This window comes from Mus musculus, chromosome 5 (assembly GCF_000001635.26).
Source record: "Mus musculus strain C57BL/6J chromosome 5, GRCm38.p6 C57BL/6J".
NCBI lineage: Eukaryota > Metazoa > Chordata > Mammalia > Rodentia > Muridae > Mus > Mus musculus.
The window spans coordinates 40,467,400-40,611,578 of record NC_000071.6 but is presented as its reverse complement, the minus strand read 5'-3'; positions in this window follow the sequence as shown (position 1 = coordinate 40,611,578).

The window sequence follows — 144,179 nt, the reverse complement described above, 5'->3', positions numbered from 1 at the left end:
TTCCTAGAGTCTTTCTGCCCGGTCTTTTGTGGTGAGGAACCCAATGTAGACTTCCAATTTAGACTCTGCAAAGTATCTGGCTCTGGGTCTTTGCATCTAATCTCATCTGCTGCCAGAGGAAGCACCAATCTATGAGTACAGCAGAATACCATTAGGAATCATTCCCTTGGGTTTTTGTTTTTGTTTTTGTTTTGTTTTGTTTTAACCAGTCATATTTGGCTGTGCCCTACATCTCTGGGTTATCCAGCCTTTGGTTTCTGGACATCCAAGCACTGTTGGGCATGGGATTCCTCTTGTACAGAGGGCCTTAAGTTAAATCAGACATTGATTCACCGTCATTTACTTAAGTGCTAATATACATTTATAAGTAAATAATATTATGTATGTCTTTCTGGGTCTAGATTACTTCACTCAAGATGATAGCATTTTCTAGTTTAATCTTTTTGCCTTTTTTTTAAACCACTGAGTAATACTACATTGTGTAAATGTACCATGAAGGCATCCATTTTCAAACGGATGTGGTACTATTGTGGTTTTCTTTGGCATTTTCTTTTTTTAAAATATTTTTATTATTATGTATTTTTCTCAATTACATTTAGAATGCTATCCCAAAAGTCCCCCATACCTTCCCCCCCACTTCCCTACCCACCCATTCCCATTTTTTTGGCCCTGGCATTCCCCTGTACTGCGGCATATAAAGTTTGTGTGTCCAATGGGCCTCTCTTTCCAGTGATGGCTGACTAGGCCATCTTTTGATACATATGCAGCTAGAGTCAAGAGCTCTGGGGTACTGGTTAGTTCATAATGTTGTTGCACCTACAGGGTTGCAGATCTCTTTAGCTCCTTGGATACTTTCTCTAGCTCCTCCATTGGGGGCCCTGTGATCCATCCAATAGCTGACTGTGAGCATCCACTTATGTGTTTGCTAGACCTCGGCCTAGTCTCACAAGAGACAGCTACATCAGGGTCCTTTCAGCCAACGCTTGCTAGTGTATGCAATGGTATCATCATTTGGAGGCTAATTTTATGGGATGGATCCCTGGACATGGCAGTCTCTAGATGGTCCATCATTTTGTCTCAGCTCCAAACTTTGTCTCTGTTTCTTAATGATCTGTGGTGGTTTCTTAAATATATCTTATCTATTTGTATAGTGTATCTTCTTTTGAGAAATGTCTATGCAGATTTTATAGGCTTTCTCTTTGCTTTGTCATAGTTTAATTTGTGATACTTGGGTCTTTTAGCAAGATTTAATCCTCCCCCCCCCTTGTGTCCACTGTTTTGGCCATTTTGAAGTTTTGACACATTTTTTCATATCTTCTATTATTTATGTAATTTCAACTATTATATATAAATCTTCAGTGCACTTGATTTGATTTTATTATACATATAAAGGAGCTTAACACTATTTATATGAACATTCAATATTCCATTGATTGAAAAGAATTACCACTGACATATATATATATATATATATATATATATATAGAGAGAGAGAGAGAGAGAGAGAGAGAGAGAGAGAGAGAAAGAGAGAGAGAGTGTATAATAAGCACCAAAACATAAATACCTAGGAGATGATACATGGGGGAGGTTGGAGGAAGTAAAAGATATAATTTCTCAATGCATGTGCTCAGTACATTTGTTAAAAATCAGCTAACTTTAGACACATGTTTTTCTATAGGCTATCTGTTCCAGTGATCTGAGATGTTATTCCATGTCAACACCAATGTATTTTAACCATTTAAAATTTCAAAGTCAGGAAGCATAATTTTGACTTTAATACTTCATGAAAATGGAGTTAGGCAATATTGACCTTTGTAAATTCAATTTGTCTGAAGTGATATGTACATATATATTTATTTTTCTATCATATGAAAAGTCCAGGGTATCTAAAGGTCTACTCTCTGTTTCGATTCATCTAACTTAGTTTGCATGGTGTGTGTATCTCGAGCTTGGCTAGTTCCAGTTTATGCACTCAAAGTTTATTTTTGCCTTGAAACGTGACAGGATTTTCTTGCTTCTAGAAGGTGATATATTCTTCTGAGTAATATACAACATTTTGTATATTCATCCAAAGACTGACAGTGAATTGATGTCATATCTTGGTTAGTTTGAAATATGTTGCTCTCAACATGAGAGACCAGATGTCTGACTCCAATGTGGGCTTGATGGAGCATACAATAGTTCTATTTTTAACTTTGGAAAAAGATGTTCCTTATTTAACCAGATGTGCTACAGGATTAACATACCTTCCTACTAATGACTTGAAATAATTTCCAATTCTTTGTTCTTGTTAAGAATGATCATTGTAGCATCTAGAAAAGGATGAAGAATTCATATGGAGAGCCTTCAGCATTAGGTGAATCTCACACTTGTGAGAAGAGAAGGAACACTCAACAGAAAAAGGACTGAACTACAGTTTCAAGATTGCATCATTTTAAATAAATGGGATGTCTCAAGGTAAAGTTACTCCCTTAGGTAGTTCTACCTCTAGAAGAGTTGGTATACCATTGGAAGCCATTTTTCTTAGTCCTTGTCTGGGAGCAATGCACATACATAGAAGTATTTTTGTCTTGGTATAAATGATGTGTACCTATAAGGGCAGAATCTTCAGCTTTAATGCAATCAGCAGAAAGTAAGCTGCACCAAAAAGTTTTATAACCATTTCTTTGATATATACTTTTTTTTTACTAAATCTATTTATGATTCTTCTCTGCTCTTACATGTTTCAATAGTTGTTTCTGCTTATTGATGAATAAGATGTAATTGCATGAATATACAACAGTTTATGTATTTTCCTATACATAGACAATCTTGTTATTTCTAATCTGGAGCAGTTATGAATAACACAGCTGTAAAATACTCTTGCATGAATATTTGTATGGTCTTATGTTTTCAGTATTCTTATGAAATGACATAATTGTAAACTTTTAGGGTCATAAGACAGAAGTAGGGTGAGTTTTCCAAGAATTCACTACTGTGGTTTGAATAAGGTATCCTTTTTTTAAAAAAATGTTTTTAATTAGGTATTTTCTTCATTTAAATTTCCAGTACTATCCCAAAAGTCCCCCCATACCCTCCTCCACCCACTCCCCTCCCCACCCACTCCCACTTCTTGGCCCTGGCATTCCCCTATACTGAGGCATATAAAGTTTGCACGACCAATGGGCCTCTCTTTCCACTGATGGCCTCTTAGGCCATCTTCTGATACATATGCAGCTAGAGACATGCGCTCCAGGGGTACTGGTTAGTTCATATTGTTGTTCAAGCCTTGGGAATTTGATGTTTTCTGTTGGTGACAGTGTTTAAGGGGGCTTAGGAGGTAAAGGCTTTTTGTAGAAATGTCACTTTGAGGCAATGTTTGAGAAACTAAAGACTCATACTCTTCCCAGTCCTTCTCCTTCTTTGCTCCTGTTTAGGGCTAATGATGTAAGCACTCAGCTGGTCCTGCATTTATGATTCACTTTGCAACTGTGATGGCACCTGGAATTCTCATCCTTCTGAAATTATAGACCCCAAATAAAATATTCCTTCTGTAATAGGAAGGAATGGGGGGCATGAAGTGGGTTTAAATATAATAAGAGACTCTAGGAAGGATGAAACTGTTTCAAAATAGGATTTAAAGTGGAAGATGAGGAGGCTGGATTGGAGGTTCATTTTAGGGGTGAAGTTACTTAGAGATATTTTTCTTTTTGTAATTTTTTTGCTTTATTATATGCTTTTCTTGAGTGTATGTCTGTGTACCATATGTGTACTTAGTGACTGATAAGGTCATAAGTTGGGTTTCAGATCCCCTGGGACTGGAGTCACCAGGTATTGAGCTTCCATGTGGATGCTGGGAATCAATCTGGTGTCTGGAAGAAGAACTATACTTGTAACCTGAGATGCATGACTTCCACACTGGAGGTTTTATTGAAAGAGAGAATGAGCCCTGAAACCAAGTCTGGAATTACTAAAGCTTCTATTTACCTTCACACTTTCATTAAGCAATGTGAAAAGGGTTTTTTTTTGTGCTTTGAATCTGTCACAGTTAAATAGTAAAAGCAATGAGACTCTCATGCCTGTTTGCATTTTCTTTACTGAATAGGATGAGATATTTTTATGACATAGATAGTCGCATTTATCAGATATAACTCTAATGACAGTATTCTTAGTATCATGATTGACTATTTGGTTAAAAACATTTTCCAAGAGACAAACTTATTTTAAATTTCAATGGAGGATTCTATGATGTTCCTTTTTGTTTTATGCCTAGTGAACTCTGAGGTCTTCCCATATTAATTTTGCCCTTCTAATGTCTATAGTTCTGATATACATTTTATTTCTTCTCCCCCACCTCTTTGAAAAAGGGTCAAATGTAGTCTAGTTTTGTCATGTAATTGAAGTTGAGAATTGAGCAACTGACCCCCCTAACTCTGGTTAAAAAGTGTTAAGATTGTAGTCATGTGACAGTTCACCCATTTGTTGTGAGTGTGGATGGACCCAGGAGTTCATGTAGGTTGTAGAGGCACTGAACCAATAAAGCTATATGCCTGCCACTCCCATATTTTCATTTACAAAATTTTACTATTAGGTAAAACATTAGGTTATGTTAGGTCATGATAATACTAGGTTTATTGCTACCATTTTTTACTGTTATTATGAAATGAATAAAGATAGAGAGCGTGTTTCTCATTTTATCTTACAGATAGCTTCCTGTCCTAGAAACATTTGTTTAATTACTTTTTTTTATCATCTTGAGATGGTGTTTATCATGTTTTACATGATTGCATATGTTGAGTAATGAGAATTTAGGACATTGCTCCATCCATTAACTTGTCTGTTTAAAAAAAAATCTACCGTATTATGTCTTGAGTACCATTCTTATTACTCTAAATGGTCAAATCAAGAAATGAAAGCATTTAGCGTGTTTTTTTTTTTTTTCTGATAGTCTAAGCTTTTGTACATTCACAGAAATATGAGATTTGGCTTTTCTATTCCATCCAGAGAAGTTTGTCTAGTCTTGATAGCGACTTGGATGTAGTAATTGATATTTTGAAAATATATAATAAAAGTTTGAGTTTCTAACCCTTTAACATGACATGGAGAGACACTACTCATGTTACTTTGTGCTAATAGGTACCCATTTATGTTAATATGGCTTTTAAGTTTTACAGCAACAAGAAAGTGTGAAGTTGATTACTCAAGCCAAGTTAAGTACACATTTGTCCCTCAAAAAATTAACACTGATATTTTTTCCAGCATTAAAAACTGCTATCTTTTGGTTTACTATGTTGGAGTCAATATCATCTGAGTTTCAGCCATATCATCACTCTGTGGTTAGAAAGGTGTATGGAGACCACCTTATTTCTTCAAATTTATAACAATTTGGAGGTGAAGAACATGCTAAAGGCTTCCAGGCCAAGTTGACTTAGGCTCTGTGTTGTGAGTTCTTATCTGCTAATGCATAGTTTCTGGGTAAGCATGACTTTAAAGATGAAAACTTATTTTAGTTCAGGCTCAGAGGGTTCAGCACTGGGTCATTTGCCTTTTCTTTTCAGGAGATTTGTGGTGAGACAGGGTCATTGCAGCATTGGCTATGTATTTATAAATGAAAGAAACAGATCACCTCATGGTGTCTGGGAATTCATAGGATCAGGCTCCAATCAAACTCTTTAAAGACACACTTTTACCAGTCTCTATCTTCCCTCCATAGTCCCACTAACAGGGGAGTCTACATACTAAAAGTGGAATTGTTATCATATATCCACCCAAAGGAATGTACTAACTTAGACTCTTCAATAGAAAATAGGAATGACTTACATCCTATGGATGCTCTTTTTCTGTTCATGAGCACTTTCACATTTTTCCTGTAATTTTATAAGTAAGTCCTTCTTCAACATGTTTATTTTGTCAGTCAGTGCTTTTATTTTTCATCTTCCCCATTTCTCTGCCATTATCTAACTATCATCACTAAGACAGTACTTTTATATCCATAATCTGATTTTATTTTTACCTTAGTTCTACAAATTAGGCAGAACAAAATTTATGCTAATGAAATTGAAGAAACAGATTTCACTGTAAATGCTAAGCTATAATATAACACCATGTAAATACATTAGAAGTAAAATTATGTGGAAGTTTTATATATATATATATATATATATATATATATATTTCACATTTAATACTTTTTTTTGCTATTTGAGGGAGCAAATCTGTGGGGAGCCGCCCTCACATTCACCGTTACAAGATGGCGCTGACATCCTGTGTTCTAAGTGGTAAACAAATAATCTGCGCATGTGCCAAGGGTAGTTCTCCACCCCATGTGCTCTGCCTTCCCCGTGACGACAACTCGGCCGATGGGCTACAGCCAATCAGGGAGTAATACGTCCTAGGCGGAGAATAATTCTCCTTAAAAAGGGACGGGGTTTCGCCATTCTCTCTCTTGCTCTGGCTCTTGCACTCTAGCGCTCTTGCGCTCTGGCTCCTGAAGATGTAAGCAGTAGAGCTCTTGCTCTCTTGCACTCTTGCTCCTGAAGATGTAAGCAATAAAGTTTTGCCGCAGAAGATTCCGGTTTGTTGCGTTCTTCCTGGCCGGTCGCGAGAACACGTGTAAGAGTTGGTGCCGAAACCCGGGACGAGAAGACCTGGGACGAGAAAACCTGGGACGAGAAAACCCGGGATGAGAAGACCTGGGACGAGAAATCCCGGGACGAGAAAACCTGGGACGGTTACCATCACCGGCGCAAGGAAGATCCCTCATTCCGGAACCAGAACTGCGGGTCATGGTAATGAAGTGTTCCCGTAAAACAGACTGTTGAGAAGGATTCAACTGCGTGAATTCAGAACTCTTCAGCTGGGGAACGGTGGTAATGAAGTGTTCCCGCAACACAGACTGTTGAGAAGGATTCAACTGCGTGAATTCAGAACTCTTCAGCTGGGGAACAGGGTACCCGTAAGTATAGCTTTACAAGGTAAGTCTGGTCTTGAACTTTCTAACGAAATTCAAGACAGTCTATCAGAAGTAAAGTGGGAAATAGCTTTACAAGGTATGTTTGGCCTTGAACTTTCTCTAGTGTTAGGAGCCTTTTTGTTCCTTTTCACATGTTATCAAGCGGTTAAGGCAGGGCTGAAAATTCTGGATGAAATTCAGGGCAATCTATCAGAAGTAAAGCGGGGAGAGAGAGTAGGAGCAAAGAGGAAATATGGTACACAAAATAAGTATACAGGCCTTTCCACGGGTCTTGAACCCGAGGAAAAGTTTAGGTCAGGTAAGAATACCTGGGGAGAGATTAGAAGGAAGGAAAAGAAAAAAGAAAAGAAAAAAGATCAATCAGCGGAGGTCTCTAGGAGAAGGAGCCTATACTCATCACTAGATGAGCTCAAGGAGCCAATTCTTAGTAGTTCTGAATCAGATGAAAAGGCTATTAGGGCCTGGAAGGCGCTCTCCCGAGCAGGTGAAGCCACTGGACAACTAACAAAGATCGTCCAGGGACCTCAGGAGTCCTTCTCAGATTTTGTGGCCAGAATGACAGAGGCAGCAGAGCGTATTTTTGGAGATTCAGAGCAAGCCGCACCTCTGGTAGAACAGCTCATTTATGAGCAAGCCACACAGGAGTGCCGAGCGGCCATAGCCCCACGAAAGAACAAAGGTTTACAAGACTGGCTCAGGGTTTGTCGGGAGCTCGGGGGACCTCTCACCAATGCAGGCTTAGCGGCCGCCATCCTCCAATCCCAAAAATGCTCCATGGGCAGAAATGAATCAACTCATAGATCTTGTCCAGGAACAACTAGATGTATTATGGCAAATAGCTCAGCTGGGATGTGAACAAAAGTTTCCGGGATTGTGTGTTACTTCCATTCAGTATGAGAAATTTACTAGGGCAGCTAATTTGTTAAAAAGTCTTTCTCAGTATATGTTACAGAATTGGACGGCTGAATTTGAACAGACCCTTCGGGAATTGAGAATTGCCATTATTCAGGTCAACTCCACGCGCTTGGACCTGTCCCTGATCAAAGGATTACCCAATTGGATCTCCTCAGCATTTTCCTTCTTTAAAGAATGGGTGGGATTGATATTATTTGGAGATACACTTTGCTGTGGATTAGTGTTGCTTCTCTGGTTGGTCTGTAAGCTTAAGGCCCAAACTAGGAGAGACAAGGTGGTTATTGCCCAGGCACTTGCAGCTCTAGAACATGGTGCTTCCCCTGATATATGGTTATCTATGCTTAAGCAATAGGTCGCTGGCCATTCAGCTCTTGCACCCCACGAGGCTAGTCTCATTGCACGGGATAGAGTGAGTGCGCTTCAGCAGCCCGAGAGAGTTGCATGGCTAAGCACTGCAGTAGAAGGGCTCTGCGGCATATATGAGCCTATTCTAGGGAGACATGTCATCTTTCAAGAAGGTTGAGTGTCCAAGTGTCCTTCTCACCAGGTAAAACGACACGGGACCAGACCAGGACCCCTCTGGGTGAAGAACCTGGGAGGAGGTTATGTGTACGGCTCCTTTACCTGCACACTGGGGATTTGACCTCTATCTCCACTCTCATTAATATGGGTGGCCTATTGCTCTTATTAAAAGAAAAGGGGGATCTGTGGGGAGCCGCCCTCACATTCACCGTTACAAGATGGCGCTGACATCCTGTGTTCTAAGTGGTAAACAAATAATCTGCGCATGTGCCAAGGGTAGTTCTCCACCCCATGTGCTCTGCCTTCCCCGTGACGACAACTTGGCCGATGGGCTACAGCCAATCAGGGAGTAATACGTCCTAGGCGGAGAATAATTCTCCTTAAAAAGGGACGGGGTTTCGCCATTCTCTCTCTTGCTCTGGCTCTTGCACTCTAGCGCTCTTGCGCTCTGGCTCCTAAAGATGTAAGCAATAGAGCTCTTGCTCTCTTGCACTCTTGCTCCTGAAGATGTAAGCAATAAAGTTTTGCCGCAGAAGATTCCGGTTTGTTGCATTCTTCCTGGCCGGTCGCGTGAACGCGGGTAAGACAAATCTTAAATCTAAATTTTACCTGCTATGTAATACTAAAATACATAATTGCAGAACAGCTCAAATGATTTCTCTAATTTAAATATTGGGTGACTTTCCCTATGAGAAAAATGTTTTTTAAATTCTCCTTTAAAATACTACTCATTATGTTCATAGTTTCTTAAATTCAAAGTAAGATTATTTGCCCAAAGTTGTTTAAAACAATATCATGTAATTTGTCTAAAAGTTATTCAACAACTTGTAAAATGTTAATTAAATATTCTTAGAATTAAATAGACTTCACTTGTTTTCTGCCACAGAAATGGGACTTTTCTTAGATAAAATAAATTTATAAACTTGACTCTGAAGTTAGATCTTTAGGCATTGTGATACAGTTTCTAATGAGCTCATTCAGTAAGCCAAATAGACAAAGTGTGACAATATATTTATAAAATAAACTGACAGCAATATTTCTAATTTTCAAACTAATTAGGTTTTTAGAAACTTAGTTGTTATCATAAATAAAGTGTGATTTGGCTGCTGTTAAAATATATACATTTGATTGGGTCCATATTTGCCAGCATGTCAACGACTTCTAGTATTCTAACTTTTTTGTAGAATCATCAAACATGGATTCTTTTGGTTGAATTATGCATCTCAGTGTTCACTTTTTTGACATGCCTTCCCCATCTACTGTTTTCTTGTACCTCCAAAGTTTCTGTACTGTGTTCCCTTTTGACATGTAACTCACTGACAGCCAGAGGACCTCAGAAGCCTGCTGCCTGACTAAAGCTACCTCAGTATATAAAAATCTTGTGGTGCTAGGCTCAGGGACAACACATAAAAGGCTCTCCAGTACATTAATAACTTACTGTGCATTTGATACCAGGCACCCATCAGTAGTCTCCAAAGTAATAGAATGACAGATAGAGAAGGGGAAATGAGGGAGTGTGAAAAAGAGTGGGAGAAAATTTTAACACCAATGTTGGTTTATGAGGTTTGCTAAAGGACATAAGAGCCCAGATAGACATGAAGGAGAAGATCTAGGAGGAGCTAAGGTAAAGAAATGAGAGCCCCAACCCCACCCCCAGGCCAGGGTTATAAAGGAATGATTTTTTTTTATTTCCTTTAAATTAATTTATATTTGATACTCCAGATCCCATTCCCTATGCCCCATCCACCCTCCTACTGCTCCATATCCCACACTTCCTCCCCACATCCCTGCATCCATGTAGATGCCCCTACCACCCACCCCACCTGACCTCTAAACTCCCTGGAACCCCCAGCCTCTTGAGGCTTAGGTGCATCATCACTGAATGAACACAGACCTGGCAGTCCTCTACTGTATGAGTGTTGGGGGCCTCATACCAGCTGGTGTATGCTGTCTTTTTGTTAGTCCAGTGTTTGAGAGATCTCAGGGGTCCAGATTAATTGAGACTGCTTGTCCTCCTACAGGATCACCTTCTCCTCAGCTTCTTTCAGCCTTCCCTAATTCAACAACAGGGGTCAGCTGCTTCTGTTCATTGGTTGGGTGCAAATATCTGCATCTGACTCTTTCAGCTGCTTGTTCAGTCTTTTGGAGGGTAGTCATGATAGGTCCCTTTTTGTGAGTGCTCCATAGCCTCAGAAATAGTGTGATGCCTTGGGACCTCCCCTTGAGCTGGGCCCCACTTTGGACCTGTTTCTGGACCTTCTTTTCCTCAGGTTCCTCTCCATTTCCATCCCTGTAATTCTTTCAAACAGGAACAATTATGGGTTAGAGGTTTGACTGTGGGATGGCAACCCCATCCCTCACTTGATGCTGCCTTCCTGATGGAGGTGGACACTATAAGTTCCCTCTCCTTATTGTTGAGCATTTCATCTAAGTCCCTTCCTTTGATTCCTGAGAGTCTCTCACCTCCCAGGTCTCTGGTGCATTCTGGAGGATCCCCACAACCTCCTATTTCCTGAGGTTGCCTGCTTCCCTTCTTTCTTCTGGCCCCCAGGGCTTCAATACTCTTTCCCTCTCTCAATACCAGATCAGGTTCCCCTCTCCTCCCTACTCCCCTCCCCCACTTTCCTTCCCAGGTCCCTTCCTCCATCCCTACTTGTGATTGCTTTATTCTCTCTCCCAAGTGGTACTGAGGCGTCGTGACTTGGGAACTTTAGCTTGTTGACCTTTTGAATTCTGTGTACTGTATCTTGGGTATTCTGTACTTTTTTTTTCTTGTCTTATATCCACTTATTAGTGAGTACATACCATGCATGTCCTTTTGGGTCTAAGTTACCTCACTCAGGATATTTTCTAGTTCCATCCATTTGCCTGCAAAACTGAGAATGAACTCATTCTTAATAGCTGAGTAGTATTCCATTGTATAAATGAACCACATTTTCTGTATCCATTCTTCTGTTGTGGGACATCTAGGTTGCTTCCCACTGAAATAGGTGACAAGACAAGGATGCACACTTTCCCCATATCTATGCAATATAGTTCTCAAAGAATTAGCTACAACAACAAGACAACAAAAAGAGATAAAGGGGATACAAATTAGTAAGAATAAATAAAGGTATTACTATTTTCAGATGATAAGATAGTATACATAAGTGACCCCAAAAATTGTACAAGAGAACTTCTTCAGCTGATAAACAACTTCAGCAAAGTGGCCTGAGATAAAGTTAACTCAAATAAATCAGTAGCATTCTTTGTACAAAGGATAAACAGGCTGAGAAAGAAAATTAGGGAAACAACTCCTTTCATAATAGCCACAAGTAGTATAAAATATCTTGGGGTAACTCTGACCAAACAAGTGAAAGACTATATGACAATAACTTCAGTGTCTCAAGAAAAAAAACTGAAGATCTCAAAAAATGGAGAGATCCCCCATGCTCATGGATTGGCAGAATTAACATAGTAAAAATGGTCATCCTACCAAAGGTATTCTGTAGATTCAATGCAATCCCTATCAAAATCCCAACACAATTTTTCAAAGACATGGAAAGAGCAATTCTCAAATTCATCTGGAAAGGCAAAAAAACAAAACAACAACAACAACAAAATAGGATACCGAGAACAATTCTTAACAGTAAAAGAACAGCTGGGGGAATCAATATTCCTGACCTCAAGCTTTACTACAGAGCAATGGTGATAAAAAACCTGCATGGTATTGGTACAGAGATAGAGACATTTATCAATGGAATAGAATTGAAGACCCAGAAATAAAACCACACACTTTCAGTCACTTGATCTTTGACAAAGATGCCAAAAATATACAATGGAAAAAAGAAAGCATCTTCAATAAATGGTGCTGGTCTAACTGACTGTCTGTATGATATAGAATGAAAATAGACCCATATTTGTCACCTTGTTCAAAGCTCAAGTCCAAGTGGATCAAGGACCTTAACATAAAACCAGATACACTGAATCTAATAGAAGAGAAAGTGGGAAAAATCCTTGAACTCATTAGCACAGGGGAAAATTTCCTAAACAGAACTCCAATAGCTCATGCTCTAAGATCAAGAATTGATGAATGGGACCTCATGAAACTGGAAACCTTCTGTAAGGCAAAGGACACAGTCAAAAAGACAAATCAGTGACCAACAGATTGGAAAAAAAAAACTTCACTAACCCCATATCTGATAGAGGGCTAATATCCAAAATAAATAAAGAACTCAAGAAGTTAATCACCAATAAACCCAAACAACACAATCAAAAAAATTAGTGTATAGAACTAAACTGAGAAATTTTGAATGGCTAAGAAGCACCTAAGGAAATGTTCAAAGCCCTTAGTGATCAGAGAAATGCAAATCAAAACGACACTGAGATCCCACCTTACACCAACAAGAATGACTAAGATCAAAACTTCAAGTGACAACACATGTTGGAGAGGATATGAAAAAAAGAGGAACACTTCTCCATCGCTGGTGGGATTGCAAGCTCCTATAACCACTCTGGAAATAAATCAGGAGGTTCCTCAGAAAACTGGAAATAGATTTACCTGAAGAACCAGCTATATTGCCCTTGGGAATGTACCCAAAAGATGCCCATAGGGGCATGTGTTCCACTATGTTCATAATGGCCTTATTTGTGATGGCCAGAAGTTGGAAACAACCTAGATTTCCCACAATAGGAATGATTTTTTAAAAAATGATCTTTGTCTTGGCAGGGTTATCTTCCATAATTAATGGTATTTTTATAGTACTTGGGTAGATTCTGTAAGGACAGGAAAGCCATTATAAGTCATGTTTCTCTTTAATCCTACTTAATACTTACTTTGTGGTACAGCTCTGAGCAGTTATGATTTTCTCTACCTTCCTGGTTTCAGAAACAAAGATCTGGAATAAATATCAGCTTGAACAGAATATGATACTCATATAAAGTGTTCCCTGGGGTTACCACTCTCTCCTTGCAATTTTACAAGATGGAGCATTTCTTCCTTAAATGATATGAGAGAGGTGTCATTCACTGACAACTATCTGTCATTTTGATAGCAAAAATATCATCACATTCTTGTATCACGTTTATTACAAATCCAAATAAACAGGGTGTTGACATTTTTCACTCAAAAATATAGGATTGATTGTCTCCAACTTTAATTTGTCTAAAAATTAGTATGAGCGAGACACACCATGAGTGCCTCACAAATGACAGAGGCTAAGAGAAAGGTGGGAAGATTTTAGAAACACTTCCTGTGAGAACTGCAGGCCACACATATTTTAAAAGCCCAATGATAGTCTTGGCCATTTGGAATCAAACATGAAGAAACTCAAGTAACCCTCATGGGTAACATAGACATAGCAATGGATATAACTGTCATTTCATGAGGTTGAATCAGGCACCATCTAGATTCTCTTTTCACTTCCTAGGATAGATTTCAGTTGTGGATGATTTTGTTAGGCTTACAGAATTCTAGAAAGCATATGAATACTGCTTATCATGTGTTCACTGGGGGTTGCTGAGAAGAACACATCTGGCAACTGTCAAAAGTCAGCAGTTCTGCCTTTGTCCTCCATTCTGCTCAGTTTCCTTTGGAATTTAAAGTTAAACTTCAAGTTTCAGGACATTAAGGAACCAGGTGACCTATGAGAGTCTTATGGTGTTATGATTCTGTTTCTTCACAGAGCACTGGATGGTAAATGAAAGTCAGGATCTATGACAGTAATTTAATCATTCTGGGTGTGACATATATTTTTCCCTCTAGGAGTAAAAATGCCTTGACAATGAGTTTTGCAAAGAAGATATAAGAATCTGTAGGCTTAGAATTTTAAAACCTAATTTTAATAAGGCTTCTCAAACATTTCCACTTTGCTTTCAGCCTACTGTCCAAAGGTAGGGCAAAAATGAAAGTAGGACACAGAACATAGACTTGTTTGGAAGGAATTTGCAGGGAAGAGGATGATTCCAATCTCTAATCTCAGAATATCATCAGTCTAATTCAATAGTATCAAGATACAAAACATGAATTAGCAACATTAGCATGATCCAGCAGAAACTACCAAGCCTCCACTAAATCAGCATTAGTCAGCAGGAGTAACCAGGACCAGCTGGAATGTCATAAGCAGTTTTTGCTGTGCCTCTTTCTATGAAGCAAGGATCAATGTGGATGTGAGACCAGAGAAACACTACAAGGCTATCTATGCAAGTGGTCTACAATGTCTGTTGAGTCCTACTTATACTGTATCCAAACATCACATTTCCACCGTTGGGTCTTGCCTCTGCAAAACATCATGGGAGTCTGCCCCATTTTTTTCCTCACATTTTTTTTAATTAGATATTTTCTTTATTTACATTTTAAATGTTATCCCCTTTCCTAGTTTCTCCTCTGAAAATCCTCTATCCCCTCCCTCACCCCCTTCCTCTCCAATCCACCCACTCCCATTCCTGGCCCTAGCATTTCCCTAAACTGGGGCAAAGAACCTTCACAGGACCAAGGGCCTCTCCTCCCATTGAGGACTGACTAGGCCAATCTCTGCTACATATGCATCTAGAGCCACAAGTCTCACCATGTGTTGTCTTTGATTGGTAGTTTAGTCCCAATGAGCTCTAGAGGTACTGGATAGTTCATATTGATGTTCCTCCTATGGGGCTGCAAACACCTTAAGCTCCTTGGGTATTTTATGATCTTTATAACATGACACAGCCCAAAAATTTCACTTTGGGAATAGGGAATCTTTCTGGATATTAGAACTCTTACTAACATAATACTTATTAAAACTATGTAATGAAGTCTGGTCCAGCCTTGTCTATAAAACAAGAGACAAGAAACAATATTTAAACAGTAGTGAATTGGAAATGAGTAGACTGAGTTGACTGTTTAAGGAAAACATTGAACAGTAAGCTAGGGTACTATTTCCAAAGTAAATCTTCCTTGGAATTCTGTGCGTATTCTATAACCAGTAAGAAGTAATAACTTCTGAATTTGACTTACATTTTCATTTATTGTGTCAATATCAGAACACATTATTACACATGTATGCTAACATTAAACCCTATAAAACAAATCTTTGCCTAAAGGTCTGTACTCACCAACTCGGCTTTCTCCGAATAATCTTTTATTCTAGTGACAATTATAGGTGTCACATCAGTGGACTTCAAGTCCATTCTTTTCACAGCATTCTGTGCATTCTCCTCTTCAAGTACCTAAAACTGTACACATTTCTCTGTCAACACACCTTCCTTCCTGAACCAACTTTGTCATTTACTTCTATCTCACTTGCTCTTCAGCTCTTTGAAATGAAGATCTCTCTCTCTCTCTCTCTCTCTCTCTCTCTCTCTCTCTCTTTCTCTCTCTCTTTCTCTCTCATTTATCTGATTTTTTAAAACTCCATTTCCTAAGATATGAGTTAATTCTGCAGTAAATGTTCAGTTAAAGGGGAACCTGTTTCTTCAGTCCAACAAAATGCTCAGTGGGTAAAGGCATTTGCTATAAAGCCTGACATCCAAGAATTCAGTCGCTACAACTTATGTGGTAGACTGGGAGTCTCAAGCCTCACAAGTTGTCCTCTGACCTCCACGTGTGCCCCATGGCATATATGAAATGACAACACTAATTGTTTGGTAGTTTTGTGGTTTTCTGACTATCATTTTTTTTTCTGATTAGTCACTCTGGTATGTATTTTATTGTGTGAGCTTACCTACTTCTACTGTCTACAGAGCAATGCTTTATTTCACTGCAGATAAAATTATGGCCAACACAAATCACTTCACAATGATAAAAATAAAGGTTTACTGAGTGTGTACTGTAAGATCCATACAGTTTCACTTCAGAGGAGTAGGAAAGAGAGGATGGACAAGGATTATTGGAGGGTGTGTCCAGGAGGGGAGCATTAGGTTAGATGTATAGAAAATAAGTAAAATTTATTAATTTAGTTAAAATAAAACAAAAAAACTTGTTTAAAGCATAAATATGTGTAAACATTGGAGAGCTATTGAAGAGTATATACATGTGATTTTCAGTGTAATTTTAAATGCTATGTTGTGATTTTAAAACATAAAGTAATGCAGTTATTTTAGTAATATGAGCATAAAAATTGCTTAAAAAATTAAGAGCAAAATTAACAGGACAAAATGATCTATTAATAATTCAGAGATGAAAGACTGTAGGACAGGTAGTCATGACAAGTTAGATTGCAGGACCACACAAGAGAGTGCAAAGAAAACCACAGGAAATGCTGTTGCTCTTGACACCAAGTATCATGATCACTTCTATGACCACAGAGAACCCTCATCACTACTGAAGACCTCAATCATTCTAATGTTGAGTTTTATCTAGACATCATGCCCATGAAGTCTTTCTTTTTTCTTCGTCTTCATTTTTATTAATCATTTTATTCATTTACATTTCAAATGATATCCTCCTTCCTAGTTACCCCTCCACAAACCTCCCATCACATTCCCTCCTCTCCTCCCTCCCCTTTGCCTCAATGAGTGTCCTCCTACACCCATTTGCCCACTTCTGCCTCACCCCTCTAACATCTCCCTAAGCTGGGGCATCATTCCTCCCTCCCCTCCCATTGATGTCAGGTAAAGCCATCATCTGCTACATATGTATCTGGAGTCTTGGCTTCTTCCATGGAAGCTCTTTGGTTGGATCACCTGGGAACTCTGGGTAATCCAGTTAGTTGATATTGTTCTTCTTATGGAGTTGCAATCCCCTTCAACTCTTTCAGTCCTTCCCCTAGCTTGTCAACTGGGGTCCCTTGGCCCAGTCTGATGGTTGGCTGTGAATATCTGCATCTGTATTGGTCAGGTGCTGTTAGAACCTCTCAGGTAACAGTCATACCAGGCTCCTGTCAACCAGCGCTTCTTGGCAGCAGCAATTGTGTCAGGGTTTGGTATCCAAAGATGGTATGGATCCCTAGGTAGGGTGGAATCTTGATGGCCTTTCCTTCAGTCTCTGTTCCATTTTTTTGAACCAGTCTTTCCTTTGGACATGAACAATTCTGGGTTAAGAATTTTGAGATAGGTGGGTGGCCCCATCCCTCAACTGGGGGCTGTGCCTATCTACTGGAGGTAGTGTCTACAGGTTGTACCTCCCCTTTGTTGGGTATTTCATCTAAAGTCAACCCCATTGGCTACTGGGAGCCTCTATCTTCCCTGGAGTCTGGGACTTAGAGGCCAACACCAGTTCCTCAACCCACACTGATACAGATTTCTATTCAACTTCCTGACCCTCTGTACTTTCCTCTTGACTCTTCTAGTACCTGTTCCCGCCTCACCCCCAGAGTTTATGGAGGCCAGTGTTGCAGAGAACTCAGTGTTCAGACTCATGCAAGAAGGAAGCTCTGCACTTTCTCTTAGAGACACTGTGTATTGTCAGTCACTTACAAGCATCCTGAAAGACACATGCCAGGAGAAAGTGTGGTTTGGAAGTCTTCTATTTATCATTGTGTGTACCACCTGAGAAGAGTCATCTGGCATCTCTCAAACTTAACTTGTCTCATTTAACTAAATAGAAGTCAAGGATGTGCCTACCTTAGACGGTCTAATGAGAAATATGCTAAGGGTTAATGGAAAATTCTCCCTCACTAACATTGCTGTTATGCTTATTTTAAATAACTGAGAGATGGCAATCTTATGTCTGAATTCACAACATTTCTCCCATCCAAAGTGACACTAAGAGGATATTGTAAGTGATGTGAAAATATCCTGGACTCTACCCTGTGATACATGTTGACTATGAGTCACTACAGAATGTTATCTTTTTAAAAAAATATTGTGACAGTCTGTTGTATTTGATTTATTCATTTTCCTAAGAACAAATAAGTAAACATAATTACTATTGTGTAACAGTGTACAGACATTTGAGCACTATGAATTGAACTGTATGTTTTTTCTTTAACTGGATTGATATTGTTAGTAAGTTAGTATGCAAGAATTTCCTTCTTAGGTTCTATGAAACAGATATTGATCTATGAACTACGGACCTATGCAGGATAAGAACGTGCTGTAGAGCAGTGTATCTCAGCTTAAAATCCAGTGTAAAGTGAAAAGATGTAAATTGGATTTAAATTGTCCAAACTGAGTGAAACTACTCACAAACGAACAAATTTGCAGAGTTTCTGTAGCCCAGAGATTTTCATCATGTCTGGCATCATTTTCTTTCCATGAAACAATTTTATTTCTTTGGGAATGACATTGGGGCAGTTGAGAATTTATGACATAAATGTATTTAAAAAGCAATTAACAAATACTTTATGCACATTGCAGTTTTATAAGGTTCACACATTGTTATTCTTTCCTATGCATTTATAGTAGGAGCAAAATGGCTTTGATGGAGGGGAAGACATGAACATCCTTTGAATAGCCAGGTTCAAGATACAGCAACGTACGAGACAAAGGGTCACTTACTAAGGAAAGGCAGGACTGCATAGATGGAAACAGTGTTGTGATAATTTATGGTTATATATATGTGCAGGGACACTTCAAGGAGATCTTGGGATTTTGTTTACATATAAAGTAGACAAACAGAAATCTGAAGAACTGGACACCATGGCAATAAGAAAGATCATTTGGGTATCCTAGGTTTTGGGCTAATATCCACTTATCAGTGAGTACATATTGTGTGAGTTCCTTTGTGAATGTGTTACCTCACTCAGGATGATGCCCTCCAGGTCCATCCATTTGGCTAGGAATTTCATAAATTCATTCTTTTTAATAGCTGAGTAGTACTCCATTGTGTAGATGTACCACATTTTCTGTATCCATTCCTCTGTTGAGGGGCATCTGGGTTCTTTCCAGCTTCTGGCTATTATAAATAAGGCTGCTATGAACATAGTGGAGCATGTGTCCTAAATGAAACTCAAGAAAAATGAAGACTGAAGTGTGGACACTATGCCCCTCCTTAGAAATGGGAACAAAATACCCTTGGAAGGAGTTACAGAGACAAAGTTTGGAGCTGAGATGAAAGGATGGTCCATGTAGAGACTTCCATATCCAGGGATCCACCCCATAATCAGCATCCAAACGCTGACACCATTGCATACACTAGCAAGATTTTATCGAAAGGACCCAGATGTAGCTGTCTCTTGTGAGAGTATGCCGGGGCCTAGCAAACACAGAAGTGGATGCTCACAGTCAGCTAATGGATGGATCACAGGGCTCCCAATGGAGGAGCTAGAGAAAGTAGCCAAGGAGCTAAAGGGATCTGCAACCCTATAGGCGGAACAACATTATGAACTAACCAGTACCCCGGAGCTCTTGACTCTAGCTGCATATGTATCAAAAGATGGCCTAGTCGGCCATCACTGGAAAGAGAGGCCCATTGGACATGCAAACTTTATATGCCCCAGTACAGGGTAACGCCAGGGCCAAGAAGGGGGAGTGGGTGGTTAGGGGAGTGGGGGTCGGTGGGTATGGGGGACTTTTGGTATAGCATTGGAAATGTAAATGAGCTAAATACCTAATAAAAAATGGAAAAAAAAAGAAAGATCATTTGGTATCTGTAGAGATGGATGACTAGTTAGATGTTAGATCCAAGAGTCATTCATAAAATTAGTGTAGTGGTACCAATGAAAGATGGCGGGCCAACTTAGCTTCATAACAGAGTTCAGTGTTCAAGTGTATGGGCACAGAAGTGGATCCAAAAATACTGCAGGAAAATTCCACTTTTCTTTTATGTGCCTGTGTTTTTGGATGTGTATATGCATGTACACACATGTCCATTAAAGCTCACCAGTCAGCATGCAGGTGTGATTCCTCATAAACTATATGCATAGGTTTTGCTCATTGGTCTGGAGATAACCTTTTAGGCTGGGCTCGCTGGCCAGTGAGTCCAGGTTTTTACTGCCTCTGTCTCTCCTGCATTGTGATTACAGAAAGTATAAACATATACGCTTCTTATATGGGTTGATGGGATTAAAATCAGGTTCTTTGGTTTGCAAGGCAAACACTTTATTGACTGATGCATATCACTCTCCTAGAAAAAAAAAATAATCTGAACTTTTCTTACTGAAGGGAGAGAAAATTTCCTTTTACATATTAACTCCTAGCCTCCCAGGTAACTGAATTTATATCTTGTGTGATCATCCCAAAGGATCAAAGAAGTTGTAACTGAGTATTTTGAAAAGCATTTAAAAGAAATGAACAAACCAGGATACAGGCCTAAGAAAGCCTTGGTATCTTATTATGTTTCTGCTCCAAGTTCACTGTTATCATAGAGCGTTCATGTTCGATATGGAAATTCCACCAGTGCGTGGACAGTAATTATTTCTCACAGCTGCACTCATAGGCCATGCTTTTGGAAAGGATTTGGAAGTGTGATAAAGAAACTAGTTTTGCAAGGACATATTTCATATTATAAACTTGATTTATCTATAACTTATGCTTAAATAGTAGGAACTGTGATGCACAATACAATCTTAGAGGTTTAGAAAGATACAGTTTACCAAATATTAGAATTAATGGAGGTGCAGGCTAATCTAAGTATATTAACTACTGTGTGCCTTCTCACTAGAAGGGAAACTTGTTGGGAAAGAAAGCAATTCTTCTTTTTTTTGGATTCTTTTGAGTTTGTCACTATGAGATAATCCTGCTTTTATTTTTATTTAATTTGTTTTCAAATTTATTCAGAAAAATATGTCAAGCTCATGTTTATGCTATATGATATATCAATGCATGTAAACATTCCTAATACATCTAGATAGAGTCTGCAACATGATGCATATTTACCATGTTTCAGGTTCTTCTGACCATGCTTTGAGAACAAAGATCCTATCATACTTCAGAGATTCCTTAAATGTGGAAAATAATACTTTCTGGTTCAAAAAAAAAAATGAAATACAAAAAAAAAAAAAAAAAGAACACTGTCACTGTCTTCAGACAAACTACTAGAGGACATCAGATTCCATTATGGATGGTTGTATTATGGATGGTTGTGAGCCACCATGTGGTTGCTGGGATTTGAAATCAGGACCTCTGGAAGAGCAGTCAGTGCTCTTAACCACTGAGTCATCTTTCCAGTCCTAAGAGCAGTTCTTGTTGGAGAAAGACCTGTCTAGTAGCCAAAGGGGGACTGAGTTTATAGTTACCAGAAATGGCTTCCATTTTTTAATTACTAATGAGCATAAGCTACAAAAGGCATTCTTTTATTAATTAATCTAGTACATTCCCCAATATCTAAGCCTCATGAAATTTAATAAAGTTTTCCATTGTAATTTCCAAAGTGGATGATGATGTGATAATCTTGGAAATAGTGATTATTCATTGGCTTCCCAGAATAATAAAGAGAGTCTGGGTAACACTAGAGAAAACCTGATTAATGAGGTACTCAGTGAAAAAAATAAGTAGAAAACTGGATTGGCTTCTTTTGTTCATAATTTGTAAAACATTCAAAGTTTTATAAAATATCCAACCAGTTGAAAGCCTGGCTAAAACTGATAAAGGAATTGAAGATATGTCTGCTGATTCCTTTATTCTCAGACTCGCTTGGCTTAGACTGGTGTTCTGGTAAAAGAGTTTGTGAAGCAAGGAAGGTGACTTTGCAGGCAGGAGGATAAAGGTGGTTGTTTTTTTTTTTTTTTTTGGTTTTGTTTGTTTGTTTGTTTTTTTGTTTGTTTTTTATGGGAAAGCTCTGTAGGTGGTAATGAAGGCAGAGACCAGAAAAGGAAATGCACAGCTCCTCAATATACTGTCTCACCAGATTCTCCAAGAAGGTTGTTGATAGCTGTTCTACATTAAAGCTGGAGACAGGCATTTGCTTTCCTGCAGCCATAATTGCTTAGGAGCTGCCCGAGAGCTGTGATCCTAGGAAGAGAAGTAATCACTGGGAAGGAAATAACTGGAGTCTATCTGTTGCTTATCCTCTCTATAGCTGCAGGATGGATCTTTTCCAAGGTAGAGCAATAAATCAGCTAACAGCCACCCCTTGGAACAGTGCAGTCCCAGAGTAAGTAAGTAATCTTAGTCACCTCTGATCAGTCAAAAGAATTGAATTAAACCTGGGTACAGTGTGATGATAATAGCAGTAGCTTCCTTATCCTTATAGATGATCTTGTTTGTGGAAAGCATGATTCTTCAAAAAGTATCTTTCAGGAAAGTTTGAAGTTCTAAAATCTGGAAAGGGCAGGAAAGCAGACTCAAAGGACAGGTGAGATTTTTTTTTTTTGAGTTTGTAAAGGAACCAAGGGTAAGAATTATGTTGATATAATTTGATAGGAATTGATAACCCACGTGAGAGACACAAATAATTCTACAAAAGATGGCAAGAGCCAATGTTGTTATAAAAAAACAATCCAACAAATCTCATATCAATTGCTATCAGAGTGTTGATAATTGCAAGGTCTCAGACAGTTTTCAAGATACGTATAAAAATACACATATAAAATTTACATATCTTTTCATAACTTTCAGACATGTCATTCTTGGAGCTAAACATTCATATTCATGAAATTAATATTTTTAAAAGATATTTAGCTCCAACAATTTCATGGAATGCCCACAGAGGCCTGAAGATGTCATCAGATCCCCTGAAACTAGAGTTACAGATGATTTTGACCTATATGGATGCTAGAGACCAAATACAGGTTCTATGAAAAGAACAAGAGCTACAAACACCCATAAATTCTTACCATCTCTCCAGCAGTACTATTTTAAGAAAAGGGTCAAATAACATAAATCTGAAAATCAGAGATGACTTAAGGCCTCTCTCTGATTTGCATCTCTGAGATAAAATTTCCCCGATATTATAGGAGCTTCCACAGGGCTGTCCCAGCCCATAATAAGTAAAGATTAAGGGCTTATAGAGTTGTCCACCTTGCGGTTGAACTGTTACCCATAGTATGAATTCTTGGGAAGCAAGATTGAGTGTCCTCAGTTGTGTCGCTACTGCTGAACCTTACAGGTTGTAGGACATAGTTTACAATTCTAGTCACATTGATGGCTTTGGTTAAACTTAGTGTAGAACAATAGAAAAGAATGTGGGAAAGACACTTCTTGGAAAAGGGAGTTGGAAGCAAAGGGTAGAGTGAGACTAATCAGTATGTTCTGTTTACATATATTAAAATATCAAGGAACATATTTAATTTGTTTAAAAAATGAGAAAAATAGTAAGATGCAATGGGGAAGACCGAGTTTTAGAGATGGGTGCTTATGCCCTCAGTGAACTAAGCATTGATCAGACAACAGAGAAACAATTCTATTATTGAGGCCTGACTTTTCCCTGCAGGAGTGTGATGAGTAAAGGCTGTATGCAGACACCTTTCTTTCCGTATGGGCTAATTTGGATTCCCAGTTCTCACCACCATACTTGGCTTCATGGCTATATGTTTTTCTGCAGAGTCTAGGACTGTAAAATGGAAGGACCCATAGTTTTTCCATAATAGACAGACTTTCTAATTATATAGCAGCTCAAGATACAATCATTCTACTTTACCTGTTTGGATTATCATACATTTGGAAGTTGTCTTCTCCCTTCTCAATGTCTAGCTGAAAGGCTGTTTCTGAGATATTCTTTTTTTTTTTTTCATTTTTGTTTTTGTTTTGTTTTGTTTTGCGAGACAGGGTTTCTCTGTATAGCCCTAGCTGTCCTGGAACTCACTTTGTAGACCAGGCCGTCTTCAAACTCAGAAATCCACCTGCCTCTGGCTCCTGAGTGCTGGGATTAAAGGCATGTGCCACCACGCCTGGCCTGAGATATTCTTAATGTCTTCATGGCTACTTAATCAGTATTTTTTACTTTAAATTCCAACTAGATTCTTGTCAATGCCTGTTCTCCTCTCTCTCTCTCTCTCTCTCTCTCTCTCTCTCTCTCAGATATGTTTACTATGTATGTAATCCTAACAATGAAATGTTCTCCTTTGGTATGAGAATAATCATGGAGTTTAATCATTAGAAAAAGGAATGTCTATACAGTAATCATACCATCAGTATCTTCATATGAATTCTGTAAAGAATGAAACATATAAGTGGGATGATTTACTACATTATAGAATTCCACTAGTTTGAGTGAATAAGAGGGCCTAGTCATTACTACTTCCAGCAATGACTCTGGTGAACATATACATACATATATCGTTGTTTTGTAAAAGGCACAGGTGATAGTCTGTCTTGGTTTTGAACTTGACTGCATTTTGAGATTCCTAGAACATGTGCAACACAACCACAACAACCATTTCAAGGGGGATCGATATGTAGGAAAATTGACGTGAAGGAGAGTGGAGACCCACTCCGTTGTGAATTGGGGTTAATTTTCCAATTTAGAATGAAGAGAAAAAGGCAGCACATGCTGTTACTTCCAAGTGCTTTTTTTTTTCCCTCAGTGAGTAGGTTTATTGGTCGTAACTTCAGTCTCTAGTTTCTTTATTCTTTTAGAATGGACACAGTGCCAGCATGGTTCCTAGGATTTCTCAAGCTTTCAGCATTAAACAGGGATTTTTAGAATATCCTGAATTATGTATTGAGAACCTAGATTTTCTGACAATCCAGAGTGTTTATGGGTCATTATTGAATTACCCAATACTTGTGGCATACCCAAGCAGATAAACATGGTTTTACACACACACACACACACACACACACACACACACACACACACACATACACACACACACAGTTTTATGGAGGGCTTCCTATGTAAAACTTTAACTAACACTATCCTGCAGAAACATCTTCAATATGCCCTATGCTTTTCTTATATCCTTGTATTTGAAATCCTATCCACTATCTTCCACCTACAAAATAAACTCAGTGAAAAAGCAAATGAAAAAACTAGGGTAGAACCTAGGAAAGGCTATCAAAATGACATATTATACAGGAGAATTACCCAAGGACCTTCATAAAATAATTTAGCTTCCAGAATTTCTTAGTGATGTGTAGGGTAATAAAATCTTTGAAAGCAGTGTCTTAACTGAGGAGAGGCCAGAGGAGAAAATGAGATGACGATCACATTCATTTTCAAAACCTCTCACCTTGACTGTATTTTTTTTTTTTTCTGAAACGAGCATGTGCTTGATTTTGAAATGAGCTACAAAGTCAGGTGAAGAAGAAATCACAATTTGAATGCAGTGCTATGGATTCTCGCAGGTGCTAGGACCTTCTAGGACAAAGAACATTAGGTGTATGAGCAGACAGCATAAACCTATTTGATGCAAATAGAGTCCCTTTGTGAAAGACACACTTTTATGCATGGAAGATAAGCAAACCCTTCATATTTAAGTAACTCAACAACAGAATGAAAAATTGTTAAACAACTCCCTGCTTCAGTTCTGCTGAACAGGTCATGGTCAATTCTTTATGTAAAAGGTCAGTGACTTAAATCAAAGGAAATATAAATGCTGATATTCTGAAAACAATGAGCTTGGTACACAGAGGGTGTCAAGCATAGTCCACTGGTTACTGCATGTAAAGCTCTCTGACTTTGTATAGCTATTGTATTGTAAATATATTCCTCATTATCACCTCTTCTAAGTAAACATTATCATCTGGATACTACAGAACCAGAAATTAAATACTTAAGAGGGTAAGTATATTAACAAACTTCTTACATAACTTCAAACATGTGTGTACAATTTTGGCTGGTTTGTAGTCAGAAAAGTGTGATCTATTTTCTAACATTTTGAATCATGTTATAATGAATTTTTAAAAATGAATTGAAAGAAGTTTTTGTTTTCTGTGGCCTAGAAAATCAATTATGTGGAATTGATATTATTTACTTGAGGAAATATTGAAATACTAAACAACTTATCTCTCTAATCAAAAATCAAAGCCAGCTGTGCTCATCACTATACTACAAGTGCATCTGTAGTCTTCATAAGAGTAAGTGCCTGAAGACCAAGGAACTAATTGTTTTGTTGGCTGTCTACTTAGCATGTCTGTTCCGTCATCCTTTTTCAGATCATTTTTAGGCAAATGTGTTGGTGAGCTTTTTTAGATGCAGCTTCTGACATTCCTAAGAGACACAATCTCACAGTAAACTCTCCCATACTCTTTCTCTTACAATCTTTCTGCCACTCTCCACAACATCCCCTGAATCTGAGGGGTGGATTATAAATTGAGACTGGGCTTGATATCTCTAGGATTTAAATGGTTGTGGTTTTCTATTGTGGTGTCCATTTGCTGCAAAGAGAAGTTTCCTTGATGGAGGGTGAGGACTACACTTAATCTGTAGGTACAAGAACAAATACTTTGCATGTAGTTGGGGAATATGCTTGTCTAGTCAAGCAAAGTTTGTAGGTTCTCCTCCAAGATGCATGAATTCACTAGACTTAAGCAGTTGGTCAATAGTACTAGAACATTCATTACAGTATTGTTAGCAAGATTTAATGATGTATAACTAAAATTACTCAAACAGCTATAACAAATAGCCATACATTCAGTGGCTCAAAACAATATAAATTTGCTGTTTTTTAGCTTTAGAGGCCAAAAGTGGGAAATTCGTTTTACCAGAATAAAACCAAGGAGGATTAAAACTTTTCTTTCTGAAGGTGCTATTAACAGTTTTTGTTTTCTTGATTTTTCACCATCTAGGGAAGCTTCCCACATCTCTTGGTCTGTATTTCCATTCTCTGTAACAAAGGTTATTACTCCAATTCTTGCTTCCAACATCACAATTCTTTCTCCTCCAGCCTACTGTCATGGAGTCAGGTCCATCCAGACTAAGATGCTTCATAATATTTGCAATGCCTATTCTGGGACAAAATTTGGCATTACAGAGATTATGAGGTATCTTGATTTTAAGGATAGGAGTTTTTTTTTCAAAATTTTAACATTCTGAAAGTCAAATTTCTCTAGACCTTTGAATTCTAGTTCATTCATCCTTTTCTCTATAAACCTCTTTTGCCTAATTTTAGAAAATTGTCTGATAACTTTTTCTTGAAAGCTGTCAAGCTGTCTCAGAACACCAGTCTTAGTTCCCAATGATACATTTAAAATATTTTAAAATTATCTGAGATAACTCAGTACTCTCAGATAGATGGATAGATAGATAGATAGATAGATAGATAGTCTGGCTAAAAATTTAGTTGACCATATACCAAATGACTACTTAAGTTGAGATGTCTTCCAAATTGAACTCCCTGGTTAGATAAAGAATACAATAAACAGGCATTGTATGATCTGTAAAATTATGAGTTTTCTCTCACACTATATTCTTTCATTCACACAAAGGCTGCCACATAACTGAGTGACCTAGATTTTTTTCAGGAATTTCAAGCAGTCCAAGAACATATAAGAAAGTCAGATATTAACTACGTACTGAACAAAGTATGGAGGAGCACCATAGTGTGGTCTGTGTTTAATAAAAGAAGGACACTGTGTACTGGCTAGTTTTGTGTCAACTTGACACAGCTGGAGTTATCTCAGAGAAAGGAGCTTCAGTTGAGGAAATGCCTCCATGAGATCCAACTGTAAGGCAATTTCTCAATTAGTGATCAAGGGGGAAAGGCCCCTTGTGGGTGGGACCATCTCTAGCCTGGTAGCCTTGGGCCCTATAAAAGAGCAGGCTGAGCAAGCCAGGAAAGGCAAGCCAATAAAGAACATCCCTCCATGGCCTCTGCATCAGCTCCTGCTTTCTGACCTGCTTGAGTTCCAGTCCTGACTTCCTTTGGTGATGAACAGCAGTATGGAAGTGTAAGCCAAATAAACCCTTTCCTCCCCAACTTGCTTCTTGGTCATGATGTTTGTGCAGGAATAGAAACCCTGACTACTAAGACAAATTGGTACCAGCAGAGTGGGGTATTCCTGTGACAACCTGGCCATGTTTTGGGGAGGACTGTGGAAGGACTTTGGAACTTTGGGCTAGAAGATCCATCCGTTGTTAAGAGCTGTCAGATGTTGTGTGGGAGCTTGGAAGATAATGTTGAGAACAGTGCAGAAGATGGAGGCCTGGCTTGTGAAATTTCAGAGGGAAAATTAAAGACTCTTTTCAGGGCCATTGTTCCTTTGGTTGTGAAGTTTCTGTGGTTCTGGTTAGCTGGGGCTGAAGAATCAGCTGGGATTAACAAGATACCAGAACTACTAAAGCAAAAACTTTGCATTACTGGGACTATTGATACTGGTTAGCTGGAGCTAAGAAATTAGCGGTGATTAAGAAGAGACCAGCATCATTGAGGTGACATCTTCTGGGAAGTGTTTTCTGAGAGCACAGAGGCTGTGTTCCAGAAATAGCCAAGGTTGTACCTTGTGCTGTGGCTGGACTTGGTAATGTGTAAGAGTCACCCAGGTGGTACTGGTTTTGAAGGCATGAAGGGGTCATGCAGAGCAGCTGAGGCTCGGCACTGTGAGAGGCCATGGAAGGCCATTGGTGAAGGTGCAGCCTCAGTTGCAATTGAAGGCCCAGGACTGAAGGAGTCATGCAGTGTTTTGGAGATGCCAGTACCATGAGATGACCACCAAGAGCAGCAGCAGTGGAGTACAGGCATCTGGAGCCTAGAGGATGACGTGTGTGCTATAAAGGGCATGGCTGGAGAAGTGACCCAAGCCCTTGGAGGAGCCCAGATCGTGAGTTGGATCCCAGACATTGGACGGTTGGGAGATTGATTTTTGCTTTTGATTGTGACTGTGCCCTGATCTTTTCCCTCTTGAAGGAAGAAACTATTTAGTGGAGCCCACAGTTAAGAGACTTTTAATTGTAAAAAGACTTTGGATTTTTAAAAGAGATGGATATTTTGAAGAGATTGAAAATTTAAGAATATGTAAAGACTGTGGGACGTTTAAAGTTATCTAGATCTTGGGGATGAATAAGAATGTAAAGGTTGAGGCTTACTAGTGATGTGTTTGTGTGTCAAGTTGACAAGGGGTCAATTGTACTGGCTAGTTTTGTGTCAACTTGACACAGCTGGAGTTATCTCAGAGAAAGGAGCTTCAGTTGAGGAAATGCCTCCATGAGATCCAACTGTAAGGCATTTTCTCAATTAGTGATCAAGGGGGAAAGGCCCCTTGTGGGTGGGACCATCTCTAGCCTGGTAGCCTTGGGCCCTATAAAAGAGCAGGCTGAGCAAGCCAGGAAAGGCAAGCCAATAAAGAACATCCCTCCATGGCCTCTGCATCAGCTCCTGCTTTCTGACCTGCTTGAGTTCCAGTCCTGACTTCCTTTGGTGATGAACAGCAGTATGGAAGTGTAAGCCAAATAAACCCTTTCCTCCCCAACTTGCTTCTTGGTCATGATGTTTGTGCAGGAATAGAAACCCTGACTACTAAGACACACTGTAAAAGGAGTATATTTTTGTGTTTAGCTGCTTGTTTGATCTCTGATACTCTGTAAAGCTGACCTCCTTCACAGTTCTTAGTGGGCTCAAGATGTAGACCAGGCAGAAGTATGTTTTAACATAATTGACTAGCACTATTGACTTAATTTGGTTAAATAATAGATGTTCCTGTGTGATGAATTTGAGAATGTTTTACATTAACTATATCATTATTTTTTTTTTATTTTGTACTTTCTTCATTCACATCTCCAGTGCTATCCCAAAATTCCCCCACACCCTTCCCCCCAACTCCCCCCACACCCACTCACACTTCCCAGCCCTGGCTTTCCCCTGCACTGAGGCATATAAAGTCTGCACGACCAATGGGCCTCTCTTTCCACTGATGGCCTATCAGGCCATCCTCTGATACATATACAGCTAGAGACACAAGCTTAGGGGGGCACTGGTTATTCATATTGTTGTTCCACCATTAGGTTGCAGATCCCCTCACCTCCTTGGGTACTCTCTCTAGCTCCTCTATTGGGGTCCCTGTGATCCATCCAATAGCTGACTGTGAGCATCCACTTCTGTATTTGTCAGGCCCCAGCATAGTCTCACAAGAGACAACTATATCAGGGTCCTTTCAGCAAAAACCCACTAGTGTATGCAATTGTGTCAGCATTTGGAGGCTGATTATGGAATGGATACGTGGATATGGCAGTCTCTAGATTGTGCACCCCTTCGTCTCAGCTCCAAACTTCATCTGTGCAACTCCTTCCATGGGTGTTTTGTTCCCAATTCTAAGAAGGGGCAAAGCTTCCAAACCCTGTGCTTCGTTCCTCCTGAGTCTCATGTGCTTCACAAATTGTATCCTGTATCGTGGGTATTCTAAGTTTCTGGGCTAATATCTACTTATAAGTGAGTACATATCATATGAGTTCTTTTTGGATTGGGTTACCTCACTCAGGATGATGCCATTCAGGTCCATCCATTTGCCTAGGAATTTCATAAATTCATTCTTTTTAATAGCTGAGTAGTACTCCATTGTGTAAATGTACCACATTTTCTGTATCTATTCATCTGTTGAGGGGCATCTGGGTCCTTTCTAGCTTCTGGCTATTATAAATAAGGCTGCTATGATCATAGTGGAGCATGTGTCCTTCTTACCTTTGGAACATCTGGATATATGTCCAGGCGACTTATTGCAGGATCCTCAGGTAGTACTATGTGCAATTTTCTGAGGAACCACCAGACTGATTTCCAGAGTGGTTGTACAAGCTTGCAATCCCACCATCAATGGAGTAGTGTTCCTCTTTCTCCACATCCTCGCCAGCATCTGCTGTCACCTGAATTTTTGATCTTAGCCATTCTGACTGGCGTGAGATGGAATCTCGGGGTTGTTTTGATTTGCATTTCCCTGATAATAAAGGATGCTGAACATTTTTTCAGGTGCTTCTCAGCCATTTGGTATTCCTCAGGTGAGAACTCTTTGTGTAGCTCTGAGCCCCATTTTTTAATGGGGTTATTTGATTTTCTGGAGTCCACCTTCATGAGTTCTTTATATATATTTGATATTAGTCCCCTATCTGATTTAGGATAGGTAAAGATCCTTTCTGAATGTTGGTGGCCTTTTTGTCTTATTAACGGTGTCCTTTGCCTTACAGAAGCTTTGCAATTTTATGAGGTCCCATTTGTTGATTTTCGATCTTACAGTACAAGCCATTGCTGTTCTATTCAGGAATTTTTCCGCTGTGCCCATATTTTCTAGGCTTTTCCCTAATTTCTCCTCTGTATGTTTCACTGTCTCTGGTTTTATGTGGAGTTCCTTGATCCACTTAGATTTGACATTAGTACAAGGAGATAGGAATGGATAAATTAGCATTCATCTACATGTCAACTGCCAGTTGTGCCAGCACCATTTGTTGAAAATGCTGTCTTTTTTCCACTGGATGGTCTTAGCTCCCTTGACAAAGCTCAACTGACCATAGGTATGTGGGTTCATCTCTGGGTCTTCAATTCTATTTCATTGGTCTACTTGTTTGTCACTATACCAGTACCATGCAGTTCTTATCACAATTGCTCTATAATACAGCTTTAGATCAGGCATGGTGATTCCACCTGAGGTTCTTTTATACTTGAGTAGAGTTTTTGCTATCCTAGGTTTTTTGTTATTCCAGATGAATTTGCAGATTGCTCTTTCTAATTCATTGAAGAATTGAGTTGGAATTTTGATGGGGATTTCATTGAATCTGTAGATTGCTTTTGGCAAGATAGCCATTTTTACTATATTGATCCTGCCAATCCATGAGCATGGGAGATCTTTCCATCTTCTGAGATCTTCTTTAATTTCTTTCTTCAGAGATTTGAAGTTCTTATCATACAGATCTTTCACTTCCTTAGTTAGAGTCACACCAAGGTATTTTATAGTATTTGTGACTATTGAGAAGGGTGTTGTTTCTCTAATTTCTTTCTCAGACTGGTTATCCTTTGTATAGAGAAAGGCCATTTACTTGTTTAAGTTAATTTTATATCCAGCTACTTCATTGAAGCTGTTTATCAGGTTTAGGACTTCTCTGGTGGAATTTTTAGGGTCACTTATATATACTCTAACATCATGTGCAAGAAGTGATATTTTGACTTCTTCCTTACCAATGTGTATCCCCTTGATCTCCTTTTGTTGTCGAATTGCTTTGACTAGGACTTCAAGTACAATGTTGAATAGGTAGGGAGAAAGTGGGCAGACTGGTCTAGTCCCTGATTTTAGTGTGAATGCTTCCAGTTTCTCACCATTTACTTTGATGTTGGCTACTGGTTTGCTGTAGATTGCTTTTATTATGTTTAGGTATGGGCCTTGAATTCCTGGTCTTTCCAAGTCTTTTACCATGAATGGGTGTTGGATTTTGTCAAATGCTTTTTTTGCATTAAAGGAGATGATCATGTGGTTTTTGTCTTTGTATTTGTTTATATACTGGATTACGTTGATGGATTTCCATATATTAAAACATCCCTGCAACCCTGGAATGAAACCTACTTGATCAGGATTGATGATTGTTTTGATGTGTTCTTGGATACGGTTAGCAAGAATTTTATTGAGTACTTTTGCATCGATATTCATAAGGGAAATTGGTCTGAAGTTCTCTTTGTTGGGTCTTTCTGTGGTTTAGGTATCACAGTAATTGTGGCTTCATAGAATGAGTTGGGTAGAGTACCTTCTGCTTCTACTTTCGAGAATAGTTTTGCAGAACTGAAATTAGATCTTCTTTGAAGGTCTAATAGAACTCTGCACTAAACCCATCTGGTCCTTGGCTTTTTTTGGTTGGGAGACTATTAATGACTGCTTCTATTTCCTTAGGGGATATCGGACTGTTTAGATCATTAACCTGATCCTGATTTAACTGTGGTATCTGGTACCTGTCTAGATATTTATCTATTTCATCCAGGTTTTCCAGTTTTGTTGAGTATAGCCTTTTGTAGAAGGATCTGATGGTGTTTTGGATTTCTTCAGGATCTGTTGTTATGTCTCCCTTTTCATTTCTGATTTTGTAAATTAGGATGCTGTCCCTGTGCCCTCTAGTGAGTCTGCCTAAGGGTTTGTCTATCTTGTTGATTTTCTCAAAGAACCAGCTCCTCCTTTGGTTGCTTCTTTGAATAGTTCTTCTTGTTTCCACTTGTTTGAATTTGCCCCTGAGTTTGATTATTTTTCTGCTTTCTACTCATCTTGGGTGAATTTGCTCTTTTTGTTCTAGACTTTTTAGGCATGTTGTCAAGCTGCTAGTGTGTGCTCTCTCTATTTTCTTTTTGGAGGCACTCAAAGCTATTAATTTTTCTCTTAGAAATGTTTTCATTGTGTCCCATAAGTTTGGTTATATTGTAGCTACATTTTCGTTAAACTCTAAGAAGTCTTTTCTTTCTTTTTGTTTATTCCTTCCTTGACCAAGGTATCATTGAGAAGTGTGTTGTTCAGTTTCCACGTGAATGTTGGCTTTCTATTATTTATGTTGTTATTAAAGATCAGCCTTAGTCCATGATGATCTGATAGGATGCATGGGACAATTTCAATATTTTTGTATCTGTTGAGGCCTGTTTTCTGAGCAATTATATGGTCAATTTTGGAGAAGGAACCATGAGGTGCTGAGAAGGTATATCCTTTTGTTTTAGGATAAAACATTCTGTAGATATCTGTTAAATCCATTTGTTTCATAACTTCTGTTAGTTTCACGGTTTCCCTGTTTAGTTTCTGTTTCCATGATCTGTCCATTGATGAAAGTGGTGTGTGGAAGTCTCCCACTATTATTGTGTGAGGTGCAATGTGTGCTTTGAGCTTTACTAAAGTTTCTTTAATGAATGTGACTGCCCTTGCATTTGGAGCATAGATATTCAAAATTGAGAGTTCCTCTTGGAGGATTTTACCTTTGATGAGTATGAAGTGTCCCTCCTTGTCTTTTTTGATAACTTTGGGTTGGAAGTCGATTTTATCCGATATTAAAATGGCTACTCCAGCTTGTTTCTTCAGACCATTTGCTTGGAAAATTGTTTTCCAGTCTTTCATTCTGAGGTAGTGTCTGTTTTTTCCCTGAGAAGTGTTTCCTGTAAGCAGCAAAATGTTGGGTGCAGTTTGTGTAGCCAGTCTGTTAATCTATGTCTTTTTATTGGGAAATTGAGTCCATTGATATTAAGAGATATTAAGGAAAAGTTATTGTTGCATCCTTTTATTTTTGTTGTTAGAGTTGGCATTCTGTTCTTGTGGCTGTCTTGTTTTAGGTTTGATGAAGGATTACTTTCTTGATATTTCTAGGGTGTGGTTTCCGTTCTTGTATTGGTTTTTTTCTGTTATTATCCTTTGAAGGGCTGGATTCATGCAAAGATAATGTGTGAATTTGGTTTTCTCATTAAATACTTTGATTTCTCCTTCTATGGTAAGTGAAACTTTGGCTGGGTATAGTAGCCTGGGTTGGCATTTGTGTTCTCTTAGTGTTTGTATAACATCTATCTAAAATCTTCTGGCTTTCATAGTCTCTGGTGAAAAGTCTGGTGTATTTCTGATAGGTGTGCTTTTATATGTTACTTGACCTTTTTCCCTTACTGCTTTTAATATTCTATCTTTATTTAGTGTATTTGTTGTTCTGATTATTATGTGTCGGGAAGAATTTCTTTTCTGGTCCAGTCTATTTGGAGTTCTGTATTTTTCTTGTATGGTCATGGGCATCTCTTTCTTTAAGTTTGGGAAGTTTTCTTGTATAATTTTGTTGAAGATATTTGCTGGCCCTTTAAGTTGAAAATCTTCATTCTCATCTACTCCTATTATATGTAGGTTTGGTCTTCTCATGGTGTCCAGGATTTCCTGGATGTTTTGAGTTAGGATCTTTTTGCATTTTGCATTTTCTTTGATTGTTGAGCCAATGTTCTCTAGAGAGTCTTCTGCACTTGAGATTATCTCTTTCATCTTTTGTATTCTGTTGCTGATGCTGGCATCTATGGTTCCAGATTTCTTTCCTAGTTTTTCTATCTCCAGTGTTGCCACACTTTGGGTTTTCTTTATTGTGTCTACTTCCCTTTTCAGGTCTAGTATGGTTTTGTTCATTTCCATCACCCCTTTGGATGTGCTTTCCTGTTTTTCTTTAAGGACTTCTACCTGTTTGGTTGTGTTTTCCTGTTTTTCTTTAAGGACTTGTAATTCTTTAGCAGTGTTCTCCTGTATTTCTTTAAGTGAGTTATTAAAGTCCTCCTTGATGTCCTCTACCATCATCATGAGATATGCTTTTAAATCTTGGTCTCGGTTTTCGGGTGTGTTGGGATGCCCAGGAATGGGTGAGGTGGGAGTGCTATGGTCTGATGATGGTGAGTGGTCTTGGTTTCTGTTAGTAAGATTCTTACATTTGCCTTTTGCCATCTGGTAATCTCTGGAGTCTGTTGTTATAGTTGTCTCTGGTTAGAGCTTGTTTCTCTTGTGATTCTGTTAGCCTCTCTCAGCAGACCTGGGAGACTAGCTCTCTCCTGAGTTTCAGTGGTCTGAGCACTCTCTGCAGGCAAGCTCTCCTCTTACAGGGAAGGTGCACAGATATCTGGAGTTTGGACCTGCTTCCTGGCAGAAGTTGAAGGCCTGAAACTGGGCCTGTCCCAGAAGCTGTTAGCTTCTGTAGTCCACACTCTCACCTGTGCAGACTAGTCTTGGAGGGATCCGGGAACCAAGATGGCTTCCCCAGTTGCTCTTGGTGGGGAGGACACCAGTCTCTGGCAGGGAAGGTGCCTGGATATCTGGAGCCCGAAATGGAGTCTGCTTCAGAAGCTGTCCTCTAGGGAAGTTGGGGCTGTCCTCTGACTCATCTCCCAGGTGAAGCAGACTTGTGACCCTGGTCAGGACGGTTTTATTTCTTCCCTAATGCTGTCTCAGGTCCTGAGCTATTGGAATAAAACATAATTTGTGTTCCACTCATTGGTGGTCCTAAAATCGCATGGAGAGTCCTCTAGGGACCTTGGGCAGGGGGTGTCCACCGACTCTACACCCAAAGTGACCCGGTGCTGGCGCTGACCGGAAGGGACCCTATCTCATTTTTGAAACACAAACAAAGCAGCTTTTTTGTTACTTTACCAAAATAACTGAGAGAGGCTACCTAGTAGGGGGAAAAGGTTATATTTAATTTCGATTAAAAATCTGGCACTCCAAACAACAAGGCACACAAATTTATTCATTCTGTACCATAAACATCTTACTATGGAGATTTAATTCAACATACATTCAAAGGGAAAAATGTCTCATTGGAACAACTGCCCAGAAGATTCATCTTTTATTGGTTCTTCATGTACTTTTTAATATCAGTTTCAATTTCTTTCATATAGTTATGAACTTAAAACTTGTTGGAATAATTTATGCTGGTTATGGTACAACAGATTCACCCTTGTAGGAGTGCACACAGTATGATTTGCTGGTGAGCACTGACCATATGTGAAATTACAGTGAAAGTATAGACAAAGGCACTGGGAAAGTACAATGAAAGACCTCCAAACAGACATCAAGGTATATAGCTCTACTGGCAAAAGTGGATGAATAGAAGAGGAACTTTATAGATCTTTCAGTATGTGACTAGGTCTCTCAGCTCAAACTTCTGAAAGATAACTGCTATCTATATATTGGCTTAAAGAGTTCTGTAACTATATGGAGGCTTGACCCTCCCAACAGAGGGTTGAACAACTCAATAGAGTTCACAGAAGGATAGTCTATGGCCTATAAGAACAGTCAAGCCATCTCTGAAATATGCATGGCTTCACACTGATTCCTGACATTATCTCCACATCTGTCTATATCCTGCTGGACATATTTCTATTTTACTCAACTAGGGGACAGGAGGGCAGGATCTTTCAATATGTGAATCAGCTGATATGTATCTACCCGTGTTAGTTGTCTTCTGTGACTGTAAAAAAATCCAACTTCAAAGAACAATTATTTTCAGATGTTTCTATAGAAATCAGCTGGCTCTACTCTTTTTTTTTTTTTTTTTTTTTTGGCTGTAGTGAGTATAGTAAGGCAAGTAACTTATATTAAAAGATCTGGGAAGAGGGAAGGTAAAGAAGAGAGAGAGAGACAGAGAGAGAGAATATATTAAGATTAATATTAATTAAATAAAACAATCTTAAATTTTCTCCAATGATTTACTTCTTATAAGTAGTTCTAATATATCAGAGATTTACTCTATCAATAAGGTTGTAGCATCAATGGCCCAGTCGCTAAAGGGTTCCAAAATTACAAGCTAGCCTTTAATACACGTTTTTCCAGAGATAATAGTACTATTGTTGATAAACTATGTTTTAAGTGTGGTCTACATTGCTCAGCTCGGGTGAATGTGGAACTAAGCTCATCCTGTCTTACAGATGCATGTTTTATCTAAATAGGCTTCTGTTAAGAGATTTTCATCTATGTAGGAGTCAAATTATGGTGATTCATAATTGCGTGCTTCAGGACTCAAAATATCTCAATCTGTGAATGGGGAACCTATAAAGTTGATTCAAAACTTTCAAACCTTAAGAATGTTCACTGTGGCTAATGAAAATATGTTTATAATTTGCTTCTTCAAGTGAATCACCAGCAGGAAATTGACATATTATTGATGATTGTATTTCAATATGAAAAAAAAATCAGTCTTTAACTCTGTCACTTAGCAGATCATCTGATATTTGATGTAACAAATGTACTATTTTAAAACTTGGAGTATCTGAGTGACATAGTCAAGGGATTTCAGAGCCATTATGCAAATAAAAATCATAGCAACCCAGCAACAGCAAAACAAATGAAAGATTATTATATTGCCTTAAGTTGTTCAATTTCAGCTAGTCTTTAAGTAGAAAGTTTCTGTTTGTTTTAAGACAACTGTGGTTAAAAGACAGCTGGACAGGACTGGAGAGAGATAGCTCATCAGTTGAAAGTATGTACTGCTCTTTCAGAGAACCATATTTCAGTTTCCCCACACCCATGTCTGAAGGCTAATTACCCTTTAACTCCAGCTTCCAGAGATCTTCTGGCCTCTGTGGGCACTGCACTCAAGTGCCTGTTTCCTCATTCAGACACACATATACATAATTTTTAAAACTAAGAATTATATTTACATATACAAAGATATCTGGCTTTTTAAAAAATAAACAGAGATATGTAGTTAAAATATCAAGCACCACACATTATTTTAAACATCTATGGTATTTACAAAGTGTAGTCCTGAAATTGATTTAAAATTCTACAAGAGAATTCAAAAGTATTAACTAACTCTGTCAGTCCTGTTGTATCATTTCTGAAGACACTTTTTTCCCCCCATTTTCCTGGAAAGTTGTAAGGAGACTGGCTCATTTTGTTTCCTACCATTAATCTTTTCTGTAGTAATGGAAAATTTCCCCCTTAGGCACAGCATGCTATTCTTGTCTTAGGCGATTAGGCAGAAATGAAGGAGATCATAAAGGTGAGAGATTTCTCCACAAACAATATGACTCTTAGTACAGTAGCTTGCACGATTCAAGCTGAGAAATTCGAGGTGAACTCAAGTGTGGCAAAGGAGGCCAATCGAAAACAAGTAACAAAGCTTCCATTCCCCACCATGCTGGGAGGCTCCTAGGAAGGCAAAGTTCAAATTTTGCAACTGCCTGTTTTCAAATGCTCAATGAGCTGCCAAACAATGCAATTTAAGGGAGAATGTACAAATCTTGGTCCCAAATGCACTAAGGATCTGGAAGCAGAGATGGAGTCATTGTAGAATACTGCATTTAAAATGCTAATAGCATTTTTTTTCTAAATCCATGAATGAAATCTTTGTTGAAGATTAGAGTTTGTGTTTCAAATGTGACTGGGACAAAGAAGGTTCGTTCTCTGTGATGCTTCCTGCAGAAATACAGGTGTTAACTTCAGTTTGGAGAAAGAATATGCATTTTACTTCTGGATATTACCACCTATGTGAATGTACAGAGACAATTTCTCAGTCTATTTCTTTTCCTGGAAATGGAGTCTTCAAATGGCTTGAACCACATTAAGACATTATTAGACCATTTTGACCTACTAAAAGTTCACAGAGCTCCCATGGAAATCTATGAGGTAATGAGGGGAAATAGATAAACTCATAACCACCTCCTGGTATGTTCCAACCCATTGCCTTTACAGTTTGTTTGTAAGATCTTGGACTCCCAGGAGGTTGCATTGGTCCCAGATACCTCTTTGAGAATAATGTCCCAGTGTTGATTGATGAGGACTCTCAATAATCAACATCTAGACAAGGGATGCAAATCAAGGAGCCAGAGAGTGAGGGAGGATTCCTAACTTAGAGAGGAGCAAATGGAGATTGCATGTTGGGGACTAGACTAAAGAAAGCTGCCTGAAAATCCATGATCTTAATCAGAATGATGTAATATCTCACACATGAAGTTGTTTTTCTGTATTTCCAAAGCAACTTCCTTTATAAAGTCTTTTTTAAAGAAGGAATCCTTAGTCCTTTATGATGTACAGTCATATAATTTTGAGATGTGTATTTCAGTTTTTTAATAATGCATACTACAAATACATTTCCAGGAATCAATTGTCAAATCCTTAACCCCTTAGTATATAGTCTTTTCATAGTTAAAAAATGACATTATAGTCATTCATTATACTTTTTAAAATGACTATTTAGTTATATGGGTGACATCTCCTGAGCAAAGCACAGGGCTCATGCTAATTTCCTAACATAAATAACTATGTAAGATGACATTAACTTTCATCTTGTGGAAATTAAAAATTAGACATAAATTTATCCACTTAATATCTTATTTTGGATTCTCATGATCACTACAATTTTCAATATTGTTCTTTCACTGGAATCATGCACCCTGCTCTATATGTGTTGCCTTATGTCTCCTTCCTGGGACAAAGAACTCCTGTTACTCCAAGTGAGCTTTCCCCATTTGAGTTTTCTCCTCCAATTAAAGTCACAATCTCTATTAAACTCAGTCATGTGTTTGTATGTATCATTCCATATATATATATATATATATATATATATATATATATATATATATATATCACTATTGAACCCATGAACCAGATCTTATAGTGTGCTTCAAAGAAGTGGAGTATTGATATTTTTAAATATTCTTTCAAGAACCAACAAAGTATATGTTCAAAGATTTAGTGAATCAGATTATCTTCCTAATCCTCTTTTAATAACTTCACATTTCAGCTGGACATGGTGACACACGCCTTTAATCCCAGCACTCCGGAGGCAGAGGCAGGCAGATTTATGAGTTCAAGGCCAGCCTGCTCTACAAAGTGAGTTCCAGGACAGCCAGGGCTACACAGTGAAATCCTGTATCAAAAAACAAAAACAGAAACAAAACAAACAAACAAACAAAAAAACAACCAAACAAACAACCCCCACCTCCCCCCCAAAAAAAACCCAATAAAACAAAAAACAAAAACTTCACATTTCATGGATATATTGAACACCAACATGATTTTAACACATTTCCAGAATCTGATATCTGATGACCGTGATATACAACTTATTACTTTTCTTGTTATTGTAATAAGATATCCTGGCAAAAAAACTATGGAAGAAAGGGCTTGTTTGGCTCTATAGTTGAAGAGTATAGTCCATCATGATGAGAAGTCAAGGCAGGGGATTATAGCAGCTTGCTAAATTGCATCAGCAGCCAGGAAAGACAGGGTGGTGAGTTCTGGTGCTCAGCGATCATCTCCATATTTTATTCAGACTAGGACTCATGTCCAGGGATCGATGGTGTTCTCCTGCAGGATGGGTGTTCTCTCTTCAACTAACATAGTCACGGAAATAGCCAAGGGCTAATTATATCCAAGTAATTACTCACAGTTATACCTGAATGCTTATCTCCTGAGTGATGCCTGATCATGCCACGTTGACATGGCAATCAACCCCAACAATAACACTATGTTTTCTGTTTCCTTATTTTCCCTATAACACATTTCTCAAACAAAAGTTGGCAAATCACTCTGAACCTTTGAGTGGATCTGGATTCCTTTTCATATGGGAAGATAACTCTGGCATTTTGAGATATGTTTCCTGTACCCTTACTCACTTGGTTTTTAGTCTTCTCATTAGGTATTGGGTTAAACAGTCTATGAAGTTAGAGGACATGAGAACAAATATAGCAACAGTCATCATACATCATCTATTCCCAGGGATCCAGGATAGAACAGCCCACCTTGAAAAGAACTTTAATAGATAGGGCAAGCCTGGCCCTCCAGCCCTGTAGTGAATGTCTCCAAGGAATAATGAACACAGCCTCCATAAGGCAGAGAGTCATTGCCCAGGGTCCTGATGTCAAAGATTGTGTTAATTATTACATCTCCATTCCTATCTCAGCTTGACCTTCCTGAGAAAAGGAGAAAATGTCTTTTTTTTTCTTTTCTTAGTAATATAATATCCATTCAGATGAATGGCAAAGAAACCTACCTCATCCAAGACTTTGTCTTCAGATCATGGATAGATTTATTATTTGAAATTCAACATAATGTTGTGATGATTCCCCACATGGACATATGCAAGTTTACCTAATTAAGATAGATTTTTAAAAAAATTGTTAGCTACCCCCAGATACCCTCTTTCTAAAATTAGCCTTCAGGTTTGTGGGCAATCACTTAAACTGTATCCAAAATGGGATAAAATAACATTGCAGAAACAGATGAATGAATACATTTTGCCTTTCCCTCTGAGGGTTTGGCTTCGAATAAAAGGAGAGATGAAAAAATAGATAAGCTTTCTATTTTTAGGCTTGACTATGATTAAAGACCACATGCCCTGTGATAGTTGCATTGCTTTGTGATCTACACTTCAGACAGGAGATGTGTCATTTAAGAAATGGGAGACAGAGGAACAGGGATTACCTGAATACTATTAGTGCTTCCCTGAGAAATGAGAAGTCAGCTGCTATCGTGCTTCACTTTCCCAGCTAACAGACTTAGGGCAGTTTTGCCAATAAAGGCATCTTAAATGTCAAAGAAATTATCCATAGGAGCAGAGCCACTTCACACAGCTTCTATTGCTTAAGAAAAAAAATTTTTAGTGGAAATCTTAGTGAAAATTCAGACTATGAATAGACATGGCCATGGGAAGGGTTTGTATGGTGATCAGGTATAATTTGTTAATGGAAGGTACTGGATATTGCTATTAAATGTAAATTATACCAAGCAAGTTGTGGTTTCTGCAAATGCCAAGTAAGATGATAGGAAGCCTAATCAGAGGGCAACTTAGGAGTGCTAGAGTAATTAACCAAGCAAGGTAATGGGAGCTTGTTTAATTGGAATATAGATTATCTTTTGAGTCCCCATTAATTTCCTCATACCAAAACAGAAACGTAAATTGAGTTCATGGTATTCACATCAGACCCATCTTCTGGTTCATCATCTAGCTGCTAACTATGCTTGATTGTAGGCTGAACAGCTCTCCCTGATTGTACTTTCTGATGTTTGTATAGGAATGAAGGAGGAATCTTTATCTGCAAGGGTACTTTGTAGCAGTACAAGCCAATGCAATAATTTCAGCATCTCATTATCTGGATAATGTGGAAGTTGTGTGGTGGGGGAGAGAGTTGCCATTCTATCATTTTTATCATAAGCATTTCATTTAGTGGGAAACTCAAATTGCTTGACTTGATAACTCCATAGGCTCTTTTATAAATACATCCAATGGGATCTGGGGAGATATCTTACTTAGGTATGATGATACACACTTGTAATCGTAGAACAGGGGACATAGAGAGAGGAAGATCCCTGGAACTGATGGATAGCAAACTAATTATCTATGAACTTCACATTGTAGTAAGAACAAACCTGAGGTTGACCATAACATCCATGGGCATGCATGTGAGTGCATGATCTATTTATCTCTCTGTCTCAAATAGACTCAGACACAGACACACAGACACAAACACACAGACACACACAGACACAGACACACACAGACACACACACACACACACACAGACACACACACACACACACACACACGCACACACACACACACACACTTATGTGCTCCACACCTAAATAAGTAAAACCACAAAAAATAAATATATTCCATAAAGTTTTGAACTTTTAAACAATCCACAAGCAGAGAGCATCTTATTTGAATTAACAATCTGATCATAGCCCCTTAAAAATGTTGAAGACTTACAAAATAACAAAAGAAACAGGACAAAACTACATAACATCTTTCAATTATCAAGCTACCAACTTAATCTTTGATAAAAAGGGAACTTTAAAATAGAGTAGTAATCTTATGTATAAAATGTTTAGGCTGTTACAATTTTCTATCTGAAGCAATTGTGCAGCAATTAAAACTATTTGCTGCTCTTTCAGGGGAGCTGAGTGTCTTTTCCAGCCCTGTCAGATGGCTCACAACTGTCTGTAACTCTAATTCCAGGGTACCTAACACCATCATCTGGCTTTTCTGAGCATTTCACTCACATGTGCATACTCATACACAAATACACATATAAACATGTTGTGGTGACTTCCAACCATAAAATTATGTCATTGCTACTTCATAACTGTAATTTTGCTTCAGTTAAGCGTCATAATGTAAATATCTAATATGCAGGGTAGTGAGAGTCATAATCCACAGGTTTAGAACAGCTGCAGTAAATAATATATCATTAAAGGAAGTAATACAAGCCTTATAATAAAAAAAGAAAAACCTAAGTACAATAAAATAAAATAAATCTTTTGAAAAGAAGAGACTAGGAAATCTCTTTTCTGCCAAGGTTTTTGAAGTGTCAAGTCAAACATTTCCAAGTACTTCCCTCCACAGAACACAAGTAATAAAAATTGTAATAATAACAATTATCATGTTAATAGTTGCAATGTTTCCATGTTATGTATGATAATTTCCACCTCTTTACATTGTCATGATAAAGAAAAAAGAGTCATGGAATCATCATCTCAAGTAAGTTTTTATGGCTTTAATTTTGTCTTCTGATAAGATTTCAAAAATGTCAATAGAAAACAAGGACAAAATTTTATGAATAGTCAAATGTAGCAAAAGCAAAATAAGTGAAAACAAAAGAGCATTTTGACATCTTCACATATTCAAGTCAGAAGGTAGGTGAGGATAAAACGATTTAATGCAATTTAAATAACTAAAATATAATAAGTTATGTTTTCAGGGGCAATATAGTAAGCAATAGGAATGAAAATTGCTAGTGGAAAAATTCTGAGAAAGGAAAAAGCAAGCACTAGAAAGAGCCAACTAAGGAGGGCACCAAACCTAATGCATGGTTTGCACCATGGGGATCACAGAGGATAGTCATGGTCCAGAAAGATATGCTTTGCATTTCAATGGCCCATAACCCTACATACAAGTCTTTCCGTGTCGTGAGATAGTTATGGATTCCTATTATTCTAATTCAGGTTTGAACACAGAGTTAAAGGGGCAAAAAGGACAATTTCAGAAGGGTAGTTTTCATTATGCTAATGTTTTTATTAAAAGACTCAAACCAATTAAAGCTATATTTCAGTATGTGCAAATGTCCATGTTCCTTTTCTTCTCCTTTCAAGAGATTTTGATGCTTTGGTGTTTCCACTGGTGATGCCCCATATACTGAAGTTCCTTTTGCCTTTTTTATTCTGGTCCATATATAGTCTAATAAGCATGACTCCAAAGCTTGGTTTACTTTAAAATTAAAAGTCATCTTAAAGGGCCAGGGTGTTTGTCTTTTTCTTTGTACTTACTGATATGTGAATGAATGGCTAATAACATAATTACATTTAATGTGTTTAGTTGTAGCCCAAAAATTTGACTTTCTGTACTCCTAGTGATGACAATTAAGCAAAGCTCATAATACTGTAATTGAAATATTAACAGATAATTGCACATATAATTATTCCAAGTCATTTTATTATCATTAGAGGAAGATAAAAGTCAACAATATAATTTATATCAAATATTACTTGATTACCAAGATACGCCTAATGTTAGTGCATCTGTTTCATAACAACTTGGGCATTCTCATTTAGGTAGTGGACAAAAGGAAAGGTTGATTCTGTGCACAGAAAGCATTATGAAAAGGCAAGAATGTGACTATGAGTGATTATCGTTTATCAGAGTTATGCCTTTTAATGTTCATCCCAGTGTATTCTAGGTATGCAGAATATGTTTAGGACAAGCGATTTTTCATGATAAAATACAAATTGACCATGATGAAGCCTCACCTGCCTTATTTAATTTATATATCCCTTTCAGTCCTGGGCCAACTCTATGTGTGCTTCTTTCTTCCCAGAATTCCAAGAGCTTTGCATGAGCTCTCTTCCAACATTCTGATGCACAGCTGTTTCTCATCCTTGCCTGGTTGGCTTGCTATGTGTTTAAGAATCTTCTATATCCATTTTTTTCTAAGAGTGGCTTTGTGATTATGACTTACTCTGACTCAATCCCTTCTGAACAAGATTCTATAAATGTTTACAGGAGTTACCCTCTCTTTTACTTTGTTCAGTTCTGATGTCTTTTTATTATTCTATTCACTAACTTTTCTGATGCTATTTTTATAGAAAACGTTTGTCATCCCTAAATTATTTTGATTTGAAATATGATCCCCAGTGTGATGTCAGTAGTTGGTGGGGCAGTGGGAAGTTCTCCCCTTGGGATACAAGGGTAGAACCCTCACGAATAAGAAGAGTATAGATATAAGACTGCATGAAATGAGCCATCTGTCCCTCCACCATGTGAACTTGCAATGAGAAGACAGCAGATTGCCAACACAAGAGGGCTTTTATTGGAATCTATATAGACTGCTACCGGATCACAGCCCAACAGTCCTAAGAGTGTTCACAAATAAGTGTCTGTAATATATAAGCTGCTCTGTCTAGCACACTTTGTTATGGCAACCTACACTGACCAAGCACATTCCCATTTTATTCTAGACCTTCCACTAAATGGCTCCAGAAACTTCTAGTGAAATTTGTAGTAAGTGTTTACTCTGAGTGTACTGTTCTGGAATCTCTTTTGAAAAACAGAAATTGTGGTTTCTAAAATTGATACCAGAAAATTTTTACACATAAGATTTCCTAAGAAGTCATTGAAATTTTCATCACTGAAAATATTTTCCTGATTTTACTCAATTATAGAAGAACTATATAATGTATCATTTAAATAATGTCTAACTATAAAACTTGAAAAAGTAAAAGTTGAAAATAAAAATACTTAATACTTGCTTTTATTTTCTGCCTTGAAACATGATATTTTATTAACTAATTTATTAAATTAATGTTTAATATCTGCATTTTGTTATTGGTTTTCTGTTTTTTTTGAGACAAGATCTCAGTATACAGCCTTGATTAGTCTAGAACTTGCTATGGAAACCAGGCTGGCCTGTTTTACATTCCTAAGGCTGGAAATAAAAGTGAGAGCCACCATGCCATCACACTTCGTGTCTTTTTAAGATATACTGAATGAAGTACTATAATGATTTTTTTAAAAATTGAAGAATAATGTATGTAGATGTATTTTGTTGTATAAAATGCAATTAATGCATATTATAGACATTTTTAAGAGGGCCATGTTTGATCAAACATTTATTTAATTTTACTATTTAACTAATTTAACTAAATTTAACAAATTTAACTAAATTTGCTTTAGGTTTTCAGTATTTCACTCGGTACCATATATTGCTTCTCACCATTTAATATTGCATTTCAAAGAACCCATCTTTGCTCTCTTATTTGGTATTGATAAAAAAAATTATTTTCAAAATCAATTCTCTGGTGGTGTCTACTTTAGGAAATAACGTGCTTGCCTAACAGGCACAAAACTCTGAATTTGATTCTCAGTCCTGGATGAAACAGGCCCATTGCTGCAGACTTGTAATCTTCACACTCTTGGGAAAGAGACAGGGGAATCAGAAAATCAAGGCCATCTTCAAGTCTAAGTTGAGTTTTAGGAGAGCCTGTGATATCGAAGATGACCTCAAAACCCCAAATCTAAGTAAAATAAGATGAAAGGGTCCACTGCTTTACACCTTCACCATTTAGTTTAGGTCATTACTTTGACTTTTTGAAGTGAGTTAAGCACAATAATGTATGCAAGGCTACCTTTCTTTGTTGTGTTTATTAAAAGATAGCTAGAAAAGAATGGAGAATACATTTCTAAATTTCTTCTAAAGAGCTAAATTTCAGTAAAAAAGAGAGACATTAACAGCACAACTAATTCCAAATATTATAGAACGTACATACTATTCAAATTTGTTTAGTTTTAATGTAATACAAATTGTACAATTGTTCATTTAATTTTTTTAGTGAGGCTCTTCTTAGCTGGAAAAGAACAAGCATATTCCTTTTAGTAGATTGGAAGTTGTTCCAGACCCACAGGTTACTTAATTGGCTGCTTGGCTTCATACAGGATAAAACTGATTTCCAAAACTGACTCATCAGGCAAAGCTTGTATGATTGAACACATGGGCAGGTTTCCAGTTGACAGTCTTCATTGTGCAGTGCCAATCAGGGTCAATAACCAACTATTCCACACTTGATTGTTTGCAAAGGAAAATGGATAGGTTTAAATTTGGTGTCTTTCCAAAATTCTCCAACTTGGTTTGTTGGTTTAGCAGAAAGACATTAATTGTCAGATTCCCATTAGTTTGACATATCTGTGTTCAAATTTAGAGACTGAAAAGCACATGACTTGTTACCATGAAAATGATCGTTTCCATTTATCTGACATGAATATTCTAGCTTTCACTAGAAATAAAGGTATGCCTTTTCTCCCATATCTTCATGCTTATAAGTAAACTGTTGTATTTGGGTGAACACACATTTGGAAGTTCTCATTTGCCTATAGGACCCATGCTTTCTCAGAAGAAACATTTCTTGACTTGACAAGAGGAAATGACTTTGATACATAGCCATTTCTATATTAAATATAGTCATGGTCACTTCACTTCATTATCACTTATAAGAGTCTTTGGGAAGTTAGTTTACTGAATTGCTCATGATGACCAGTTCGTCATGTGATAATAGTTCTATGAATATGAATATTTTATTGGTGACATTCTAACTGCTACATTTTGAAGGAAACAGATTTTATTTTCATATTGTGTAGAAATGCTTTTCACTGCTAAAAGTGATGTACTCTTCTCATATTTTTCTTGAATCCTGAAGACTTTGAACCCCATATTTAACTCATCCTCTATAGATAAGACTCTGGGTATAAATGTCTTTTTTTTTCTCTCTTAAAATCTCCTACGTAAAAACAAGATAGAACAGTGATGAACTGCCTGAGACATATCAGAGTCTGAAACCAGAAAGAGGAGTAAAGACTCTTAGGTGTCAGAGCAAGTACCGGCTTCATAGAAATGCTAACAGCTTATGTGCACTAGATTTTACTACATTTTTACTTATAATGTGCCAACACTGGAATGCTTAATTAACTGAATGAAAATAAAAATAAGCCTTTCTTTGATATTCAACTTGTCTTATCAAAGACAACTTGAATTTTTAATTCAGCTTTTCTGTAAAATTTCACTGTTGCATAGAAGTGACAAATGGTTACTAAAAAAAAAAAGTGCCATCATATTTAAGATAAACTGATGCTTAAATTTTATTTCATTTAACTTCAAGAACAATGGAATACATAAAACACATAGTAAGAGGTGTTAGACCCATCATTGTCATGTTCATGTCGGGGACTCACTGTGGTTCCACATCCTCTGTTTACTCCCTCTCAGGTTATCCAGATACTACTGCTTACCACGCAGAAGGATAACACAGTCTGAGTGGCTGGGGTCTTCAGGATACTGGTGTGGTTGGGAATGAATTCCAGATGTGTGTGTGTGTGTGTATGTGTGCGCACACACACACTGGGAGTGGGGTTGGGTTCTTCAAGGATCTTAGCTCTTTTAGAAGACCTTACTGTGTGAGCATACACTTTCTTCATGGCATAAAAAGGGCTATATGTGGATCTTGGAGAGTGGGAATGAGTTTTCAAGATGAATGAAAATCATTGGCTAGAAGTAAAAGTGCTGTGAACGCCTTATTTGTATGGAAAGGCATTCCTGTGACTTGCTGGTAGGGTTCTTATCAGGAAAAAGAAGGTTTAACTTGTAAGCCTGCCAAGGACTTCTCAAACTTCCCCAGGTAGAGGGTGGAGACATTAGGTTCCCCATACAAGGTCAGAGAAGGGGAAGCCCTGCTGGTAAAGCCAGTACTTAATTTACACTGAGCTCAGAGGAGATATCTGGTCATGGTAGAAATTGTCCTTAATTAGCAGTTTCTTCGCAAATCCTATTCCCCAATCATAATAGAAGCACAACTTTGAAATTGCTACTTCTTATAACAGAGAAGATTTTTAAGTGATGATGATGATGAAGGGGAGGAGGAGGAAAAGGATGAGGAGGGGAAGGGGAAGGGGAGGGAAGGGAAGGAGGGGAGGGAGGGGAAGGGGAAGGGGAATGAGGAGAAGGGGAAGGATGGGAAGGAGGGGAAGGATCTTGCACGCGCTCGACTGGCGAGGAAGAACGACGCTGCAACAGGATCCTTCTGCACACGTTTATTGGGAGAGCTTGATTTTAGAGGCGAAAAGACCCTGAGCCCAGAACTGGTGCTGCTTACATAGGCCTAGGAGAGGCGTGTCTCACATCTGATTGGTTAACTTGTCTTGGCAAAAGAACCTTCACTGCCTATGTATGTGTGGTGGCCAGCAGTAGCCAACTGCCACTCTGCAACTGCCACTCTGCAACGGCTTCCCACATCTCCTCCTTTTTGTTTTAATAAAATGAGGCTGGTCTAGGCCTGTGCAATTATGTCCATCCACCGTGGCTCCTGTTTTAGGTCGTTCCTCTAATGTCACAGCCTTTCCCATCTTAGGTTGGTCTGTGCATGAGGAAAGTTGCCTGTCTCTGGATACTGCAGTACTGTGTGACAGTAACTGCTAAATGACCTAGGGCGAACTTATGGCCCACAAAGGTATACTTATCCCGGTCTCAATCATCAGGAGCAGGATCATCTTCGGATTCATCTTGATCTTCCACGAACCCAAAGTAGATTTTCTTCACCCGGTACCACCGTTCCTCAGCTGAAGAGTTCTGAATCCACACAGTCGGATCCTTCTCAGCAGTCTGTTTTGCAGGAACACTTCATTACCACCGTTCCCCAGCTGAAGAGTTCTGAATCCATGCTGGATCCTTCTCAGCAGTCTGTTTTATGGGAACCTTTATTACCACCGTTCCCCAGCTGAAGAGTTCTGATTCCACGCTGGATCCTTCTCAGCAATCTGTTTTACGGGAACCTTTATTAACCGCTCCTTCCCCGTGATGCAGTTCTGAATCCTCCCTGTAGCAGGGGGTCTTCGCTCGTGCCTGAAGATGTTTCTTTTCCCGGGTTTTCGGCACCACTTCTTGCGCGAGCTCGACTGGCCAGGAAGAACGACGCTGCAACAGGATCCTTCTGCACACGTTTATTGGGAGAGCTTGATTGTAGAGGCGAAAAGACCCTGAGCCCAGAACTGGTGCTGCTTACATAGGCCTAGGAGAGGCGTGTCTCACATCTGATTGGTTAACTTGTCTTGGCAAAAGAAACTTCACTGCCTATGTATGTGTGGTGGCCAGCAGTAGCCAACTGCCACTCTGCAACTGCCACTCTGCAACGGCTTCCCACAGAAGGAGGGGAAGGAGGGGGAGAGAAGCATCCAGAAGCACCTGAAGAAGTTTAGAGGAGAGGAGAAAAATCGACTGGACATGGGAAGTGATGTGTGAAAAAGCTGTGAGGGTTATAAAGAAGATGAGTAACTGGGGATAAGTGGTGCTTTATAAACTGGACTAGGCCTAGGAGTTTAGGGTCAAGGAAGAGAGAAGGGCTAGAATGTTAGAGTGGTCTTTGACATGTATAATAGGTACATGTAAATATGGAATGAGTAAGTCTGGAGTTCACCATGAGCTTTGGTATGCCAATAGAAGTATATGACAATGGAGCTCCATATATCCCTTCTGCCAGAGGCAAGGCAAATGCCTCCTTTTGGTGGATGGAAACCAATTTCACAAGCTCATGAACAATGGTGGCCTTTATCTAACCTCCAGAAATCCTTCTATAGTCCAGCTTGATGTCAGCCAATACTGTCATCTTCAGACATATATTCTGCCTGAGCGCTAACAGATACTACTTATACATCCAGAATGGGGGAAACTCAGTTAAAGAATTTCCCCATCAGATCACCCATGGGTATCTATCTGTTGGAAGATACCTTGATTACTGACTAATGTAAGAAAGCCTTCCTCTCTGGAAATAGTGGCATCCTTGAGCAGGTAGGCCTCACCTCTATAGAAAATTCTGATAAAGAGTCAGTAATCATCATCTTTTCAGAATCTCTTCTTCAGTTTCTGCCTTTAGTTCTCTGTCTTGTGTTGTCTTGAGTTCTGTCCAGGATGAGCTAAAACTTGTAAGCCAAATAGAATCTTTTCTCTCAGATGTTGCTTTAGGTCACTGTTCCACCACAGCAATGGGAAGAAAACTGCAATAATATGTATGTATTATTTATTGCTATGCTAGCAATGGAAGCCAGGACAGTGCACATATTAGACAGGTACTCCATCTGAGCTGTCTGAAATCCTGACCTAAACTTTTAAACATTCTTTTGTTGATCATACTTTTCAAAACTATTGTTACTCTCATTAAAAGTGATTTTATGCTAAGTGCAGTTATTTCACAAAATAACTAAGAATCTCAAGTATAATATTATGTTATGCCCCCAAGTTTTTAAAACTACCTTTAGATATTTCCATGTATAAGCCGTATCCATGCAATTTCCTCACCTATGGGAACTGAGAGGATACTCTCCTAACCTACAAAGTGATATAGGTATGCTGCTATATAATACTGCTTACAGCAAGATGGTATCTTTTCAAAGTGAAACAATGGTGCTACAAGTGAACTTAAGGGTCACAGCCTGTGCCTCAAGTCAGATCTGGCCATCCTTCCTTTCTCAGTGAAAACAGTCAAATTAAGATACCACTGAGAGAGAGAGAGAGAGAGAGAGAGAGAGAGAGAGAGAGAGAGAGAGAGAGTAGAAAGATTTAGTTAATGAGGCCATAATTGAAAATGGAGCAATGAGGTCCAGAGAACCCACCAAATCCATCACTAAAGTATTGAAGTGAAATTAAGATTAAAATTTAAAAGCCAACAATATGCACAAATAAGCAGTACTGGTCCTGCCCACCTTTAACACAACATTGTCTGGGCTTCAGCCTCATCCCATAAAATGATCTGAAAAATTGTTATAAATATGAAAAATCTCTTTCTGGGAGGTAAGTTTCCTCTCTAGTTGGCAAATTTTTCTTTCTCCCACAATGATGTTACTGGAAAAAATCTTATACATTTTAGTCAACTCTTTTAATAGAGAATGAGAGACACAAATATGTATTTAAGAATATTTTCACAATGGCCCAGCCTGTTATAATAAAAAGAAAAGTGGTAAACTAGCAACAATACATGTTAACTTTTCAACTTTATAAGGGCTACATATATCTTCATAGTCATTTTTTTAATCCAGAAGCAAGGCTTTTGATTTTGTTGGCTTAAATAATATAAGAAATATAATTTGAAGAATTTTTCTGAATTCATAATAGAAGCTAAGGTGATCACTTCATTTGGAAGAACTTTAGCTTAACTATTTCAAATAAAATGTCATTGGGTCAGGGAAGAAATAAAGAAAGAAATTCAAGACTTTCTAGAATTCAATGAAAATGAAGGCAGCACATATCCAAATTTATGGGGCATAATGAAACTAGAGCTGAGAGGAAAGTTCTTAGTAATGAATGCCTTCATAAAGAAATCAGAGAGATTTCATATGAGCAACTTAACAGTACACCTGAAAGCTCTAAAAAAATTAAGCAAACACAGCCAAGAGAAGTAGACTGCAGGAAATAATCAACTCAGCGCTGAAATCAATAAATTAGAAACTAAGAGAACAATACAAAGAATCAACAAAACCAAACCCTGGATATTTGAGAAAAATCAGCAAGATAGATGAACTGTAGCCAAACTAACTAAAAGGCAGAGAAACAGTTTCCAAATTACCAAATTCAGAAATGAAAATGGGGACATAATAACAAACACTGAGGAAATCCCAAGAATAATTATTAGGTCTTACTCCAAACTCCTGTAACCTACAAACTTGAAAATTCTAAAGAAAATAGGTGATTTAATGCATACATTCCATTCACTAAAATTATATCAAGATCATTTAAGTAGTCCAAATAATCCTATAACTCTTAAGGAAATAGAAGCAATCAATAAAGTTCTCCCCCTCCCTCCCCAAAAAAAGCCTAAGTCTTAGATAATTTTAGTGAAGAATTCTACCAGAATTTCAAAGAAATGCTCATGCCAACACTCCTTAAATTATTACACAAATAGAAACAGAAGAAACACTGCCAAACTCATAGGACTACAGTCATCCTGATTCCTAAACCACAAAAGTACTCAACAAAGAAAGATAATTTCAGACTAATTTTATTTATGAACATGGATGCAAAAATAGTCAATAAATTACTTGCAAACTAAATTCAAGAACACACCCCTAATATCATGATTAAATAGGCTTTATCTCAAGAATCCAGGGATGGTTGGTTATATGAAATTATATCAAGTAATATACCATTTTTATAAGCTGAAAGAAAAAAAGATCATTTCCTTAGGTGCTGAAAGAATATTTGACAAAATCCAACACCCCTATGTGCTAAATGTATCAGAGAGAGATCTGTGATACAAGGCACATATCTAAATACAATAAAGGCAAAGTAGAGCAACTTGACAGGCAACATCATACTAAATGGAGAGAAATGTAAAGCATCCACTAAAATCATGAACCAAAGACAGCTAAAAGAGATTAAGAAAAACAAACAGCACAAAAAATCAAGTCCAAGTAGATCACAGACCTCAACATGATATTTAAACAATAAATCTCATAGAAGAAGTTAAATTATTACTATTTCCAGATGATATGGTAGTATACATAAGTGACCCCTCCCCAAATTCTACCAGGGAACTCTTTTAAATGATAAACACATTATGCAAAATGTGTTACAAAATTAAATAACAATGTGGTAACCTTTTAGATACAAACAATAACTGAGCTGAGAAAGAAATTAGGAAGACAACACCCTTCACAATAGCCACAAATAATATAAAATATTATTATATAACTCTAGCCAAGCAGGTGAAACACTTGTATGTAAAAAACTTCAATTTTCTGAAGAAAGAAATTGAAGATGATATCAGAACTTGGAAAGAGCTCCTGTGCTCATGGATTTGTAAAATTAACAGCAAAAAAAAAAAAAAAAAAAAAAAAAAAAAAAAAAAAAAAATGGCCATCTTGACCAAAAGAAATCTGCTGATTCGATGTGATTCCCATCAAAATTCCAACACAATTCTTCACAGGTCTTGAAAGAGCAAATCTCAACTTCATAGGAAAAAAATAAAAAACCCAAGATAGCCAAAACAATTCAGAACAATAAAAGAACTTCTAAAAGTATTACCAATCCTGCCTTCAAGCTATACTACAGAGTAATAGTAATAAAAATGGCAAGGGATTCACATAAGACAGGCAGGCTGATCAATGAAATAAAATAAAAGACCAGTAATAAATCCATATAACCACAGACACTTGACTTTTGACAAAGAAGCCAAAACCATTCAATGGGGAAAATAATTTCATCATCAACAAATGGTGCTGGTCTAACTGGATAGCTATGTGCAGAAGAATGTAAATAGACCCATATGTATCACCCTAGATCAAAGACCTAGATCAAAAACATGATAGTGCTAACAACAAATCTAATGAAGAGAAATTGGGGAATAGCCTTGGGTACATTGGCCAGAAGACAACTTCCTGAGCAGACCACCATTAGGTCAGGTACAAAGATCAATAAATGGAACATCCTGGAACTGAAAAGCTACTGTAAGGCAAAGAATATTATCACTAGGACAAAAATGCAGCCTTCAAAAGGAGAAAAGATCTTCACTAACCGATAATAGGACAGAAGGCCAATATCCAAAAAATATAAAGAACTCAACAAACTAAACACCAACAAACCCAATAATCCAATTTAAAGTAGAATACAGAGTTTAACAGAGAATGCTCAATGGAAGAATTACTAATGTCTAAAAAACAGTTAAAGAAATGTTCTATATCCTCAATCATCAAGGAAATGCAAATCAAGACAATTCTGAGATTTCATCTTACTCCCATCAGAATGGCAAAGGTCTAAAACTCCAGTGACAGCACATGCTGGCGAGGATGTAGAGCAAGTGCAACATTCCTCCATTGCTGGTTGAAGTGCAAACTTGTACAACTATTTTGGAAATCTATTTGGATAGTTCTACCTCAAGAACCAGCTCTACACACCAGGGCATATATCCAAAAGACTCTTCACCATACTGCAAGGACACTTGCTCTCCTGTGTTCATAGCCAAAGACTGGAAGAAAAAAAAAAAAAAAAAAAAAAAAAACAACAAACCTATATGTCCCTCAACCAAAGAATGGATAAAGAAAATGTAGTACATTTACACAATGGAATACTAGTCAGTTATTAAAAAGAAAGACACCATGAAAGATGCAGGCAAATGGATGTAACTAGAAAATCTCATTCTGAGTGTGGTAACCCAGACCTGGAAAAATACACTTGGTATATACACTCTTATAAGTAATATTAGCCGTAATGTACAGAATAACCAGGCTACAATCCACATACCCAAAGATGCTAAGTAACAAGGGGAGCCCCAGGGAAGATATTTGAATCTCACTGAGAAGGGGAAATAAAGTAGACATCTGAAGTAGATGTAGAGAGGGAACTGTTTGGGAAAGGGCTCAGGAAGGGAACAAGGCTGTGGGTCAGTTATGGGAATAAATCTAGCAGAATGAAATCACTGGGGATGCATCTCTGGGATATAGGCTTCTGGGGGCCAATGGGGTGATATTAACTGAAACCAAAACAACAAAAGAAATGGAGCCTGAAGAGACTCCTGTAGATAGGAGGGACAGGAACCCACCCACAAAATGTTCAACTCAAAATATTTCCTGCCTACAAGAATGTGTAATGACAAAGATAGAGCAGAGATCAAGGGAACAGCCAAACAGTGACTGGCCCAACTTGAGACTCAACCCATAGGAAGGAGCCAGCTTCTGACACTATTAATGATAATCTACTATGCTGCAGACAGGAGCATAGCACAACTGTTTCCTGAAAGACTTCATCCAGAAGCTGATGGAAACAGATGCAGAGACCCACAGACAAACAGTAAGGTGAGCTCAGGGAAGGATTTAGAGAGTCAGAGGGATCAAGAACACCACAAGAAGACCTACAGAGTAAACTAAGATGTGTCTCAGAGAGACTGAACCATCTTTCAAAGAACATGCATGAGCTAGGCCTTCTATGTAGTGGTAGCAGATGTGCAGCTTGTTCTTCATGTGGGGTCCTCTAACAATTAGAATGAGAACTGTCTCTGACTCTGTTGCCTGCCTTTGGATCCTTTTCACATAGCTGGACTGCCTTGTCTGTCCTCGGTGGAAGAGGATTCTTAGTCCTGCTGTGAGTATATGTAACAGGGTAGGTTGGTACCCAATGGAGGCACCCTTCTCTGAAGAAAAGGAGATGGGGGAATGAGAAGAGAGTGTGAACGTGGGACTGGGTAGAGAGGATGATAGGATGCTGTGATCAGTCTGTAAGTGACTAAAAATAAAAAAATAAATAAATAAAAAATAAATAAATAAATAAATAAATAAATAAGAAAAAGAAAAAAGTCACTATGAGCATGGAAATATATCCTAACCAAGTCAGAATAAACCATCCTCTCTTTTCCATGCCATAACTAATTGTACACATGACTATTTAATATTATCAAACTGTAAGTAAACTGTGTATAAATGTTTGTGCATGTGTGGGTCTGTGTGTCTGTATGTATGTGTGTGTATGTATATGTAGATAGGTAGGTAGATAGATAGATAGATTGATAGAAAGATAGATAGATAGATAGATAGATAGATAGATAGATAGATAGATAGATAGATATACAGACAAATAGATATTCCTCTGGAATATGGACTATTTGAATTATTGATAGATATTCATAAATGCATAAGTACAATCTGCTCAGTCTATATAATGTTACTTGTTCATATATGCTTTCAGGAATGACTATTTGGTACTGCATAGACAATAGGCATGCTCTCCCCTAGGAGAGACTATTTCTCAAACCCTCAGCATTCACTAGCTGCCTGTAGTTCTTTTTCTAGGGTTTTTACCCCTTTATGTTAGAAAGACAATTGGTACTGTCCTTGTTCAGCTCATACTTAGACAGTCATATTGGTGAGACTTTATGGATGTTGCTTTTGAAAGCCCTAGGACACACAATCTCACAGCAAACTTCTGTTGTTTCAGCTCTTACAATCTTTTTGCCCCCTTTCTACACTGATCCTGGAGCCTTAGGTATGTGAGTTGTATTGTTTGTGTATCATTTGTGATGGAGTTCATTACCTCCAGTTTTGATTGGTTGCTAATAACAGTAATGGTCTTTGTTGCAAAAGTAAGTTTCCTTGATTAGGAGTAAAGACTGCATTTATCTGTGAGCATAAGGACAAATATGTAGAATGTAGTTAGGGACTAGGCAATTTAGCAAAGTGGTCATAGTAAGTTCCCCATTGAGAGCCCAGGAGTTAATTAGCCTTCATTATTTGACCAAGTTTCCAGTACCAGGTATTATTTCTCTCTTGTGGAGCTGGTCTTAAGTCTAACTAGAGATTTTTGGTTACAAACAAGTATGTGCCCATTACTGCACCCTTAGGAACCTCATGCCACACTGTTCACTATTTTAAATTGGCATAGAATCTGGGTAAGACTATAGTTTACACTCCTTTGGAAAGCTAGTCTGCCTGGAACAGACTTTCAGGTCAGTCCCTTTTCAAGGGCCTCTTAGCCTTGTGTCTCAGGTTCACGCTGACTTCAAAAATCAGGGTTTATATTCCAACTCTGGAGAACAACTAAGGGCAAAAGCAATAATCTATAATATTTTCTATGATATTTGGGAATCAGTGTGACCAATAACTCAATAGATGTCATTTCATGACAGGTGGTGTTTAATTTTTCCTTTTTATATTTGTTGTTGTTGTCTTTGGATTTTGGAGGAAACATTGTTATCCACATCTTATTAACAAATTATGAGACCAGTATGGATCAATTCTTTTATGTAATTCTGTCTTCCAATATGAAGTATGGGTTAAACCTGTTGGAAAATAAATAAACGATTGTCCAAAATAAGATGGTTAAAAGATTATTAGCTTCTTTCTGTTTCAACTTTCATTTCCATTGATATGAAAGGTTGGAAATACATTGATGAAACATTTTAAAGGGAAATTTGCTATAAAAGACAAGTCTATAAGACTCCTTTTGTCTTGGCATTTAGATATAGTAGCCAGACACATTATGAAAATGATTATCTTGCTATGTTGGAAGTTTTTATAATGTGTGCTTTCCTGAAGTTGTTCATGACAAGCTTATGGCATAAAAAACAGTGTGTAAAATGAGCTAGAACTGGAAGATAGGGAAGAAAGTGTGGTAAGAAACTTCAGAAATTATTTTCTCAATTACAGAAAAGGGGGAGGAGAGGAACAAATACTAACTTGAAGTATCAGAGTTAGTCTTCATAACAGTGGAACTTAACAAAGGCTTTAAGTGATTGGAGGGTTAGATCAGTGAACGTTAGTACATGACAATCTTACCCAGTGGTGCTTCATTTTTTCCTTGATCTAGAATAACCTTGAAATCTGAGAGACCTACTATATAAAACAGTCATCTGATAGCCACAGGAGAGGGAAAATCTGGTTTTAGAATTATGTTTTCAGAAAAGGTTCATTATAGCCTCAATGTAGTCTTTGAAAGCCTTCCTGTAACTTTATTTCAACTGATGGTTTCCCTAGTGCAAACATCTATGGACAGAAAACAATTAGAAGCAATTGCAACCATTGCTCCACAACTGTCTGAAGCAATGACAAGTACTTGAAATAGATATACTAGCCAAAAGGGAGGTGGGGAGGAAAGGGGAAGTACAAGCATACGGAACACTCTAGACTCTGAGAAACTACCCCATGTCTCTAAGAATCAAATAGGTCATTCATTCCTTTGAACTTGCCAGATGACAAGATTAGTGAGGCTTTCTGAATTCTCAGTGCAGTGGGTAATCACCCTTACCTGATGCTGATACTGTTCAAGCAAAAAGCAAAGAGCAAGACATGACTTTCAGCACCACTGCTGAGTGGATAGTATATGAAATGAGAATCTCACTAAGCCTGTACTGGAAAGTTTGAAATGTAGCAATTCCAAGCATCAAAAAGAAAAATAACAAGCTAAATAGTGAGACCACTAAACATAGACTCCAGTAAAGATAAAATAAAGAAATATTATAGAAATATCTCAAGAAGTTGCTAATTAACAAAACAAACAAAACCCCCACAACTAAAATAGAACCAAAACAAATTTTTGAAATTGACATTGTCTGATCACCATAACATCACCATTACAGTTTCAGTGTTTTAGATGTGCCCTCTACAAGCTGAGTAGACTGTCACATGCCCTTTATCTCAGCAGACATCTATCAAGTAACCTGAACAAAATCCCAAGATAAATTTTGCTAAAGTTTTCAAGCAATAACTCTCTGGAAAGACACTATGTTTAACCATGAACCAAGACCCAGTGAGATTAGAAGACTGAAATTGTTCAACATACACTTCCCAATAAAAATGGAATGTAATTACATGGGAGCTCAGGAAATGTACAAAATGCATAACTAAGAAGAAATTAGGTTGCAACATCCTAGATAATTAGTGAATCCAAAGAAGACTCAAGAAAAAAAATAACTTGGCAGGCAAGGAAATTATGAGCTTGTCATATGAAAATAGTGATAAAAGAAAAACATGGTTTCAAGTGTCTACACTGAAAAGGAGGTGAGACCTCAAGTATGCAACCCTTTCCTACTCTGTAGTAGGTCTGCAAAAAGAAGAAAATGAAACAAAAGCAAAACTTCAAGAAATATGGAATACACATGTAATATTGATGTAGAAATATGTGAAATCAAGAAGAAACAAGGCATAATTTTTGAAACTCTGAAAAAAAAAACCCAAATTGTCAGACTTTTTCGAGAATGACTAAGAGAAATAAAAGAAATTTAATCACAAGATTTTGAGCAACAGGGGGTGACCTACATGTTCAGTACCTTGCACAAAAATCTTTGTCTTAATATTTATGGAAGAGAAATGAACCAATATATTCAGGCTCAAGATAACTAAGGATGTGTTTTCTTATGTGCAGAAAACATGACATTGTTAAAAGAAGCTCCTCAGAAATATATTAAGAAATTCACTGATTAAAGATAAGTCCAGAAAAGTTTCAAGTTCAAGATCAATACAGGAAAATCAATTAAACTTCTCTATATTAAAAAAACAATCTTGAACTTGGTGCTACTTAAAGTTGCTCCAAAATAGCAAAATATTTAGAAATACATTTTTCTTTTAAAAATTAATCACTGCCTAACTTCCAATACATGTTTGATTATGAACCTAATTTTAAATTTTAATTGGAACATTAGGAGTCCAGAATATTTAAATATTAAAAAAGAAGAAAAGTGAGTGCAGAATTTCACTTCTTATTTTGAAAATCTTACTATGAAAGTTTCAGTTTTAAAGGCCATATGGTAGTTACCTAAAGTTAAGCATATAGTTCAGTGAAATCAGTTTAATATTCCATGAGATAATCTCTTCATATTTTAGGTAAAATTTCTTTGGATAAGTATGCCAGAACAATGAGATGCAAAAGATAGTACAGGAAACTTAAGATACTGGAAATTGATGATCATCCATCTTCTGAGGTCTTCTTTGATTTCTTTCTTCAGAGATTTGAAGTTCTTATAACACAGATCTTTTCACTTGCTTGGACAGAGTTACACCAAGATATTTTATATTATTTGTGACAATTGTGAAGAGTGTTTTTTTCCTAATTTCATTCTCAGCCCATTTATCCTGTGGGTAGATGAAGGCTACTGATTTATTTGAATCAATTTTATATCCAGTCACTTTGTCAAAGTATTTTATCACATATAGGAGTTCTCTGGTAGTATTTTCGAGATCACTTATGTATACTATCAAATAATCTACAAATAGGGATACCTTGACTTCTTTTTCAATTTGTATTCTTTAAACTCCTTTTGTTGTCTAATAGTTTTAGCTAGAACTTTGAATACAATATATTAAAAATGAGCATCTTCCGGGACTCCAAGGAACTTAGGAATTTAGTCTGCTTAGGTGAGAGTCTGTACCACCTGGGAACTGCCAAAGCAACACAGTGTCTGAGAAAGGTCCTGTTTTGGGCCTTCTTCTTCGGCCAGGAGGAGGTCCAAATACAAGATATCTGCGCACCTTCCCTGTAAGAGAGCTTGCCAGCAGAGAGTGCTCTGAGCACTGAAACTCAGAGGAGAGAATCTGTCTCCCAGGTCTGCTGAGAAACGGTAACAGAATCACCAGAAGAACAATCTCTAAACAGAGTCAATTATAACTACTAACTCCAGAGATTACCAGATGGCGAAAGGTAAACGGAGGAATCTTACTAACATGAACCAAGACCACTCACCATCACCAGAACCCAGCACACCCACTTCGCCCAGTCCAGGGAACCCCAACACACCTGAGAACCTAGACCTAGATTTAAAAGCATATCTCATGATGATGGTAGAGGACATCAAGAAGGACTTTAATAAATCACTTAAAGAAATACAGGAGAACACTGCTAAAGAGTTACAAGTCCTTAAAGAAAAACAGGAAAACACAATCAAACAGGTAGAAGTCCTTACAGAAAAAGAGGAAAAAACATACAAACAGGTGATGGAAATGAACAAAACCATACTAGACCTAAAAAGGGAAGTAGACACAATAAAGAAAACTCAAAGCGAGGCAACACTAGAGATAGAAACCCTAGGAAAGAAATCTGGAACCATAGATTTGAGCATCAGCAACAGAATACAAGAGATGGAAGAGAGAATCTCAGGTGCAGAAGATTCCATAGAGAACATCGGCACAACAATCAAAGAAAATGGAAAATGCAAAAAGATCCTAACTCAAAATATCCAGGAAATCCAGGACACAATAAGAAGACCAAACGTACGGATAATAGGAGTGGATGAGAATGAAGATTTTCAACTCAAAGGTCCAGCAAACATCTTCAACAAAATTATTGAAGAAAACTTCCCAAATCTAAAGAATGAGATGCATATGAACATACAAGAAGCCTACAGAACTCCAAATAGACTGGACCAGAAAAGAAATTCCTCCCGACACATAATAATCAGATCATCAAATGCACTAAATAAAGATAGAATACTAAAAGCAGTAAGGGAAAAAGGTCAAGTAACATATAAAGGCAAGCCTATCAGAATTACACCAGATTTTTCACCAGAGACTATGAAAGCCAGAAGAGCCTGGACAGATGTTATACAGACACTAAGAGAACACAAACTGCAGCCCAGGCTACTATACCCAGCCAAACTCTCAATTATCATAGAGGGAGAAACCAAAATATTCCACGACAAAACCAAATTCACGCATTATCTCTCCACGAATCCAGCCCTTCAAAGGATAATAACAGAAAAAAACCAATACAAGAACGGGAACAACGCCCTAGAAAAAACAAGAAGGTAATCCCTCAACAAACCTAAAAGAAGACAGCCACAAGAACAGAATGCCACCTTTAACAACTAAAATAACAGGAAGCAACAATTACTTTTCCTTAATATCTCTTAACATCAATGGTCTCAACTCGCCAATAAAAAGACATAGACTAACAAACTGGCTACACAAACAAGACCCAACATTTTGCTGCTTACAGGAAACTCATCTCAGAGAAAAAGATAGACACTACCTCAGAATGAAAGGCTGGAAAACAATTTTCCAAGCAAATGGTATGAAGAAACAAGCAGGAGTAGCCATCCTAATATCTGATAAGATTGACTTCCAACCCAAAGTCATCAAAAAAGACAAGGAGGGACACTTCATTCTCATCAAAGGTAAAATCCTCCAAGAGGAACTCTCAATTCTGAATATCTATGCTCCAAATACAAGAGCAGCCACATTCACTAAAGAAACTTTAGTAAAGCTCAAAGCACACATTGCGCCTCACACAATAATAGTGGGAGACTTCAACACACCACTTTCACCAATGGACAGATCATGGAAACAGAAACTAAACAGGGACACACTGAAACAAACAGAAGTGATGAAACAAATGGATCTGACAGATATCTACAGAACATTTTATCCTAAAACAAAAGGATATACCTTCTTCTCAGCACCTCATGGTACCTTCTCCAAAATTGACCACATAATAGGTCACAAATCAGGCCTCAACAGATTCAAAAATATTGAAATTGTCCCATGTATCCTATCAGATCACCATGCACTAAGGCTGATCTTCAATAACAAAATAAATAACAGAAAGCCAACATTCACATGGAAACTGAACAACACTCTTCTCAATGATACCTTGGTCAAGGAAGGAATAAAGAAAGAAATTAAAGACTTTTTAGAGTTTAATGAAAATGAAGCCACAACGTACCCAAACCTTTGGGACACAATGAAAGCATTTCTAAGAGGGAAACTCATAGCTATGAGTGCCTTCAAGAAAAAACGGGAGAGAGCACATACTAGCAGCTTGACAACACATCTAAAAGCTCTAGAAAAAAAGGAAGCAAATTCACCCAAGAGGAGTAGACGGCAGGAAATAATCAAACTCAGGGGTGAAATCAACCAAGTGGAAACAAGAAGAACTATTCAAAGAATTAACCAAACGAGGAGTTGGTTCTTTGAGAAAATCAACAAGATAGATAAACCCTTAGCTAGACTCACTAAAGGGCACAGGGACAAAATCCTAATTAACAAAATCAGAAATGAAAAGGGAGACATAACAACAGATCCTGAAGAAATCCAAAACACCATCAGATCCTTCTACAAAAGGCTATACTCAACAAAACTGGAAAACCTGGACGAAATGGACAAATTTCTGGACAGATACCAGGTACCAAAGTTGAATCAGGATCAAGTTGACCTTCTAAACAGTCCCATATCCCCTAAAGAAATAGAAGCAGTTATTAATAGTCTCCCAGCCAAAAAAAGCCCAGGACCAGACGGGTTTAGTGCAGAGTTCTATCAGACCTTCAAAGAAGATCTAACTCCAGTTCTGCACAAACTTTTTCACAAGATAGAAGTAGAAGGTATTCTACCCAACTCATTTTATGAAGCCACTATTACTCTGATACCTAAACCACAGAAAGATCCAACAAAGATAGAGAACTTCAGACCAATTTCTCTTATGAACATCGATGCAAAAATCCTTAATAAAATTCTCGCTAACCGAATCCAAGAACACATTAAAGCAATCATCCATCCTGACCAAGTAGGTTTTATTCCAGGGATGCAGGGATGGTTTAATATACGAAAATCCATCAATGTAATCCATTATATAAACAAACTCAAAGACAAAAACCACATGATCATCTCGTTAGATGCAGAAAAAGCATTTGACAAGATCCAACACCCATTCATGATAAAAGTTCTGGAAAGATCAGGAATTCAAGGCCAATACCTAAACATGATAAAAGCAATCTACAGCAAACCAGTAGCCAACATCAAAGTAAATGGAGAGAAGCTGGAAGCAATCCCACTAAAATCAGGGACTAGACAAGGCTGCCCACTTTCTCCCTACCTTTTCAACATAGTACTTGAAGTATTAGCCAGAGCAATTCGACAACAAAAGGAGATCAAGGGGATACAAATTGGAAAAGAGGAAGTCAAAATATCACTTTTTGCAGATGATATGATAGTATATATAAGTGTCCCTAAAAATTCCAACAGACAACTCCTAAACCTGATAAACAGCTTCGGTGAAGTAGCTGGATATAAAACTAACTCAAAGAAGTCAATGGCCTTTCTCTACACAAAGAATAAACAGGCTGAGAAAGAAATTAGGGAAACAACACCCTTCTCAATAGCCACAAATAATATAAAATATCTCGGCGTGACTCTAACGAAGGAAGTGAAAGATCTGTATGATAAAAACTTCAAGTCCCTGAAGAAAGAAATTAAAGAAGATCTCAGAAGATGGAAAGATCTCCCATGCTCATGGATTGGCAGGACCAACATTGTAAAAATGGCTATCTTGCCAAAAGCAATCTACAGATTCAATGCAATCCCCATTAAAATTCCAACTCAATTCTTCAACGAATTAGAAGGAGCAATTTGCAAATTCATCTGGAATAACAAAAAACCGAGGATAGCAAAAACTCTTCTCAAGGATAAAAGAACCTCTGGTGGAATCACCATGCCTGACCTAAAGCTTTACTACAGAGCAATTGTGATAAAAACTGCATGGTACTGGTATAGAGACAGACAAGTGGACCAATGGAATAGAATTGAAGACCCAGAAATGAACCCACACACCTATGGTCACTTGATCTTCGACAAGGGAGCCAAAACCATCCAGTGGAAGAAAGACAGCATTTTCAACAATTGGTGCTGGCACAACTGGTTGTTATCATGTAGAAGAATGCGAATCGATCCATACTTATCTCCTTGTACTAAGGTCAAATCTAAGTGGATCAAGGAACTTCACATAAAACCAGAGACACTGAAACTTATAGAGGAGAAAGTGGGGAAAAGCCTTGAAGATATGGGCACAGGGGAAAAATTCCTGAACAGAACAGCAATGGCTTGTGCTGTAAGATCGAGAATTGACAAATGGGACCTAATGAAACTACAAAGCTTCTGGAAGGCAAAAGACACTGTCTATAAGACAAAAAGACCACCAACAGACTGGGAAAGGATCTTTACCTATCCTAAATCAGATAGGGGACTAATATCCAACATATATAAAGAACTCAAGAAGGTGGACCTCAGAAAATCAAATAACCCCCTTAAAAAATGGGGCTCAGAACTGAACAAAGAATTCTCACCTGAGGAATACCGAATGGCAGAGAAGCACCTGAAAAAATGTTCAACATCCTTAATCATCAGGGAAATGCAAATCAAAACAACCCTGAGATTCCACCTCACACCAGTGAGAATGGCTAAGATCAAAAATTCAGGTGACAGCAGATGCTGGCGAGGTTGTGGAGAAAGAGGAACACTCCTCCATTGTTGGTGGGATTGCAGGCTTGTACAACCACTCTGGAAATCAGTCTGGCGGTTCCTCAGAAAATTGGACATAGTACTACCGGAGGATACAGCAATACCTCTCCTGGGCATATATCCAGAAGAAGCCCCAACTGGTAAGAAGGACACATGCTCCACTATGTTCATAGCAGCCTTATTTATAATAGCCAGAAACTGGAAAGAACCCAGATGCCCCTCAACAGAGGAATGGATACAGAAAATGTGGTACATCTACACAATGGAGTACTACTCAGCTATTAAAAAGAATGAATTTATGAAATTCCTAGCCAAATGGATGGACCTGGAGAGCATCATCCTGAGTGAGGTAACACAATCACAAAGGAACTCACACAATATGTACTCACTGATAAGTGGATACTAGCCCAAAACCTAGGATACCCACGATATAAGATACAATTTCCTAAACACATGAAACTCAAGAAAAATGAAGACTGAAGTGTGGACACTATGCCCCTCCTTAGAAGTGGGAACAAAACACCCATGGAAGGAGTTACAGAAACAAAGTATGGAGCTGAGATGAAAGGATGGACCATGTAGAGACTGCCATATCCAGGGATCCACCCCATAATCAGCTTCCAAATGCTGACACCATTGCATACACTAGCAAGATTTTACTGAAAGGACCCAGATGTAGCTGTCTCTTGTGAGACTATGCCGGGGCCTAGCAAACACAGAAGTGGATGCTCACAGTCAGCTAATGGATGGATCACAGGGCTCCCAATGGAGGAGCTAGAGAAAGTACCCAAGGAGCTAAAGGGATCTTCAACCCTATAGGTGGAACAACATTATGAACTAACCAGTACCCCTGAGCTCTTGACTCTAGCTGCATATGTATCAAAAGATGGCCTAGTCGGCCATCACTGGAAAGAGAGGCCCATTGGACACGCAGACTTTGTGTGCCCCGGTACAGGGGAATGCCAGGGCCAAAGGGGGGGAGTGGGTGGGTAGGGGAGTGGGGGTGGGTGGGTAAGGGGGACTTTTGGTAAAGCATTGGAAATGTAAATGAGCTAAATACCTAATAAAAAATGGAAAAAAAAAAAAAAAAGAAGGAAGGCAGGAAGGGTGTGACAAAAAAAAAAAAAAAAAAAATGGTCATCTTACCAAAAGCAATCTACAGATTCAATGCAATCTATGTCAAAATTCCAACTCAATTCTTCACAGAGATAGATAGGGCAATTATCAACTTCATCTGGAACAACAACAACAACAACAACAAAACCCAGATAGAAAAAAGCAGTTCTCAATAATAATTTCTGGGGAAATCACAATCCCTGACTTTAAGCTGTACTACAGAAAAATATTGATTGAAAAACCACATGGTATTAGTATAGAGAAAGACAGGTTGATCAATGGAATAGAACTGAAGAACCTGAAATAAACTCACACACCTAATGTCACATTATCTTTTGTCAAGAAGCCAAACTCATCTAGTGGAAAACCATCTAGTGTAGCATTTTCAACAAAAGGGACTGGTCTGACTGGAGCTCTGCATGCAAAAGAATGGGAATTGGTCCATTTTTATCTCCTTGTACAAAGCTCAAGTCCAAGTAGATCAGGGACCTCCACATAAAACCAGATAAGCTGAATAAAATAGAAGAGAAAGTGAGAAAGAGCCTTGCACACATCAGGATGGTACATTTTCCTGGACAGAACACCAATGGCTAAGGCTCTACAATCAACAATTAACAAATGGGACCTCATTTGTCTGAAGTCTACTGCAAGGCAAATGACACTGTCAATAGGACAAAATGGGAACCTACAGATTAGGAAGAGATATTTTCTAGTCCTACATCTGAGAGAGGGCTAATATCCAAAATATACAAAGAACTCAAGAAATTAGACTCTAGAAAAGCAAACAACTCTATTTAAAATGGGGTACAGAGCTAAACAAAGAATTTTCAACTGAGCAATCTCAAATGACCAAGAAGCACCTAAAGAAATGTTCAACATTCTTAGTCATCAAGAAAATGCAAATCCAAACCCTTGAGATTCTACCTCACACCAGTCAGAATGGCTAAGATCTAAAACTCAGGTCAAATACTGGAGAAAGAAGAACACTCCTCCATTGCTGGTGAGACTCCAAGCTGGTACAACCACGTTGAAAATCAATCTGGTGGTACCATAGAAAATTGGAAATAGTATTATTGAAGACTCAACTATAGCCCTCCTGAGCATATAATGGAAAGATGGTCCAGCTTATAACAACAACAAGTGCTCCACTATGTTCATAGCAGCCTTATTTACAATAGTCAGAAGCTGCAAACAACCCAGATGTCCCTCAACTGAAGAATGAATACAAAAGAATGTAGTACATTTACGCAATTGAATACTATTCAACTATTAAAAATGACAACTTCGTGGATTTTGTAGACAAATGAATGGAACTATAAACTATCACCCTGAGTCAGGTAATCCAAGACTCAAAAGGACATACATGGAAACACAGGAACAAGAAATGGAACAGAGACTGAAGGAAAGGGCATATAGAAACCACCCCACCTTGGTTTCCATCCCATCCACAGACAAGTAAACCCAACCCAACACTATTGCTAATGCCAAAAAGTGCTTGCTGAAGGAGCTTAGTATGGCTGTTCTCTAAGAGTTTCTGCCAGCACCTGACTAAGACCGATGCAGCTACTCACAGCCAACCATTAGACTGAAACCTTGGACCACGATGGAAGAGTTAGGGGAAGTACAATTCCTTTAGTAAAAGGAGTTGAATGGGATTCCAACCCCATAGGAAGTACAAAAATATGAATTAACCTGACCCCGCAAAGTTCCCAGGGGCTAAATCATCAGCCCAAGAGTATGCATGGGCCGGTTCATAGCTCCTGCTACATATATAGTAGAGGACTGCTTTATCTGGCATAAATGGGAGGGGAGGCATAGATCCTGTACAGGCTATTTGCCCCAGCGAAGGTGGATGCTGGAGTGTGTGGTAGATGGGAGGAGCAATCTCTTCGGGGCAAAGTGGAAGGATGATGGGTGGAGGGGTTTCAGAAGGGAAATTGCAAGGGAGAGAACATTTGAAATGTAAACAAATAAAATATATAAAATAATATAAAAGGAATCAAAACTAAAAAATGATGTAAATTATATATATATACATGTATATGTACATGAATATGTATATGTATATGTATGACTCACAACATCACAAATCCTAAACATGCAACAAGAACTGGTTAATTGAAGATCTAAATATAAGAACTGAACTCTCAAGGGATTGTGAGAAAGAAGGAAAATAAGCTGCATTATCGAGATTAAAAATGATTCCTTACTTATGACAGAAAAAACATATAAATTAAACATTAGCACAAATAAGTAATTTTTAAGTAATGAGGGTTAAGAAATAATGCTTGCAAATCACATATGTGAAAAGAATATGGGGTATATTTTAAGACATCAAAATTCAATAATGAACATATTTCATTAAATGATTTGGATGGATATTTTTCTCCCAGAAGGTATTTAAATTTTCAATAAATACATGTGTAAAGTATTATTTTCAGTGAATAGAGTCTATCATAAAAATGTAAATTATAATCTCATATACAGTAGCATATCTGCCATAAAATGCCAGATGGTACAAATATGGATAAAGACAGTAAAATCAGAATTTCCAAATATCATTGATTAAAATGCCAAATGGTCCCATCGCTTTTGCAGCTTGGTGCTTCATCAAAATAGCAAACACAAGGTTACTACTAGTCTGACTCTTTACCTTTGAGATAAATAACAATGAGAAAAAAAGATTTATGAGTCTATATAAAATTATACATTAATGTTCTTTTTTATAGTATTTTTAATAGCCTATATGTGGAAACCACCCATATAGCTATAATGTGATTAGTGGAAAAATATGACCATGAATTATTATTTGGAAAACAAAATAAATTATGAATTCATGATGAAGCATATATGAACCTTGGAAATCTTAAGGAGAAGCACACTTAAAACCCTCCAAATTCTACTTGTATATAGTATAAAAATAGATTTATTATCATAACAGAGTGCTGATTGGTGATCAGCAAAGGGTGGAGAGGGAGGAAGAAAAGCTATGAGTGCAAACAGTGAAAGGCATCTATCTTTCTGATGTTAGCAATGCATTTTGGGATTATTTAATGGTAGTTTAACATAATGTGTCAAATATAATACAGATGTTGAATTATGTATCTTATCAGGTAGACTATTACAGCGTTAATGAAAGTCCAGATCATTTGAAACCAAAACTGCCCATGATCACGATGATGTGTTGAGATACCCTGCTACTTAAAGTGTGCAGATGTATCTGGACACCCCAGAGTGTGGAAAAAGAGGAGGTGAAACCACAGGAGAAACCCCAGCATACATAACACAGCATGCACATAAGACAAATGGAGCCTATGTGGATTCAATAAGACACCCAGTTCAAGCAAAGCAGGCTGAGAGTCCATGGCCTGAGCAGCCACAAAGGCATCAGCTCAAAGGCCCAGACCTCCACACTCTGAGGGAAGGCATTCTTTTCTTTTCCTACTTTGTTTTTGGTTAGATCTATTGAATGGATTCAGGTACATTGAAAGGACATCTGATGCCTTCCAGTCAGGGAACTCTTTGGTTGTTTGCATAAGGTCCCTAAACCTCTGAAACCAAATAGCCAGCACAGGGATTGGCAAAGACATCCCTATTCAATTTCTCCTTGAAACAAAAATAAAAACTGGTATGCACTGGCTTTTAAATATCATTTAGGTTGGCTACTGAAACTCTTAAAATCTGTGGGAAAGCTTCATGGCTTGAAGCTATGTGGAATTACCCGAAGCCAAAAGGTGTTCCCTGAAAGAACATTCCCAATAGACAAGGTGTATCTTTTATTTTCTATTATGGGGAACACCTCATAGCATTAAACAAACAAACAAAAAAAACCAACCAAACAAACAAACAAACAAAAAAAAAACCCTCAGATAAAAAAACAAAAACAAAAATTCCAGACAGTATTAAAATCCCATAAAAAAAAAAAAAAAAAAAAAAAAAAAGCCCCAAGGGTTCTCAACACCCTCTACCTTCCCCTTATCCCTGCAACTCCATACTCCACAGAACTCCATTACAAAAGTAGACCAGTGGCCATGCCAGGTCATAGCCTCACCTGTCTCTCTTCCCATCCCCTTGTCTAAGGGCCTCAGGAGGCCTATGTAAACACAGGAAAATCACTGTGTTAACTCTTGGAGCTTCTTAATTCCCTCTTCTCTTTTCTTTTCTCTGACTCACATAGCCACACTCTCCAGGAACCTACCAAGGAAACAGAGGAAGAGCCTAACCTCCTTGCCTTCTCCACCCAGGTAAGACTGAAGAGGTCTTTTGGCTGTCTCTGCCTCACTTGCTGCTTGTGTCCCAACAGGAATATGGATTCCTGGACATCTCAGTTGATGGATTCTCAACTGGGGCTGAATCCCTGTAAAGTCAGATCTCCATTTTAAACAGTTCAAGATGCTGCAGCCAAGCATTCTGCTGGGTTCTGAGTTGAGACAGAATCACTCGGCCCACTGGTTCACAAGTCTGCACCCCCAGCACTGCCAGCAGAGTGTCAGCATGCACCTATGCCAGTCTCCCTTTCCCTTTCTACTTTTCAAGGCTTAAAGAGACAGAAGGTTGCATCCCTCCTGCTGTCACCTACCTTGCTATGGCAGCACACAGCCAGGGGTAAACAACTGGGATGCATACACAAACTTTATATATAGCCTTTTCTGCCCCCAAAAGAGAACTCTTTTATTAAAATTCCTCAGAGAAGGCCTTCTCCCCCCGCCCCCCCGACCCTAGCCCCCAAATCCCAGTTGGACCAGCATCCTTCAGACCCCACCAACTCTGGACCCTGATTTATCCTTCCAGACCAGTGTGCACCTGCATCTGGACAGCATGAGAGGGAGGAAATGAAGGACATGGAATAACAGCTGTTTCCCAGGAGATATCCAAGCCCACATATCACAATGATGAACAATTGAGCTCCCCAATCAAAGCTTGCTAGAAGCACACACATACACACAAAGCACTTATGGGGGTAGGAGGATGCTGTGAATCTGGGCATAACTGTCAGAGCTGGGTTGAGAGTGCTACTCACTGACATACAGTTGTTCTAATGAGTAATGATCACTTAGCTGTTTTCCCAATGTCTCACAAGTGCTTCAGGGCCGATTTTATCTAATCCTCATAACTTTCTGCTATGATTTATAAAATTTCCAAGTTTTTACAGATATTAAAACCAAAACACTATTGATTAGAAAATTAGTCCAAAAAAAAGAGAAATTAGTCCAAAATCTTTCCCTGAGTCCATAGCTACTCGAACCTAGACTTACCCGACTGTAATAAGTACTACACCATAGACTTTATGCAACATATTTTGAAGTGGACCTTTCACTAACTCATTGACTCACTGGTAGATTTATTATATCATTCCTTGGGTGTGTTTCTTAGAAAACAATTCTACCATGGCTACTATTAAAAGTAGACAAGACAGCATCAAGGTTTCAGAAAGATGAGTAAGGTCACCATGCAATAGTATGGAGAGACAGGACAAGAACAACTCAACAGGAGCAAGGTCTCTGATGGAATGAAATTGGACATAGTACTACTGGAGGATACAGCAATACCTCTCCTGGGCATATATCCAGAAGATGTCCCAACTGGTAAGAAGGACACATGCTCCACTATGTTCATAGCAGCCTTATTTATAATAGCCAGAAGCTGGAAAGAACCCAGATGCCCCTCAACAGAGTAATGGATACAGAAAATGTGGTACATTTACACAATGGAGTACTACTCAGCTATTAAAAAGAATGAATTTATGAAATTCCTAGCCAAATGGATGGACCTGGAGGGCATCATCCTGAGTGAGGTAACACATTCACCAAGGAACTCACACAATATGTACTCACTGATAAGTGGATATTAGCCCAAAACCTAGGAAACCCAAGATATAAGATACAACTTGCTAAACACATGAAACTCAAGAAGAATGAAGACTGAAGTGTGGACACTATGCCCCTCCTTAGAATTGGGAACAAAACACCCATGGAAGGAGTTACAGAGACAAAGTTTGGAGCTGAGACTAAAGGATGGACCATCTAGAGACTGCCATATCCAGGGATCCACCCCATAATCAGCTTCCAAATGCTGACACCATTGCATACACTAGCAAAATTTTATTGAAGGGACCCAGATGTAGCTGTCTCTTGTGAGACTATGCCGGGGCCTAGCAAACACAGAAGTGGATGCTCACAGTCAGCTATTGGATGGATCACAGGGCTCCCAATGGAGGAGCTAGAGAAAGTACCCAAGGAGCTAAAGGGATCTGCAACCCTATAGGTGGAACAACATTATGAACTAACCAGTACCCCGGAGCTCTTGACTCAAGCTGCATATGTATCAAAAGATGGCCTAGTCGGCCATCACTGGAAAGAGAGGCCCATTGGACACGCAAACTTTATATGCCCCAGTACAGGGGAACGCCAGGGCCAAAAAAAAAATGGGAATGGGTGGGTAGGGAAGTGGGGGGGGAAGGTATGGGGGACTCTTGGGATAGCATTGGAAATGTAATTGAGGAAATTAATTAATAAAAAATATTAAAAAAATGTGAGTTCATGATTAGAGAGAATCATCCTAGGGGTTCTAGAGAGAAGATAGCCTACAAGCCGCAAGGTGGCACAGGAGAAGGTCTTGGACACCAGTAGAGGAAGGTAAACAGCTTTTGAGTTAAAAACATGCTGGATAGGAACGCAGGCATACCTGCAGTATCATAATGAAGTATGGAGGTAAGATGAGTTCTGAAAGTCAAGTAGGCCCTATGCTCTACAGGTCTTTAGAGACATGGGTATTGGGTAGGAAGGAGGCACAGAATTATTGCTATGTTGATATTAATGAGGGTGGTGTTCATGATGGAGTTCTGCCAGCAATAAATAAAGCCTGCAAGTGTGAGTGACTTATACTGGTTTCTTCTAAGTGTTTTATATATTGCTCATCATCCTTAAATGCTATATTAACTAGGAAAAGTGTCAGTCAAATAAAGCAGGCTCAGAGACATTAGTGCACCAGCTCCTGATTGCACAGCTGTGGCTGGGCTGCGGCACAGTTGTTGAACGTTTGTCTTGTATGCACAAGGTCTTGAGGCTCATCTCAAGTACTACAAAATGATGTGAATGAATGAATGACCGTGCAGCTTTCTGAAAGTTCAGGAAGAATTTGAATCCATGAGACTTTGAGTATTCGTTTCTTTACCGTGGTTGATAGAGTTGGCTTCTGTCAAAAGGGACACTCTGTAACAAAACATTTTATATATGATTACTTAACAATAGGGTTTTCATATGAATCAACTGGTGATAAGTATGTCCAGTAGATATTTCCTGGGTATGCCCTATGCCCATTCTTGTTATAATAATTATTTAAACATCGATGCTCAATATTATTGTCTATGCAAGTCCAACAGTACCAACATCATGATAATATATTTTAAAAGATAAATCTCTAGCTTTCTTTCTGGGTCAGCACACTTGGGAATATTTTAAAAAAATACACCATATATGCCAGGGACAAAATCACCCAATCTACTGGGAAAACCTGCTTGTATGAGTCAGAGTCAGAAGCAGGATTTTACTGTCAGTTATTAAGGAGGGCATGCTAAATAAGCAGGCAAGATCTTGTTATTTTGACACATAGTTACAGAAAAAGAGCTGGCAGCCCCCAGAGCACAAAATGAAATGTCACAGGATCCATAGATACGCCATTGTCCATGAAGGCCATCAGTAGCTGCCTGGGAAAACAGCCAAATTTGCAGAAACTTCTACCAAGTTGTAAATAGGATTGATGAGTGGAATGCTTTTTTCATGTTTTTTCCCTTCGGAGAATTTTAAGAAAGGCAAAGGTAACCTGTTTTTAATACTTCTTTTCATGGTTATCTTTTAGAAGGAAAATGGGTCTGAGTAGCAGCAGGAGGTCCACCTAGCTCCTAAGCATAAATGAGGCTGTGCACATTCCATCTGGGAGCCACCAAGATGCAACAGCAGAGAATGTCTTACCATCCCCCTAGCTCCATGCATTAGTAATGGGAAACTTAAGGTTAATACCTGATAACTAGCCAAAGTCAACATAACTACCCCATTAAATAACCTAGTTATAATTATAACACGATAACTGACCTAGTCATAACCAGATTATCTGTTTCTAGAACACGCAGAAATGTTTTCCAGACAAGGAATATGTATCTGTCTCTCTAGAGAGAAATGGAGTCCCAGCTACGCTCTGCTTGAATCTGTCTCTCTACGCTCAACTTTGCCCTGCTTGGATACAGCATCTAATGGAAAATTTCAAGATCCTAACACAGTTATGAACTCATTTTTTTTAATTTTTCTTTTGCATGCCAGCTCATAGTGCTTCAGTTTTTAACTTGTTTCCAATCAAGAAATTAGCACTCAGATGTGTCTCTATACTCCAGAGTCATCCCCAGCCAGAATACTAGCTCAGTAATACCAGTGATTTCCTCTCTAGACTATACTCTTAAATTATACTAGGAAGCTCAAGAAGTAATAAATAAGCAAATGATTAAATTACTTAATAAGTCATCCTGGAAAGACTACAGCAAACAATATTTGGGTAGGTTTTTGCCAACCTTTACAATAGAGTTATAGCTTACATAGTTTTTGCAATTTCTTTAGATGAAATTGCTCAACCTTTTACTTGCCCTGGAGGGAAAGGCCAATTTACCAACATTTGTCTTCTAGGTAAATTTGAAAGTATGTTTCAGGTGTTATAATTTATAATATGATTTTTAGCATAATAAGGGAGAGAGAAACAGCTATGTTTTGCCCAGATTTTTCAAGTCTTATGTTAGGGTTTCAAAGGTGAGGCAGATGATATATGTTCCAGTTAGTCCACAAATGAACAACTTCACATAGAAATGGATTTTCCTCTCAAATCTTGCTGTATACATTTGCATCTGTTTACAGATCTGAAAAGTGACCAGGGAGGGATATTCAAGGAGGGTCTTAGCCCCATGGAGTTACTAGGTTGGTTGACTTGTTTTTAATTGGTTATCCAGTTGGGGGAATAATATAGGAATGACCCAATAAATGAGCAAACCAACTTTCAACCTTTAAATTAAACCATTTACTTCCCAGAGGAAGAATTAAGGAGAGGGTGACTGCTTCTCTCCTGGTGGCATATGCTCTAGTTCTATCCTCATCCTTTGATTCCCTAGTTTCCCTGTGACATCTGGTCAATCAACCTGCTCCAGTACTATGGAGGACCTAATAGGCTATTGATTGGAATGTTAGCAGAGCAGGCAAAGTAAAATCAGAGAAATGTGTGAAGCCAATCCTGTACCCTCCAATCACATATTCTGTCATAGTCTTGGAGTTCCCACATTTTGGATCCAGTTACTACTCAAAGAGAAAGGACTCTGTTCTGATCATGATTCTAACCTTCTGACACAGCTTATTTTTCTTTTAAGCTTCTATTTTAAAAATGTTAAAATTGGAAGTCAAAGATAATGGGTAAAACAAATTATAATTCATTTTTTGGGGTATTTATTCTGCCAGAGATTATGAATATCAGCGAGTGTCTCTTATTCCTTTTGATAACCATGACATTTTACAACTGTTATAACCATGAGTGGAAGGTTAGGGTATGTGCATTAAAAAGGTTTCAAAACACATAATTATGAACTATCAGCATCCACCTATTGCTAAAGAAAGCATAAATGAAAAGCCAGCCATACCCTTGATTATAGCAATTCACAGGAGCCTTATCATGTTAGTCCTTTTCAAGTTACCTCCCAGAACTCAGTCAACAAACAGTATGCTGAGGTGTAGCACCTGGCAAATAATGACACAGAAGCGACACTGGGCCAGAGTAGCACAGAGATACAAGTATGAGGAGGACATGCCAACATTTTCAACCTAATCAGAGGAAAGCTTCACAACAAAGATGGTTTTCTGTTAACATTACCACCTGTTAATTGTACAAAATAAGGGATTCTTGCTATGACATATCTGCATACATACATATAATATATATTTATCACATCTACCTGCCCTATCATTTATTATCCTTACTTCTGCATTACATTTCTACATAACTCAGAGTTCCCATTTTACCTTCACATGCTTTCTCCTAGATTCTACATACAGAAGAAAAAAACATGCTATTTGTCTTCTGAGATTGGCACATTTAACTTAACAAAATAAATTCCAGGGTAATCAATTTTCCTACAAGGTATGATTTCTTTGTTTGAGAAGTGCCTGTGTCTCTAAGAAGTAGCATAAGGTTAAAATAGGAGGAAGTTTATAGGAAGATTCCAGGTTAGCTAAGGATGTGTTACAGACACATTCTGAGTAACTGAATCCTCCTGGCCAGAAAAGTTCAATCTAAGTAAATGTATTATCTAAGTAATACATTTTCAACTATTAGAGACCGTCCAAATCACCAGGATTCGTTTGGAAAATACAGGTCAAAGCATCACACGATAAATATAAAATTGGAATCCCTGAGGAGAGATATAAAGAGTCTGCACTTTAAAGAAGACACCCAAGTCTCTAGAGCATCCTGACCCTGATTTTTGAGCCTTTATACACCCAAAATATTTCTTTGAAGCTTATTCTTAGTACCACAGTGATCTGACTGACCTGATAATACTTCTTCAGTCTAGCCCATAACTCTGGGAACTGTAGCTATTGTTTGCTGAGCAAAGTATCTCATCTTTGAGTGTGAACCTATGTATCTTGGGCACATACTTTTATAGGTCAAGGTCTCTACTGAGTTATTGAAGAATGTAGCTTGGGACACAGAAGCCAAGTTTTCCTGCAAAGTGACACAGTTGGCCTCTGGTGATGGGCGGTCTTAGGTTATCCACATACGAACATGCTTTTGAACACGAAAGTAATCTTGCTCAGCTGTGAATCTGTGAATATGATCCATGCTGATACTGTGAAAGGCACCAGAGACATATGAAAAGAGGCCTATGGGCAAAAGCTAACCACATCTGTTATTTGACAACGTAATTCTTCAAGTAATCTATTTAACCTTCTTCCGTGTTTTCTGGTGTGCTTTGGACTGACTGACTTCTTGGCTCTGAAGCTCAACTCTGTTGTTCCTTTGAAGTTTACCCTTGCTTTTAAAAGAGTTTCTTTTCTTTCAACCAACACTGCTCCTGAAATATGGTATAGTTATCTCTGCTCTCTACACACAAAAGCAAGACTGTCAGATGCTCCTGCATCCCTGTGATAGTAAAACCCAATAAAGCTCATTGGAGCATAAATTATTCTTTTAAAATATGTAATTGATTGTTCCAATTTTGTACATATCTTAGAAGGCACATCCCAAATTTGATGTCTTAAAATAATAATGTTTTCTCACTCATAGTTCAGGTATGACTTCACAAGAAAAGCTCATCACTGTTCCTTCTCCAATTGCTTTGAACAATCCCCAAGTGAGGTAGGAATCACAAATGTTCACTCTGTCACATGTCTGATAGTGAACACAGCTGTCAAACTGGAACTGGCAAGAACCCACATGCTTGTGGTTCCCTCAGAGTAACGCAGGAGAGCTATTTTCAGCCCCAAAGGCAAGAAGTGAAATCATACTGCTTTTTAAGGTTTAAGCTGAGAAATTCATTATTTATTATTACTTATTATTATTCCATGGGTGGGAAACTCAGATTACAAATTGAAGATGACAGGAGAGCCATAGATTTTTATATCAAAGTAAGCCAAATGGTTTAGGAATATTTATTAATGGCATATTAAATATAAAGAAATAAATTAAGATTTCCATTTATGAGTATTTTTACTTTAATAACAAGGATGAGTCTTCCTCAATGAAAAATATGGCAAGGGCCCTTCTGGTCAGCACCAGCACAGGGTTACCTTGAGCTTGGAGTCCTGGATACCCCCAAGGTCCCTAGAGAACTCCCCACATGATCTTAGGACCTCTGGTGAGTGAAACACAACTTCTGTTCCAATCCAATCGCATGGGACCTGAGACAGCATTAATTAGGGAAGCAGAAAACCCTGCCTGACTAGGGTCACAAGTCCCTTCCAGTCAGCACCAGCACCGGGTCATCTTGGGCATGGAGTTAGCAGATACTGCCAAGGTCCCTAGAGGATTCTCCACTCAATCTTAGAACCTCTGTTGAGTGGAACACAACTTCTGCCAGGGGGCAGATCCAAATGCCAGATATCTGGGCACCTTCCCTGCAAGAGGAGAGCTTGCCTGCAGAGAGTGCTCTAACCACTGAAACTCAGGAGAGATCTAGTTTCCCAGGTCTGCTGATAGAGGCTAACAGAATCACAGGAGGAACAAGCTCTAACCAGAGACAACTATAACAACTAACTCCAGAGAATACAAGATGGTGAAAAGCAAAGATAAGTATCTTACTAACAGAAACCAAGACCACTCACCATCATCAGAATGCAGCACACCCACCTCAGCCAGTCCTGGGCACCCCAACACAACCGAAAATTTAGACCCGGATTTAAAAGCATATCTCATGATGATGGTAGAGGACATCAAGAAGGACTTTAATAACTCACTTAAAAAATACAGGAGAACACTGCTAAAAAGTTTTAAGTCCTTAAAGAAAAACAGGAAAACACAACCAAACAGGTAGAAGTCCTTAAAGAAAAACAGAAAAACACATCCAAACAGGTGATGGAAATGAACAAAACCATACTAGACCTAAAAAGGGAAGTAGACACAATAAAAAAACAAACAAACAAACAAACAAACAAATGAGACAACACTGGAGATAGAAACCCTAGGAAACAAATTTTGAAAAATAGATGTGAGCATCAACAACAGAATACAAGAGATGGAAGAGAGAATATCAGGTGCAGAAGATTCCATAGAGAACATCAGCACAACAATCAAAGAAAATACAAAATGCAAAGAGATCCTAACTCAAAACATCCAGGAAATCCAGGATACAATGAGAAGACCAAACCTACAGATAATAGGAGTGGATGAGAATGAAGATTTTCAACTGAAAGGACCAGCAAACATCTTCAACAAAATTATTGAAGAAAACTTCCCAAATCTAAAGAAAGAGATGCCCATGAACATACAAAAAGCCTACAGAACTCCAAATAGACAGGACCAGAAAAGAAATTCCTCCCGACACATAATAATCAGAACATCAAATGCACTAAATAAAGATAGAACACTAAAAGCAGTAAGGGAAAAAGGTCAAGTAACATATAAAGGCAAGCCTATCAAAATTACACCAGATTTTTCACCAGAGACTATGAAAGCCAGAAGAGCCTGGAGAGATGTTATACAGACACTAAGAGAACACAAATTCCAGCCCAGGCTACTATACCCAGCCAAACTCTTAATTACCGTAGATGGAGAAACCAAAGTATTCTGTGACAAAACCAAATTCACACATTATCTTTCCACGAATCCAGCCCTTCAAAGATAATAACAGAAAAAACAAACAAACAAACAAAAAAATACAAGGAAACCACGCCCTAGAGAAAGCAAGAAAGTAATCCTTCAACAAACCAAAAAGAAGACAGCCACAAGAACCGAATAACAACCCTAACAACAAAAATAATAGGAAGCAACACTTACTTTTCCTTAATATCTCTTAATATTAATGGAGTCAATTCCCCAATAAAAAGACATAGACTACCAGACTGGCTACAGAAACAGGACCCAACATTTTGCTGCTTAGAGGAAACCCATCTCAGGTTAAAAGACAGACACTACCTCAGAATGAAAGGCTGGAAAACAATTTTCAAAGCAAATGGTCTGAAGAAACAAGCTGGAGTAGAAATTCTGATATCTAATAAAATCAACTTCCAACCCAAAGTTATGAAAAAGGACAAGTAGAACACTTCATACTCATCAAAGGTAAAATCTTCCAAGAGGAACTCTCAATTCTGAATATCTATGCTCCAAATGCAAGGGCAGCCACATTCATTAAAGAAACTTTAGTAAAGCTCAAACCACACATTGCACACAACACAATAATAGTGGGGGACTTCAACACACCACTTTTATTAAGGGACAGATCATGGAAACAGAAACTAAACAGGGACACAGTGAAACTAACAGAAATTATGAAACAAATGGATTTAACAGATATCTACAGAACATTTTATCCTAAAACTACAGGATATACCTTCATCTCATTACCTCACAGTACCGTCTCCAAAATTGACCATATAATTGGTCACAAAACAGGCCTCAACAGATACAAAAATATTGAAATTTTCTCATGCATCCTATCAGATCACCATGGACTAAGACTGATCTTCAATAACAACATAAATAATAGAAAGCCAACATTCACGTGGAAACTGAACAACACACTTCTCAATGATACCTTGGTCAAGGAAGGAATAAAGAAAGAAATAAAAGACTTTTTAGAGTTCAATGAAAATGAAGCCACAACATACCCAAACTTATGGGAAACACTGAAGGCAGTCCTGAGAGGAAAGCTCATAGCCCTGAGTGCCTACAAAAAGAAACTAGAGAGAGCATATACTAGCAGTCTGACAGCACACCTAGAAGCTCTAAAACAAAAGGGGGCAAATTCACCCATGAGGAGTAGATGGCAGGAAATAATGAAACTTAAGTCTGAAATCAACCAAGTGGAAACAAAAAGAACTGATTCAAAGAATCAGCCAAAGGAGAAGCTGGTTCTTTGACAAAATCAACAAGACATGTAAGACCTTAGCCAGACTCACTAGAAGGCACAGGACAAAATCAGAAATGAAAAGAGAGACATAACAACAGATGCTGAGGAAATCCAAAACACCATCAGATCCTTCTACAAAAAGCTATACTTAACAAAACTGGAAAACCTGGATGAAATGAAGAAATCTCTAGACAGATACCAGGTACCAAAGTTAAATCAGGACCAGGTTAATGATATAAAATTAACTCAAACAAGTCAATGGCCTTTCTCTACACAAAGAAAGAATAAAGAGGCTGAGAAAGAAATTAGGGAAACAACACCCTTCTCAATAGTCACAAATATTATAAAATACCTTGATGTGACTCTAACTAAGGAAGTGAAAGATCTGTATGATAAGAACTTCAAGTCTCTGAAGAAAGAAATTAAAGAAGATCTCAGAAGATGGAAAGATCTCCCATGCTCATGGATTGGCAGGATCAATATAGTAAAAATGGCTATCTTGCCAAAAGCAATCTACAGATTCAATGCAATCCCCATCAAATTTTCAACTCAATTCTTCAACGAATTAGAAAGAGCAATCTGCAAATTCATCTGGAATAACAAAAACCCTAGGATAGCAAAAACTCTACTCAAGTATAAAAGAACCTCTGGTGGAATTACCATGCCTGATCTAAAGCTGTATTACAGAGCAATTGTGATAAAAACTGTATGGTACTGGTATAGTGACAGACAAGTAGACCAATGGAATAGAATTGAAGACCATGAAATGAACCCACACACCTATGGTCACTTTATCTTTGACAAGGGAGCTAAAACCTTTCAGTTGAAAAAAGACAGCATTTTCAACAAATTGTGCTGGCATAACTGGCAATTATCATGTACAAGAATACGAATTGATCCATTCCTATCTCCTTGTACTAAGGTCAAATCTAAGTGGATTAAAGAACTCCACATAAAATCAGAGACAGTGGAGCTTATAGAGGATAAAGGGGGGAAAAGCCTCGAACATATGGGCACAGGGGAAAAATTCCTGACTAGAACAGCAATGACTTGTGGCTGTAAGATCAACAATTGACACCTTGAATAAGACAAAAAGACCACCAACAGATTGGGAAAGGATCTCTACCTATCCTAAATCAGATAGGGGACTAATATCCAATATATATGAAGAACTCAATAACGTGGACTTCAGAAAATCAAATAACCCCATTAAAAACTGGGGCTCAGAGCTAAACAAAGAATTCTCACCTGAGGAATACCGAATGGTTGAGAAGCACCTGAAAAAATGTTCAGCATCCTTATTCATCAGGGAAATGCAAATCAAAACAACCCTGAGATTCCATCTCACACCAGTCAGAATGGCTAAGATCAAAAATTCAGGTGACAGCAGATGCTGGCAAGGATGTGGAAAAAGAGGAACACTCCTCCATTGTTAGTGGGATTGCAACCTTGTACAACCACTCTGGAAATCAGTCTGGCGGTTCCTCAGAAAATTGGACATAATTCTACTGGAGGATCCCGCAATACCTCTCCTGGGCATATATTCAGAAGATGTTCCAACTGGTAAGAAAGGTGCATGCTCCACTATGATCATAGTAGCCTTATTTATAATAGCTAGAAGCTGGAAAGAACCCAGATGTCCCTCAACAGAGGAACGGATATAGAAAATGTGGTACATTTACACAATGGAGTACTACTCAGCTATTAAAAAGAATGAATTTATGAAATTCCGAGGCAAATGGATGGATCTGGACGTCATCATCCTGAGTGAGTTGACCCAATCGCGAAAGTACTCACATAATATGTACTCAATGATAAGTGGATATTAGCCCAGAAACTTAGAATACCCAAGATACAAGATACAATTTGCAAAACACATGAAACTCAAGCTGAACAAAGACCAAAGTGTGGACACTTTGCCCCTTCATAGAATTGGGAACAAAACACCCATGGAAGGAGTTACAGAGACAAATTTTGGAGCTGAGACGAAAGGATGGACCATCTAGATAATGCCATACCCAGGGATCCATCCCATAATCAGCCTCCAAAAGTTGACACCATTGAATACATTAGCAAGATTTTGCTGAAAAGACCCAAATATAGCTGTCTCTTGTGAGGCTTCGCCGAGGCCTAGCAAACACAGAAGTGGATGCTCACAGTCAGCTATTGGATGGATCCCAGAGTCCCCAATGGAGGAGCTAGAGAAAGTACCCAAGGAGCTAAAGGGGTCTGGAACCCTATAGGTGGAACAGCAATATAAACTAACCGGTACCCCCAGAGCTTGTTTCTCTAGCTGCATATGTATCAGAAGATGTGGGTGACAGCAAATTTAACAGCTCATCCCTTTATTACTAGAATTAACTGTTTGTTAACATCCTCCAGCACTACTTATGAACAGGAGAAATAGCAAATATTTAAGTCTTATAAAGTACACTTGTTCTTAGCTGAAGAGATGGCTCTGTGGCTAAAGGGCTTGCTTAGAAACATTGATACCACATGTTTGGAACCCTAGATCTCATATAAAGCTAGAGAGCCTCAGAAAATTCTGATCTTAGAGGGGCAAGGCTAGTCTCAGAGAAATGGGAAGGGCACTCATTTTCCTCTGACCTACATTACCATCTAATGATCTCTCTCTCTCTCTCTCTCTCTCTCTCTCTCTCTCTCTCTCTCTCTCTCTCTCTCTCTCTTTCTTAGCTATGATCATGCACAGAGAATGACAGATAAGAATTAAAACAAAAAGGAAAAAGAAATGTTATTTAAACACTGAAGCATCACCTCTGTTGCCATTACATCTCACCTTTCACATTTCTGAGCATCTATCAGGGCCACACTGAATGAAGTCTACCTTTTTTTTTTTTTTAAAAAAAAAACATATTTATTTGTTTACTTATTTTATTGTATATATGTACCTTGGTGTATGTGTATCAGATGGCTGAGTCAGCTAGAAGCAGCATCAGTTGCCCTAGAACTGGATTTAATAGCAGTAGTGAGCTGTGTAATTGTGGTTGCTGGAAATAGAACCTGGTTCCTTTGCAAAGGAAGCCAATCCTCTTAGCCACCAAGGCATTTCCCCAGTCCCCAATTATTACTTTTTGAAAGCAGACACATCACCTTGATCTCCTCTTTCTGGAGATTAGTATGTATTTATTGCTTTAAAATTTATTTTATTTCCTGACCTCAAAAGCCTTCCTAGGGGAAGGCAAAAATAGAATTCTGTCTTTCCAAATACTGTAGAAAAATGTTTCTATGCCTTATTAATATTGAAAAGGTGATTTAAAGGTCTCTTAGAAAGAAAACTGGTATCTTAATGGAGGAGCAGAGCGATTACAGTGAGAATTCTTCAATCTGGTTGTATTTTCCTGCTTCCCCCATGCTGATGCATTGCTTCTTATTTCAGCATAACATGAACTTGCAAACAACAGGGATTTCAGTAGCCAAATACATCCTGAACAATTGCCATTCAAGGGACACGAATCTATTTACAATTCCAACATCATAAAGTGCTAGGTTTGCCATTGACCCCAGGAGTTGCTGGGGAGATTTGGAATAAAGAGAGAGGAAATTAGGATGGGAAGCTGGGAAACCACCTTGTGGTGTGTTCTGGCAAGCCTGATGTTTTTCCCTTTTGGCCTCACCCCACCACAAAAAGTAGATGATTTCGATCCCAGTAAGATCCCAGCTAATTTGCAATCATTTGTCTCTCTTCTATATTTTGTCCTTAAGACCTTAAGTAGCTTGTTAGCTGTAAGCAGCACAAGTTAGCTGTGTGCTTCTGGGAAAATAACTTTTTTGATACTGTGTTTCTGCGAAAAGACAGTATCTTCCCATTGGAAGAGTTAAGCTCATTAGGTGATAGATGTTATATTACCATGAAATGTCTAAAGCAGAGTTGGCATCTAAAAACAGTATACCTACACCATAAATTACTGTTCCTGCAAAATTATTAGGTCCAATTCATGTAAACTATCATTTTCTCCATGCCTTTTACAAATACCTGACTATGTTATTCCCTTATTTAAAGTTCTCCACTTCTCTTTCCTTGTTTTTTCACTTAATGTATTTATGTGCTGTATCATTATTCCCATTTTTTCACATCCAGAGACCTCTGTTCTACATAAACCATTATTCTTTAAAAATGTAAGGTGACAGCATTCAGAGGCTGATTATGGGATGGAACCCCGGGTATGGCAGTCTCTAGATGGTTCATCCTTTCGTCTCAGCTCCAAACTTTGTCTCTGTAACTCCTTTCGTGGGTCAGCTATTGGATGAATCACAGGGCCCCCAATAGAGGAGCTAGAGAAAGTACCCAAGGAGCTAAAGAGATCTGCAACCCTACAGTTGGAGCAACAATATGAACTAACCAGTATTCCGCCCCCCCCCCCCCCCCCCCTGCGGAGCTCGTGGCTCTAGCTGCATATGTAGCAGAAGATGGCCTGGTCGGCCATCAGTGGATAGAGAGGTCCATTGGTCTTACAAACTTTATATGCCTCAGTACAGGGGAAAGCCAGGGCCAAGAAGTGGGAATGGGTGGGTAGGGAAATAGCGGGGGAGGGTATGGGGGACTTTTGGGATAGCATTGGAAATGTAAATGTAGAAAATACCTAATCAAAAATAAATAAATAAAATGTAAGGTGATATTAGTGTGTGGCATTCGAGGTACTAAGCAATGGAGGCTCTTACTGAGAAAGAGAAGGGGTCAATTTTAATCATTTTTTTTTTCCTCATTGGGTGGTTAAAGAGATCATTTGATACTAACAACAAAGTTAAATAAACCAAGAGGACTACTGTCCTTTTATTTATCACAATGCCTTCTTAGAAATATGCTTTATTAGCCTTGGTTGAAGTTACTTAACAGAACAACTTCCATATCAGAAAAACCTGGAAATCACTAAGTTGTACAAATCTAAACAGGTTTTGCTAGTGCAGAACCTGTAAGGAATTGTAGTATGCTAATGAACATTAGGACTTTCTGAGTTATTTTTAAGATATAATATTTTTCAAGCACTTATTGATGCAGAGATAGTTTTTTTTTTTTTTTTAACTATAACACCACTGGGATGACTCTTAAACTCCTATACATGATCCTATCAATAGGCCCATCTTATAATTAAGGATATTGAAATATCATGACCATATGTAGACTATAGGAATATTACTAAATAAATTAGCATTATTAACTATATTAGTACCAGATATATTAACCCTTAAGGCATGAAAGATTACTAAAATTAAGTTCAAAGTTAAAAAGAAAGGTAAAATCAGAAAGTGATCAAGTGGCTAAATGAATTAAAAGAATATGGTTCTCATAAACTAAAAAGAATGACAAACTATTTGAAATGAATTGAAAATATATACCCCAGTACAGGGGAATGCCAGGGCCAAGAAGCTGGAGTGGGTGGGTCGGGGAGCAGGGTGGGAGGAGGGTATAGGGAACTTTCGGGATAGCATTTGAAATATATATAAAGAAAATATCTAATAACAAAAAAAGAATCTTAAGGAGATATCATACACTAAAACCGATCACCTGCAATGTGAATTAGATTGAAGAGAGAAAAAATATTCTTAAAAGTCATGTTACAAAGGAGATATGTATGAAAATTAATGGCTAAATTTTCATTTTTGAGATAAAGTAACACATTAAATTTTATTGTAAATAAACTTAAAATAATGTTTTTGTTATTAGAATTAGTAGAAAAAATTTAAAGCACAAATTATAGATACATAGAAATATTATATGCAAATAACTATATATCTGCTGGAGAAATTTAGTTTGCCAAAGGACAATTGAGGCATCTAAGTTGATGGAATGAGCAATTACATGCTTCTCTGACTCATCATCATGCAAATAACTTTTGTTGGATGAGTGGCTACCAGGCAAGTCAACCCCCCAAAATATACATATATCCCATAGGTTCTTGTCCATCTACAGAATCTTGTCTACTATACCATGCCATTACAGTGTGTTTAGGACATTACTGTAGATTATAGTCAAACATCCCTCATTACTAGAAATATAAATATTCTAAACAAAACCAAATATATTAATAAAATAGGATTAATACAATAATATGGAAAATAATTCCTATAAACCACCATAATTAGCCATTTTAATAGACAATATAAAGCATTTAATAGGGCTGGAAAGATAGCTCAGAGGTTAAGAGCACTGACTGCTCTTCCGAAGGTCCTGAGTTCAATTCTCAGCAACCACATGGTGGCTCACAACCATCCATAATGAGATCTGACACCTTCTTCTGGAGTGTCTGAAGACAGGTACAGTGTACTTACATATAATAAATAAATAAATCTTTTAAAAACATTTAATAATGTATGATGAAAATATTTTGATAAGTTTTGAAATATTTTCATAAAGAGTAGCAAAGTTAGAATAGATAGGAGGTTAAGTAGAAACTCTTTATACTTCAATTTTACTTTACATTTCAATTGACAAATAATTGATATATTTCCAGTATTTAATGCTCAGCATTATTTCATAGTTACATGTCTTGTAATGAGTATAACAAGATAATTAACATGCATATTCTGTCACATATCACTCAGGTTTCTATAATGAAATATTTAAAATCTTGAGTTTCACTAATCCTGACATAACAATCTCTACCATAGCCAGAAACCACCTTCACTCTCTTTCTCCTGCTTCCTTGGTCTTTATCGAAGGTCTTCCTAGGTCTTTATCAAAGTGAAGGCCTCTGATAATGAGTGGTGAAACTACTCCAGGGATAATAATAGTAACAATGTTGAGAACCTCTTAAATATATGCCCCCAAAAACCCATGTGAATAATTGTAGTATTTTTTTTGTTGAAGTACCATTTATCAATCAAAGAAAAAAACATTAAATGAAGCCACAGAAAACAAAATGAATTATCAACAACAACAAAACAAAAGAAGTAAATGAGTGATTGAAAATCACGCTAAACAAAATGACTTGGACAAACCCAACCCATATAGAATTGAGCAAGATTAATTTGGTGTGGGATTTGTGGGGTATGGGATCTAATGTGCATTCATCTCTGGTGGAAACACAACTACAAATCAAAGACATTCCCACCTAATGCAACCTTTGTAACACAAATGCAGCTGCATCATTAAGGCACCTGTCCCAGTATGAGGAATGACTCAAAACATCTGTACAATTGGCAGATATCCACTTAGAAGTGAATATGTACCATCTTTGTCTTTCTGGGTCTGAGTTACTTCACTCAGGGTTTTTTTTTTCCTAGTATCATCCATTGCCTGCAAATTTTATGATGTTGTTGTTTTAAATAGCCAAATAATATTCCATTGTGTAAATGTACCATGTTTTCTTTATTCATTCTTCATTAAGGAACATTTAGGTTGTTTCCAGTGTCTGGCTACTATGAATAAAGCTGTTATTCACATAGTTGAGCAAGTGTCTTTGTGAGAGTGGTATAGGTGGGAGTTGAGGTAGATCTATTCCCCATTTTCTGAGAAAGTGCCAAGTTGATTTACAAAGTGGTTATATCAGCTTGCTCTCTTACTCCAACAGAGAAGTGTTCTCCATGCCCCACAATATTGCCAGCATGAGCTGTCCCTTGAGTGAAGTATGTAAGATGTTTCTCAGGGTTTTTGTTTTGTTTTGTTTTGTTTCGTTTTGTTTTGTTTTTTCCATTTTCCCAATGACTAAGGATGTTGAACATTTCTTTAAATGCTTCTTGGTCATTAAAGATTCCTTTGTTGAGAATTCTATGTTAAGCTCTGTACCCTATTTTTAAATTAGGTTACTTGGTTTGTTGATGTCTACTTTCTTGTGTTAATTATATATTTTGAATATCAGCCCTCTGTCGGTTGTAAGTCTGCCATTTGTCCTTTTAATGGTATTGTTTGCCTTGCAGAAGGTTCACAGTTTCATGAGGTTCCATTTATTAATTGTTGATCTGAGTGCCTGAGTTGTTGGTGTTCTCTTTTGGAAGTTGTCTCTTGTGCCAATGATTTCAAAGCTATTCCCCACTTTTTCTTTTATTCATTTAGTATACCCTAAATAAATGCAGAGTTTTGTTCAAGGTGATACTTATGGATCTATTTGTATTCTTCTACATGCAGACAGGATAACCATGCTACAATCTACAAACCCAAAGAAGCTAAGTAGCAAGAAGGGTTGAAGGGAGGAACCTTGAGTCACACTGAGAAGAGGAAATAAAGTAGGCACCTGGGATGGAGGAAGGGAGAGAACTGGATGAGAGAGAAGGAGAGGAGGGGATAAGGAGCAATCAATTGTAGGGAGAATGACAGAATAGAGAACTGGAGAAAGACTGGAATCATTGTGTGTGTTTGTGTGTGTGTGTGTGTGAGGGTTTTGGGACAAGCTAGAAGTCTGGGAAAATGGAAAGTCCCAAGAATCTATAAGGGTGATCCTGGCTAAGACTTCTGGCCGTAGGTGGTATGGAACATGAAATGATCTTCTGTAACCAGGAGATACTTCTATTGGATAGATGGGACTACCAACCCAACCACAAAAATTTCTACCCACAATTTTTCCTGCCAATAAGAGGTGAATGGATAGAGAGAGAGAGTAGAGAGTGGGAGAATGTTCAATCAATGACTGGCCCAATTTGTGTCTCAGAGAGAGAGAGAGAGAGAGAGAGAGAGAACCCCGACACTATTAATAATATTCTACTATACTTGCAAACAGGAGGCTAGCATAATAGTAATCGGAGTAACTTTATTCAGAAGCTGATGGAAACAGAGGCAGAGACCACAGCCAAACATGAGGTGGAACTCAGCGAATCTTGTGGAAGAGCGGATGAAGAATTGAAAGAGCCAGAGAGGGCAAGGAAACCACAAGAAAAACTAATGTGGGTACATAGCAGCTCATAGAGATGAAACCAGCAACTAGAAAGCATGCATGGGACGGATCTAGGTCCCTACCCAAAAGGAACAGATGTCTTGGTCCTCATCTGGGACCTCTAATAGCAGAGGAAGACTCTGACTCTCTTATCTGCCTTTGAATCCTTTTCCCCTAACTGGATGGCCTTGTCTAATCTCACTAGAAGAAGATGCGCCCAGTCCTACAACAACTTGATATGCCAAGCCAGGTTGATATTCATGGGAGGTCTCTCCTCCTCTGAGGAAAAAGGAAACGGGGGGGGGGGTGGGGGGGAGGAGTGTTGGGAAGGGGTGGTGAGAGTTAAGGGCTAGGAGGAAAGGATCAAGGGAAGCTCTGATAGAGATGTAAATAAATGCATAAACAAAAAAACAAATAAAATTTTAAAAAGAAAGAAAACTGTGCTACAGGGGCTTGCTACGCAGCTTGCATGTATTTAGACTGTGAACCAGTCTCCTCTTCCCAGAGATTTTGTTGAGTGTCCTTGCAAGGCTTGTAACTTGCTGAGGCTACTGAAACTTGTACATTGCATGAGGTTCTCTCCTCTTGCCAGAAGAATATTCTAATAAAAAAAGGCCTGTTCAACAAAACATGCATGAGTATTTAAAGAAAATAAGTGGACAAAATCAGACATCAGGTTCTATAGAAATATTCAGATGACAGAATGTTGGGGCCTTAGAAATATTGTTGTAAGTGTTCTTATTATTTTAAAAAGTATTTACTGTGTGTTGAATGTGTATATGCATTTGCAGGTTTCTGCGTGTATCTTTATGTATCACATATATGCAGAGCCTAGGGATGTCAAAAGAAGCATTGGATTCCCTAGAATTGGAGTTAAACAATTACAGAAACCATGAGCAGCCCTGCGGGTGCTAGAATCCACACTTGGGTCTTCTACAAGAGCAGTAAATGCTCTTAACTGCCCCGCAGTCCCCACATTTGGAGCATAGAGACAAAGTTGAGGTAATTCTGTAAAAAATTAAGCTGCAAGATTAAAAATTATATAGTTTGTCAAATATATATATGTATATGTATATATATATTTCATTAGATTTTTTTATATACATTTCAAATGTTATCCCAAAAGTTTCCCATATCTTCCCCCTGCCCTGCTCCCCTACCCAACCACTCCCACTTCTTGGCCATGGCATTCCCCTGTACTGGGGCACATAAAGTTTGCAATACCAAGGGGCCTCTCTTTCCAGTGATGGCTGACTAGGCCATCTTCTGCTACATATGCAGCTAGAGACACGAACTCTGGGAGTACTGGTTAGTTCATATTGTTGTTCCACCTATAGGGTTCCAAACCCCTTCAGCTCCTTGGGTACTTTCTCTAGCTTCTCCATTGGGGGCCCTGTGTTCCATCTTATAGATGACTGTGAGCATCCACTTCTGTATTTGCCAGGCACTGGTACAGCCTCATACGAGACAGCTATACCAGGGTCCCTTCAGCAAAATCCTGCTGGCATATGCAATAGTGTCTGGGTTTGGTGGCTGATTATGGGATGAATCCCCGGGTGGGGTAGTCTCTGGATAGTCCATCCTTTCGTCTTAGCTCCAAACTTTGTCTCTGTAACTCCTTTCATGAGTATTTTGTTCCCTATTCTAAGGAGGAATGAAGTATCCACCCGTTGGTCTTCCCTCTTCTTGATTTTCTTGTGTTTTGCAAATTGTATCCTGGGTATTCTAAGTTTCTGGGCTAATATCTACTTATCAGTGAGTGCATATCAAGCGATGTATTTTGTGTTTGGGTTACCTCACTAAGGATGAAATCCTCAAGATACATCCATTTGCCCAATAATTTCACAAATTCATTGTTTTTAATAGTTGAGTAATACTCCATTCTGTAAATGTACCACATTTTCTGTATCCATTCCTCTGTTGAGGGACATCTGGATTCTTTCCAGTTTCTGGCTACTTACTATAAATAAGGCTACTATGAACATAGTGGAGCATGCGTTCTTATTAGCAGTTGGAACATCTTCTGGGTACATGACCAAGAGAGGTATTGTTAGATTTTCTGGTAGTATTATGGCCAATTTTCTGAGGAACCGCCAGACTGACTTCCAGAATGGTTTATTTGATGCCATCTTGTGTACTAGAACACTACCCACTTTAGATCTTTGTCTTTGCCTGACTCCTTTCAGGAAATGCCTCCATGAGATCCAGCTATAAGACATTTTCTCAGCTAGTGATCAAGGGTGGGAGGGCCTATTGTGGGTGGTGTTATCCCTGGGCTGGTAGATTTGGGTTCTATAAGAAAGCAAGCTGAACAATCTAGGGAAGCAAGCCAGTAAGAAAGTTTTCTCCATGTACTCTGCATCAGTTCCTGCTTGCTGACCTGCTTGAGTTCAAGTCCCAACTTCCTTTGGTGATGAACAGCAATGTGGAAGTGTAAGCTGAATAAACCCTTTCCTCGACAACTTTCTTCTTGGTCATGATGTTTGTGCAGGAATAGAAACTCTGACTAAGACATTCACTTAGTACCTCTGTTTAGAATTAATGTTCTACCTATATCACCTGGCTCAAGGAAGTCTATCTCCACACTCCATTGCAGTCTCTAGGATGTGCCTACCCCACATATATAGGGGTATAAATTTCCAGCCATTAAATACATTCTACTTATGTATGTTGACAAAGAGACTTTTTTGGCAATAATGTAATTCTTCCCTGAGCTTCTGATGATTTATCAAGCTGACTCCCTTCTACATGTCAAATTTTCAAGATAATACAAAGGATGACAAACTGTGATGCTTCTTGCCCTAAGTTTCTCTGAAACTTTCACAATGCTTCACATGTAATATTGAAACTTATTAAAGACAGTGTGTTGAGGTTGGAGCAGGGAAAGATGCAGAACATGAGGAATGGTTATACTTTGGCCTTAATGTATATACACATATGTAAGGAGTCCATTTAGTCTTTCTCATAATTAATGTTTCTCATTATAAACTCTAGATATAGAAAGATTAGTAATTAATGTTTAAGGAAAATCTATCCTCTAAGAAAATATTTACTTTTTTTCTATTCTTTTCTCTTCTCTTCTTCCCCATATTATTTCATTTAAACCATCTTCACTTTGTCAACTACTGGACAATACTGAAAATTTTCTATAGTTCTTCTACTATATGTTGGTGTTCATAATCTCAGCTCTCTTTGGACAGACAGTGTACAAAGATCATCAAGAAAGCTCCAAGTATCATTACCATATTAATAATCATCAGCCTCACTTCCTGGGGCTTGCTAACTTGATGTGAAATGTGTTCTGACAAAATTACTAGGACTTTAATGAAAAGCCTTTTGAAGATATTTATTAAAAGGAGAGTAAAATCTTAATAAACAGACTCAGAACATGTATTTTGAAAGTCCTTGTTAAAGAAATAACCCAAAAAATGGGAAATTATTTCATTCAAATAGAGTTAATATGATTATTTAGGAAATGAACAAAATTGAAATAACTTAAATGGCCAAAAATATGGGAATGATTGAAAATATCATGCTGCGTGCACTCAGTTTAGTATTATATAGCATCTAAACTGAAATTCTCTGTAGAAGCTGTTATAAATATATTCAATTCCCTTTTTAAAAAAGCAGAAAGACAACTACTAAATGCAAAGTTATGATAATCATTTTAAAATTAATTAAAAATGAAGCTAAATAGCTATGCTGGTCCTTTTAGAATTTAAACAGTGGAGGAAGTTCTCTTCCCCTGTTTTTATTAACTTTATTAATTACTATAAATTGATTGCAATAATAATGTTTAAAAACATGGTTTTGGATGAAGTGGGTTTGAAAATTCTGAAAGCTGGCACTTTTTACTTAATCTACATTTAAGAGTCATACTGTGAACACGCAGCTTGATGCATAAAAGTCTGAGAAGGATGTTTGAGGCTGGGAAGAGAGACATATTCTGGAAAACATTCTGTGTTCCTCCACAGAACATCAAGTGAGGAATGCAGGCGTGAGGTGGTTAAATTCAAAGTGGTACCCGTTCTGATGGAGTAGCCAGGATGATCAAGAACTAGGGTAACTTAATCCATATAAGATTCAAAGGTGGATCTAGCTGTGATATTTGAGAGAGCTTTTGTGCAATGGGATGGGCTTCTATGTCTAGATGGGAAAGTCAGCCCTGGGGAAAAATGGTTCCTTGCAACTCTCCACATTGGATGCTGAGGGGACAGTTGTGAGAAAGAGAATAATTTGTTTTTATAAGAAGCATCCTTCTGGAATATTTGTCTTCTGTGGCATAAAGCCTTTGCAAATGCTAAGATAATTGTCTGCTTATGCACCTATGTGCTCAGATGGAAGGAGTGAAGATCCATCATCTGTGCATAATAAACATGAAGACATGCCTTCAAGCACAAAAAGGGGCAACAAACTGGAACAGGAAAGGGACTAAATATCCCTCTCTTTTGGTAATGTACACTTCTCCATAAGGAACCTGTATAATACAGCTGTATAGAGTCCTTATTATGTAGGGAAGCCTGACATTGTTTTTGAGCAATGGGAATTAGTGTTAACACAAAGGTATAAGCACAAACACATATAGGCAAAGCTATTGGGTGGAGTTTGCATCAGAGCTGTGTAAAAAGGGACCCATTTACCTCAGAAGACATTGATTTCCTCTTCACTATTTCCTCTATCAGAATCTGTAGAAAATAATCATGGTAGAGATGACCCTAGCAGTATTTTGACTGTGGAGTGTCCTTCAGCGGAGAGCCTGTGGAGGCACTGGACAGGATCCTAGAAGAAGGCAGGAGTTACCAGACTTCTTTTACAGAGAGAAAAAGCAACTTTTTAGATCACTGCTTGTTTTAGTATTCCTCAATACTTTATGTGGACAGACGTAATCCTAAGGAAACCTAATATTTATACATCTGTATTTTAGTAACTCTAATAAACCATATATATGGTTCTGCAATAAAAATTTTATTCTTTAAAATAATTATTACAGAAACATAGTAAATAAAGTTTCATTTTTCTACTTTGTAGACTAGAAGAAAGTTTGAGAAACACAACAATGTACTTGAGATTAAAGAACAAATATGTTGTTCACACAAAAAGGATGTCTCTGCTTTCCCCCTGAAAGTTTCTCTGTTTACACAATAGATATGCTGTTTCTCAATTCACACATGTATACAGACTGTGTGAATTTTCTATTTTAGAACCTTTTGGTGGCTTTAATAAGTGGAACCCTAATGTCATTTTTTATTATTACTTTTAAATTTTGTTAATTTTTTATTGGATATTTTCTTAATTTACACTTCAAATGTTAGTCCCTTTCCTGGTTTCTCCCACCCCCAATCCCCTATTCTCTCCCTTATCCCCCTGATTCTATGAGGGTGTTCCCCCACCCACCCACTCACTCTTCCCTCCCCACCCTTGTATTCCCCTATACTGGGGCATCAAGCTTTCACAGGACCAAGGGCCTCTTCTCCCATTGATCCTTTGCGACATATGGGGCTGGAGCCATGGGTCTATCCATGTGTACTTTTTGATTGGTGGTTTAGTCCCTGGGAGTTCGGTGGGAAGGGGGGGGTCTTGTAGGTTGATATTGTTCTTCCTATGGAGTTGCAAATCCCTTTAGCTCCTTCAGTCCTTCCCTAACTCTGCCATTGGGGTCCCCTTGCTCAATGCAATGTTTGGCTGAAAGCATCTGCATCTGTATTGGGCAGGTTCTGGCAGAGCCTTTCAGGAGACAGCTATCATGCACTGGTCAGCAAGCACTTTTTGGAATAGAGTCTGGCTTTGGTGTTTACATATGGGATGGATCCTCAGGTGGAACAGTTTCTGGATGACCTTTTCTTCAGTCTCTGCTCCAGACTTTGTCCCTGTATTTTCTTTAGACTAGAGCAATTCTGGGTTAAAATTTTGGAGATGGGTGGGTGGTCCCACCCCTGAAGTAGGGCCATGACTAACCTCTGGACACGGTCTCTACAGGTTCTCTCTTTGTTGGATATTTCTGTTAATGTCACCCCCATTGGATTCTGGGAGCCTCTTGCTTTCCTGGCATCTGGGACTTTCTGATGGCTATTCCCAGGATCAATTAGGCTCACCTTGAATTTGGGTGTCACCTGCTGAGAGCTTGAATGGAAGGGTATTCAACAGATCTCCAAGAATTCTCATGATTTTTATCACAAGATTGGGTCTACTAAGATGCTCATTCTCACAGATGGAGCAACTACTTTATTCTTGAGAGAGCTCTTGATGGACTATATGGACCATGTCCTATAACCAATTTAATAAATCCCTTATACATATATTTATATTTTATAGCATTTAGAGAAACAAATTAATAGTGCTGTTGACATTGCATATAATTTTGATGTAAAAAACATAAGAGAATCTTTTTTTCTGGATCCCAAGGTGAGTGATCCAGAAGAAGTTTAGGTTCAATTTTCCATTTTCCAATGTGATAATACCTTGATAGAAATTTTGTTGTTTTGATTTTAGGAATAGCATGAGTAAAGTAAAATATTAAGAACTATTCAAACACATAGGTAGAAACATTAGGAAAACAAGTTAAAATGAAGGGGGTAAGTCTCTGCTATCAGCCTCAGGTGTTGGTTGATAATAATTTAGCCTTTTGGTTAGTACAAGCTGGAGGTCTCATAACTTACTGCACTGTAAAATCTTGGCCTTGTTTTTCCATAAAGATGGTAGTTCAGATAAAGAGGTGGCTGGGTAAGACTAGGCTAGGAAAGTGTGGTGCTTGAATAAAAAGGTCTCCCATAGACCCAGAGGGAGAGGCACTATTGTGAGGTATGACTTTGTTAAAGTAGGCATGGTCTTGTTAGAGGAAGTGTCTCTCAGTTTCTTCCTTCAGCCTGTAGATACAAAAGTGGAAATCACAGCTGTCTCTCTAGCACCATGTCTGCCTGCTTGGCACCACACTTTCAGTAATGATGATAATGGACTAAAACTCTGAAACTATAAAACACCTTCAATTAAATGTTTTCTTTTATAATAGTTGGCATAGTCATGGTTTCATTTCAGAGCAAAAAAAAAAAAAAAAAAAAAAATCTAAGACAGAAGTTGGAACCAGGGGCTGGGGTATTTCTGTGATCTTTCTGACCATGCATTTGTTTACAGGAATGAGGACTTTGAAACTTTAGGATAGGAACAGTGTTGAACAATTTAAGTAGAGCATAATGAGCCAATCTGGTAGGAACATGGAAATGGTGCTGAGGGTGATTTGAACTGTGGGAGCCCACCTCAGGAAGGTTCAGAAGAGAAGAATGTTTTTGTGGTCTCGAGGCTGTTCTTGGGATAGTTTGAAACAGAATTTGGCTGTCTTTGCCCTTGTGCAAAAGTCTGCCTGAGGCTAAAGTGAAGAGTTTTGGATTAATTCCCTTGAGAAAGGAAATTTCAGAACAGCCTAATATCGACTATCCTGTGATCTTATTAGTATTCAATGTTATAAAGATCTATAACAAAAAGGACCAAGCTCAACAGGAAAAATACAAAATGCAGTGTTCAGGGGGAAAAGGGGGTAGCAGGAAATGGAATAGGGCTGAGTCCTGTGTACAAGGAGATACATAGCCTAAAGAGAATCTTGATGTTACATGGAATAAAGGAAATGGTGATCTCAGGGCAACACCCCACCCAGATAAGCTTCCATCTTTTGAAAAGAAATTAAAGAAAAGTTTAAAGTCACATGTGGGGCTACATGACTTTAAATCAAGCTCTCCTGAGACAGAGGCATATCCATCTGTAAGTTCCAGGCCAGCCAAGTCTACAGACCAAGTTCCAGGATAACCAAGCTTAGGCAATGAAGGAAACCATCAAAATGACAAAGCTGCTAAAGATGTCATTGATCTAGGAGGCTACATTCCAACTTCAGTAAACTACAAAACTTGTCAGCTTTAGCCAAGTGACTCTAGCTTTACCATCAAGGTTAGAAGAATAGGATTAGGGAATCTTCCTCCACACCTAAGGAAAGCCATTAAGGCCAGGCATGTGTCAGGTGTGTCCCTGCTTGGGGGCCTATAAAGGCCATTGTGTTAAGCTGTGAAGATGTAGCCTGGATTGCCATTAAGAACCCAAAGTGATGGAGACCTCATATCTATGGGATGCCTGCTATGGAGAGGTTTTAACATAGGGTGAAATCAGCCCAAGCACTGTGTTCAGATCAACAAAGCTGAAGGAATTTGAGGTCTGAAGACAGTTTTGACATCAGACATGGAGGCCATCCAGTTTGTTTCCAGTCTTGCTTTGGAATGGTAAAGATCTCATTCTTATCTCATTAGGATAAGATTTTTATTTCTTACAGTCACTTGTATTACAGTTCTAATACCTAAAAAATGAAACTTGAATTCCTTAGACCTAGTCTAGTTCAATCTCAATTTTTTACTTAGAATGAAGAAAAAAGTTAAACAATATGGTTAAGTTCATAAAACTTACATTACCACAAAATGTGATTTCTTTCGTCCTTGGTAAACATTTGAAGTATATTGACTTCCAATTAATAAAGTTCAAGTCAGCAAACCCTACCATGGAGGGGAGAGGAGACATACCCCAGTGGGTGTTCACAAGCTTTCTTTCTCTTTTTCGCTCCTCTTCTTATACTGCTCCTATCCCTTTTCTTCTTCCTCTGTGTATCTCTCTTGTCATTCATTTCATTTTGTCCTCCTCTACCTTCTAGTCCTTTCCTCATCCCTTGACTCTCCTCTTTCTTCTCCTTTCTTCACCCAGAGCTTTAAGCCTACTGAACTATTGTCCCATCATGTAGCCACAAACTGTCAGTCTTAACAGGCTATTTCTTTTTCTTTTTTCTTTTTCTTTTTTATACCTTATACCTTTATTTACTATTATTTTTACTTGCAGATCTTATCTTGTTATATAAAAGGATTCTCATTTCTTTTCTTTTTTCTTCTTTCCTCTTTTTTTCTTTCCTTTCCTTTTCTTTTCTTTTCTTTTCTTTCTTTTCTTTTCTTTTCTTTTTGTTGTTATTTGTCCAGTGGGGATGAAAATCCGTTCAGCTCTTTCAGTCCATGCTCTACCGCCTCCATTGGGAACCCCATGTTACATCCAATTGTTGGCTGTAAGCATCCACCTCTGTATTTGTCAATGACCCTACAAAGAAAGAGAAATTCAAACCAATTTCCCTTATGAATATTGATGCAAAAATACTCAGTAAAATTCTTGCAACCCAAATCCAAGAACACAACAAAATGATCATTCACCATGGTCATGTAGGCTTGATCCCATGGATGCAGGGATGGTTCAATATATGGAAATCTATCAATGTAATCCACTATGTAAAACAACTCAAAGGAAAAAAATTAACATGATCATCTCATCAGATGCTTAAAAAGCATTTGAGAAAATTCCCCAATTCTTCATGGTAAAAGTCTTGCAAAGATCAAGAATTCAAGACCCATACCTAGACATAGTGAAAGCAATATACCATGAACCAGCAGCCAACATCAAGCTAAATGAAGAAAAACTTGAAGAAATCCCTTTAAAATCAGGGACTAGACAAGGCTGTCCACTCTCTCCCTACCAATTCAATATAGTACTCAAAGCTGTAGCCAGAGAAATTAGACAACAAAAGGAGATCAAAGGGATACAAATTGGAAAGGAAGAAGTCAAAATATCACTATTTGAAGATGTTATGATAATATACTTAAATGACCCCCAAAATTCCACTAGAGAACTCCTAAACTTGATAAACAACTTCAGAAAAGTGTCTGGATATAAAATTAACTCAAGAAAATCAGTAGCCTTTCTCTACTCAAAGGATAAACAGGCTGAGAAAGAAATTGGGAAAATGACACCCTTGACAATAGTCATAAATAATATAAAATACCTTGGTGTGACCCTAACAGACTATTTCTAACCAAGAATTTAATTGTCCACAATGCAATTACTTGAACTGAGAAGCAATACTCTCCATTTTATACTGAAACATAATATATAATCATGTTTGAACATAATCCTCAGTAAGAAACTTCTAATTGTATTGCCTAGTGTTCTTCTATTTCTTTGTTGATATCAGGATTATACAGTAAGGACAGCTCTTCTTGGAAAATACATTTTATGGTATCACTATTCCAAAGGCCTTTAAAAAATTTACAAGTTATTATATAACATGGGCAGCTTGCATATACACTCAACCTTCAAATAATTGTGTCCCTTTCCTGAGTTAACTGTGACTATATTGTCTGATGTGGTGGTCTACCACTGGATTTGGTTTTTATGATTCAAAATTTCTCTCTCTCCCTATAGACATCCTACTTCCATGATTTCTCCAACCATTCTACAAAAAAAGAGTCATGTACTAAGCATTCTTAAGTGTGTTCTTCTTTTAAGTGTTCCAAAATTCTTACATCACATGCAAGTCTTAGAATAGGAAGGGAAGAAGAAAATGTTTTTCAAGACGAGGCCAGTAGGGTCCACACCAAGAGGTTAATACTCCTTTGAACCATCTTACCATGAGTATTCATTTCTACAAAATAAAATATTTGTTCTCCACATCAACTGTGAATCCAAAATATGGACTAACCAAATTCCTCCTGTGACATGTACCAAGGTAAATCACCAGGAACTTTTAGCTTCAAGTTTGAATTCATTGTTTTCATTATTTCTTTGAATTTCAAAGGCAAATTGGCTACATAGGAACAAAGGGAAAAACTAAATTTAAAGGAGGGATCCAACATCAATGTGAACCAAGCCCATTAATACTTAGTTACCTAACAACAGTATTACAGCAGGTTTAAAAATGTATAACTATCTTATTGCTTATTTGTGTCAATGCATTTCAATGTTTACAGTCTAGATTACACAGTAAGAATAATATGAAAGCCAGAGTAATAGTACATGGTGATCATCTCAATACTTAGGAGAATAAATCAGGAGGGCTAAGAGTTTGGGATCAGTGTGGGTTCTGCAACAAAATTAAAGCTAGTAACAGAAGCAAACAGAGACTGTCTAAAAAAAGAACATTGAGAAGCTACACAGCTTCTGGGACAGGCAGAAGCAACACAGATTCTGGGGCAGACCCCATTTCGGGCTCAAGACATCCAGGCACCTTCCCTGCCATAGGATAGGTGTCCACCCCACCCGGGAGGGCTTTCCCAGAGCAGCTAGGGGAACCATCTCTGGTCCAGGATCTCTCAGAGACTAGTCTGTGTAGGTTAGACTATGGACTACAGAAGCTACACATCTTCTGTGACAGGCTGAAGCAACACAGCTTCTGGGACAGGCCCTGGTTCAGGCCTTCATCTTCTGGCAGGAGGGAGGTCCAAACGCCAGATATCTGTTCACCTTCCCTGCAAGAGAAGGGAGTACTTCTATGCTTGCCTGCAGAGAGTACTCTGACCACTGAAACTCAGGAGAGATCTAGTCTTCCAGGTCTGCTGATAGAGTCTAACAGAATCAGGAGAGGAACAAGCTCCAAACAGAGACAACTATAACAACTAACTCCAGAGATTACCAGATTGCAAAAGGAAAACATAAGAATCTTACTAACAGAAACCAAGACCACTTACCATCATCAGAAACCAGCACTCCCACCTCAGCCAGTCCTGGATTCCCCAACACACCTGAAAAGCTAGACCCGGACTTAAAAGCATATCTCATGATGATGGTAGAGGATATCTAGAAGGACTTTAATAACTCACTTTAAGAAATACAGGAGAACACTGCTAAAGAGGTATAATTTCCTAATGAAAAACAGGAAAACACAACCAAACAGGTGATGGAATTGAACAAAACCATACAAGACCTAAAAAGGGAAGGAAACACAATAAAGAAAACCCAAGTGAGACAACACTGGAGATGGAAACCCTAGGAAATATATCTGGAAACATTGATGTGAGCATCAGCAACAGAATACAAGAGATGGAAGAGAGAATCTCAGGTGCAGATGATTCCATAGTGAACATCAGCACAACAATAAAAGAAAATGCAAAAAGATCCTAACTCAAAACATCCAGGAAATCCAGGACACAATGAGAAGACCAAACCTATGAATAATAGGAGTAGATGAGAATGAAATTTTCAACTTAAAGGGCCAGCAAATATCTTCAACAAAATTATAGAAGAAAACTTCCCAAACCTAAAAAAAAGAGATGCCCATGAACATGCAAGAAGCCTACAGAACTCCAAATAGACTGGACCAGAAAATAAATTCCTCCTGACACATAATAATCAGAACAACAAATTCACTAAATAAAGATAGAATATTAAAAGCAGTAAGGCAAAAGGTCAATTAACATATATAAAGTCAGGCCTATTAGAATTATACCAGACGTTTCACCAGAGACTATGAAAGCCAGAAGATCCTGGATAGATGTTATACAGACAATAAGAGAACACAAATGCTATCCCAGGCTACTATACCCAGCCAAACGTTCAATTACCATAGATGGAGAAACCAAAGTATTCCATGACAAAACCAAATTCACACAATATCTTTCCACAAATTAAACCCTTCAAAGGAGTATAACAGGAAAAAAAATACAAGGAAGTGAACTACACCCTAGAAAAAGAAAGAAAGTCCTCCTTCAACAAACCTAAAAGAAGACAGCCACAAGAACAGAATGCCAACTCTAACAACAATAATAATTGGAAGCAACAATTACTTTTCCTTAATATCTCTTAATATCAATGGAGTCAGTTCCCCCAAAAAAGACATAGACTAACAGACTGGCTATACAAATAGGACCCAATATGTTGCTGCTTACAGGACACCCATCTCAGGGAAAAACACAGACACTATCTAGGAGTGAAAGGCTGGAAAACAACTTTCCAAGCAAATGGTCTGAAGAAACAACCTGGAGTAGCCGTTCTAATATTGAATAAAATTTACTACCAACTCAAAGATATAAAAAAAAAGACAAGGAGGGGCATTTCATACTCATCAAAGGTAAAATCTATCAAGAGGAATTCTCAATTCTGAATATCTATGCTCCAAATGCAAGGACAGCCACATTCATTAAAGAGACTTTCATAATGCTCAAAGCACACATTGCACCTCACACAATAATAGTGGGAGACTTCTACACACCACTTTCATCAATGGGCAAATGGGCAGATAGTGGAAGCAGAAACTAAACAGGGACACAGTGAAACTAACAGAAGTTATGAAACAAATGGATCTAACAGATATCTACAGTATATTTTATCCTAAAACCAAAGGGTATACCTTCTTCTCAGCACCTCATGGTACCTTCTCCAAAATTGATCATACACTTTGTCACAAAACAATCCTCAACAGATACAAAAATATTGAATTTGGCCCATGCATCCTATCAGATCACCATAGACTAAGGCTGATCTTCAATAACAACATAAATAATAGAAAGGCAACATTCACTTGGAAACAGAACAAAACTCTCCTCAATGATACTTTGGTCAAGGAAGCAGTAAAGAAAGAAAGTAAAGAGTTTTTAGAGTTTAATGAAAATGAAGCCACAACATACCCAAACTTATGGGACACAATGAAAGCATTGCTAAGACGAAAACACATAGCTCTGAGTGCCTCCAAAAAGAAACTAGAGAGACAGCACACATTAGCAGCTTGACAACACACCTAAAATCTCTAGAACAAAAGGAAGCAAATTCACCCAACAGGAGTAGACAGCATGAAATAATCAATCTCAGGGGTGAAACCAAACAAGTGGAAACAAGAACTATTCAAAGAATCAACCAAATGAGGAGCTGGTTCTTTGAGGAAATTAACAAGATAGATAAACTCTTAGTCAGACTCACTAGAGGGCACAGGACAGCATTCTAATTAACAAAATCAGAAATGAAAAGAGAGACATAACAACAGATCTTGAAGAAATCCAAAACACCATCAGATCCTTCTACAAAAGGCTATATTCAACAAAACTGGAGAACCTGGATGAAATGGACAAATTTCTAGACAGATACTGGGTACCAAAGATAAATCAGGATCAGATTAATGATCTCAACAGTCCTATATCCCCTAAAGAAATAGAAGCCGTCATTAATAGGTTCCCAACCAAAAAAAAAAAAAAAAAAAAAAAAAAAGCCCAGGACCAGATGGGTTTAGTGCAGAGTTCTATCAGACCTTCAAAGAAGATCTAATTCCAGTTCTGCACAAACTATTCTATAAAATAGAAGAAGAATGTACTGTACCAAATTCATTCTATGAAGCCACAATTACGCTGATAACTAAACCACAGAAAGACCAAAGATAGAGAACTTCAGACCAATTTCCCTTATGAATATTGATGCAAAAATACTCAATAAAATTCTTGCAAACTGAATCAAGAGCATACCAAAATGATCATTAACCACAATCAATAGGCTTCAACCTAGGGATGCAGGAATGAGTCAATGTAAGGAAATCTATCAATGTAATCCACTACATAAACAAACTCAAAGAAAAAACCCCTCACATGATCATTGTGTTATATCATTTGACAAAATCAAAACAATCATCCATACTGACCAAGTAGGTTTCATTCCAGGGATGCAGGAATGGTTTAATATATGGAAATACATCAACATAATCCACTATATAAACAAACTCAAAGACAAAAACCACATGATCATCTCATTAGATGCAGAGAAAGCATTTGACAAAATCCTACACCCATTCATGATAAAAGTCTTGGAAAGATCAGGAATTCGAGGCCATGATCATGGATTGGCAGGATCAATATAGTAAAAATGGCTATCTTACCAAAAGCAATCTACAGATTCAATGCAATCCCCATCAAAATTACAACTCAATTCTTCAATGAATTACAAAGGGCAATTTGCAAATTCATCTGGAATAAAAAAAAACCTAGGATAGCAAAAACTCTTCTCAAGGATAAAAGAACCTCTGGTGGAATCACCATGCCTGACCTAAAGATGTACTACAGAGCAATTGTGATAAAAACTGCATGGTACTGGTATAGTGACAGACAAGTAGACCAATGGAATAGAATTGAAGACCCAGAAATGAAACCACACACCTATGGTCACTTGATCTTTGACAAGGGAGCTAAAACCATCCAGTGGAAAAAAGACAGCATTTTCAACAAATGGTGGTGGCACAACTGGTGGTTATCATGTAGAAGAATGCGAATTGATCCATTCCTATCTCTTTGTATTAAGGTCAAATCTAAGTGAATCAAGGAACTCCACATAAATCCAGAGACAGTGAAACTCATAGAGGAGAAAGTGGGGAAAAGCCTTGAAGATATGTGTACAGGGGAAAAATTACTGAATAGAACAGCAATGGCTTATGCTGAAAAACAAGAATGGACAAATGGGACCTCATAAAATTGCAGTGTCTGTAAGGCAAAAGACACAGTGAATAAGACAAAAAAGTCACCAACAGATTGGGAAAGTACCTTTACCAATACTAAGTCAGATAAAGGACTAATATCCAATATATATAAAGAACTCAAGAAGGTGGACTCCAGAAAATCAAGTAACCCCATTAAAAATGGGGCTCAGAGCTAAACAAAGAATTCCCACTGAGGAATTCCTGAATGGCTTAGAAGCACCTGAAAAAATGTTCATTGTCCTTAATCATCAGGGAAATGCAAATCAAAACAAACCTGAGATTCCACCTCACACCAGTCAGAATGGCTAAGATTAAAATTTCAGGTGACAGCAGATGCTGGAGAGGATCTGGAGAAAGAGGAACACTCCTCCATTGTTGGTGGGATGGCTTGCTTGTACAACCACTCTGGAAATCAGCCTGGCAGTTCCTCAGATAATTGGAAATCGTCAAGAGGATCCCACAATACCTCTCCTGGGCATATATCCACAAGATGTTCCAACTCATAAGAAGAGCATATACTCTACTATGTTCATAGCAGCCTTATTTATAATAGCCTTATTTATAATAGCCAGAAGCTGACAAGAACCCAGATGTCCCTCAACAGAGGAATGGATACAGAAAATATTTACACAATGGTGTACTACTCACCTATTACAAAGAATGATTCATGAAATTCCTAGGCAAATGGATGGACCTGGAGGGCATCATCCTGAGTGAGGTAACCCAATCACAAAAGAACACACATGATATGTACTCACTGATAAGTGGATATTAGCCCCAAAACCTAGAATACTCAAGATACAACATACAATTTGCAAAACACATGAAACTCAAGAAGAGCAAACACCAAAGTGTGGACACTTTGCTCCTTTTTAGAATTGGGAACAAAACACGGAAGGAGTTACAGACACAAAGTTTGGAGCTGAGATGAATGGATTGACCATCTAGAGACTGCCACAACTGGGGATCCATCCCATAATCAGCCTCCCAAGATGACACCATTGCATACACCAGCAAGATTTTGCTGAAAGGATCCTGATATAGCTGTCTCTTGTGAGGCTATGCCAGTGCCTGGCAAACACAGAAGTGGATGCTCACAGTCAGCTATTGGATGGAACACAAGGCCCCCAATGGAGGAGCTAGAGAAAGTACCCAAGGAACTAAAGGGGTCTACAACCCTATAGGTGGTACAACAATATGAACTAACCAGTAAGCCCCGAGCTCGTGTCTCTACCTGCTTATGTAGCAGAAGACGGCCTAGTTGGCCATCATTGGGAAGAGAGGCCCTTTGGTCTTGCAAACTTTATATGCCTCACTACAGGGAAAATTCAGGGCCAAGAAGTGGGATTTGGTGTGTAGCAGAGTAGGGAGGGGAGTGTATGGGCGACTTTTTGGATAGCATTTGAAATGTAAATGAAGAAAATACCTAATTAAAAAAAAAGAAAATTATAAGAAATGCTGTACCTTCTTGTATCACCTATGATCATCATAACATTAGGGAACGCTTTAGTGAACATATCAAATAAAAATTAAAATATAATCAGATCACAATAGGCAAAAAATTCTCACTGTCAGAGACATTATATAAAGCATCCCAGTCCTATGAGGATACCCCAGCGCTTTCAGTAATTTTAACTTGGTTAGCCTTACATTCTTACTATTATTGATAATAACTAATCTCCATTATTAATTTACAGATTTAAACCTTTAAAATAATACTTTATAAAATCAAGTATACTCTTGAGTCTGACTTGAAGATGACTCATTTTAAAATCTAAATTAGTATAATAAGTAATCTCATATGAATTGAATTCATAAATTTAAAGTATATTTTCACAGTAAGGGGGATGCTGTATCTTAAAGCACAGTGTAAACACAGGCATTCTTAATTAATGAAGGAATCATTATTAGTCCCCATTAGTGAGGCCTTTCTCTTGACAAATAATTTCTCAGAAGTTTTTGCAAGGTTAGTTCATCCTCTAGTGATGTGGTATCTCTATAACTCGTATAAAGAGTTCTTAGTTTTATGGTGCCAATTAGGATAATTCTTTAATTATTTCAATCCAAGCCAACAGTTTTGGTATACCTACAATTCCAGGAAGGCTGATTTAGAGAGATGAATGAAAACATGCAACCAACTGTTTCAACATTTTTTTTTTTTTAAATGAGTCTCTGGCTTCTACAATCCAAACTCCATTTTGAGGGAAGGACTACCTTATTCTATGAATACATTTCTTTCATCAACCGGTCTCTTTCCTTCCATTTTCTTCTAAAGAAGAGAATTGGACAATTTTGAGTACATAGCTAAAACCTTGTCAAGCAAAGCATACAAAAACATATCAACTACATATGACATATGAAAGGTACTCAATAAAAGTACCTCAAAAAACAAAATATTTCTAATTTTCCTAGTAAGCAATGTTCTACGTACAAAGTCTCAGAGCTTAAGGGTTCTAAACAATTAAGCTTTTAGGTTAAATGGTAATTTAATCCTTTATCTAATACTTATCAATTCCAGTCTTTGCCAGAACCATCTAATGGAAAGTTGCCCCTGTTGTGTAAAAGCAGATAAATTACTCAGAAATTATTCCTTATAACTCATTTTGAGGGTTCAAATGCAAACAGAACATTTTAGGCTTCTTCATGTCCAGCTCCAATAATTCTCTATTGACCAACATTTATCGTAAGTACATAATGATTACCATAGCCAGATTCATTATCAGTGACTAGGGTATAGAAATAAATAAAGACAAAATATATTTCTTTACTTTGTGAAAGAAAGCCTTCTTTTATGTCTATCTGGTATGTGAGGTAGCATCCTCCCTCTTCAATATGAACTAAGACATGTACATTTCCCCTACAATATTTTCTAGTAAATGCAACCAACTATTTTGACATCTTTCCACTTTTGTATAAGTCACTTTTGGCCTACACAACTAGAACTTCATTATGAGGGGAGGGCCCCCTTCATCTTCTATGAAAACATTTTTTCATCAGCAGGCCTGCTTCCTCCAATTTTCTTCTAATAGAAAGCAGAGTGGTTTTGAACGAATCTATTTCCTGAGCCTATGAAAATCAGAAGGGCTAAAAGGTTATAATTGGCCCAAGCATTGTCCATTTTAAAAAATACATTCATATATTTTAATGTGTATGGATGTATGTCTGGATGTATTTCTGCATGTATATATGCAGTATATGTGGCGACCAAAGAGGGTGTTGGGCATACTTGAACTGGAGCAACAGTAAGGATTGTGAGCAACTGTGTGGGCACAGAAAATTGAACCCTGATCCTCAGGAAGAATAGCAAGTGCTCTTATCCACTAAGCCATCTGTCCTACTCTAACTAAAGACTTTTAATGTTTTTTACTTTATTTCTTGATATTTTAAGTCAATATTGTTTCATTTTTCTCGGTCTGTTGCCTGAGGCACACCTGTGTATACTTAGAACCTGTGAAAGGACCAGATTAAAAGTCCTGAGAATCAGCTTACTTGGTATGCCTGTGAGGGACTGGCTAAATCCAGATAACAGAGAAGGAAGGCCCATGAGCAAAGTAGATAAAAAGTAGAAAAGGAACTGAGAATTGGAGTCTTTTTTGTCTCTCTCTCTCTGTCTCTGTCTCTGTCTCTGTCTCTGTCTCTCTCTCTGTCTGTCTGTCTCTGTCTCTGTGTGTGTGTGTGTGTGTGTGTCTGTCTCTCTGTCTGTCTGTTTCTCTCTCTGTGTCTCTCTGTCTGTCTCTGTCTCTGTACTCTCTCTGTCTCTCTCTGTCTCTGTCTCTTTCTCTCTCTTTCTCCCCGCCCTTGCTTATAATGTCACTGTCTGTCTCTGTCTCTGTCTCTCCCCCCCCCCGCCCCTGCTTATATTGTCACCAGATACATGCCATCTTGTTTGTCTTGACGTATCTCCTATTATAGAGTGTTCCCTCAAAGTGTGAGTGACAGAAAGCCAACGTTCCTTTATGTCTCTCTTGCCAGGTTTCCTGAATCAACTCCACAAGTAACTACTGTAGAACCTCACTCCTTTTAAAATTGATTCATTCCTAAGATCCACGAACATCAGTTACAATTTTATAGCCCAATGTATTTATTCGTGGTGTGCCTCCGTTGAGCAATGTATGGTAAACCTAGAGGTATGTACATACATGGTTACCTCCTGGGGCTGTTGGGAAGGCCATAAAAAATGACAGAGGTGTCCTGAATGGAATCCTTTATGAATTTTGAGGCCCATTGTTACATATCCTAAAGATTTTCCTTTCCTCATCATCCAGAAGGTATTATGAAAAGGTAAGCCAGGAGTGATTTTCATATTTTTCCCTACTGGAATGTAGGGTATAATAAGAGTTTTTATCAGGTTCCTTCAGCCCCACCCTAGACCTCCCTAGATGCTTAATCCATTTTAATTTTCCCCAACACAGAAGGTCCTTTTTGATCTTCAAATAGCTTGGCAAAGAAGGTTTAGTCCTTTACTTCTTTTGGAGTCATAGCAGCTGCATCAACCCTGGAAGGCATGATACCGAGCAGTCTACTGAGGCTTTTAATTCAGACAAACCTGATTTCAAATCACAGGTGCTCACTTTAGCAGCTCCACTCCATTGTGTGTCAGAACTTTTCTTTCATTTTCTCATATTGTGAATTTAAAATCCTATCTCTGTGTCTAACAGAGTTTGCATGAGAATTACATTAGATAATAAAGGTTAAAAACATCTTGCACAGTATCCACGACACTATTATAAGTTTTTGTGAATGTGAGCAGTGAGAAAAGATGTTATGACAACTGGACCCAGGGATTTTTAAACTCTGCCTTGCTCACAGTGCTATTACTCTTCTGTGTGAATGTCTAAGGCAGACCTTCCTGAATGGAGGAGGATAAGCATAAAAGGACTGAAGCCATTCTCTCCATTCCATCCCCTTCCACTCCCTCTCTGCCTACGTTCTTCTCTTTTTCTCTCCATCCTTCCCTTCCTTCCTCTCTCTCCCCACCTCTCTCTCCATCTTTCTCTTACATATTCATCAAAAACTCTTTCCACTTCAATTTTCAGTGCTCAAAGTGCAAAGAAGACATTCTACACTTCCTCATGTACTTACCGATACATATAACATGATAACTGAATTCTGATTCTATGACAAAAGTTAGGAGTGCATCATTGGGTGAACCAGAATGAGGCTTATACTTTGTGAAAGTAAGCCGTCTTTTATTCCTCATTGGAATCCAAGGCAACATAATTTCTGATCTCTGAGAACACACACAAACATACACACACACACACACACACACACACACACACACACACACACACACACACACACAGAGGCACATGCATGCACACACAAACTGACTATTTTTACTTCTCAGAGGTCTGTTGGAGGAGAACATTAACATGGTATCTTAATATGGTTGGCCCCACTATTATTGCTAAGGCCGCCTTTTCTCAAATCTAATTTTGGAATTCAGTGTGATTTTGTGTAAGTTCTCAACTAAGGCTTTATAAACCCAGTCAATAATTCTCAGCTTCCCTTGGAGGTTTGCTTGTTGAGTGTAGGAGATATTACAAAGCAGGTAGAAAATGCTGGCTTATATGGATAGTATAAGCTCCGTTCAAAGAATACACTGACTTGAGACAGTTTGCTGCTTTTGGGAGACTGGGGTGATTGGCTGTGATAATGGCAGACACTGAGTGAGAAGTATAACCCTGTCTACAAAGCTGAACATAGACTGTTCATGGGTTTAGTAGCCACCCAAGACTTGGCTTTATCTACATAGTGAAAGGTGTCAAACATCTCTGTAATATAATGACAATGACAATAATTATAACAATAACAGTTTGATATACTTTAGGCTTTGTATACCGCCTAATTCAATTAGCCACTGTTCAATTCTTACTTGATAGTACTTAAAACAGTACTGATGTTATGTCTGCCAAAGAATATAATAATATCAGTGAAACCATACTTTTCATGGTTCATGAAACCATAGCTGTCTATCTTAACTATTGGGATGATTGATGGTTCTTTCACTAAATGTTTTCTAAGGCCATGACTTTTTAACATTGTCACTGTTGTGTGACAAGACTTCCTCAGGAGGAGCTACACACACACACACACACACACACACACACACTCTACTCACTGTAGACAGAGAGACTATGACAGACCAAAGTACAAATACCACCAAATTCTAATTTGGTGAACCAGTGAATTTTACTGGGGTTACTTATAGAAATATGAGTGAGGCACTACTTATAGGGATAGAAATGGCTCAAAGAGAGCTGCATCACCACACCCTACCCCAGCATGCTGGGAACATGCTGAAACCTGGAGCACACAGAACAGCCTGCAGGCAGCTCAACAATTTGGAAAGTGCTAACTCTGAGAGACTCAGCTCAGCTCAGCTAGTTTCTGCATTTTCCAGGCAGCTGGTCTGGACTCAGAGTCTTCCAGGAAGCTTTGTTCTTCTTAAACTCTATTTTGCAGCTTGGCTTGTCTGAGAGTCTTCTTTGATGTTTGACTCCCTTGGTCTAAGAGAACTTCTACTGCTTACTCTTGTAAGGAGGACAGGTCTAGAGAATTTGATCATTTACAGGGAATTCTTAAACTTATTTTGAATTGTTTAAATTCCAATTCAAGGAGTCTCCCTAGAAATTGGAATGTTTCAATATTTAAAAAAAGAAAAGAAAAAGAAACAAAACTATAACACAATACTGACTTGGTTCCAAAAGCAGATATATGTTATCTATTGTAGCAAGTTTCTCTACATAATTTTAAAACTAGAAATTATATTTTACTTGCAATTAAGTTGCTTTTGAATATTTTCATGAGTCCTATGTTCCACTCTTCTCTTCATCAATTCTACTCTAAGTCTAATCAAACTTACATAAAACTGCACACAAACCTGCACACACATATACACATGTATATACAGTTAAATACACATACATATACTTGTACTCATAAATACAAATTCACACATATATACATACACATAAATACACACAGATAAACATGTATGCATTTATAAACATATACTCACATTCCCATATACACACCATGACACACACATGCACACACACACACACACACGTGTGTGTGTATGTGTGTGTGTATGTGTGATATATGTGTGTGTATGAGATATATGTGTGTGTATAGATACACGATTACCACATTCATATATATATGTGTATATATATATATATATATATATATATATATATATACACACACACACACCTACGTATACACATATGTACATATACATTTATGCACACACATGTACATATGCACATTCACATACATACACACATTCAGGTATACATACAGCTCCACGCCCCCCCCCCCAAACACAGCACATTTCTGTTACAAACTTTTATTACTGCAAACTAGTGTCATTAACACACTTGTACTTAGAGGCCATTTCTGTAACATCTGCCCATAGACATGTCCCTAACAAGCTGCCCATCAATATTTATGAAACATTTATTACACAGTTCACACTGTACTTAGCACTGTGGGACACAACGGTGACATCTATGGCCTGTGGTCAAAGCAGTGCATTGCAATCTGGTTGACAAGTCAGAGCTGCACTTGCTTAGTTAAGAGATATTCATGTAGCATTAAAATCTACAGGAGGGTAATTTGAGTTCGAGCTTTAATTTCCCTCTTGGATAGCACTGATTTGGTGCTTTAAAATTTATTATTTTCACACTCCTAAGTTGCAAAATGCAGACAGTTATGTACTTCAAGGGCATTTGAAACATGTAAAATGGTTTATGTAGCATGTTGTCTATAGGCCACAAACTTAGTATATGTGTAACATGGTACTGAGAAAGCAAACTTTGTTACCCAACTTTGTTTAGGGTTTTCATGTTTTTTTTTTTTGTTTCCAGTTTTATATTACAAAATATATCAAATATTCCTACCCTTACTATTGTTAGCTTTAGTTATTAAATTTACCATTTAGATTTCAGTAAAATAATAGGACTAGATATTTTTGGGGTTAGTATTCTTTTAATAATTATTAAACTTTATTTTAACTGACCAATAAAAATTGAAGACGGAGCCTTATGGCTTCTGTGCAAGATACTGAAAATAAGTCACATATGCCATCCACTCCAGGAACCTGGAAACACTGCAGAAGAGGGGACAGAAAGAGCCTGATGTTTGAGTAAAAGGCTTGGGAAATGAGACCATCTGAGCCACACCCAGTCGTAGTGCTTGTGAAGTCTTGACAAGCACAAACACCATAATGGACTTGCATAGGAAAACTATGACAATGGGTTAAGGACTTGGAGGTCCCTACCCTTCAGGTTTTTGTGTTCTTTAGGGATGGAGTAATGTAGATGGTGAGTCTGTTCCTTCAAATGTGGAGTAAGTAGACAAACCATTATGTGCAAGTGCATAGTTCCATTCTGAAGTTGCAGAGATAGTCCTGATTAAACTAAATGGCTCCCACAACAAAATTAAAAGTCATGAATCTGGGAAAAGAGCACACTGGAGGGAAGGGGCTATTAAGTGTGGGAAGGAGACCAGAGAGGATGCAGGAGGGAAAACAGCCAGAACGTATCAATGTATCATGTGTGTGTGTGTGTGTGTGTGTGTGTGTGTGTGTGTGTGTGTGTGTGTATGTGTGTGTGTGTGCCATTGTCAAAGATATCACTGGATAAAACAAAATTATACATACCTATGGGTTAACACATAGTGTTTCAATTTTCCTTTATATTGGGTAATGTGTAAATCAGCATAGACATAGCTGTCCCTATAATTTATTTTACTTATGGTAAAAATGTGAACATTTCTTCTCCCCAGATCTTTTTGGAGGGCACAGTACATTCATGCTATTGCCAGTCACAACAGAGAATCAAAATCCCATAACTTCTTATTCATTTTTATTCTTCTCTCTATTATTCTCTGGCTGCAATTTCCCATCACCCTTCTCCTTTCAGTCTATCACCACACCTACTTGGCCTCAGTTTCTTTTCAGAAAAGAGCAGACTGTCCATGGATGCCAAGTAAATATAACATATCTAGTTACTGTGGTACTAGGCATTGTATTAAGGCTGGATAAGGCAACCCAGTGTAAGGAACATAGACACCAAAGCAGGGAAAACAGTCAGAGACAGCCTCTGCTCCCAATATTAGGAGTCACACAAGACGACCAAGCTACACAACTGTAGCATATATGCAGAGGTGCTAGGTCAAACCCAGTAATGCTTCTAAGTTGTTGGTACAGTCTCTGTGATCCCCTGTGAGCCCAGGTTATTTGATCTGTTGTGTATTTTTCTGGTGCCTTTGACCCTTTGGCTCCACAATAGTTTCTTCCACTCTTCTGCAAGATTCCCTAAGATCCACCTAATGTTTTAAGTGGGTCTTTGACTCTTTTTCCAACAGTTGCTGGATGAAGCTTCTCTGGTGACAATTGTGCTAGACAGCAATTTATGAGTATAGCGGATTATCATTAGTAATTTAATTGATTTTGACCCAACTTTACCATTCTTGGGTATAAACCCAAAGGACTCTCCGTCATACCAAAAGGATACTTGCTCAAATATGTTCATAGCAGCTTCATTCATAATAGCTAGAAACTGGAGAACTTAGATGCTCCTCAAGTAAAGAATTCATAAAGAACATGTGATTGTTTGTATATGCTTAGGCCAGGAAATGGCACTATAAGGAGGTGTAGCCTAATTGGAGTAGATGTATCACTGTGGGTGGGCTCTAATATCCTAGTCCTGGTGGCCTGGAACCCAGTATTCTGCTAGCAGCCTTCAGATGAAGATGTAGAACTTTCATCTCCTCCTGTATAATGCCTGCCTGGATGCTGACATATTCCTGACTTGATGATAATGGACTGAACCTCTGAACCTGTAAGCCAGCCCCAATTAAATGAAGTCCTTATAAGTGTTGCCTTGGTCATTGTGTCTGTTCACAGCAGTAAAACCCTAACTAAGACAGAACATATGATACATTTACACAATTGTGTATTAGTCAATTGCTAAAAAACAATAACATCATGGAATCTGTACACAAATCAATGGAAATAAAAAATTCACTCTTATAAGTAGATATTTCTTATTAATTAGAGGATGGTAATCTTACAATCCACAGACCCAGATTAGCTAAGTAACATGGAGAGATGCATGAATCTCCCTGGGTAGGGGAAATAGACTAGATATATAGCTGGAAGGACAGAGCCTGGAGAGATAGGAAGAGGAAAGATAGGTAGGAAGAGGATGTAGGAACAAAGTATTGGGAGAGATAACTAGGACTGAGAGGCCTTTCAGGGACTAGCTAGAAATCTAGTGCAATAGCCACACCTAGGAATTTTTGAGGGCCACCCTAGCTAACACTCCTAGCAATGGAGGAATCCAAGGCCTGAACTGGCTGTCTCCTATAACCAGACAAGACTTCAGTGTAAGGATTGGGACACCAAGCCAGCCACAAAAACTTCAGCCTACAAGATGTGCTGAGGTAAATTTGGTGCAGACATTGCAGGAGTGGTCAAACAATGACTTTAGACCCATATGGGGAAGGGAGCCACTCCTGCATTACCTAAAGGCCAGGACCCAGAAAAGACCCAGGGGCAGGGTGAAGAATTTCTTACTCTTAACTGTAACCTTTCATCTACAGATCTCTCTACACACAGTTGTTCTAAACTCTTGTTGGTTTCTAGACACTGCCACTCTATTCTCACTTCTGTGACTTCTACAGTGATTTTTTTTGTTGTTGTTCTTTCCAAGTCGCCACAATGACAGGAATTACATTTTGTATATTACATTAAAACATCATTCCACTATGTACATGTGTCTTATTTTCTTCATGTGTTGACTGAAGAGCCCCAAGGTGTAGTCTCCCCTTCCCCAGCCTGAAACCTGCTTGCTCAGGGGTGGAGCTTCCTGCTCATTCGTTCTGCCACGCCCACTGCTGGAACCTGCTGAGCCACACACATGCACCTTTCTACTGGACCAGAGATTATTCGGCGGGAATCGGGTCCCCTCCCCCTTCCTTCATAACTAGTGTCGCAACAATAAAATTTGAGCTTTGATCAGAATGAATTTGTCTTAGCTCCGTTTCTTCTTTCGCCCCGTCTAGATTCCTCTCTTACAGCTCGACCTTCTCAGTCGAACCATTCATGTTGCGAGCTGCTGGCGGCCGCAACACCAAGGTTGTCTCCAGGTATTATGATTAATGGTGCAATAAACACAATTGCCTAAATCTGTTTGGAATACTGATTGTACTTCCTTTGGATGTAAATACACTAGTAAATTCCTGATTTATATAGTGGTTCTATTTTTGTTTTTGTTGTTGTTGTTTTTGTTTTTTATTTTGTTTTTTTAAGGGATCCATGTTATTTTCTTTAGGTCAGTAATGATTTATATCATCACTGTGTATGTTTTCTTTCCTCCACATTCCCATCTGAACTTGTTTGTCTTTTTGACCATAGCTGTTATATCTCACTGGAGACTTGGTTTTCATTTTCCTAATAATCAATGACATCAGACATTTACCTATATTTGTTGGCCATTTGATTGTCTTCTTCTTCTGAAAATCACCTTGTCAGGTTAGGACACATTGCTAAAGAGATTGTTCCATTTGTTTTTATACTTAGATACTTTTCTAGCTCCATGCATATTACAGATATTAACATTTTATCAGATAGCCAAAATGAAAACATTTTATCTTGTTCTGTTTTCTTCTTCACTCTTATAATTCTGTCATCCCTTACGCAGAAGCTTTTTATGTTAATGTATCCCGTTTGGCTATGGGGATTTTATTCTCTATGCTTTCGGATCTTGTGTAAAGAGAGCTTACCCTTTCTAGTATCTGGAGACATTTCTTCTATTCTCTTTAATTAGCATCAGGTTTTGGTCTTAATTCTAGATGAATGGCTTGGAGATCACTCATTAAGTGATCCCTTTAATGCAGCTGTAGTAGAAATAGCACACAAACCATGGCTCCCTTCCATTTCCATTTGTGCTTTAGTTTTTCTCACACTCACTTGTCCCCTTTGACTTTCTGTCCTCAATTGAAGGCAAACAAGAACCGTCACCACTGACATCAATGGTGTGATCTCAGCAACAAGATGTTAAATTAATTAGTTGAACTATCTAATAAAAGGGGAATATGTCAAGTGTTATTTACTGAGCACCCATGTGCCAGAGTACATATTATTATTTTATTTCTTATTATACAGTTTTAGATATTATATCCCTTTTCAATCGTCACATATCAGCAAACAGATGTATCAGCAACATCCAACTTCAAGTTTATCTGACTTTGCAACAACTGCTTCAAGTTATCAAATATACTGACCCCCTCTTCCCATTGCTCCTTGCTGCCTGCTGGCCAGGAGCTTCTGTAGGACTCAGCATGCTCTGGTCTCAATAATGTTGCCAGTGTTATCTCCTATACTTTTCAACCTTCCCTGTTATAGCTGCTGGGAGGCTTTCCATGTCCTGTCATTGGTTTCCCTAATCTGGATGTGGCATGAATTTGAAAATTGATTTCCTGAGCTACATACAAATGACCTAAGGGTCAGCCTAACTACACCTGCCAATCATGCAGAATGTAGAAAGCATCCATATTTTCATCAGTTTACTTTTTTCTTTTCTGAAAAGGCAGTTATCTGTGTTTGATGGGTTGTATTTGGCCTCTTAGGACAAGAGTTCTAAGTTTCATTATTTAGTCAAGTAAATACAGAAAAGAAACAACCTGGCCAAGCTGTGTTCTCAGTCACTGAGAAAGTCACCAAGAAGCCTAGAAAGTTGCCATCAACTTGGTGACTTTTCTTCTTAATATTTATTTATTTATTTGTATGTGTGATGTGTATCCATGCAGTGTATGTGTGTAGGTTCATTTGTGTGCATGTGGGTGTCTGTGAAGTCCAAAAGAACATTATTAGATCCTTGGAGCTAGAATTATAAATTATTATGATGAATCCAATGAAGTGAGTTCTGTGAAGAAAGCTCAAGTCCACTAAAAGAACAGCCAGGATTCTGTTTTTCCTTTGCTATTAAAAAATGTTATTCTCTCATGCAATACACTCTAACCACAGCTTTTTCTCTCTCTAGTTCTCCCAGCTCACTCTACCTCCCCTGTACCCCAGGTCCACTTCCCCTCTATTTCATTTCAGAAAATAACAGGCCTTCAAGAGACAAAAACAAAACAGGACAAAAACCTTTATATCAAGGCTGGACAATGCAAAGCAAGTAGAGTCCAATAGCAGGTAAAAGAGCCAAAGATACCCTGCCCCACTTTTAGGCATCCGACAAACACACCAAGCTAACACCTATAACATATTTACAGAAGACCTAGTGTAAAACCACGCAGACCGCCTTAGAGCCAAATTGCTCCAACCCTTAAGTTGGTTATATTTTGTAATTGCATTAGTTATTGATCTTTATGGCACTGGGTCAAGGAGTAACTTGATGGTTGTTTGGAATCTTCGAAATGGAGTAAGATGAAGATAGTTAAAAATTCCATTATGCTTGAATTGCCAGCATCCAATTAATTGCTTGGCTCGTGTCTTTCATTATCCTTTTACTAGTAATTAACTTACCCAAGGTAATCAACAAATAATAAAGTATTGTGCTGAACTGGAATCTAAGCATTTTCCAGAATTATTGTATATAAGTGTAATATCTTTCCACTGTATTTAAGATATAATGTCTTTCCAGACGTCTACATCTATATTATCCAGGATTCTCCAGAGTAAAGCAATGTATAGGATGTGTAGAGTGAGAAGATGATGATGTGAAAAAGACAGACAGACAGGTAAACAATAGATAGATAATAGTTAATTAGTAAAACATAAATGATCACTAAATAAATGATAAATAATTGTGATAGATAAGAGACAGGTGGATGATAGTGGTCAATATACTAGGGGAGTTTACTTATATAGTTATGGAACTTTAGAAGTTGTTTAAAATTTTGTGACTTGGTTTTAGGACTGTGACTTTCCAAAACTTTTAGAAATTTCTTAAATGCTATAACTTTCCTTTGCCTTCCAAAATTGGGATTTTAATTTCCTCATTAATACATTATTAAGAAGATGTAAGCAATTTGAAATGAAAAATATATTTTCAACAGTGCTTACTATATTATATAAGTAATTAAAATAAAGTATATAACAAATATTTAATTAGGTATTCTTATTATCATTCTGAGGATAAGATAGATTAGTACATGCAAAATGTTTTGAAGGCTAGCTATTACTATCGTTGTCCCTTTAGTCATTTCTAATAAGATTATTTCTTGGTAGTAGTATGTGCAAACATGAGGTGGAAGAGAGAAACTATTTTAATCCTTAGATATTTGTGCATAGCATTCTGTTCTTGCTTTTTCCTGGTGTAATGTTTCTGTGGGACTGAGAGGGTGAACCTTTGTGGACACACTGAACAAACAGTGCAGAACAGTATTTGCATGGTTGCATGTCAGGTTGTGCTTTCTTCCTTACCTAGTTCCATCCAGGCCCTGGGAACCTTTTGGAAGTTTCTCAATGAATTCATGAAAGTCATTCCTCACCATTCACTCTCTCAATTCACTGCCTCATTCACTGTGCCAATAGTCTCTGGAAACTTCCTTGCAGACACATATAGAAGGTTGCTATCTCTTAATCCAATCAAGTTAACTGTTCTGACCAATAACCTACCTCTTAAATTAATCTCTTAATCTAATCAAGATAACAATCAAGAGTGATTTATCACAAAGACACTCAAAACAAATTAAAAACATTTTGAGTAAAAAATGTGACTTAATTTTCCCACCGTTTTGGACTAATTTCTGAAGGAAATTAGGTATACCCCTGTACACACACACACACACACACACACACACACACACACACACACAGGGAAAGAATAATTTCTGTGGGTTTTGTTCCTGGTCACTCTCATGCTATTTCACAGAATGTTTTGGCCAGAGCCATTGGAAGAGGCCAGATTTTGTTGGTTGTTGATGAGAAGGCACAGAGAAGGGGTTGAGCAAGTCACCAGAGCTGACATGTGGCCATGAAGACAAACTCCAGTTATCTCAACCCAACCCTTTTTCTGAATACACATCACTTTCCCTCCCCAGTAGTGTCATTATATTATGAATCCATCAAGGGAATAATCCATTCATTAGTGTATAGCCCTCAGGATCAAATTGTTTCTGTAAACTCCATCACAGACACAGCCAGAGGTATGCTTCACTAACCTCATAGGCATTCTTAATTCAATCAAAATGACACTCAAAATTAACCTTCACAGTGTTCATTTCCTGACTGCAAATGACACAGGAAATGAATGTGGAAGAAAGAACATGTTCCTTTGGAAATGGAACATTCTGATTCTCACTTTTTTTTTTATGCTTTGAAGTCAGAGTTGCTCACTGTCACCAGCTATGTGTGTGTACACATGGGTAAAATGTTTATACCCTCAGATTTCCAACCATCTCCAACTAGTTAACTGGAGCCACACTGAATAATTTCAGGCTGAATGTATCAGTGTCTTAGTGACAGCTGAGGCTTAATATTATAACCAAGCTATGCTCTTGATGTTTCTTCTTATGTCTATGACCTTGTTTAAGATTCACAGGACCCACGGAGAAAGGGACAGCAGGATCAATTACTGCATTAATTTTTTTTTCTTTTTCAGAGAAACGGTCCCCAGCAGTGGGATCCAGCATCACCTGCGCTGCTGTGAATGTGTTTAAGCCAGTTGGCTTGGCTCTTCTGTGATTTTTGTGATTGATGAGTTATTCTATTTCTGTGACAGAGTTTCTCTGGGAGAAGCAACCTGTACTGGGGCAGATTGCTAACAATATCATTATGATTTTATTATTGTCTTGGTCCTGGAAATCTATAACTTGGTTTTATATTAGCACATTACTCAAGTGAGACAGTGGGAAGCAAACACTTCTGTTGTGAGACAGCCTGTGCCACCTGGCTTTGGGAAAATGCCTGTGCTGGAGCTTTGGAAATGAGAGAGCAAGTGGGGGTGAGAGTCATGAGAGGTAGGTTTGCTTCCTTGTCCATCTGCAGACTGAGTGTGAGGTCATAGTCTCCCAAAACAGGAGACATAAGACCCACTAGCATTTGGAGAATGAATTCAGACTCACCAAGTGGTAAATGTGCCTATTAAAGGTAGAAGCATGCATCAATTTCATTGGCAATCTCGCACCAGCAAACTCTAATGCTGTTAGGACAGAAACATCCAAGTGGGGACTGAAATGGATAGGTTTTAATTTAAGAAACATTAAAAAGAAATTCTGGAATTTTAGAACAATAAAGAAGATTTGGCATAGAAATCTCAACAAAATGTAAGTTTTCTGTTAATAGGATTCCAAGATTATGAAGGCTCAGGAAGTGATAGAGTAGAACAACTTGCATCCTGAGTTACAGATTGAAATCAGATAACCTGTAGTATATATTAAATTGTAATCTGGTGTGGGTATTTGGGAATAGTGAGATGGTATAATTTTTTATGGTACTTTGAGATACAGATATGAAAATTCTCCTAAAGACAGAAACTCCAATACCATGGTGCCTTTCGGATTGATTACTCCAGAGACCTCTTCCATTGTCCTGTGGACAACCATCTTTTCAGAGTGGTTGAGAGACAACCTCAGTGACTTTTTTTTTAAAAAACTAATTTCCTGCCTTAAAGACCCTTTCCCAAAACTCTGTGTTTGCTCTTCAGGGTTAAGGCTTCAATGTATGCCTTTCAAGGACACATGAATCTTACCTAAACCAGTTAAATTCTTGTTTTCTTAGTCCAATTTTTCCAGAATAAAGAAAATGAAATAAATGAAAATTCTGAAAGGCCAAAAGCTGATCCATCTAATCCAAGAAAATGGAAACTGAGTAAGGAAAATAGAGATTACTCCTACTTCTTCCAACATCTGGGTTCATGGGAACTAGAGAGCGTAGATGTCTGACACAAATATCAGACAGCTGCACCTAGGATTCTTGGGTATTCAGAGTCTCTGGAATTTGAAGAACAAATGTCTGGCAAGAGAACCATTCATCGAACCATTGACAAAAGCTCTTTAGTCATTGAACTTAAAATAAAGTGGATACATCACTGACTAAAATATTTTGGTAAATTATGTATTTCTTACCCTTAAAAATGTCAAGATATTTGTAGTATAGCATAAGAATGAACATCCATCCTTCTGTAAAAGGTACACTTAAAATATTATTTTTAAATTCATGAGATCGAAGCCTTCACTTGAAGCTTCACAGAATCCTAATGCAAGAGCACTTATTTCCATATGTATTCAGCTATGACAAATCTAAAGAAATTTATGCTAATGTGTATCCAGTCTGACATTCTGACTATAGTTTCTTCAAGGTAAATACATGAATATAATATTGCTTTGCCCAAATGAAGACATAGCACATTCAAAATCATACCTGTCTGTCAAGCCACCATTTTTAGAAAGCTCGGAGTGGCAGAAAGAGAACAAAAGTCCACATGGGCTATAACTGTGTAACCCTTCACTCTCAGCAGCTCAGCCTACATGCCTTGTTCCCTGACACATTTCTGCATAGCTTTATATGCAATCCAAATGCCCTGAGAAAACCACGCCAGGCTATGGGTGACTGCAGAAATGCTGAGCAGTACTTCAAGCTTCCCAGGACAAGCATTCCATTAGATGCTAATTTCTACAAGCTCAATTTACCTCTGGCCTTGAATCTTTCTATCACAATCCTCCAAATCAATTAGAAAAAAATAATAATCCCAGCACGTACAATCTGAATTCTTGGCCTGGTATACTCACAAATACAATTAAACCAACACTGTAAACTGCTGAGTTTTAAAGCATGTTGATATATAGAGGCTATATTATCAGAATATAATTTGATAGCAAATGAGGTTATTACAACATCAAATTGTAACGTATCAGCACTAGCTCTGAGTGGGCAAACTCAAAGGGCTTGGATGGATGCCTGGGAGGTTTGGGAGGGTATTACAGTGGATTGCTAGAAGCTAGTGGATTGCTGTTGTTTAGCAGCAATCACTTTTGGCCACACTATTATCCGTAATGACCCCAAAATATAAAAATGTTGTTTGGCATGGTGGTGCATGCCTTTACAACCAGAATTCAGGAGGCTGAGGCAGGCATATTTCTGAGTTTGAGATCAGTCTGGCTTATAGACTGAGCTCCAGGATATCTAGGGCTGCACAGAGAAAACTTGCATGGAAAGTCAGAACAAAACAAAAAACAAGTAAAATAATTTGTTTAAAATCTTTTTAACTTATAATAGTTACACATTGGCTAATATAAGAGTACATAGAAATAAAGCTAATAAGAACCTGTTGATTTTAAGCATTGTTTAGAGGGGTCCTTGGGATATAGGTCAGTTTCTAGAGGGCTTTCCTAGCACAGGCAAAGCTCTTGATCTGCAATACTGAGTAAACAGAATGTAGTGACAGCACTTGGGACATGGAAGCAGAAGGAACAGAACACGAAGGCCAGCCTAGATGACACTGTTTCTTTTTCTTTTTTCTTTTTTTTTTAAATTTATTACGTATTTTCCTCAATTACATCTCCAATGCTATCCCAAAAGTCCCCCATACCCTCCCCCCACTTCTCTCCCCACCCATTCCCATTTTTTTGGCCCTGGCGTTCCCCTGTACTGGGGCATATAAAGTTTGCGTGTCCAATGGGCCTCTCTTTCCATTGATGGCCGACCAGGCCATCTTTTAATACATATGTAGCTAGAGTCAAGAGCTCTGGGGTACTGGTTAGTTCATATTGTTGTTCCACCTATAGGGTTGCAGATCTCTTTAGCTCCTTGGATACTTTCTCTAGCTCCTCCATTGGGGGCCCTGTGATCCATCCAATAGCTGACTATGAGCATCCACTTCTGTGTTTGCTAGGCCCCTGCCTAGTCTCACAAGAGACAGCTATATCTGGGTCCTTTCAGCAAAATCTTGCTAGTGTATGCAATGGTGTCAGCGTTTGGAAGCTGATTATGGGGTGGATCCCTAGATATGGCAGTCTCTAGATGGTCCATCCTTTTGTCACAGCTCCAAATTTTGTCTCTGTAACTCCTTCCATGGGTGTTTTGTTCCCAATTCTAGACACCGTTTCTTTTAATAATAGCCTGAGGTAATGAGACCTTGACACAGAAAGAAACACACAAACAAAACCCAGGACAACAAAGTGTAAAGTACAACATTTGTAGGAAAGATAAAGGAACCAAGATTTTCTATGTTACAGGACTGGTAAATCCCAAACCAAAACTAAGCCCAAAACCAAGTGATAAAGACACACACACACACACACACACACCACTACAAGATAACCCCAGGACAAATATCAGAACACTGATAGTTTAAAAACAGTGTATAAGGATTTCAGAAGCAGCTAAATGCCTTACAGCCCTATCCACAGACAAAATCTTCACAATTCCATAGTGGTATGCATCAAGGACTAGCTCTACTAAACTATAAAACCTCTAAGAATCTTAAAATGTGGCCCAGACACTTTACAAGGAGATACAGGAACAAGGCTTCCTGCTGGGAAGTCTTATAAATGTTCTGTTTTATTTCATGAAATGGATTATTGGTGTAGGAGAAACCCCCAACACTTTTTTAAAAATTAAATTGAAAAGAATAAGAAACACACAAAGAGAAAATGAGTTTTTTTTTAAATTTTAAACAAAATTTTTATTGGATATTTTCTTCATTTACATTTCAAATGCTATCCTGAATGTCCCCTATACCCTCCCCCTACCCTGCTCCCCAACCCACCAACTCCTACTTCCTGGCCCTGGCTTTCCCCTCTACTGGGGCATATAATCTTTGCAAGACCAAGGACCTCTCTGAGTTTTTGACAATTCTGGTTTTTGTTTTGTTTCTGTTTTTCTTGAGGAAGAAGGAAGTTTGGGCCAATTTCTCACTCATAAATGTGAACCAATTTTTATAGAAAATATATTATTTATGAGGATGAATTCAAAACAGACTAGATTCAAAACTCAGAATAACTTTGACTGAGGCCTGACAGCCCCAATGTAAGAGCTGGCAGTTCACGACTTTCTGGATTTTTACAGTTTTGTCACTCTGATGTTGCTTTTGAATAGAAATTACTAAGGTGCATGTATGTGTTTATGTGTATGTGTTAGAAGACCAATTGCTTCTATCTCCTCTTTAGATTTTAGAAGATTTTCAAACTGATAGAAAGCACACTACCAGGAACATTCTTTTTGATTATAATCCGCTTTGCAATATGGTTCTGGGGGTGGCAAGCATGGGAGACAAAGGTTAGAGCTTCAGTGCATCTCATTACTTGAGTGGATATAGGGTGTCATCAACAGAACATGGAGTATGGCAACCATGACTTTTCTCTTTCCTTAGACAAAACTGTTTGAATAAAAGCAACTAAGGGAACAAGGATTCATTTTCATTCACTGGCGAAGAGGGTCCAGTCTTCTTTCATGGCAGGAAGTGTGTGGTGAAGTTAGTGGTAGCAGAACTATGCAGCTGATGTGCCTCAAATCTTGGAAGAAGGGGAACCAGGGAGAGAGAATGCAGGTACTCAGCTAAGTTTCTCTGGTACCCTAGTCTACACAACAGGATCATTCACATTCAAGGAGGTATTTGGCTCTCTAGTTCAATTCTCAAAATGTGTGTCTCCCAAATCCAACCATGTTGATAATAAAGTTTGATTATCACAACTGTTGAATTGTACTTTCAAAAGACACCCATGATATATATTTTCATGTACACTGTGAATTTTCTTTCTGTATTCAATATGTGTGGTACTAGTCACCTTCTCAATGTGATTAGGTGCATGAGGTAAGTAACTTTTTATAAAGCAAAACCATTTATTTATATTTGTGGCTTTAGAAGTCGCAGTCCATAGTCAGTTGTCTCCTTTGCTTTTGAGGTTCTGACAAGAGAGAACTTTATGGCATGAACTACATGTTAAAGCAAAGCTGTAAACTACATACATCTGGGAAGAAACAGAGACGATTCAATTGTGCTTTAGTCCCTAGAGGCCTTTCAAAGGGAATGTTACCAATAAAATCCACTTTTTCTCTCTACTATGTCCCATTAAAAACAAAACAAATCAAAACAAAACAAAAAAATCTTTCACCCTCCACAGCTTTCTCAGGCTAATGCCCTTGCATCTGGGCTGTTGGGGGCCATTTCAGAACCAAACTACTAGCCTATGGAGTGGAGAGAGTGAAGAGAGGGTAAGGGCTGATTTCCATAAGATGGAAATGGCATTTTAACAATATTAACCTTGAAACTGCAGTGTAATACAGCTGAGAGTTTATGGAAACAGGTTGTTTCAGTCTATAGCTGTCATGTAGGCAGTACAACTCTTCACAGCCTGTCATGCTGTGACAGTCCAAACAACACTGAATTTCCATGTACATACTACAATTAGCAGTCACTTTGTCTTCAATTTAGCTCATACCGGCCACCACATATGCCATTGAAAGGAACTTAAAATAATTATAGCTCCTGGCCACCAAGGTATAGGCAATGTATAATTTATTTAAGATGAAGCCTTGGGCACCATTGGATATTCAGCACACATAAGCACCACACACACTCTATGGGGCTGTACGTCAGATTGTGGTAGTTTAATGAGAACTGTCGCCTCAAGCCTATAAGCTCAATGTCAACTGTGATAGAATTTAGTGATAAAAGGGCTGAATTCACATAGATCCTTGTTACAAGTACTTCAAGCCAACATCCACACAGATACATAGTTCCATAGACACCTTGGGGTTCATGTCAATGTTAAACCCCCCTTTATATACTTTTAAACCACTCTCCTCTGCAATAGTCATCTCTATTTTATACTAGGTATACATCTATATTTGTCATATTTATGTACTTTATAGATATTCTTTACTGACATAATATGAGAACAAATGAGTGCTTATTTTTTTTCTTTTAACTCCACTTAATTTCTAAAATCTTTTCTACTTTAACTGATCACTTCGGAAACCTAAGCACTGTAGTATTTATGGTTATGAATCTCCAGTATTGGGAACAGAATCCAAAGCCGAAGTATGATATCCATGGTCTTTAGGAAACAGCTCCTTCATGAACTACTTCCACTGTAGCAGTAACAATCATGGAGCCATTGTTTAAGACCTTATCAGTATCACAAAATAGAACTGAGCTTGGAATGATTATCATATAACAATAATTATTCTTATTGTATTATATGACTATAAGAGAAAATAAATTGAAATAATTTGCATGGGCTCTGGGAACTGAGTCTGAGCCTTCTAGGGAAGTTGGCTTGGACTGCATTGTACCCAGCCTAAAGATATTGAAAATTTATTAAGATTTTTTCTACTTATGAACTTTTTAGATGCTTTTGTTGTAGAAATACTGTTCACTATTGGAAAGGTTCTGAGAATACCAGGCATGCTTTATTATATTTAGATGCACATATGCATACCATCCAGAACATATACTGATAATCACAATTTGATAATCTAAGTTTTTAAATTTATCTGTGTGTGTGTATGGTGTGTGTATGGTGTGTGTGTGTGTGTGTGTGTGTGTGTGTGTGTGTGTGTGTTTGAGTGCACCAGATTTTGATGCATATATGTAGGACAGTAATGTCTTCTTGATTAATTGTCCTTGATTAAAATGCAGTTTCTCTTTATCTGTCCTAATTAGTTTCAGTTTAAACCCAATTTTATCAAATACTGGAATGGCAATATCTAATTTCTTTACAGCCCCTCTTGATTGAAATATTTTGTCTGTCTTTTTACTCTAAGGCAATACCTACCTCAAAAACTAACATGTGTTTCTTATAGACAACCCATATATTAATAATACATTTCCTACAGCTATGACTCAAGGATCATTGTAAGAGGGAGGAGAAAGATTTTAAGATCCAGTGGGACACGTGATTTTCTGTGAGACTGTGGCTCCTAGAAATATATAAAGCTTGGATTGGCAGGATCAACATTGTAAAAATGGCTATCTTGCCAAAAGCAATCTACAGATTCAACGCAATCCCCATCAAAATTCCAACTCAATTCTTCAACGAATTAGAAAGAGCAATCGGCAGATTCATCTGGAATAACAAAAAATGGAGGATAGAAAAACTCTTCTCAAGGATAAAAGAACCTCTGGTGGAATCACCATACCGGTCCTAAACTGTACTACAGAGCAATTGTGATCAAAACTGCATGGTACTGGTATAGTGACAAACAAGTAGATCAATGGAACAGAATTGAAGACCCAGAGATGAATCCACACACCTATGGTCACTTGATCTTTGACAAGGGAGCTATAACCATCCAGTGGAAAAAAGACAGCATTTTCAACAAATGGTGCTGGCACAACTGGCGGTTATCATGTAGAAGAATGCGAATTGATCCATTTCTATCTCCTTGAACTAAGGTCAAATCTAAGTGGATTAAGGAACTCCACATAAAACAAGAGACACTGAAACTTATAGAGGAGAAAATAGGGAAAAGCCTCGAAGATATGGGTACAGGGGAAAAATTCCTGAATAGAACAGCAATGGCTTGTGCTGTAAGATCAAGAATCGATAAATGGGACCTCATAAAATTGCAAAGCTTCTGCAAAGCAAAAGACACCGTCAATAAGACAAAAAGGCCACCAACAGATTGGGAAAGGATCTTTACCTATCCCAAATCGGATAGGGGACTAATATCCAATATATATAAAGAACTCAAGAAGGTGGACTCCAGAAAATCAAATAACCCCATTAAAAAATGGGGCTCAGAGCTGAACAAAAAATTCTCACCTGAGGAATACCGAATGGCAGAGAAGCACCTGAAAAAATGTTCAACATCCTTAATCATCAGGGAAATGCAAATCAAAACAACACTGAGATTCCACTTCACTCCAGTCAGAATGGCTAAGATCAAAAACTCAGGTGACAGCAGATGCTGGCAAGGATGTGGAGAAAGGGGAACACTCCTCCATTGTTGGTGGGATTGCAAGCTCGTACAACCACTCTGGAAATCAGTCTGGCGGTTCCTCAGAAAATTGGACATAGTACTACGGGAGGATCCCGCAACACCTCTCCTGGGCATATATCCAGAAGATGTCCCAACCGGTAAGAAGGACACATGCTCCACTATGTTCATAGCAGCCTTATTTATAATAGCCAGAAGCTGGAAAGAACCCAGATGCCCCTCAACAGAGGAATGGATACAGAAAATGTGGTACATTTACACAATGGAATACTACTCAGCTATTTAAAAAAATGAATTTATGAAATTCCTAGGCAAATGGATGGACCTGGAGGGTATCATCCTGAGTGAAGTAACCCAATCACAAAGGAACTCGCACAATATGTACTAATTGATAAGTGGATATTAGCCCAGAAACTTAGGATACCCAAGATATAAGATACAATTTGCAAAACGCATGAAATTCAAGAAGAACGAAGACCAAAGTGTGGACACTTTACCCTTTCTTAGAAATGGGAACAACACACCCATGGAAGGAGTTACAGAGACAAAATTTGGAGCTGTGACGAAAGGATGGACCATCTAGTGATTGCCATATGCAGGGATCCATCCCATAATCAGCTTCCAAATGCTGACACCATTGCATACAGTAGCAAGATTTTGCTGAAAGGACCCAGATATAGCTCTCTCTTGTGAGACTATGCCGGGGCCTAGCAAACACAGAAGTGGATGATCACAGTCAGCTATTGGATGGGTCACACGGCCCCTAATGGAGGAGCTAGAGAAATTACCCAAGGAGCTAAAGGGAACTGCAACCCTATAGGTGGAACAACAATATGAACTAACCAGTACCCGGGAGCTCTTGTCTTTAGCTGCATATGTATCAAAAGATGGCCTAGTCGATCATCACTGAAAAGAGAGGCCCATTGGACTTGCAAACTTTATATGCCCCAGTACAGGGGAACGCCAGGGCCAAAGAGGGGCAGTGGGTGGGTAGGGGATTGGGGGGTGGGTATGGGGGACCTTTGGGATAGCATTGAAAATGTAAACAAGGAAAATACCTAATTAAAAAAAAGAAATATATAAAGCTGCCCTCAAAGTTTCACCAACATGACTGTCTAAACATGAGTTGATCAAGCACAACAATAGTAGATATGTTTATGTGAATAGGGAAAAGCCCAAGAGGCTTCAATTCTACACTAATAGACAGGAATGAAGAAAGTGAGAGGCATAATTTTCTCCAGGGAAGTGCACACTAATTGGCTATCCCATATCAAATGCTCAGCCACCAAAACACACATACAAGAAACAGTGTACAAACTGAACAGGTAGTACTTACATATCAGTGAATCAATCAAAGCAGTTAATGAAGAAAGATACCAGGAATTTGAAAGAGAACAAAGAGGGATGCCTGGGAGGTTTGTAGGAAAGAAGGGGAAGGGAAATGATGTGATCATAGTTTCAAAAACTATTTAAAATATGTTTTCATTGACTCCTGGGTATATCCTCAAAGGATTCTATACCCAACTACAGAGACACATGCACAGCCATCTTTATTGATACGTTTTTCACAATAGAAAGTCAATTGAATCAGCACAGATGGCTACCAACAAATAAATGGATAATGAAAATGTGGAATCTTTCTATTGCGAAATTTCATTCAGCCATAAAGAAAAGTGAAGTTAGGAGATTTGAGGAAAAATTGATAGTTGGAAACACCATTTTAAGTGTGATAATCCAAGCTTTAAAAAATACTGTATATTCTTTCTCATCTATGAATTCTGACCTCTTCTGTCAAGTAGATGTATCCAAGTGAAAGTAAATATGAGCGAAGGACAAGAAACTGGACTGAGGCATATGAGCCTGGAAAGGAGGGGGTATAAGGGAGAGGGGACAAGGAGATGGACTTTAAAGAGGAGATGGGTAAATAATAGAACAAACTAGAAATGAGAGATACTGGGGATGAACAATAAAATAATCAGGGACAAGGTGACAGGAGGATGAGGAGGCAGTCAGGTAGTAAAAATTAAACACAATGAAATTTATATGGAAACCCCATATGGGAACTAATTACCTTGCTAACTAATTTTAAAATAAATTTAGGAGTGAAAAAAATTACATTTTCAAGGTATTTTAAAAACAGCCTCAAATTGCATTCTAATGCAATTTGATTATTGCAATTGATAATATTTTCAAACAGCAAGAGCATATTTTGAAACTTGTACAAAGCATAGTATGGTATCAGCTGTTATGTATAGTATGATACTATATTTGCAAAGTGTATAATACAAACTTGTGTTACATGTGTGTTCATTTATATACATGTAAATAAAATACCTTTTGTGACCCCAATATTCTTGCTTGGCTTGATGCAGAGGAATCAAAGAGAGAGCATAAGAAGCAAAATAAAAGATCGTTTCAAATTTAAAATCTTCAATAATATAAACAACTATTTAAAAACATTTTTTTAGAATAGGGTTGCAAAGCAAGTATTACATGATGGAGTAGAGCATTGAACATATATTAGCATAAAACTCTAGTCGATTGCTGTCCAATGACTCCTTGGATCATAAGGTCTTTCATGAGATTTTCTTAGAATTTCATCCCACCTTTCTTATGTCCTAGCCTGTGCCCCTGCTTCTTTTTTCTTCTCCTGACTTGAGTCCATTCACTAAGGGCATTGCTATATGTTAGGTATGTAATGTTAATTTCTTCAAGCCTTATTTTTAATGATGATTCTTAAAAGCTTTAACCTCCCTTCTAGCCCACCATCCACTGAAGAGGCCAAAGCAACAGGACAGACTCCATTTTGTCCTCCAAACTCCATTCTAAGCTGCTTGTCCTTAGAATGACATGGCCCCAATCCTTGGGCTTTGGGTAAGAGACCACAAGAGTTCTCAGTAGTTGGAAATAGACATAACATCTGTGTCCATCTTGCCATGTTGGGAGCCGCCCCCACATTCGCCGTCACAAGATGGCGCTGACATCCTGTGTTCTAAGTGGTAAACAAATAATCTGCGCATGAGCCAAGGGTATTTTATGACTACTTGTACTCTACCTTTCCCGTGAACGTCAGCTCGGCCATGGGCTGCAGCCAATCAGGGAGTGATGCGTCCTAGGCGAAATATAACTCTCCTAAAGAGGGAAGAGGTTTCCGCCATTCTCTCTCGCTGGCATCGCTCTGGCCCTGCGCTCGCTCGCTGCCTAAAGATGTAAACAATAGAGCGCGCGCGCCGGAGCTCTGGCTCCTAAAGATGTATATTGTAGGGGCTTTCGTTTTTGGGGCTGGGCGCTGGGCGCTTGCCCTCCTGGCTCCCAAAGATGTAAGCAATAAAGTTTTGCCGCAGAAGATTCTGGTCTGTTGCGTCTTTCCTGGCCGGGCGTGAGAACGCGTCTAATAAGAATTGGTGCCGAATTCCGGGACGAGAAAAAACTCGGGACTGGCGCAGGGAAGATCCCTCATTCCAGAACCAGAACTGCGGGTCGCAGTAATAAAGGTTCCCGTAAAGCAGACTGTTAAGAAGGATTCAACTGTATGAATTCAGAACTTTTCAGCTGGGGAACGAGAGTACCCGTAAGTATAGCTTTACGAGGTAAGCCTGGCCTTGAACTTTCTAAGGAAATTCAAGACAGTCTATCAGAAGTAAAGTGGAAAATGTTTGGCCTTGAATTTTTTCTAATGTTAGGAGCCCTTTTGTTCCTTTTCACATGTTATCAGGTGATTAAGATAGGGCTGAAAATTCTGGATGAAATTCAGGGCAATCTATCAGAAGTAAAGCGGGGAGAGAGAGTAGGAGCAAAGAGAAAATATGGTACACAAAATAAGTATACAGGCCTTTCCAAGGGTCTTGAACCCGAGGAAAAGTTTAGGTCAGGTAAGAATACCTGGGGAGAGATTAGAAGGAAGGAAAAGAAAAAAGAAAAGAAAAAAGATCGATTAGCGGAGGTCTCTAGGAGATACTCATCACTAGATGAGCTCAGGAAGCCAGCTCTTAGTAGTTCTGAAGCAGATGAAGAATTCTCCTCTGAGGAAACAGACTGGGAGGAAGAAGCAGCCCATTACCAGCCAGCTAATTGGTCAAGAAAAAAGCCAAAAGCGGCTGGCGAAAGCCAGCGTACTGTTCAACCTCCCGGCAGTCGGTTTCAAGGTCCGCCCTATGCGGAGCCCCCGCCCTGCGTAGTGCGTCAGCAATGCGCAGAGAGGCAATGCGCAGAGAGATGCGCAGAGAGGCAATGCGCAGAGAGATGCGCAGAGAGGCAATGCGCAGAGAGATGCGCAGAGAGGCAGTGCGCAGAGAGATGCGCAGAGAGGCAGTGCGCAGAGAGGCAGTGCGCAGAGAGGCAGTGCGCAGACTCATTCATTCCCAGAGAGGAACAAAGGAAAATACAACAGGCATTTCCGGTCTTTGAAGGAGCCGAGGGTGGGCGTGTCCACGCTCCGGTAGAATACTTACAAATTAAAGAAATTGCCGAGTCGGTCCGTAAATACGGAACCAATGCTAATTTTACCTTGGTGCAGTTAGACAGGCTTGCCGGCATGGCACTAACTCCTGCCGACTGGCAAACGGTTGTAAAAGCCGCTCTCCCTAGTATGGGCAAATATATGGAATGGAGAGCGCTTTGGCACGAAGCTGCACAAGCGCAGGCCCGAGCAAACGCAGCTGCTTTGACTCCAGAGCAGAGAGATTGGACTTTTGACTTGTTAACGGGTCAGGGAGCTTATTCTGCTGATCAAACAAACTACCATTGGGGAGCTTATGCCCAGATTTCTTCCACGGCTATTAGGGCCTGGAAGGCGCTCTCCCGAGCAGGTGAAACCACTGGTCAGTTAACAAAGATAATCCAGGGACCTCAGGAATCCTTCTCAGATTTTGTGGCCAGAATGACAGAGGCAGCAGAGCGTATTTTTGGAGAGTCAGAGCAAGCTGCGCCTCTGATAGAACAGCTAATCTATGAGCAAGCCACAAAGGAGTGCCGAGCGGCCATAGCCCCAAGAAAGAACAAAGGCTTACAAGACTGGCTCAGGGTCTGTCGAGAGCTTGGGGGACCTCTCAGCAATGCAGGTTTAGCGGCTGCCATCCTTCAATCCCAAAACCGCTCCATGGGCAGAAATAATCAGAGGACATGTTTTAACTGCGGAAAGCCTGGGCATTTTAAGAAAGATTGCAGAGCTCCAGATAAACAGGGAGGGACTCTCACTCTTTGCTCTAAGTGTGGCAAGGGTTATCATAGAGCTGACCAGTGTCGCTCTGTGAGGGATATAAAGGGCAGAGTCCTTCCCCCACCTGATAGTCAATCAGCTTATGTGCCAAAAAACGGGTCATCGGGCCCTCGGTCCCAGGGCCCTCAAAGATATGGGAACCGGTTTGTCAGGACCCAGGAAGCAGTCAGAGAGGCGACCCAGGAAGACCCACAAGGGTGGACCTGCGTGCCGCCTCCGACTTCCTACTAATGCCTCAAATGAGTATTCAGCCGGTGCCGGTGGAGCCTATACCATCCTTGCCCCCGGGAACCATGGGCCTTATTCTCGGCCGGGGTTCACTCACCTTACAGGGCTTAGTAGTCCACCCTGGAGTTATGGATTGTCAACATTCCCCTGAAATACAGGTCCTGTGCTCAAGCCCTAAGGGCGTTTTTTCTATTAGTAAAGGAGATAGGATAGCTCAGCTGCTGCTCCTCCCTGATAATACCAGGGAGAAATTTGCAGGACCTGAGATAAAGAAAATGGGCTCCTCAGGAAATGATTCTGCCTATTTGGTTGTATCTTTAAATGATAGACCTAAGCTCCGCCTTAAGATTAATGGAAAAGAGTTTGAAGGCATCCTTGATACCGGAGCAGATAAAAGTATAATCTCTACACATTGGTGGCCCAAAGCATGGCCCACCACAGAGTCATCTCATTCATTACAGGGCCTAGGATATCAATCATGTCCCACTATAAGCTCCATTGCCTTGACGTGGGAATCCTCTGAAGGGCAGCAAGGGAAATTCATACCTTATGTGCTCCCACTCCCGGTTAACCTCTGGGGAAGGGATATTATGCAGCATTTGGGCCTTATTTTGTCCAATGAAAACGCCCCATCGGGAGGGTATTCAACTAAAGCAAAAAATATCATGGCAAAGATGGGTTATAAAGAAGGAAAAGGGTTAGGACATCAAGAACAGGGAAGGATAGAGCCCATCTCACCTAATGGAAACCAAGACAGACAGGGTCTGGGTTTTTCCTTAGCGGCCATTGGGGCAGCACGGCCCATACCATGGAAAACAGGGGACCCAGTGTGGGTTCCTCAATGGCACCTATCCTCTGAAAAACTAGAAGCTGTGATTCAACTGGTAGAGGAACAATTAAAACTAGGCCATATTGAACCCTCTACCTCACCTTGGAATACTCCAATTTTTGTAATTAAGAAAAAGTCAGGAAAGTGGAGACTGCTCCATGACCTCAGAGCCATTAATGAGCAAATGAACTTATTTGGCCCAGTACAGAGGGGTCTCCCTGTACTTTCCGCCTTACCACGTGGCTGGAATTTAATTATTATAGATATTAAAGATTGTTTCTTTTCTATACCTTTGTGTCCAAGGGATAGGCCCAGATTTGCCTTTACCATCCCCTCTATTAATCACATGGAACCTGATAAGAGGTATCAATGGAAGGTCTTACCACAGGGAATGTCCAATAGTCCTACAATGTGCCAACTTTATGTGCAAGAAGCTCTTTTGCCAGTGAGGGAACAATTCCCCTCTTTAATTTTGCTCCTTTACATGGATGACATCCTCCTGTGCCATAAAGACCTTACCATGCTACAAAAGGCATATCCTTTTCTACTTAAAACTTTAAGTCAGTGGGGTTTACAGATAGCCACAGAAAAGGTCCAAATTTCTGATACAGGACAATTCTTGGGCTCTGTGGTGTCCCCAGATAAGATTGTGCCCCAAAAGGTAGAGATAAGAAGAGATCACCTCCATACCTTAAATGATTTTCAAAAGCTGTTGGGAGATATTAATTGGCTCAGACCTTTTTTAAAGATTCCTTCCGCTGAGTTAAGGCCTTTGTTTAGTATTTTAGAAGGAGATCCTCATATCTCCTCCCCTAGGACTCTTACTCTAGCTGCTAACCAGGCCTTACAAAAAGTGGAAAATGCCTTACAGAATGCACAATTACAACGTATTGAGGATTCGCAACCTTTCAGTTTGTGTGTCTTTAAGACAGCACAATTGCCAACTGCAGTTTTGTGGCAGAATGGGCCATTGTTGTGGATCCATCCAAACGTATCCCCAGCTAAAATAATAGATTGGTATCCTGATGCAATTGCACAGCTTGCCCTTAAAGGTCTAAAAGCAGCAATCACCCACTTTGGGCAAAGTCCATATCTTTTAATTGTACCTTATACCGCTGCACAGGTTCAAACCTTGGCAGCCACATCTAATGATTGGGCAGTTTTAGTTACCTCCTTTTCAGGAAAAATAGATAACCATTATCCAAAACATCCAATCTTACAGTTTGCCCAAAATCAATCTGTTGTGTTTCCACAAATAACAGTAAGAAACCCACTTAAAAATGGGATTGTGGTATATACTGATGGATCAAAAACTGGCATAGGTGCCTATGTGGCTAATGGTAAAGTGGTATCCAAACAATATAATGAAAATTCACCTCAAGTGGTAGAATGTTTAGTGGTCTTAGAAGTTTTAAAAACCTTTTTAGAACCCCTTAATATTTTGTCAGATTCCTGTTATGTGGTTAATGCAGTAAATCTTTTAGAAGTGGCTGGAGTGATTAAGCCTTCCAGTAGAGTTGCCAATATTTTTCAGCAGATACAATTAGTTTTGTTATCTAGAAGATTTCCTGTTTATATTACTCATGTTAGAGCCCATTCAGGCCTACCTGGCCCCATGGCTCTGGGAAACGATTTGGCAGATAAGGCCACTAAAGTGGTGGCTGCTGCCCTATCATCCCCGGTAGAGGCTGCAAGAAATTTTCATAACAATTTTCATGTGACGGCTGAAACATTACGCAGTCGTTTCTCCTTGACAAGAAAAGAAGCCCGTGACATTGTTACTCAATGTCAAAGCTGCTGTGAGTTCTTGCCAGTTCCTCATGTGGGAATTAACCCACGCGGTATTCGACCTCTACAGGTCTGGCAAATGGATGTTACACATGTTTCTTCCTTTGGAAAACTTCAATATCTCCATGTGTCCATTGACACATGTTCTGGCATCATGTTTGCTTCTCCGTTAACCGGAGAAAAAGCCTCACATGTGATTCAACATTGCCTTGAGGCATGGAGTGCTTGGGGGAAACCCAAACTCCTTAAGACTGATAATGGACCAGCTTATACGTCTCAAAAATTCCAACAGTTCTGCCGTCAGATGGACGTAACCCACCTGACTGGACTTCCATACAACCCTCAAGGACAGGGTATTGTTGAGCGTGCGCATCGCACCCTCAAAACCTATCTTATAAAACAGAAGAGGGGAACTTTTGAGGAGACTGTACCCCGAGCACCAAGAGTGTCTGTGTCTTTGGCACTCTTTACACTCAATTTTTTAAATATTGATGCTCATGGCCATACTGCGGCTGAACGTCATTGTACAGAGCCAGATAGGCCCAATGAGATGGTTAAATGGAAAAATGTCCTTGATAATAAATGGTATGGCCCGGATCCTATTTTGATAAGATCCAGGGGAGCTATCTGTGTTTTCCCACAGAATGAAGACAACCCATTTTGGATACCAAAAAGACTCACCCGAAAAATCCAGACTGACCAAGGGAATACTAATGTCCCTCGTCTTGGTGATGTCCAGGGCGTCAATAATAAAAAGAGAGCAGCGTTGGGGGATAATGTCGACATTTCCACTCCCAATGACGGTGATGTATAATGCTCAAGTATTCTCCTGCTTTTTTACCACTAACTGGGAACTGGGTTTGGCCTTGATTCAGACAGCCTTGGCTCTGTCTGGACAGGTCCAGACGACTGACACCATTAACACTTTGTCAGCCTCAGTGACTACAGTCATAGATGAACAGGCCTCAGCTAATGTCAAGATACAGAGAGGTCTCATGCTGGTTAATCAACTCATAGATCTTGTCCAGATACAACTAGATGTATTATGACAAATAACTCAGCTGGGATGTGAACAAAAGTTTCCGGGATTGTGTGTTATTTCCATTCAGTATGTTAAATTTACTAGGGCAGCTAAATTGTCAAAAAGTCTTTTTCAGTATATGTTACAGAATTGGATGGCTGAATTTGAACAGATCCTTCGGGAATTGAGACTTCAGGTCAACTCCACGCGCTTGGACCTGTCGCTGACCAAAGGATTACCCAATTGGATCTCCTCAGCATTTTCTTTCTTTAAAAAATGGGTGGGATTAATATTATTTGGAGATACACTTTGCTGTGGATTAGTGTTGCTTCTTTGATTGGTCTGTAAGCTTAAGGCCCAAACTAGGAGAGACAAGGTGGTTATTGCCCAGGCGCTTGCAGGACTAGAACATGGAGCTTCCCCTGATATATCTATGCTTAGGCAATAGGTCGCTGGCCACTCAGCTCTTATATCCCATGAGGCTAGTCTCATTGCACGGGATAGAGTGAGTGTGCTTCAGCAGCCCGAGAGAGTTGCACGGCTAAGCACTGCAATGGAAAGGCTCTGCGGCATATATGAGCCTATTCTAGGGAGACATGTCATCTTTCATGAAGGTTCAGTGTCCTAGTTCCCTTCCCCCAGGCAAAACGACACGGGAGCAGGTCAGGGTTGCTCTGGGTAAAAGCCTGTGAGCCTAAGAGCTAATCCTGTACATGGCTCCTTTACCTACACACTGGGGATTTGACCTCTATCTCCACTCTCATTAATATGGGTGGCCTATTTGCTCTTATTAAAAGGAAAGGGGGAGATGTTGGGAGCCGCCCCCACATTCGCCGTCACAAGATGGCGCTGACATCCTGTGTTCTAAGTGGTAAACAAATAATCTGCGCATGAGCCAAGGGTATTTTATGACTACTTGTACTCTACCTTTCCCGTGAACGTCAGCTCGGCCATGGGCTGCAGCCAATCAGGGAGTGATGCGTCCTAGGCGAAATATAACTCTCCTAAAGAGGGAAGGGGTTTCCGCCATTCTCTCTCGCTGGCATCGCTCTGGCCCTGCGCTCGCTCGCTGCCTAAAGATGTAAACAATAGAGCGCGCGCGCCGGAGCTCTGGCTCCTAAAGATGTATATTGTAGGGGCTTTCGTTTTTGGGGCTGGGCGCTGGGCGCTTGCCCTCCTGGCTCCCAAAGATGTAAGCAATAAAGTTTTGCCGCAGAAGATTCTGGTCTGTTGCGTCTTTCCTGGCCGGGCGTGAGAACGCGTCTAATAAGATTGCCATACAGAAAAAACTGGTCACAACAACAGGATGCTTTAAGAAAATATCAATCAGCCAGGCGTGGTGGTGGTGCACACCTTTAATCCCAGCACTTGGGAGGCAGAGTCAGGTAGATTTCTGAGTTCGAGGCCAGCCTGGTCTACAGAGTGAGTTCCAGGACAGCCAGGGCTATACAGAGAAACCCTGTCTTGAAAAACCAAAAAAAAAAAAAAAAAAAAAAAAAATCACTCATTCCCAGGTCAAGGTACCTCTTTTAGATGTGTGGTCCCACCTTGGAGTTTGAACATCAATCAGTGTAAAGATTAACATTTCCTTACTCATTTATCCAAACATGTAACACCTGAAAGCTCTTTTTTTTTTCTTTTTGTTATATATACCATAAGGCCCTAAACCTGTGTGTCATTATCTTAACCTGTTGGATCAGGAAGGATTGTGGCCTTAGTTCAAACTCAAGTAAAGACTCTCATGTGCTTCAGAGGAGTTCTGGTCCCTGGTGGTCTTTTGGAGGTCTCATGCTCTGGGCATATCATCACCAGAGGTAGTCAGAAAGAAAGGATACAGAAAAGTGGACCTGTTTAGAAAGGTTCATTGAAGCAAATCCTATCTCTGCTATCTGGAGACTGGCAGTTTAATTCACAGGTTAGCAATAGCCTAATCCACTAGCAAACACTTCACAGATACACCAGGAGTCCAGTTCTGTAGAATCAGGATAGCAAAACTGAATCAGCAGTGGTTGCACTATTTAGCAGGGCCAGCCGGCCCTTACCCTGGGTTCAAGTCAGCAGGAGGGAACAGAGATGAACAGCAGAAGCAACACCAACAAGCCTTTCACAGATAGCTCTTTACACAGCCTAGCTCAGCCTTCCTGTCTGTCGAGTCCTATTTATACTCTCCAAACTACATGTCCTTCACAGGTTTTGCCTAAGCTGACATCACTCTCCCAACCAGCTCCAGTGCAAGAAGCAGCAAGAAACTGTAGCATACCAACAGAGGATTTTTTGGTGCATTTCTTTCTATGGAGTCCTGACAAATGCAGCTCAACTATGCAATGTAAATCAGATGAATACACGTATGTTATTAGCAAAGAATCTTACATCACATGTCCTTTCTTTCTCCTGTGTCTGCTACAGTGAAAACTTCCTTCACAAGAGCACCCTAATCTTTTACCTGTGTCCACTTCAGCTCAACTTTCCTTTATGTGTTTGCACCAGCAAAACACCAACCAACACAAATGACTTTCCAAAGAACCTTTAAATTTCTACTTCACAAGGTTCTATGCTCCAGTATAGGGGGGTGCCTGGGCCAGGAAGCAGGAGTGGGTGGGTTGGGGAGCAGGGGAAGGGAGGAGAGGATAGGGGATTTTCAGGTGGGAAACTAGGACAAGGGATAACATTTGAAATGTAAATAAAGAAAATATCTAATAAAAAAGTTTCTATTTCACAGGTGAGTCTGTGCAATATTGTATTTAAATCTCATGGTTCACATAGAGGAAATACCTGTGGCAAATAAACAAGCAAGCAAACAAACAAACAAACAAACAAAAAAGGCTTCATCATATCTACTGCTTTCAGTTGTATGAGTATCTATTGTTATTGATATATCTACCAGAAATCGAGAATATGAAAATAAATGGAGGCTATGCTACTGTGAAGGGGTATGAAGCCAAGATTTGTTAAATTTAGAGGCTTTCACAGACTGGACAGTGTTTTTTGTATTATTATAGAATCCCCAAACTAACACTGTCTACTTTTCTCTTTGACAGCTTTTTGTTGAGCCATCATGGGAGAAAGTGATTCACCGGTGTCTTTATCACCATTTGGACAACATATATACTTAGCATTTGGAGTACCCTCGTGACATTTATAGGTTGTAATTAAAGGAGCCTCTGAATTCTTTCTACGATAGAAGTAATGTGAAATATCAGATTATGGTCTCTATCTGAGATGACATACACATAACATTTTTGGGATGCTGTTGTAACATTTGAGGTCTCATAGTTCTCAGGTCACCTAAATCAGAAAAAAAAAATCACATTTATGGAGGGCTTCCATAGAGCTAGGGGATTTCATAGAAACACATTCAAGGCTGTGATAATCGTTCTGGTTTTCCTATTTATATTCGTATGCTGTATGTTATGGTATCTTCCCCATACCTCTTTTCTCATTCTCCCCTCCCTCCCTTCTTTCCTCCCTTACTTGTATTCTTCATCTCTTCCTTTCTTCCCCTTCTCCTTGTTCCTTCTTCTCTCTCTTCCTTTGTTCCTTTTCTCTGTCTTTAATCTTTCTTTTTCCCCTTTCCTTTCATCTCCTAGCAGCAGAATGTTTTATCACAGTCTTACTTAAAAAGGAGTCATAAATTTAAGACTTAACTTGGCATTCCAAAACATAGATCTTTATAAGTGCATACTGTGCTAGAAATATTTACTCAGTAAGCATTGAAAGTGAAACTAGGGAAATGTTTCATGTATTTCAGCTAATTCCTATTTTTATCTATGAAGAAGCTGAGATATAAATAGGCAAATGACTTGCCCAAGGCAGCACTAGCTATAAGTAGAAAACCCAATGAAAGAAGTCAGCATTTTTTACCATCTAGAATATTTCAGAACATTGTTGAGGTTTTCCAATTATCCCCAGTTCATTAAAGATACATGTGTGCCTGTGTCCATAGCTGTTCACAATTGGCTAAACATTCACCTCACCTTCTGACCATTCTTAAATGCCATGATAATAGAATCCATGTGTCAAAGGTTGTGATGAAAATATGAATATATTTGTTGACATTTCTCTTCAGGAATTGTCTTTAAAAGGACATGTCTTACCAGAATCTTCCACTTAAAATCTTGGCTGTTTCACTTGCAAAATATTTCATCATTTTTCTTGCTCACATACCTACATGGTTTTAGATTGACAAGTGACTTCTTAGCAGGTGTCATTTTCCTGGAATCATCAGCTCTACTGCATTGTTTCCAATTACATTTGACAGTGTCCTTATAAAACTATGTTGACAATGTAGTTTAGTTTGTCATATGTGAAATACACTTTTCTTGTCTAGTCTTCCTAGAATAGATATCAGGCACAGACAAAGGATATAATTGAGGAGAGAGCTGTCAGAAGACCATTGGGTGAGTAATTAAAAAGCACTTCTCTTGGAAGAGGGAAAAATAATTAAGGAGAGAAGGCTGATTAAATTCATTGGCAGGCAATGATAGGAAGTGTCATTGAGTGTGATGACTCTGAGTGGCATAGCCACAGGAAGACTGCAGTCATACATTAATTCAGAAGGCTCATATTCTGAAGATGAAGGAACCTGACTGAATCATATCTGAGAAGTTGTCAATGCTCACTGAAATTGTTAGAAGAAGGGAAAAGTACCCAAAGCTATAAAGGTGAGAAAGTGTGCTCTTAAATGCAAAGGAGAGCTCTTCTGGATCACACAGATCATCTCCTCCCATCTTCCTTTCCCAATCCCATAGTTTTATTCCTATCCCTAACTTCAGCAGGCATTCCCTGAGAACCTGTAAACTACTCTGGCCAGTGAAGCATTTGGTCTAACTGTGGATCCTTCCTTAAGTCTTCTCTCTTTCAAATCCTGACTCACTCCCATCTCTGTAGCAACCACATACTGTGGCTTCCTGTTTCTTTTTGCCCCCTTTTAGAAAAGTGGGAGCATTCAGTTTTTCTCTTACAGCATTGCACACCACTCATTCTGTTTTACCAAATATTAACTCTACCATGCTTTCTCTGGATTCTGCCAGGCTAGCATGAATGAGAAGTAAGTAGTTCAGCAAAGCAAGTAGGTGAGCTTTACTCTCCTTCTCCTTCATATCCATTGCCCAGTCTTATCCAGAGCTCTGGAGCAGACTAT